At 35.8% G+C, this 124,898-nt stretch overlaps 4 protein-coding genes across 5 annotated transcripts; 3 read left to right on the top strand and 1 right to left on the bottom strand.

Moving 5' to 3' along the window:
- Positions 1-19,003: 19,003 nt before the first annotated feature.
- LOC128219938 (peroxisomal ATPase PEX1-like) lies at positions 19,004-98,444 on the bottom strand. The gene is made up of 24 exons (XM_052928125.1): positions 98,268-98,444; positions 84,367-84,516; positions 83,312-83,398; positions 82,046-82,160; positions 80,547-80,756; positions 76,698-77,641; positions 76,247-76,370; positions 70,558-70,774; positions 68,807-68,931; positions 65,799-65,906; positions 64,541-64,711; positions 61,025-61,179; positions 56,446-56,623; positions 54,454-54,632; positions 53,388-53,587; positions 52,520-52,579; positions 51,287-51,369; positions 47,951-48,054; positions 33,243-33,356; positions 31,830-31,988; positions 30,851-30,958; positions 29,716-29,817; positions 28,742-28,824; positions 19,004-21,163 (listed from the first exon to the last, which is right to left on the bottom strand). Exons 1-24 carry the CDS (start codon positions 98,355-98,357, stop codon positions 21,079-21,081), a joined length of 3,951 nt encoding a protein of 1,316 aa, XP_052784085.1. The 5' UTR covers positions 98,358-98,444; the 3' UTR covers positions 19,004-21,078.
- Positions 98,445-100,147: 1,703 nt separating this feature from the next.
- LOC128218973 (uncharacterized) lies at positions 100,148-105,526 on the top strand. The gene is made up of 4 exons (XM_052926760.1): positions 100,148-100,916; positions 101,353-101,404; positions 101,855-101,920; positions 102,686-105,526. The coding sequence occupies exons 1-4, from the start codon at positions 100,152-100,154 to the stop codon at positions 103,081-103,083; spliced, it is 1,281 nt and encodes a 426-aa protein (XP_052782720.1). The 5' UTR covers positions 100,148-100,151; the 3' UTR covers positions 103,084-105,526.
- Positions 105,527-106,060: 534 nt separating this feature from the next.
- On the top strand, positions 106,061-114,567 carry LOC128219033 (uncharacterized). Of its 2 annotated transcripts, XM_052926845.1 has the most exons (6): positions 106,061-106,198; positions 107,459-107,570; positions 108,415-109,424; positions 109,753-109,798; positions 110,232-110,297; positions 111,530-114,567. In XM_052926845.1, exons 3-6 carry the CDS (start codon positions 108,669-108,671, stop codon positions 111,925-111,927), a joined length of 1,266 nt encoding a protein of 421 aa, XP_052782805.1. In that variant the 5' UTR covers positions 106,061-106,198; positions 107,459-107,570; positions 108,415-108,668; the 3' UTR covers positions 111,928-114,567. The 2 variants fall into 2 exon arrangements, with proteins under 2 accessions (XP_052782805.1, XP_052782806.1); XM_052926846.1 differs by lacking the exons at positions 106,061-106,198; positions 107,459-107,570 and having other exon boundaries at positions 108,218-109,424.
- A 2,979-nt stretch (positions 114,568-117,546) lies between these two features.
- On the top strand, positions 117,547-122,756 carry LOC128220458 (uncharacterized). The gene is made up of 5 exons (XM_052928866.1): positions 117,547-118,296; positions 119,379-119,430; positions 119,894-119,965; positions 120,413-120,594; positions 121,049-122,756. Exons 1-5 carry the CDS (start codon positions 117,733-117,735, stop codon positions 121,253-121,255), a joined length of 1,077 nt encoding a protein of 358 aa, XP_052784826.1. The 5' UTR covers positions 117,547-117,732; the 3' UTR covers positions 121,256-122,756.
- Positions 122,757-124,898: the final 2,142 nt, after the last annotated feature.

Genomic DNA, 124,898 nt, shown 5'->3' with positions numbered 1-124,898 from the left:
AACAGTGGAAACAGTTATTGTACATATATTTAGCCTCGCATAGTTCTCGAACTAAGCAATATATTTGCGTCAATTTCAAAATTATAGAAAGTATTTCAGCTATTACAGTTGGTATGTACGCAGCGTCGGAGAAAGTTTTTATATCTTCTAATCCTTTCAACGCATCGCCAAGGTCAACAAAAATTTGGTATATCTGCATATATCCTGTAAACGTATTTATTAGGATAATCACAATTGTTATAAATGACAACACTCGTAGAATTTTTTCCATAATAAATATATTCACTTAAATGTTCAAAGCTTGTATCAAATAAATGTGATGATCGATACTGAAGAGCATTATGACATTTTTACTCATTTAATATAGGATTAATTTGAAATCAATCGATGCATTGGGATTAAAACTCAATTCATATATGATATACGTCATCGTTCTTTATATTTATTTAAAGCCAAATATTTATTCATCGTCATGCCAGAAATGCGTTTTATTTTAATGTACATTTCATGTAAATATTTAATGTAAATTACATGTCGGATATTTAAACATGAAAGATTAAACCAATAGGACAAAAAACACCCCTCATCAATCCACTTTGGTAAGAAATTATATTTCTATAAATATTATACCTTACATAAATGTGTCCGTTCTTTGTGTATATAAAGTTGATGGACTGTAAATCACTGTATTTCAATAGAAATCCAGTTTTTATGACGTGAGCGGTTCCTATCATGTTTTGGTCGGTCCGGACATCGCCCAAAAGTAATATGGACCTCTGATGTCATACAATATGGACCGCTGATGTCATAAAACTGGTGAGTGCTGCTTGTAATTTGCACAACGACATTTTTTCGCAAGTAAACATTATTAAATTTGTTCAATAAAACACATCAAAGGCACTTTAAAATTATTAAGTGGTAAAAAAGTGTTCGGTAAAATATAAGAAATATAACACACCACTTCGGGCCATATGTCATTATAAAGACCGGCCATTCAGCCCCCGAAGTGAATGGACCTCGGCTGACCGTTCGGTCCATATACACCTTCGGGGGCTGACTGGCCGGCCCTTTTAATGTCATATGACCCTCAGTGGTGTGTAATATTTCTTAAATATAGCATTCTACCACAAAATGGCGTGCATTCTACCACAAAATGGCGTACTACTCATATTGTACCAGTTATTTTTGTCTATTTCTATCACTTCGTGCCAGCAGTAGTTTAACAAACAATTTCTGAAATATATTTTTCAATAATTTGTACCCACCATAGCTCTTACAAAGAAAACAGAAGAGAGACTTAGTAAAACCAAATATGGTTAATTCTCAATTCTGTGATTTACTAACTGTTTATGGATTTCACCACTCCTTGTTTTGTATGTATGCTATGCATTTCTGTAGCTCGAATGCTTATTTACTTTGTTCAATATATTCTGCAATAAAAACTGGTTAAACCAATAGGACAATTGGAACACGTATAAAACAGCCTTATCTTATCGGTTTTGAATTGAAGCACAACGAAACATTTTCATGGCTAGTTATCATGCATGTTTCTCAAGTCGGCATTATAGGTAAACAACAAAGTCAGTCTTCCTTTCAAAGTAGATACCACAGTATTTGGAAAGTTGACGGGATGATCTTCGACCTTCACTGTTAAAATTCTGATTAAGTAAAAAAAAAACTAAAACAGTATTTACCGCTTCAATATCCACGTCAAGTGAAGGAAATGTTTCATTTAAATCAATTTCGTCAAAAAAAATGTTAATCGTAAAAGTTCGGTTGAAACACACTATTTTATTTTGTTGCAATGATTTATTACTTTCTTATTTAGAAATAGCGCAATAAATATTTCGAACTGCAACAAAATCATAATTCGCTTAAACGAAAATATTTTAATGAAGATATTCCATTAAGGGCACATACTATCTTGTTAGAAATGTGGTTACAATAGAGATCAAACAAATACAGGAATTTAAAAGTTGTATCAAACAATTGTATCAGCGATTATTTTTTTTTGAAACAGACATTCACAAGAACAACGAGTATTCACTATCCAGTTATTATCTTTCATGAGGTATGTTTCATACAAAGCTTGAAAAATATTTCATGTACATGCTTGCCGAACAAGAACTGGAATAGAGCCCCATACATACGCAAAGAGAACAATGCAGTAGTTGTTTTATTTTATTTATTTGACATATATGTATCAATGAGAGAAGAGGCCCAAGAATGGATCCATGGGGTACACCACTTTTAACATTTGGAAACGTGATTTCTTACCATCGACATTTACGCATTCTGTTCGACGAAGTCAATAAGCAGTCATGAGCAGAAGCTTGAATCAGAAAAGAGGTACATTCGCATTGATTGTAGAAAAAATGTGATCGACAAGGTCAAAAGCTTTACGGAGATCTAGAAAACTGTTCAACAATTTTACCTTAACCAATATACCTGTCATTCAACATATCACCGTTGACTGACATGAATGATACTGTCGAAAACTTGGTTGAAGATTATGAAGTAATTTATGCTTGTGTATAGTAGATTTGCAATGTGTTTTCAAAACACTTTGAGAAAAGGCTTTAATTACGTAACGGTTAAAATATCGAATAGATTTCTTACATTTTGAAACGTAGAAACATTTATTTCTCTGATAAATCCCTATAAACCCTCGGAAAGCATATAATAATAAGTGAACATATCAACTTTAAGATCTATTTTAAAATTAAGGGTAATTACGTCATCGGCTATCAGAACTCTACGTGATGGGCGTACCACGGGTAGCGGGCGTCACTCTTGAAATAAAATACGATCTTACACTGAATTCATATTCACCTAGCCCGTTCTCATTCGCTGCCGTTCTTGAAAAGGGACACAGACACGATGTTTTGTGTCGGAGTGGGGGTTCCAAAATCCATGAAAACTCGTTATCAAACTCAGACTGAAGAAGATATTGTTAAACATTCAATAAATGAAGCTTTACAACGCTTCCATTCATATTTGTTAGAGTTTAACTTGTGTTTTATTTGGTACATTCGTACGAATCGTTCTACGAAAAATTAATAAACATAAAATTTGATAATCCTCGCTTGCAATGGCCCACACAAAATGCAAACACCAAATATGCATAAATAATTATGACTAAAAACAATATATTGAACCGTTCATTAAAGCTGCACTCTCACAGAAATACCATTTTACAAAAAAAAATGTCTTGGAAAGAGCATTTTTTGCGTAAATATCTGCAAACCAATGATGTAAGAGTGTTGACAAAAAATCAGATCGTAGATGTTCATATTTCCGTTCGAAAATTAATGTTTTAGCTTAAACCGTTACTAACGGTTTAAGAAAAAAACGCATAGATCATCAATTTTTGAACTTAAATTTAAAAATCTGCGATGTGTTGTTTTTTGTCAGGAATCTTATAAAACTGGTGTTCATTTTTTTTCGCAAAAATGGGCTCGTTCGCAGACAAAATATAAAAAATGTGTAAAAACGTTTAACCTGTGAGAGTGCAGCTTTATATGTTTTGTTGGAAACAAAATGATACGATATATGTTTGCCATGTTGAATTAAGACTGGAGATTCACAGATAAGATTTGCTTAATTTAAAAACATAAACTTTGAACTCGACCAACAAGTAATGCTACTGAGATTATTCTACCAAGGTACAACTAATGTATTACAACGCTGTACAGTTTTAATACCTTTTCCACTATCTGATAACTTTTGTAAATAGATTAATCCTTACACTAATCAATATCATTTAGAGTAAGATAATTAATGGCGTAGATTTGAAGGCCTGTACTGTTGTTATTGGTATTTCTCGATTGTTTACTGTTTAAATGAATACCAAATTAAATATCTGTATATCCTATAGCGCTGTGTGAAGTTGGCTAAACATACAGCATTTGGCATTCGGAAAACAAATACAGGTAGAAGCGACAGTCGTGATAATCGATGCTTATGCTCTGAGTAACATTCACAACATTCACAACATTCTCGGATTACGCAACCTTCGCAACATTCACAACATACGAAAAATTCACCACCATCTGCGACATAAATAAATGTTGTTAATGTCGCTAATGGTGTGCGTGTTTCGAATGTCGTGAATGTCGCAAATGCTATGAATGTCGTGAATTTGCGACCTTTGTCAGTGTCGTTAATGTCGCGGACGTAATTAATGTCGCAAATGTTGTTATTTGCATAATTTACTAGTGTCACGTATGTCCGAGCGGTCTTTATATATGAATATATATAAGGTTTTATTTTCCTCTGGCTTTCCACCTTTTTTATTAGATACCGAGGAATCTAAACAATTATTTAACTCTTAAATCGCAAAATAATTATCTAATAACTTTTGGCTTTTTTAACTTATTGCAAAAACTCACAAAATTCAAAAACTTAATCCCGAAGAACAATCTTTATCGTGCCGAATGCAGATAAAAACCCTCGACGCCAAAGAGGTCTACAGTGACTATTTTCTTGCCTCTATTACTGTAGTAGCTGCACTTACATCAACGCCTGCTTGATGTCAAGACAAAACCCTACAACACCAAACAAAAGGTCAGACCGGAAGCGTTTAAGCATATAACTTCAGTATTTACAGTGACTATTTTCTTGCCTCTATTACTGCAGCAACTACACTTACATAAACGCCTGCTTTATCTCGAGACAAAAACCTACAACGCTAAACAAAAGGTCCAGTCGAAACGAGTATCAAGATATAACTTCAGTATTTACAGAGACTGTTTCCTTGCCTCTATAATAGAAATTTGAACGCTTGCTAGGTCTCTCAGGACTCCACAAAACCCCAAAAGCAAAAATACTTTACACGAACTGAGTTACCTTAAAGCTCTTTCAAAACCTTCCTTTTAAATAGACCACCGCAACGTTCTGAAAACACTACGCCTACGTGTTAATTGTTGCACAGAACTCCTTTACCTTTGTACGATCTGAGTATAAACACCCGAAGTGTTCAGTCAGGACAGCCAAGGGTACGTATTACATAAAAAAAAAATTATTTTAACTTCAGTGTAAAATTTTGGAATTAATATATTTTCTTAAAAAAATAGTTCTTTAAAATTGAGTTTTTATTTAAAAAAAAGTGTCAATATTTTAATTTCAGAACATACAGATACATTGTAGTATAACACTTTCTTCCAGTGAAATAAAACAGTTAAGGAAAAAAATTATTATAAGGAAAAGGAAAATTTTTAACATTAAATGCTTCTGTAATATGGCTCCACAATTTTAGGTTAGTGTCACTTTTGTCACATCGATGTGAACAAACTGGGGTTTCCTTCCACACCAGACTTCAGCCTTTCAACGCAACCATACAGGAGATAATAGAAAGCCACAATATGAGAACTAACAATTATCACTTAATAAGTGAGTGCCACTGTTGTCCCAGCAATGTGAGCTGTCTTATGTACGCTCTTAGGCTAGCGCTTATCAAACCGAAGAGTCCGGCCAGCGACTAGACAAAATGATATGAATTCGCGCAAGGCCCATTCGGCGAATGCTCTGAAAGAGTTTTTAGTAAGATAAGGTTTTTTGAGCATTGTGGACAAACAGAATGTAACCCTGGTCAGAGCTACCCTAGATCTAAAACATACAGCAGTGTATAGCACTGTCACATGGGTGCCCAATTTAACGTCGCTTCCGGAAGATGATTGATAGTACTTAGTGGCGGGGCGGGAAATCGAACTTGCGACCCCTGTGAAGACGGTGTTTGTTCTGAATGTCGTGAACTACGTGAATGTCGTAAATGTTAATCGTGTCGTAAATGTAGTGAATCTTGCAAATGACGTTTATGATGCCAATGTCGCAAAGGTGGTGATCTTTGCGAGTGTTGTGAATGCCGTAAATGGTTCCAATATCATGAATATCTTAAATATAACGCAGGCATATAAAACGAATCCCCTTTATAACTACATTCGGAACACCTCGGCCGTTTTCCATCCAATAAAACCAGGGATTTATGCTGGTCAATCAGTTCAAGTAGTTCGTAAACAACTTAGAAACAGTACCAATTAATTGTAGTGTTTTAACGTGTCATGATGTTGCATATCTGAGTTTAAATTGACTTCCAGTTAAGTGTCATATTGCGTTTGTAATTAAGATTCAGGCCCCAATTTCTCGAAACATCTTAAGCCTAACCGGCTTAAGCTTCTTATTTCAATAAGCAAAAATACATACTTTAATTGATTTTTTATAAATGAGAAATGGTTTATTGTGATAATCGTAACGATAATTCCTTTCTTAAATTTTAAAAATATTTGATTGAGTATATAAAACGCAAAATATTGAAAGACAAAAAATAGTGGTTTAAGCTTAATCCTGTTATAGGAGACTTAAGAAGTTTCGAGAAATTGGGGCCTGAAGATTAAAGTCATCAGGTTAATCTGCTTAATTGTAAATACTACGCGGTCTTAAGTTTCTTGCCTTATAGTTAAATATAAAGATTTCTGCCATTTTAAACCGACCTTATATACATCCGATGTTGTTTACGACGGAACATAACCCAGGAGTTCCGAAGTTTCTAAGACTAAACATGAGTCTGAAGCTTCCAACTGAAACAGTTCTTAATCACTATCCTTACAAATGTAAGGATAGGCGGATATGGTTATATAAAAGGTTCATTTCGCCTGTGTTATTATCATCATTATTTTTCTTCTTTATTTGTATATTGATATCTATATATAATGCCTGTTTTAATTTAAACTAAGATAGGAACTTCATAAAAGGGTAAACAAAAACAAGAAAAAGAGCTGTATCATGGTTTACTCGTAATAGTAGAATGTACAATAACTTACTTTGTATTAACAGTGTAAGCATAAGTGTAACTAACTGAAAACATTATATAATTATTGGATGATGTCTAGGTGTATATCACGTTTATTGGACCACAATAAGTGATATTCACATTAATACCACCAGCCTGTGTTTTATTAAAACATTTTTTACACCATATTATATTCAGTTTGCCCAGAAGGCGATTCTTTTGAATAAAATCATTGACGTCACTTCCGCCGGGCACTTTTTTTATAAAACATGATATTTACACGGATTTTAACAGTTTATCTCATATTATCACTCGCTTGATTCTTTATTTTAGTAACTTCTTAAGCACTTATCAAACAAACGCTTGTTTATATCCATAAAAAATGAAATAAAATATATTCACAACTACGCATTACATGTATATAACAAGTAGAACTCTCATTCAGTATCAATACCTACAACATATATATCGAACTGAATCCTCGAGGCAACCGATGTTTCCAACGACCCGAGTTTCAATTTTCCAGTCTGTTATGAAATATCTTTTAGTGTATTTTAAGTTTAAAGTCTTCGAACCCGCTGTTTACTACGACACCGATTATGTGTTGCGTTGTGGAAAAAAATCACAATTATAAATGAATAAGAAGGTATGTTTATTTTTACAAAAGAACATTTTCTAAACAAGCAACATTTATATATGACAGTACATATAACGGCATTAGTAATATGACCTATTATTCAGATATTTCAATTCACATAATGCAATATGAACGACGTATAATAAAACATATAATTTTATACAAATTATACACAATAATCATTGGAAAATATTCAAATCATTTTTAATCATTTAAACTCTAGTATATATACTATTTTCAATGTATACATGAATATATAAGCTCATAACTAAACATAGGATGTGTCAAAAAGATAAAATGATTTACAACAAAGCAGTATTGCATTAAAAACGGCCGTGACAATTCCAAGGTTTAATACAGTGGAAGCATCACAGACATACCAATTAAACACATTCAATTGACAAAACACTCTGCACTTCGAGTCCGATTCATGTCGTTAAATGTGTGTGTGTGTGTGCGTGTGCGTGTGCGTGTGCGTGCGTGCGTGCGTGCGTGTGTGTGTTGGTAGCAAGTTTACGTAAGCGGCATTCGTGACTGTCGACATTAGCAACCGTTTCGGAGTTGAGGGAGACTGAATGGCTGTTGGCGGTTTATTACATTTCTTTCTGACACAAGGAAGTGTGTGTGTCTGCTAGCGGTGTTGTCTTTTTCTGCCTGACACAATGAGGTGTGTGTGTGTGTCTGCTAGCGGTGTTGTCTATTTCTGCCTGACACAATGAGGTTTGTGTGTCTGCTAGCGGGGTTGTCTATTTCTGCCTGACACAATGAGGTTTGTGTGTGCTATCGGTGTTGTCTACTTCTGCCTGACACAAGAAAGTGTGTGTGTCTGCTAGCGGTGTTGTCTATTTCTGCCTGACACAAGAAAGTGTGTGTGTCTGCTAGCGGTGTTGTCTATTTCTGCCTGACACAAGAAAGTGTGTGTGTCTGCTAGCGGTGTTGTCTATTTCTGCCTGACACTTGGGTGTTTGTCCAAGTTAAGCGGCATGATCCCAGGCAGATCAAGTGGATTGTGACCAGGCAACTGGTGACACACGTCCATGTAATCCACTAGCCTCAATGGTTTAATTTGAGCCGCGGGAGTCCGAGTTTTTGGAAGGCGAGATTTCAGTTGCGGCTGGCCATCGGTGGTCAATATTTGTTTACCTGGAGGGCCGGATGTCGGAGTTTTCCGTAGGCAAGATTTCAGTTGCGGAGGGTCCTGGGTTGTCATGGTGACGCTTTTGTAGCATTTTTCAGTTGAACGTTTTATGTGCGTGCGTCTTGCTTCGTCTGTTTCATCAATCTCCCTTACTGGCTGAAAGGATTTCGTTCGTTGAGTGCAAAAAGATGGTAAAATAGAGTTGCTTGCAGCATCCAAGTCGCGACTCTCATACATTTTTTGTCTCCTCCTTCGCGGTCGCGGCCTTGAAATAACGTCTCTTAATAAAGACCAACATTTCCGGATCTCATTCGACGCTTCCACTACAACTCCATTAAAATAACTGTTGTTTTCATTTGTCTCGACCTCAGCCTTCTCGTCAAGTTCGTTAAATGAAACCGTCGTTTTTCCATTATCATGCAAACGCTGTAGCCTTTCTTTCTCCCGTTTGATCAATGCCTCCTGATATTTTAGCTCCTTGTATTTATAAGTCAGAGATATCTCTACTGAGGTTGTGAGCCTTTCAAACATGCTTTCTGATTGCTTTTCATCGTCGGCAAAGCGAACTTTCCGCTCTCCGTATGCTGTTTTCAACCGATTAGTCTTTGAATCATTCTTTTGGTTTGAAGTTGAATTTTGTTTGCATTCTTGCTGTTTAGTTTTAAATTTTGATGTGAATTCCATAATGCGAAACATCCTTTGTTTTAGAAACGTGTCTTAGAAGTAGCAGTGTCTACGAAAATCCTTATGGTACGTAAGCTTTCTGTGTCGGATTTTCAGAAATAAACAATCAAGCTTTTAGTGTTTCAAAAGCTTACAGTGAAATATTGAAACAACAGAAAACCCGTCATTTTATATAGGCGAGCAAATTAGCGACTGCACATAACTGACGAAGGTATATCGTCATAGCTCTCCAGCAGCTTGGTAATAGAGCGTGCACATAAACAAACTTGGGGGTCTCAGAAGTGCTTCACATGAACAAAACACATAACGCAACCGTGAGCAATCGACACATCTGCCATTTTCATCGAAAACAACCACGGTGTATATGGACGGTTTACAATCATGTCGGACTTCTTTACATTTAACTACGCTACAAGAAGACCGCGTAGCATTTTAACTTAAATCTAAAGTCTTTACTCTTGAGAATCTTAATTATGTTTGAAATAAAACATTTCACAATCAAACAATTAGAACTTAGTTTTACAAATTGCACAGTATTTAAAACAGTACAATTGATTAATATTATAATCAATCATTTTACGAACTATTTCTACTGAACACAGATGATCCAAATAAAGCATGAGGTGTATCTAACCGAGATTAAATCTTTTCTGACATTGTGTCGAGCTCTGCTGTTTATTCACCATCACTGTAATACATGTACGTTGAAATAAAACAGCCATGCGTTTAGGGGTCTTTGCATTGGGGTCTTGGACGCTTGGGCTGAGTCATATGGCAATTACCAAATCCAGACAAACACGAGCACGAGAGCACAATCAATGTAAAAAAACAAATACTAAAGATGTAAACAGTTAACATTTTGCATAAACAACGCCCGTAAATCTACGTCAAAAACCGTGACTCATTCCATGTTACCTGTGAAACTACGCCAATGGCCTTGAAACAGTTTGTACAGTTTGTACATCTAGAATGTTCTGGTCGGCACTGGTTACACTGAACTAGGTAACTCTAGGCTTATTGTCAGCGACCTTATCAACTGTTCCACGTTGAGCGTCATATGTAACTGGTGGATTCCGGCTTATTACTGTTAATGAAGCCAAAAAGGTTTTGTTAGAGTTACAACTTGAAAATTGAAAAGTAGGTAGGCTTTTATATGTGTCTATATATTTAAATACTTTACGTTATCATCATTGAGAAAAGGCGTTAAAGCTGCACTTACAACCAGATAAAACTTTTTTAACTACAACTTTTTTTAATTTTTGTCTTGGTAGAAGCATTTTTTTGCGTTATCTGCGAACCAATGATAAAAGATTGCTGATAAAAGATCAGATCGCAGCTTTTTATTTTCCAGTCGAAAATTAACGGTTTAAGATAAATGCGTAAAACATCAATTTTTGAACTTTAATACTACAATCTGCGATCTTATTTTTTGTCAGCAGTCATAAATAAATGGTTTCCATGTATTTCCGTAAATATTGTAGAAAAACAAAAAATGCTAAAAAGGAAAAATAAATAGCGAATAAGTGTTTGCTTCGGTGTAGGATCGTAGAATAGTTCACCCAGTATAATAATAATAATAATAATAATAATAATAATAATAATAATAATAATTATAATAATAATAATAATAATAATAATAATAATAATAATAATAATTATAATAATAATAATAATAATAATAATAATAATAATAATAATTATCATAATAATAATAATCACCATAATCATAGTCATAACGTTTAATTTGTAGTACTAAGTTCAAACTGATTGAAAGTGAAATGCATTATTGTATACAACATTAAGGTTTATAGGAGTCAAGTCCTTAGGTTTAAATGCTAAATTGAAATTACTATCCGATCAACTTGCAACGTAGATACATAATTATTTAGAATTCTGACAATGTAAACCATATACACACACCCGAGGTCGTTTTCGAAGGAAAATGGCCGAGGTGCATCGATTTGTTCGTGTCTTCATTCGTAGTCGCTTGAATTTGACGCTGCTTTATCCCAGCAAACAAATTAGAACTTGCGAGTAATTCTCATCCATTCTTGTCACACAATACCGACATTGACAAACCTTTGGGCTACAGACGACCAGTCAAAACGGATGTTATTTGTAACAAAATGCCCACATTGCAACATTCAGTTTCCTATCTCTTGAAAGGAACTTCATATCCGGCTAATTACTGCCCTTGGGGACTATTTCTTCGCCTGTTTTCAATTTGCCCGCATTGGTACATTCAGTTCTATCTCCGAAAATAAAGTTCATATCCGGCTAATTACGGCCCTTGGGGACTATTTCAAACTGCATACATGTATTTCAAATGCATACAAAACAAAACATTTCTTTAGCTTTAAATGCAACTACATGTACATCATAACCAACAAATACAATTAACTATCTGGGTGAAGGTTTTACAGAGAGAATGACATGACAGTGTTATGACAAGTTGACAGCAAATAAGGTTGTTAAATTTACGAAAAAAAATCATATCATCATTTAATAGTATCGCATTTAAAAATAAATGTTATAGTTAAAACCTAGCATTACTCAATTTGACCATGTTATATCATTCTGTGTGTTAACAAAAGTACAATATTTTAAATAAAACAGCACATATATTTATGTTTATAAGTTCAATAAAAAATCCCTTATATTAACAATATTAGAAAATGCCATATCAAAGGATATTTTAAGGCTGCACTCTCACAGATTAAACGTACCACAAAAAGCAGATCGCAGATTTTCTTATTTAAGTTCAAACATTGATGTTTTGTGCATTTTTCTTAAACCGTCCGTAACGCCGCTGGCTATGATACTTTAAATTTTGAACGGAAATATGAAAATCTGCGATCTAACCTTTTGTCAGCAGTCTTATATCACTGGTTTGCTGATATTTACGCAAAAATGGGCTCAGTCCAAGACAAAAAATAAAACAACAACAGTTGTCAATACTGTAAATTCGTGAGAGTGCAGCTTTAAGTACAAATACCTCCGAGTACAACAAGAGTAACCTAACCTCGACGACGACAGTGACTCTGGTTGGATCAGCGCGTCTGTGGGTCTTTTAAAGTCCATCTGAAAGGAGCCTGCCGTATTTTCAATACGAGCTAATATAAGGCTGATAATACGCCACTTCATGTGATTAAAAAGAATATTTTGTCGCTGTCTCAGCTGAGTTTACCCGTTTAAAAATAGTTCATAATGGTTTCCCAGTTTATAGTGTGCATGTTTAGCATGTGAAAGTCACGCGATGAGTACAGATACAGATTACGACGCTATTTTTTTTAATTTACTGGTATTTACGTGGTAGACAAACCAGTCAAAGTTCAAAGAGGAAAAATACGTAAAAAAACGGTGAAAGAAACATGTGTCGAAAGCGATGTGATCAGTAAATAAGAATTTTATGTAAGTGTTTGACATAAATAAAATTGCAACTGTATCATCTGATGTCAGGTTTACGAACAGTCTCAAGTCCAAATCTTGACTCAGATTTAGATTTAGAAAAGCACTGTACTTAAGCTACAAAGAAGAATCTTTATTTCATTCGTAAATAATGTGAATAATTTTCAAATTTCAAGTAGTAAAATTCAGTAAATTTCATCATTAAAACCCACAACGCAATGAAGATTTGCAAATTTGCACTTGAGTCTGAAATTAGACTTAAAGCTGCACTCTCACCAATTTTACAACTTTTTGGTGTTTGAAAGAGCAAATTTTTGCGTACATATCTGCAGTTCAATGATAAAAAGATTGCTGACAAAAGATCAGATCGCAGATTTTCATACATCCGTTCGAAAATTAATGTTTAATGGCTTAAACCATTATTAACGTTTTGAGAAAAATGCATAAAACATCATTTTTTTAAATGTAAATAAAAAAAAATCTGCGATCTAATTGTTGTCAGTAGTAGTCTTATATGACTGGTTTCCATGGATTTTCGCATAAATCTGGCTCCTTCCAAGACAAAAAATAAAAATGTTTTCAAAACGTTCCAACTGTGGGAGTGCAGCTTTAAGACTGTTCGTAATCATGGCGCCTGGTGTCTAGTCCTTTAAAAGTATCAAAGTTGTATCTGTTTTATGTTAATGACGCCAAAATATTGAAGTCAAATATTTGGTAGGCCGCCATTAAGGTCAAATCACGCAAAATCGCTCGTTAGATAAAACCACGTTACCGTCGGTACGTAAATTAACAATTGATTCATTGATTCCTAGACGTTGATTTATAAGAATCCGTCAGTGTGTCTTTTGTAACAAAGACGAAAATGTATTCATGATATGCAAAAGCAAATATTGTTTGGAATTCATCGAAGGGAAGCATTCATGTCTTTCCAATTTGTCAAATAACTCAAACAGAGGTATCCTCTATATAAACACAATTTCCAAGTTCCGAACAAGCAGTTTGATGAATTGTACTTGTTATGTCATAAATTACGTCTCAGATTTAAAAGATTATAATTACAGTTTTGATGATGGCTCACCCATGTGCCCAAAAGTCAAAAGAGCCCTCGTAAAACTGAGATCCATCGTCGTCAAGTGCTACACTGTTTACTTTTGCTCCCAGACTTTTCCGACTGATTTCAATACGCGTATGAATACATTTTGTCAGCCACAACAAATGTAAACCGTTTACATGACAAAGATCCTTTTCTGTGGGCGAAGATTAAAATTCTGTACAATTATTCCCGGTTTGTGAGTAATGAAACGGCGTTTTCAAAGAAACTTGATTAGAAAAGTTGGTCTTTTCTTCTTTGACAGAATCTACGAACGGAAATTGACATTTTATGACACGCGTGAAGAGATTTCTTGTCTCAGCGTTGTTTAAGCCGTATTGTTTACATGGTCTCAACAAACAAATCAGCGCGCAGTAATCAGTTACGTTTTGTCGGGAATAAAAGGGCATTTTTCTGTGCAGATAATAGGCTTTAGAAATCTCTTGACTTGTCAGAACTCAACAAATGTCTCACAGAAATATGAATGCGTCAATGTCAACTGAAAAAATGCGATGTTTCCATAAAAATCTAAATATCAAAATAGACATTTTGCCACATAGAATTATTTTTGTTTTATTTATTTGGACATAAATCGAACGTGTATATGTGAGTCAATAGTCTACTATTTCTAGAACATTAACGACTTTAATGTAGACTCATTACGTTAGCCATCCGTAAGTATGTATAAACAATGATTTTCATCGCCGGATACACACTACTGATCCCATTCGGAACACCTCGGCCATTCATGCCATTGAAAAAATCCTCGTATGTATGCCGGTACATCATTCGTCTTTTCACAGCACATGATATCGAAAATTATTGCTAGCTAAAATCCTGACTTTCTACACAGTAAGCCTAAAACGTATCGTAGAGGCGTTGCAGACTCGGTAGTATATGGTCCCAATTTATCTTTATGTACGAATGCTGACGTTTGACCTTCATTGAGAATACGAATGTTGGCGATTACCACACTACGGTATTACGAGTATGACGACAAGTTCTTGCATACGGGACGTGTGTTTCCGGTCATGTGACCAGTGCTAGAAAACCCGGTCTTCCACATCCCATGCAACACAGCGCCACTTAATATTTATTTTATTGTATGGTTTATGAAGAGTATATTATGCCATTTCAAGAAAGCGCAATTAAATATATAAGTATGCAAGATTTTTAATTATAATTGAAAACAAATATTCGTAAAAACGCGATTTTTAGAGGAATTATTTGACGTCAATAGTGATTTAAAATTACTGCGCTTTATGCCATCAGAAAAAAGGCATTCGGAGCTCCTCGGCCATTTTTATCAAAAACAATTTAAACTTAGATCAATAAATACAACTCTGAAACACTACATTGAAATAATCATATAATTTAAAAAAAAATACCAACAAATTCCAACTGATGTACCGGCATACAACCGTGGTTGTTTTCGATAAAAATGGCCGATAAGCTCCGAATGTAAACAAGGCCGCACGCGCTCTTTGGTGATATGTAAAAAAGTGCGTTTTCTATGTCATTTTTTTCCACAAATTGATAATTTTAGATATGCAAGAAAAATCATCAATTATGTCTTTCGGGTCCGGATCGAAATATCCGACCCTCGGGCACTATGCGTGGCCGGTAACTCGGCAAGCCGCATCACTGGCTTAAGTACGACTAAAGAGTGTCATCATAATTGCTCGAATATCTTTTACCTTAATTGCGTAGAAAAAAACTAATTTAATCGTTGATTAGTCCTGTCCATCCGTATGAAGTCGGCATAAAATTACAGTAACGATCAACCAAGAATATCTTCGAATTCCCACGAAAGGCTAGGTATGCCTACCGATGCACATAACTGATGTACGACTAAGTGAACACAATCGTAATTTATCGTGGAAGCACCACCATTGTTCAAAACTACCGTTGCTCTCCCTAAATCGCAAGGATCAATCAAGTCTCGCACAGATTCGCGCAGATGCCGATACGAATGTATTTACGATTTGTCAAGATTCTTTACGATTATCTTCCTCAATTTTGAAATCCGTGGTGAGTCTTGATATATTGTAATCTTATTCCTGTCTAAGTACAATTGCCAGTATTCGAAGTAACACCGTAGGGTAATAGTCAGGACCGAACTACCACCATAGGATAAAAGTTTGCATTCGTAAAAAAGTGGAAAATCGGGGCCACCTTCTCCTGACTCATGTTCACAATAAGTCATGGTCAATAGTAGTAAAATTTGTGACAGTGAAAGACAGGCAAAAAGGGTATCTAATTGTTTTAACGACATACATGCACTTACATCGTTTAAACGAGATACGAGATCGTTTTTAGGAGTTACTAAGTCATTTTAACGTGATACCTTTGTCATTTAAAAAAGATATGTATTGCATTTAAACAAGTAACATAAGTCATTGTGTATGTTTTATATGACAATGACAAACTAGAACTCATTGACCCATTTAAATATAATGTTGCCGAATACCACACTGTTCCAGTTCTGGGATCGTCGTCCTTGCTTAACTGTTAGTTCTATTAATAATCATGAGGTATCGCCCTTAGTGTTAATGGCATAGTTATACTGACATTGGCACCATTTGTAATAAACTGATAGAACTCGAAGACGTCTTTCAATAAACATGTGGGATCGCTCTTCGTGTTGTACTGACCTTGACGCCGTTTGTAATAAACCGATAGAATTCGGAAACATCTTTCAATAAACATGAGGGATCGCTCTTGGTGTTATACTGACCTTGGCACCGTTTGTAATAAACCGATAGAATTCGTAAACATCTTTCAATAAACATGAGGGATCGCTCTTGGTGTTATACTGACCTTGGTACCGTTTGTAATGAACTGATAGAATTCGTAAACATCTTTCAATAAATATGAGGGATCGCTCTTGGTGTTATACTGACCTTGGCACCGTTTGCAATGAACTGATAGAATTCGTAAACATCTTTCAATAAATATGAGGGATCGTTTAAAGTGCTTTGAACTTTGGTTTAATGTATTCGGCTCCGATTGAAACAGGCTTTTAAATACGGACGCATTTGGTTCAATAAATATGGGGAATCCCTCTTGATGTTAATATCAATGGACGCCGCGCCCAGTGTGTGTGTGGGGGGGGGGGGGGGTATTAGTCTTGCTATATTGTTGGGCATTATATCCAGACAGTTACTCTATTCGTGCTGCACATTGTGTAAGTATAGTAATACTTTGTTCTAGTATAGTCATACATTGTTTTAGAATAGTCATACACAATTCCAGTATAGTCATACATTGTTCTAGAATATACATACCTTGTTCTAGTATAGTCATACATTGTTCTAGTATAGTCATACACAATTCCAGTATAGTCATACATTGTTCTAGAATAGTCATACACAATTCCAGTATAGTCATACTTTGTTCAAGTATAGACATACCGTGTACTAGTATAGTTATACCTTGTTCTAGTATAGTCATACATTGTACCAGTATAGTCATACATTGTACCAGTAAAGTCATACATTATACTAGTATAGTCATACATTGTACCAGTAAAGTCATACCTTGTTCTAGTATAGTCATACATTATACTAGTATAGTCATACCTTGTTCTAGTATAGTCATACATTTTACTAGTATAGTCATACATTGTTCTAGTATAGTCATACCTTGTACCAGTATAGTCATACATTGTACCAGTAAAGTCATACATTGTACCAGTATAGTCATACATTGTACCAGTAAAGTCATACATTATACTAGTATAGTCATACATTGTACCAGTAAAGTCATACCTTGTTCTAGTATAGTCATACATTATACTAGTATAGTCATACCTTGTTCTAGTATAGTCATACCTTGTTCTAGTATAGTCATACATTGTTCTAGTATAGTCATACCTTGTACCAGTATAGTCATACATTGTACCAGTAAAGTCATACCTTGTACCAGTATAGTCATACATTGTACCAGTAAAGTCATACATTGTACCAGTATAGTCATACATTGTACTAGTATAGTCATACATTGTACTAGTATAGTCATACATTGTACCAGTATAGTCATACATTGTACTAGTATAGTCATACATTGTTCTAGTATAGTCATACATTGTACCAGTATAGTCATACATTGTACCAGTAAAGTCATACATTGTACCAATATAGTCATACATTGTACCAGTAAAGTCATACATTGTACCAATATAGTCATACATTGTACTAGTATAGTCATACATTGTACTAGTATAGTCATACATTGTACCAGTATAGTCATACATTGTTCTAGTATAGACATACCTTGTTCTAGTATAGTCATACATTGTTCTAGTATAGACATACCTTGTTCTAGTATAGTCATACCTTGTTCTAGTATAGTCATACCTTGTTCTAGTATAGTCATACCTTGTTCTAGTTTAGTCATACATTGTTCTAGTATAGTCATACCTTGTTCTAGTAAAGTCATACCTTGTTCTAGTATAGTCATACCTTGTTCTAGTATAGTCATACATTGTACTAGTATAGTCATACCTTGTTCTAGTATAGTCATACATTGTTCTAGTAAAGTCATACCTTGTTCTAGTATAGTCATACATTGTTCTTGTATAGTCATACATTGTACTAGTAAAGTCATACCTTGTTCTAGTATAGTCATACATTGTTCTAGTAAAGTCATACCTTGTTCTAGTATAGTCATACCTTGTTCTAGTAAAGTCATACCTTGTTCTAGTAAAGTCATACATTGTTCTAGTATAGTCATACATTGTTCTAGTATATACATACCTTGTTCTAGTATAGTCATACATTGTTCTAGTATAGTCATACCTTGTTCTAGTATAGTCATAATTTGTTCTAGTATAGTCATACCTTGTTCTAGTATAGTCATACCTTGTTCTAGTATAGTCATAATTTGTTCTAGTATAGTCATACCTTGTTCTAGTATAGTCATACATTGTTCTAGTATAGACATACCTTGTTCTAGTAAAGTCATACATTGTTCTAGTATAGTCATACCTTGTTCTAGTATAGTCATACATTGTTCTAGTATAGACATACCTTGTTCTAGTATAGTCATAATTTGTTCTAGTATAGTCATACCTTGTTCTAGTATAGTCATACCTTGTTCTAGTAAAGTCATACCTTGTTCTAGTATAGTCATACCTTGTTCTAGTATAGTCATACATTGTTCTAGTATAGACATACCTTGTTCTAGTATAGTCATAATTTGTTCTAGTATTTTAAGTCATACTTTATTGTAGGGAAAGTAGAGTAACAGAAAAAGAAACTGCATTTATTTATTTATTCCTTCTTTAGGGTATATATCACAGTGCAATTTTTCAACATTAAGAATCACAAAAACAATATTTAAGCAACAGTAATCACATACATGCCATATCCCCCGGAGGGGGATAAAATCCCCTGGAATTTCGACCCATCCCCCGGTCTCCCGGAGGGGGATGAAAATCCCCCGGAATTAAAGTGTTTAAAATTACGCAAATTTATCACAGGGTTTAATTATATATGCCTGTTTACAGTTATAATGCCCTTCCTGTCTTGAAGCTTAATTGGATTATCAACTGATGGTGTGTTTTAACAACACCTATTGGGTGACACTTAATAAATCAGCAGGGCACATTTCATGTATTGTTTTGACTGACAGAATTTGCATAAGAAATGTCAATTAGACTGGTCAGATAAAAGGACGATTTTCATTGGTTAAAACTATAATTTTTATCCAATCAGAGAGGATGTAACAAATTAAAGCGTTCTTCATAACATGTGTCATTGTCATCAAAAGGATTGATAATTAAAATGTGACAGTAAATTATTCATTAAAGAAAAGGATTAAAATAACTTATAGACAATGCTGTTCTTTGTTATGCCTCACTAATATGTTTACATACATGACATTGACCTTCATCGCAAATATCGGAAAATAACAGAACTTCCAGAAGAGAAACTGAAAGTAGACAATTCGGATGAAATGACTTTTATTTATTTATTATGGTAGTGATGTTTTTATACATATGTTTATGAACTTAAACAATAAACTATGCATTTGCTTTTTATCAGAAGCAAACAAATCTGACTATTTGGGAATTGAAATGAAAAATGGTATGTGACCAAAATCCCCTTAAATTCTGGACATAATCCCCTCAGGAGCCTTTCAAAATTATGGCAATTTGTTTTTTTTTCGTACTTGCGTCTTAAAATACTTTGAAATTTTGCTGAATTAGATCTGCTAAAAAATCCCCCTGAATACTACCAAAATCCCCCTGAATTTTCAGACTTTTGAACAAATCCCCCTGAATGGTCTCCAGAAAATATGGCATGTATGGTAATCATAGTATCTCAACTCTTTCAAATGACCAAATATTTCATACTTTCAAATAGTACATGTAAATAAAAAAAAAATCAAATGAATGTTGCAAAATTCATATTATTTGCAATGAAATTAAGAAACGAAATTTTACCAACAACTTAATATATGAAGTTAAATATTAACCTGAAATTTACCTTCAACTGACTTTTTGTACTGTTATATTGGAATTATATATAGTCATGTATGTAATAACATCTCATGCATATGTTTTTTATACATAACATCCATTTGTTTAGTTCTGTTCACCACTTTTCATATGTTATTTTTCACTGCTATAAACTTTGTAAATTTAAAGCCGAAATAAACGTATTGTAATTCAAAATCAAATTTATCATGAGACAACAACAAAGGTCATTTTTCAATTAACTCAAAAAGACAATAATTATAAACAAAATCCAAAATGGTCATATAAGGCTGATAAATATGTCTTTCTTTCACTCAGGTGATAATATTGCTCCTTATAAAGTTTAAGCAATTTTATAAATACACCTTATCATTTAACAATGTAAAGTACAATGTACTCACTTAGTAATGACTAAACCTGATTGGGTTTTCACAATAAAATTGCAATACAAAAATAAAAGCTAAGAAAGGATCATAATTATTTTTTAACAGGTCCGACATAAAATGTTTAAACCTTTCACGTAAAGCAGTCCAAGACTAATGAGCAAATTCGCGTACATTTAGTGGCCAAGTTAGTCCACAAGCCTCGTTACTATGTAAAATATGGCACATGTCTGCTCTGTTAGGTCTTAAACTTCTTACAAATGCTCAAATTTACACAAGATGCATAAGTTTGTACATAGTTTGTATATTTTGAGATGAAAAAGCAAAGTATATTAATAACTGTTTATTATCAATGTAAAGTGGGGGTTAATTCACAATAACTTCAAAATCCCAAATGTTGTGGAAATACAGACCGTAAGCACCCTGTGCACCATTTTTTAAAACATTATGAAAGATATCACAGAACATTTTTACGCTAACGTCGCCTTCATGTTGCCTGGTTCGAAATGACCTCCATCAAAGTGCTTCCCTCTTGATGACAGGAAGTTCTCATATCTGAAAAAGAGAATTTTTGTTTCAAAAAATCCTTTTTCACACTTGCCATATCTGCCAGAAGGGGAAAAACAGCCTTTTGTTCTATCCCATGCGTGTTTGGGTTAGATGAAGACAAGATTGCTTTGTACATTACATTTGCTTACAACATACAGTCAACCCTGTTGGCTCGAACATCATGGGACCGGCTTAAATACCAAGAGCCTCGGAAAATTTGAGCCAAACGGGCATGATTACAGTATAAATACTATTGGTCATTTACATCTAGTTTGAGCCAATGAGGAATTTGAGCCAAGCCAGTTTCGAATGTATGTGATAAATACAATGCTTTTCAGTAAATAAGAAATGCTAGTTTAAATAAAATGCTTTGAAAGTAAACACACCAAAATATGCCTTCCATAAAAAGGCCATGCATGAGATATTGACGCAATTTTCAGACATACTAAAATCCCCTGAGCTCATGTCATAATTCCTCGGTTTTCTAAACAAAATTACCAGGAGAGGTGTCCAGAGATATAGCATGTTTACATTTTAGTTGATATTTTACTACATGAACATATATTAATTTCTACAAGAAGCCTCACGTTTCTTAAAGCTGCACTTACATAGGTTGACGGTTTTTACATTTTTTGTCTTGGAATGAGGCATTTTTTGTCTATTTGTCAGGAAACAAGTGATACATGATTGCTGAGATCGCAGTTTTTCATATTTTTGTTCGGGAATTGATGCTTTATGGCTAAAAGTGTTACTAATGCTTTAAGAAAGCATGGAATTTTTCGTCAGTTTCCCAAACAATTGAGATCTATTCTATTGTATGTTATCTAACTTATCTTGTATGAATGACCATGTTCCACTCAAGTAACTGATAATCGATAGTACATTTGATAATACCTTTAAAACCAGTCTTACCCCCTAGATCACCCTCTAAACCATTCTCACACTCTAGACCACTCTCACACTCTAGACCACTCTCACCCTCTAGACCACTCTCACCCTCTAAACCATTCTCACTCTCTAGACCACTCTCACACTCTAGACCACTCTCACCCTCAAGATCACCCTCACCCTCTAGACCACACTCACACTCTAGACCACTCTCACCCTCAAGATCACCCTCATCCTCTAGACCACTCTCACACTCTGGACCACTCTCACACTCTAGACCACTCTCACCCTCTAGACCACTCTCACCCTCTAGATCACTCTCACCCTCTTAACCATTCTCACACTCTAGACCACTCTCACCCTCTATATCAACCTCACCCTCTAAACCATTCTCATACTCTTAACCACTCTCACCCTCTAGACCACTCTCACCCTCTAGATCACTCTCACCTCCTAGACCCCTCTCATCCACTAGACCACTCTCATCCTCTAGACCACCCTCACCCTCTAGACCACTCTCATCCTCTAGACCACTCTCACACTCTAGACCACTCTCACCCTCTAAACCATTCTCACCCTCTAGACCACTCTCACCCTCTAGATCACTCTCACCCTCTAGACCACTCTCACCCTCTAGATCACCCTCACCCTCTAGACCAGTCTCACACCTGAGACCATTCTCATCCTCTAGACCAGTCTCACTCTTTAAACCAGTCTCACCCTCTAGACCATTCTCAACCACTAGACCACTCTCACCCTCTAGACCAGTCTCACCCTCTAAACCACTCTCACCCTCTAGACCAGTCTCACCCTCTAAACCAGTCTCACCCTCTAGACCACTCTCACCCTCTAAGGCACTCTCACCCTCTAGACCACTCTCAACCTTTTAACCACACTCACCCTCTAGACCAGTCTCACCCTCTAGACCAGTCTCACCCTCTAGACCACTCTCACCCTCTAGACCACTCTCAGCCACTAGACCACTCTCATACTCTAGACCAATCCCACCCCCTAGTCCACTCTCACTCTCGAGACCACTCACACCCACTAGACCACTCACACCCACTAGACCCCTCTCATACATTAGACCACTCTCACCCTCTAGACCACTCACACCCTCTAGACCACTCTCACCCTCTAGACCACTCACACAGTCTAGACCACTCACACCCACTAGACTCCTCTCATACACTAGACCACTCTCACCCTCTAGACCACTCACACCCACTAGACCCCTCTCATACATTAGACCACTCTCACCCTCTAGACCACTCTCACCCACTAGATCACTCACACCCACTAGACCCCTCTCATACATTAGACCACTCTCACCCTCTAGACCACTCTCACCCTCTAGACTCCTCTCACCCCCTAGACCACTCTCACCCTCTAGACCACTCTCAACCACTAGACCACTCACACCCACTAGACCACTCACACCCACTAGACCACTCTCACCCTCTAGACCACTCTCACCCACTAGACCACTCACACCCTCTAGACCACTCACACCCACTAGACCACTCACACCCTCTAGACTACTCACACCCACTAGACCACTCTCACCCTCTAGACCACTCTCACCCTCTAGACCACTCACACCCACTAGACCACTCTCACCCACTAGACCACTCTCACCCTCTAGACCACTCACACCCACTAGACCACTCTCACCTTCTAGACCACTCTCACCCTCTAGACCACTCTCACCCACTAGACCACTCACACCCACTAGACTCCTCTCATACATTAGACCACTCTTACCCTCTAGACCACTCACACCCTCTAGACCTCTCACACCCACTAGACCACCCTCATACATTAGACCACCCTCATCCTCTAGACCACTCTCACCCACTAGACTCCTCTCATACATTAGACCATTCTCACCCTCTAGACCACTCACACCCTCTAGACCACTCACACCCACTAGACTCCTCTCATACATTAGACCACTCACACCCACTAGACCACTCACACCCACTAGACTCCTCTCATACATTAGACTCCTCTCATACATTAGACCACTCTCACCCTCTAGACCACTCACACCCACTAGACCACTCACACCCACTAGACTCCTCTCATACATTAGACCACTCACACCCACTAGACCACTCACACCCACTAGACTCCTCTCACCCACTAGACCACTCACATCCACTAGACTCCTCTCATACATTAGACCACTCTCACCCTCTAGACCACTCTCGCCCTCTAGACCACTCTCACCCTCTAGACCACTCACACCCACTAGACTCCTCTCATACATTAGACCACTCTCACCCTCTAGACCACTCATACCCACTAGACCACTCACACCCACTAGACTCCTCTCACCCACTAGACCACTCTCACCCTCTAGACCACTCACACCTACTAGACTCCTCTCATACATTAGACCACTCTCACCCTCTAGACCACTCACACCCACTAGACTCCTCTCATACATTAGACCACTCTCACCCTCTAGACCACTCACACCCACTAGACCACTCACACCCACTAGACTCCTCTCATACATTAGACCACTCACACCCTCTAGACCACTCTCACCCTCTAGACCACTCACACCCTCTAGACCACTCACACCCACTAGACCACTCTCACTCACTAGACCACTCTCGCCCTCTAGACCACTCTCACCCTCTAGACCACTCTCACCCTCTAGACCACTCACACCCTCTAGACCACTCACACCCACTAGACCACTCTCACTCACTAGACCACCCTCACCCCCTAGACCACTCACACCCACTAGACTCCTCTGATACATTAGACCACTCACACCGTCTAGACCACTCTCGCCCTCTAGACCACTCACACCCACTAGACCACTCACACTCACTAGACTCCTCTGATACATTAGACCACTCTCACCCTCTAGACCACTCACACCCACTAGACTCCTCCACTTTAGACCACTCTCACCCTCTAGACCACTCTCACCCTCTAGACCACTCTCACCCTCTAGACCACTCTCACCCTCTAGATCACTCACACCCACTAGACCCCTCTCATACATTAGACCACTCTCACCCTCTAGACCACTCTCACCCTCTAGACCCCTCTCACCCTCTAGACCACTCACACCCACTAGACTCCTCTCATACATTAGACCACTCTCACTACCTAAACTTATATTGTCTTGCCAACTTCAAAAAGATCTGATCAAATGTTATGCTTCAAATTATATCTAATTCCTGAGATATTCAGTTCCCAATATTGTTGAAATTCTTGTTTAGTATCAAGTTTGTACCAGTTATAACAGCATAGCACTTGGGTGACACTCAAACTTCTATTGTGATACCAAAAAGAGAAATTGTTTCACACATAATCCGAAATACGTACAATATTTACTTCATAAATGTCAAACAGGATTGTAAGAATTCATAACATTTCCTATATTGAGTTTAACCAAGGCTTTATTGCAAAAATCATGATTGCATTGTCCAATAACATGATTCAGAAGGAGCGTTTTACCTTCACAGTTCATCCTGAAGAATACCGTTATGCTTCTTCAATTTACAGATACATAACAGGCTTTGTTCTCTCATGCAGGCACACATCGGAAAGCTATCCTTAAAGAGACATTCTTTATTCCCCGCTTTTCCCTCCGCTGCCCCTCTCCCTCTCTCACTCCCCGCACCCTCTTCCTCTCCCTTCCATTCAGATTCAAAACAAAATCATTTTAAATTAGGGATGCAAAGGAATATTCGAATATTCGATCGAACGTTTGGTATTCGAATGTCAAAATCGGTATTCGAATATTCGATGTTTTTGTGGAATTAATAAATTAATCAACTTTTTGCCTAAAACTGTCATCTTCGTCTGTCTTGTTTTTACAACGATGGACCCCTATTGCCAGAGGTGTGAACTTGATGACACTATACACGCATCATATCGGATATATCGCCGGGAACTGTAAACAGTCCCCATAATTTTGCATTTACTGTCTGTAAGACAAGTGATATAAAACCCATTCCAATTATTTTGGGAACATTTAAATGACCATGCCAATTAAGGGTTTAAGAGATCGGCCTTTATACCAATGTGTTGTCTGCACTGCAAATCGAGCTTGGCGATATTGCTCAAATCGCCTTGAAGATATGAAGGACATGTGCTAGTTATGTGTTTTAAACTGTTTTCCATGTTTTCGATATAACGCTCTTGCGTACAAAAATTAACTGTATGGTTTAACGTTTAGGGATATTAGGTCCTGTATTGTTGTACGATAGATAAGTCAAAATCGACCTTTTGCCATTGTGTCGTTTTTTTGAACAATGATAGGTAGTTCATTTGATAAGTGTACTTTTAACTCTACACGACAACTGAAAACATGTTTCAGGTACATATACTGTAAAAGATGGACTTGAACATACAGCGATAGAAAGTTCATTTACATAATGTGAACTTTTAACTCTGCACGCAAATTGAAAGCACGTTTCAGGTACAGTGATATACTGTGAAGGCTGGCCTTTGAAACATACAGCGATAGAAAGTTCATTTACCTAAGAGTACTACATGTATTTCTTTTTCCAACCAGTTTCAGAATGATTAGCATCTCAGGGCACTTCAATAGATTTTCTATAAAACCAATTCATACCAGTACATTATAAGTCATAATACATTGTACGTTTTAAAGGCGTATAATATTCCCTTTAATAATATGAGGATAAAAATGTACTTAGCAAAAGACCTGATTCTAATGCATAACTCAAAAAAAAATGTGGCATAAAAGTTGTTAGGATTATTCTAGAATTGTTGTTCTGTTTTATGTGAGGTCTGGGGCCGTTACTTCAATAAGCATCTTAGTAATAATTTTCAACTTAATGAAAAATTGCCATTTTTCTACTTTGAATTTTCAGAAAACGAACAATGTTTGTACACCAATAATATGAATATAAGCAAAAAATGGTCTAAACAATATATGCATATGAATAAATCTGATGAAAAGGAGCGGGTATTTAAAATAATCGTTGTCAAAAATTACGAAATTCTCACTAAGTTGAAAATATTCACTAAGATGCTTATTGAATACGGCCCCTGGCCGCTGTACTGTTCAAGGTCATTTACCTCCTCAAATAACTTTTCTTTTTGTTTATAATAATCTGTTTAAATAATTTCTGATTGCTTTTTAATTTCATCATTTTCCTTTTTTCTTTGTCAAGCTCCTTTGTTAGGCTTTTGTTTTTTACTATTGTTTCATGCAGCTCACTTTCTAAGATTTCAACTCTGTTTACCACGGTTTTAATAATGCAAGGATTATACACATGTTCAATTTGTTAATTAATATACTGTAGACATGTGCTTTATTGATGGATGAGTTTCATCACTACAGAATAGCTAGGTTATCAATGTAACAGACTGCACAAATTGCAAATTGCTACGTGCACCTGAAGGGGTTCGAATCCATGACCTCTTGCTCTGCAGACAAACACTCTACTGCTTCGCTATAAAAGCTAGCTCTAAAGTAAGACAGTAATGAGTGCAGTTATATACATATCATATAACTGGTTACATCAATTTATGAGTTTGCTAGATTATTTTAATTCCCGATACCCTTGATACACTATTACACTAAAATCTGTTGTGTACTATGGGTGATATGCTGAGGAAAATCAAGTAATAATGAACAATTAATGAGGCAGTTTCATTGGTTCCGCAAAAACAACTCTCCAGAAATCCCACTCTTACATATACAGACTCATACTTAAGTTTTCCGGTAGAAAAAATATTCTGGCAAATCACTACAAACTTTAACCTGGCTACTTTGACCACTCGCCTGAAGAGACAACTGTAAGCGTCTTTTATTGAAACATGTGATTTCATTGGATGAAGAGTTGTCTCCCCTTCCTCATGCATATTCATGTAAACAGGATCTCGTCAGTCAATTTTCTAGTGTGTTTTTTTTAAAGTTTAACGGATGAAAGTACAGTGGTTGCCGATAATGGATTATTTCTATTTTAAGGGGCGTACTTAAAAATAATTGATATGCTATGCTTATTTCTATGAAAGAAATATGTTCATTATGGTCAAATCACATCCATATTATATTCAACAACTGACTATGGAGTTTTGAAGCAAATGAAATAAATATAAACAAACCCACTCCAGTGAGTTTATCTAATTATTTATCTTTATATCCATTTAAAAACTTTGGAACTCTTGAACAATACCTAAAATTGAGTTGAAGTGAACAACTCTTCATCTTTTTCATACGTATGACAAACAAAACAAGAGGCCCACAAGGGCCAATGCTCTACTGGCATGACTTTTTGGTATTGTTCTATCCAAAGCATGTACATACAAGTAATATGCAATATACTGAGCCCACTGTGAAAGGGAAGCAATCAGTGAACTATATATTTTCCTGCTTATAGAGTAACACTACAATAAAACAAAACTCTCTGTGTTGTCTCCCTTAGAGTACACTTTTGATAGGGATACTATACCATTTCAAGGACCAGAATCCAGTCATGCATGGGCAGATCAATTTGGATTTCAAAAAGAATCGAGCACTCATTGATATCTAACTACTGTAAAAGTTTGATTGCAGACAGTCATGGAGGACAGACACCGCATCATCGCATGAGCTCTTGTGACCTTTTGCCAGCGGAGCTAAAATATCGATACAATGGACATGTCAAAAACATGAGTGATTTTGATACTTAACTTTGAGGTAGCTATACTCACATGCGCTGATATTTTACTCGTTCCTCTCCAGACACAGAAGGACGCATTTTTCCCACGCCCGTCATTAGATGGTCCTGCCTCACCTGAAAGAAGGTGGCTGTGGCATTTAAACAAATATATATATTCAATTTAGATAACAGTCTAACTAAAAAAAGCTGATGGCTGGCCATTTAATCAAAATGCTTGTCCTAATCATCAACCTTGATAAATATGGATCAATATGATTTATATGGATTATGATTTCAAACACACTAAACAGCAAATGACTGTTTAAACTGTTATAGCCAAGGTATGAGCACTTTTCCTACATTTGTTCTTCTTAGTAGTGAAACTTACAGTCCTTTGAACAATCAACCTCTCAAATGTATACAGTTTTTTGAACGTTGTGTCAGGTCTGTTTTGATAATGTTATAAAACTAGAATTATCACATGCAGCAAAACAAAATGGCAAAAAAATACCATAAATGACCTACTAGATGCACCAGGCGCATGTATTTTTAAGAACCGTGCATGTTAAATAAGAATCTTTTTCCCCCATTCAGCAAATTTCTTAGTCCGCTAAATTTGGTAATCAGTCATGTATAACAATAAAGATCAAATATTATATACACGATGCTAGCAGTCTGAGCAGGCGTGCTTTAAAGAATGGCGCCAATGTTATGCCTTTTATGGGGGAAAAAAAATGCTTTTTTGTTTAAGCTTAAAGTTAAAGTATGCATTGTTCATGAATTGGAAAATAGACCAACAAAAAGAGCCCCAGTGTGCATCTAATAGGGCATGTACATCAAAAAGGACATTTAAGGTACTTCATTTTGTTAAAGTGATAGACCTATTGAAAAGTGGATGATTTAAGGATGGAATTAAAAGATTTCACTAAGTTACTGGTTGGTATTCATAAAATAATTTTTAAAATTAATTTGATTAAAAAAAGTGTTGCCAACATGAAATCTGTGAGGGAGTCCCTTCTAACTAACCTGCAATTGTTGTTTCACTTGGAAAGGAGACTCCGGTTTGCTATCACTGTCTAACAGGAAGTGCTCAGATGTCCTTCGCTCCCTCATGCGAATCTGGGACACCTACAACATACATGAAAAAGTTTTAAAATATGCTAAAAGCTTTTTTGGGACAATTTTTACAGCCGATACTCAATCAATTTTCCAAGGCCAAATGCTTTTTTTCGAAATGTTGAATAAATATTCCCAATCAGAAATAATGACTACCTTTACTTCCTTAAGACTCTTACTTCATTAGGAAAAACTGATCCCAACATCATAATTGCCCGCCCTTACATTATAATTGCCCACCTTACACCACCTTACACCATAATTGCCCACCTTACACCGTAATTGCCCACCTTACACCATAATTGTCCACCTTACATCACCTTACATCATAATTGCCCACCTTACATCAAAATTGCCCACCTTACACCATAATTGTCCACCTTACACCATAATTGCCCAACTAACATCATAATTGCCCACCTTACATCATAATTGCCCACCTGACACCATAATTGCCCACCTTACATCGTAAATGCCCACCTTACACCATAATTGCCCACCTTACATCATAATTGCCCACCTTACACCGTAATTGCCCACCTTACACCATAATTGTCCACCTTACATCATAATTGCCCACCTTACATCATAATTGCCCACCTTACACCATAATTGCCCACCTTACATCATAATTGCCCACCTTACACCATAATTGCCCGATTTACATCATAATTACCCACCTAACACCATATTTGCCCACCTTACACCATAATTGCCCGATTTACATCTTTATGGCCCGTGTTATTTCATCATTAGGGCCAACTGATCTCATAAATGCCCACCTTGCATGATAATGGCTGCCCTTAATTCATTACAGACCATCTTACATCATTACAGCTTACTGTATGTCATGACGGCCCACGAAACTCATTTATTAATTTCCATCTGACATCATAAAAGCCGTTTTGATATCATAATGGCCAATTTAACATCAAAATGACCCACCTGATATCATCATAGCCCACCTTATTTCATAATGGCATACCTTACATCATAATGGTCCTCAATAAATCACCATGGCTCATGTGCCAAGATAGTAGCCTACCTGCAGATTAAGTTTCTCCTCCATATCAGCTGTCACTTGGACCACACCCTCTTCCAGACTGGGGATATACGCCACTGTGCCACTGGAGAAGGACCGATGGCGAGCCCTCTGGAAATATTGACCGTAATAGAGATAATTGATCATAAAGTAGCTGATAAGATAGAAACAACATATACAGTGATAAAATGAAATTGATAGGGACAAGCCCAGGTGTCATAAATTCAAATATTAACACTGTTTAGGTAAGGGTCCAATTAAGGAATGAATTGCGGGATTGATGTCTTTATCAGGGTATGAACGCCATAGGGCTGGTCAAAGTGTGTGGAGTCCGAAATGACGTCACAATCACGCGGAAAAAGATCAACCACTTGAAATCACTTTTAAACGTAAAATTGAAACACTTATAGCAACAATACATTAAACATACCATAAATTAACACTTTCTAAAATGTTGATTTATATTTTATAGGACCTGCTGACACAATACAAACAATAACAAGATCAACAATTTCCATGTATATTGTTATGCAATGAACATATCCGAAGATGTTGCGTTCATCGAAGATGTTGCGTTCATCGGATGATAACCGCAATTGCCAAAAGGCAGTTCATTTAAGGAATGGAAGTTGAGGTATAAATATATAACAATGATCGAGATATTCAAACATCACACATGACATGCACCAAAATAGCTTTACTGATAAGTGATGAGATTACCATCTTGGAAAGAAGTTGTATATAACATGAGAAGCTATGTCTTTACATTAGTACCTTTTTCTCTATAACCTTGTATATAAATGAAGTTAATTATACATTATAAGATAAATATATACGGACATATATTAACAAAACATACCATAATTCAATTCATAAAAAATAGAATTATGATTTATGTAACTACCTTTTAAATCAGATCAAGGATTTTAACAAACTGAATGTCTAACAGAACAACACTCGCGATACCTATACACAGCTATACCTTAGTTTCAACATTCAGCCTCAGTTTGGATGACTTGAGTCTGGAGGTGGGACCCCTCGTTGGCTTCATGCCGTAACGTGCGATGTCTGTCTCTGCACCTCCCTCTACAGCGCTGGTAAACTCATGTATCGCTTCCAGCTGGCCATTGTACAGAAGAGCCTATGAATACAAGACAAAAGTGGGGCTTATTTTGTGTTGATAACTCATTTATTACTAGAAATCTGCAAAACTGGACATGTCACCTCTCAACGCTAATCAATTAGTCCAACCAATTGTAACATAATAAATTAATTTTTTTAAGTAAATTGAGCTGTGCTTTGTGGTAAAACAAAAACTTTGTCTGATGATCATACCCTTTAACAATAAGTAAGCCAGCTGTGTCTTCATAAATAAAGGCATAACAATGGCATTATTTAAGGAATTAATTAGAAATACATCATTCATTTAAGAAAACCTTTCAGTAATCCTTTCTTACCCATTCTGTAAATAGAACGACCCGACTGTAACTGGAAACATTTTATCAAATGACGTCACAATAACGCGGGAAAAGATCAACCACTTGAAATCACTTTTAAACATAACATTGAAACACATATGGAACAATATATTTAACAAATCATAAATAAACACTTTCTAAAATGTTGATTTATATTGTACGGGACCTGCTGACACAATACAAACAATAACAAGATGAACAATTTTCATGTATATTGTTATGCGATGAATTGCAATCAGAACATATCGGAAGATGTTGCGTTCATCGGATGATAAGTGCAATTGCCGAAAGGCAGTTTATTTAATTAAGGAATGGACACAAGATCAAACTTGTCGGCAACTATAATGCCCATTATCACTGCCACCAAGAATCATCATGATTTGATAAAAATTACTTAAGTATTTGTCTTCACATTAGACCTAAACCTACTATTTATAATGTATAAAAAGCATCTAAGATCTGGAATTACTGCGGCGATTAACTACACAATTGAAATTGCACGCAATAATATGCCAACAGTACTGTTTCTAAGTTAAATCATAATTGAATAAAAAATACTTTAAAAAAAAAACAGTTGCTTATGTCATGTGTAAACAAAAACTTTAAAAGACTGCTGACAAAAAATCAGATCACAGTTTTTCATTTTTACGGTTGAAAATTGATATTTATGGCTAAAATCATTACTAATGCTTTAAGAAAAACTAGTATCGGCATAAAACATCAATTTTCTAATGCAGATATAAAAAAAAATGGTCTGATTTTTTGCCAGCAGTCTTATATCACTGGTTTCCAGACATTTACACAAAAATTGGCTCATTCCAAGACAAAAAAATAAAAAAAAGGTTGTCAAAACAGTCATTTGGTTAGAGTGCTGCTTTAAAACCTTGTACAATATAATCAATCTACATTAGTAATACCTTAAAATCTGCTCCTGTGAAGTCTTTACAATGTTCAGCGAAGAAGTTTAGATCAACATCAGGAGCGAGGGAGATCTTTCTTGCCAACGCTTCGAGAATTTTCAGCCTCTCCTTCTGTGAATTGAAATACAAACCAGGCATGATAAATTAAACCAGGAGTGAACATGTGAAGGCTTATAATATTATCACTATCTCCTGTAAATTGAAAGACAAAAGTAATATAAAAATTCTTAAAATTTGAGATTTAGCAAAATATTAACTTCTACATTTAATACCAGCAATGACTGTTTGTTCCTTCATTACAACGGAGGCCAATTGTAGGAATGTTATAGGATGAGTTAACGAAAATTAAATTATTAATTAATTATAAATTATAGTTGTTTACTGGATAAAGATGAAAAGAACAATATTTTTCAGAGGAAAACACTTTGTGGAAAAACACTTGGCATGGTTTTGGTTTTTATCAATATTAAAGCTGGACTCTCACAGATTGTTTTGAAACTTTGTTTTTTGTCTCAGAATCAGCTGATTTTGGCATCAATGCCTTCCATTCAGTCATATTAGAAAACTCACAATAGAACAGATCTCACTTATTTGGAAAAATGCCACTCTTTTTTTGTTTTCTTAAAGCGTAAGTAACACTTTAGACATAAAACATCTATTTTCAAATGTAAATAATGATAAACTGCAAACTGCTCTATTGTCAGCAGTCTTATATCACGGGTTTCCAGACATTTATGCAAAAATTGGCTCATTTCAAGACAAAAACTAAAACAGTTGTCAACATGCTAAATCTGTGAGAGTGCAGCTTTAAAGTCAAATGAGTAAAACATAATAATGCATTAAAATTAATCATTTTTTTCGGATGACCTATACTGTACACCTTTCTTCATATTAACATGATGAGCAATGTCTGAATGAATTCATCACGTAAGTCTATATTATAATGCATTGTTTAGTAAGCTCTTCTTACGGCAAAACCATCTTCCGTCTAACAACAATAACCAAAAAAAAAATCACATTCGTTTGTTAAGTCCAATGAATAAGTTCAACAACAACAACAACAAAAATGGACATAAAAAGATGTTTTGAACAAACTTTGGCTCTAGTACACTACAAACTGTCTCTATATGTGTCTGCCAGATCTTACTGCTCTCTACCAATATTGATACAAAAATGCCATTAGACATTCACAAATTGTGTGCTGACTTTTTCAACTGTGATATTCTTGAAGTCTGTTAAACATTGAAAGAAGAATTTCAGACAAAATCATTACAATAGGTTTTATCAAAATTTGTTTTCCATCCTCCGAAATATAAGACGCTTATCTTGAATTTGTAGTAGACTCCAAATCATTTCAATCAGACAAGACTGGACTTGCACTTTAAGCAATTTGGGGTGTTTCATTTGAACCCATAGATATAATTGTTCATTGGCTTGGTTCCATACAAGTTAATTTGGTAAACTTGGCCAAATTACCATAATAGATCAATCAAGTACCCTCAGAAAACCCACTTGTCCGGCTTGGTGACCACAAACCAAACTCACATGCGCCCAGACTGAAAATCGAACCCGAGGCGCCTAGGTGAGGGGCGAGTGCACTAACCAGACAACCAATATGACATGATTGATTAATGCCAAGGAGTCAGAATGTTAAAGTGGTCGAGACATGTTTGGCATGTAGATTTACATTTTAGAATGCTTGCATTGTAGGTGGAAGGGAGAATAATCTGAAGCACATATTATTACTTTGTATGTAGTTGCCTCCCTTGATTTAAGAACAATTGAAGGGTAAGCATGTAGCTTATTTTGGATTTTTTAATAACTGTTAGAAATCTTTAAACTGCAGCCCTGATATGTATGGCCTCTTGCCACAAACAAACATGATGCAATACACTCCAACCCCATTGGCTCTTACGCGCATGGCTCAATTTCCTCGTTGCCTGGAACTGCATGTAAAAGGCTGATACTTTTCTATTGAATGTAAGCATTCCCGCTTGACTCGAAATTTTCAAAGCTTGAGGTTTTTTCCCTGGTCCCTGGGAGTTCCAGCCAATAGGGTTCGAATGTACATTTATTAAATTCAGGGGCAGCGTTTCAAGAGATGAATATTATAGTAAATGATGGAATCATTAGTACTAGTAAATTTGTTTTGAGATAAATTAAATGATATTCAGGCAATTGCTATTATTCGTTTGAAATCAATTTTTAATGTTTACATTATAACTTATTGTTTTACAGGAATATTTGTTCAATTTTTGTTTGTTTGTATGTCTATTTATGCTGGTCAAGCACAAAGATGTCACAGATTTTTTGCCAGAAAGTTTGGCAGACACAGCAGATGTTATCCCGAAAATTGCTAAAAACATCAAGAGCCAAATTAGCACCAGTCGTAAAAACCGAAAACAATTTCATTTTGGTGGAAAAAATGGGCTATAACTGATGGTTTAGGGAAAGGGGATATTTACCCTGATTAGACTTGTACTGTTGGAAAATATAAAATTAATGCTCATTAAATCATCATAATTAACCATTCTAGACAAAAAATCTGCTCTATCATTTTCAGATCTTGGTAATCACTCCAACTCTATCTAAATTTGTTCATACAAATCTTAAAATAGCTCCCAATTCATTGAATATTTGTTTTACAACAAATGTGACACCCTGCTTTTCTGAATACAACTTAAAACTAGTGATGTCTATGATGAGAAATTATAATAAAAAATGATTGGTTCAGCCTGAAATCGGTGAAAATTGATAGCATTTTGTCAAAATCAATCATCGATTCGACATATTAGTGAGTAGTTTTTCGTCTTTCCTCTTGATATTTGTGTTTGAATCATTTCCACAAATTTTCTCCTTCAAATTCATTTGAAAGACAAAATATTTCTGTACGTATAAATAAAACAAAAAAAAACAACATAAATTAACATAAGCATAGTTAACGATTACAAGTTACTGTACTAGAATAAAACTACAATCAAGATATTGTAAGAAACTGATTGAACTCTTGATAAGTTAATTGGGTGGAACCATTAATTGTGAACTTGGAACCGATTCCCAAAACTACCTGACACCCATTATTGTACACCACAGCGATGATGCTAGCTGTACAACGGTACAACATGCCGCACTTAATGTGATATACATTCAAGTAATTGTCTGCACTAGGTTTTGCTGATGCCGTAGCCACCCAAAGTAATACTAAATATATGTCGCCTTTGACACAAAATGAACAGACATAAAGACTTCTGATACCAGTAGCTCTCTTGCCATGTGATCGGCATTCTAAGGGTAGTACTTGGAAAATGGTGTACTGGTTTATCCCAGGAAAGTTGTATCCCTTGTATCGGTGCTTTACAATGAGCACGTTAAAGAACCAAATTTTAAAGGTCTCTTCGCAAAGAGCAAGGGTATCGCACCAGGATCTCTTGTATCTCACTCTGTTTCTTAAAGTCTTCCAATGTCTGGATATGACTGCAAATTCTATCTCATGTCACTTATGGCATTTAAAAACACAATAAAAGACCTGATGGTGTCAAGGCCGGGTCAAGCCATAATGTGTGGGTAGACCTTGATTAACTCAAATAAACAAACAATGTTCTAGCCTATAGGATATACCAGGTTGTCATTTCTCCACATTCTATACAAGCAAAAATAAGGCAACTCATTATCAAGTATATATATTTTCATTAGTAAAACAATAGTTAAAGCATATAAACAATTACAGTAAGTCATTGTCAGAAAAACATTTACAAAAGAATTAGTCATACAAACAATTGTCTGTGTATCTTAACTGCTTAATACTGCCACCATATTGCAGAAAGGTAAAAAGAGTTATAACAGTTATCTCTCTTGACGAACAAAAATACATCTTGGCCTTATACAGCAAGCTTGGGGGCGAAACTATTTTCCTGTTTCTCCCCGTATTATCCAGTCTCATCCAGTCTCCTAGTTATTGAAATAACTGATGGCATTAAGTGTTGATTTTAGTTTATACTAATTTCTTTTTAGCACTTGTGACTCAAGCTTATAGAATCACTCTTGAGTCTGTTTCCTGGGCAGAATCCAGTATTGGCGTCCATTTTGAGAATCTGTGGGGATCAAACCGAAAATCACTTGGGTGAGAGGTGGACAGGTATACCACTAGACCACTCTTACCCCTTGTGTTGATTTATAAATTGTCTGTGTATTTTCTAAAGTCTGTGTTTGTTTCGTTGGAGCACTTACTAAGAGAAATCTTCCAACTAGCCAAGCATGTCCTCCTGAAAAAGCCGTCCTTCACCAACAGTTCAATATCTAGACACTTTTGGCACACCGCTGTCCTGTCGTCCACTTTAAATGTCAAGGTCGCTGTGGAAAAAGATCTGTCCCTCTTTGACTTGACGAGAGTGGCGGAAATACTTTTACCATTACCCACACTCACTTTGGCATATATCTTCGAAAATATGTACTGTCCTATGATCTTAGGGATTTTTCCTGATTGGGTGATGTTCAACATCAGATGTGTGTCCCCGGGCATGAAGCTGTACTGAAAACCAAGGCAATAAGATGGCTGCTCAGGTTTAGATACTCTGTGGTGAGATTTGGTTGAAGAAGACTGGGAAACACCATCATTTGCCCAACCTTCAGTATTGTTTCCATTGCCTCCATGTTGAATATCATTAAAACTTGAATCATCAAACATCTTTGACAATTTTTTTGTTTTCGAGTCAACATCTTCTCCGAATACATTTTTTCCCAAAACATCTTCTACGGAATCAATTTTGACTTTGTGTTCACTATCCAATACACTGCTTCTTATAAATGCTGCTCGGTTGGCTTTTAGAAGGCTGGCAGACTCTGTGTTCAGATACTGGTCATTTGATGAGAATCCTGACTTGTTTCCTCCTGCTGCCAAGGTATTTCTCCGCCTACTTTCACCATCGTCTACTGTATACTTTAAGTCTCCAGTGCTGCGATGCTCTACGTCCAGTTTTGCTTTTGTCAGAGATACAACTGTTTTTTTCTGTTGACTGCTCCTTTTTGGTGAATTTATCTTATCTTTCTTCAGATACTTGGTCCAGCAAGGATTACTGTACTGTTGACGCCATAATTCATCACTTCTCCGAATATCATCATCAGACATATGTGTAATTGTTTGACCCTCTTGCAAGTTCCTCCGTTGCACATGCATTTTCAATGTTCGGAAAATCTTTCAAAGGTAAGAAGTCTGCTTAACTCAATGTTCCGAAACCCTTTAGTCATAAGAAACCTCCTTCACATGAAACAATTTCTGCAAGTGTGAATTAAGACTCCAAACCTGTGATATATAAAGGGAGCGCCAACTAACGCACAGTCAGGTGACCACAGTTTATTAACAACAGTTAAACCACTAACCATAATAAGAACACTTCTATTAGCACCATTTTGAACATACGTAAGATCTCCTGCAGTTTATATATTTCTCTATATATCTTACACAAAACATTCATCTGAGAAGTTTACAGTGAAAACTAGAAATTGGGGATCTCATGAAAATGTTGCCTGTTTTGTCAGCACCCATGATTATCAAACTAATTATAATACAAATTTTAATGTATAGGGTCACAACTTTATACATCTCTACATACACAGCTTTCTTTAACATCTCCTCATGGAATTCAAGATCATAGTCAATCGCAAGCCTCCGTCAATAACTTGCTGGTCTCCGTAAATGATTTGCAACAACTCACAGACAGTCTTAAGGATCCGTGAAAGGAGAGGCAATGTTTTTGACAAGTCAGAAAGCCAGAGCTGCTCAGATTTATATTTTCAGGAAGCCAGAGCAGTTCAGATTTATATTTTCAGGAGGCCAGAGCAGTTCAGATTTATATTTTCAGGAGGCCAGAGCAGTTCAGATTTATATTTTCAGGAAGCCAGAGCAGTTCAGATTTATATTTTCAGGAGGCCAGAGCAGTTCAGATTTATATTATCAGGAAGCCAGAGCAGTTCAGATTTATATTTTCAGGAGGCCAGAGCAGTTCAGATTTATATTTTCAGGAAGCCAGAGCAGTTCAGATTTATATTTTCAGGAAGCCAGAGCAGTTCACATTTATATTTTCAGGAGGCCAGAGCAGTTCAGATTTATATTTTCAGGAGGCCAGAGCAGTTCACATTTATATTTTCAGGAAGCCAGAGCAGTTCAGATTTATATTTTCAGGAGGCCAGAGCAGTTCAGATTTATATTTTCAGGAGGCCAGAGCAGTTCAGATTTATATTTTCAGGAGGCCAGAGCAGTTCACATTTATATTTTCAGGAAGCCAGAGCAGTTCAGATTTATATTTTCAGGAGGCCAGAGCAGTTCAGATTTATATTTTCAGGAGGCCAGAGCAGTTCAGATTTATATTTTCAGGAGGCCAGAGCAGTTCAGATTTATATCTTCAGTAGGCCAGAGCAGTTCAGATTTATATTTTCAGGAAGCCAGAGCAGTTCAGATTTATATTATCAGGAAGCCAGAGCAGTTCAGATTTATATTATCAGGAAGCCAGAGCAGTTCAGATTTATATTTTCAGGAAGCCAGAGCAGTTCAGATTTATATTTTCAGGAGGCCAGAGCAGTTCAGATTTATATTTTCAGGAAGCCAGAGCAGTTCAGATTTATATTATCAGGAAGCCAGAGCAGTTCAGATTTATATTTTCAGGAAGCCAGAGCAGTTCAGATTTATATTTTCAGGAGGCCAGAGCAGTTCAGATTTATATTTTCAGAGCAATTCAGATTTATATTTTCAGGAAGCCAGAGCAGTTCAGATTTATATTTTCAGGAAGCCAGAGCAGTTCAGATTTATATCTTCAGGAAGCCAGAGCAGTTCAGATTTATATTTTCAGGAAGCCAGAGCAGTTCAGATTTATATTTTCAGGAGGCCAGAGCAGTTCACATTTATATTTTCAGGAGGCCAGAGCAGTTCAGATTTATATTTTCAGGAAGCCAGAGCAGTTCAGATTTATATTTTCAGGAGGCCAGAGCAGTTCAGATTTATATTTTCAGGAAGCCAGAGCAGTTCAGATTTATATTTTCAGGAGGCCAGAGCAGTTCAGATTTATATTTTCAGGAAGCCAGAGCAGTTCAGATTTATATTTTCAGGAAGCCAGAGCAGTTCAGATTTATATTTTCAGGAAGCCAGAGCAGTTCAGATTTATATTTTCAGGAGGCCAGAGCAGTTCAGATTTATATTTTCAGGAGGCCAGAGCAGTTCAGATTTATATTTTCAGGAAGCCAGAGCAGTTCAGATTTATATTTTCAGGAAGCCAGAGCAGTTCAGATTTATATCTTCAGGAAGCCAGAGCAGTTCACATTTATATTTTCAGGAAGCCAGAGCAGTTCAGATTTATATTTTCAGGAGGCCAGAGCAGTTCAGATTTATATTTTCAGGAAGCCAGAGCAGTTCAGATTTATATTTTCAGGAAGCCAGAGCAGTTCAGATTTATATTTTCAGGAGGCCAGAGCAGTTCAGATTTATATTTTCAGGAGGCCAGAGCAGTTCAGATTTATATCTTCAGGAGGCCAGAGCAGTTCAGATTTATATTTTCAGGAAGCCAGAGCAGTTCAGATTTATATCTTCAGGAAGCCAGAGCAGTTCAGATTTATATTTTCAGGAAGCCAGAGCAGTTCAGATTTATATTTTCAGGAGGCCAGAGCAGTTCAGATTTATATTTTCAGGAAGCCAGAGCAGTTCAGATTTATATTTTCAGGAGGCCAGAGCAGTTCAGATTTATATCTTCAGGAGGCCAGAGCAGTTCAGATTTATATTTTCAGGAGGCCAGAGCAGTTCACATTTATATTTTTAGGAAGCCAGAGCAGTTCAGATTTATATTTTCAGGAGGCCAGAGCAGTTCACATTTATATTTTCAGGAGGCCAGAGCAGTTCAGATTTATATTTTCAGGAAGCCAGAGCAGTTCACATTTATATTTTCAGGAGGCCAGAGCAGTTCAGATTTATATTTTCAGGAGGCCAGAGCAGTTCACAATTATATTTTCAGGAAGCCAGAGCAGTTCACAATTATATTTTCAGGAAGCCAGAGCAGTTCACAATTATATTTTCAGGAGGCCAGAGCAGTTCACATTTATATTTTCAGGAAGCCAGATCAGTTCACATTTATATTTTCAGGAGGCCAGAGCAGTTCAGATTTATATTTTCAGGAGGCCAGAGCAGTTCAGATTTATATTTTCAGGAAGCCAGAGCAGTTCAGATTTATATTTTCAGGAAGCCAGAGCAGTTCACATTTATATTTTCAGGAGGCCAGAGCAGTTCAGATTTATATTTTCAGGAAGCCAGAGCAGTTCACATTTATATTTTCAGGAAGCCAGAGCAGTTCAGATTTATATTTTCAGGAAGCCAGAGCAGTTCACATTAATATTTTCAGGAGGCCAGAGCAGTTCAGATTTACATTTTCAGGAGGCCAGAGCAGTTCACATTTATATTTTCAGGAGGCCAGAGCAGTTCAGATTTATATTTTCAGGAAGCCAGAGCAGTTCAGATTTATATCTTCAGGAGGCCAGAGCAGTTCAGATTTATATTTTCAGGAGGCCAGAGCAGTTCAGATTTATATTTTCAGGAGGCCAGAGCAGTTCACATTTATATTTTCAGGAGGCCAGAGCAGTTCAGATTTATATTTTCAGGAAGTCAGAGCAGTTCAGATTTATATTTTCAGGAGGCCAGAGCAGTTCAGATTTATATTTTCAGGAAGCCAGAGCAGTTCACAATTATATTTTCAGGAAGCCAGAGCAGTTCACATTTATATTTTCAGGAAGCCAGAGCAGTTCAGATTTATATTTTCAGGAAGCCAGAGCAGTTCAGATTTATATTTTCAGGAGGCCAGAGCAGTTCAGATTTATATTTTCAGGAAGCCAGAGCAGTTCAGATTTATATTTTCAGGAGGCCAGAGCAGTTCAGATTTATATTTTCAGGAAGCCAGAGCAGTTCAGATTTATATTTTCAGGAAGCCAGAGCAGTTCAGATTTATATTTTCAGGAAGCCAGAGCAGTTCAGATTTATATTTTCAGGAGGCCAGAGCAGTTCAGATTTATATTTTCAGGAGGCCAGAGCAGTTCAGATTTATATTTTCAGGAAGCCAGAGCAGTTCAGATTTATATTTTCAGGAAGCCAGAGCAGTTCAGATTTATATCTTCAGGAAGCCAGAGCAGTTCAGATTTATATTTTCAGGAAGCCAGAGCAGTTCAGATTTATATTTTCAGGAGGCCAGAGCAGTTCAGATTTATATTTTCAGGAAGCCAGAGCAGTTCAGATTTATATTTTCAGGAAGCCAGAGCAGTTCAGATTTATATTTTCAGGAGGCCAGAGCAGTTCAGATTTATATTTTCAGGAGGCCAGAGCAGTTCAGATTTATATCTTCAGGAGGCCAGAGCAGTTCAGATTTATATTTTCAGGAAGCCAGAGCAGTTCAGATTTATATCTTCAGGAAGCCAGAGCAGTTCAGATTTATATCTTCAGGAAGCCAGAGCAGTTCAGATTTATATTTTCAGGAGGCCAGAGCAGTTCAGATTTATATTTTCAGGAAGCCAGAGCAGTTCAGATTTATATTTTCAGGAGGCCAGAGCAGTTCAGATTTATATCTTCAGGAGGCCAGAGCAGTTCAGATTTATATTTTCAGGAGGCCAGAGCAGTTCACATTTATATTTTTAGGAAGCCAGAGCAGTTCAGATTTATATTTTCAGGAGGCCAGAGCAGTTCACATTTATATTTTCAGGAGGCCAGAGCAGTTCAGATTTATATTTTCAGGAAGCCAGAGCAGTTCACATTTATATTTTCAGGAGGCCAGAGCAGTTCAGATTTATATTTTCAGGAGGCCAGAGCAGTTCACAATTATATTTTCAGGAAGCCAGATCAGTTCACATTTATATTTTCAGGAGGCCAGAGCAGTTCAGATTTATATTTTCAGGAGGCCAGAGCAGTTCAGATTTATATTTTCAGGAAGCCAGAGCAGTTCAGATTTATATTTTCAGGAAGCCAGAGCAGTTCACATTTATATTTTCAGGAGGCCAGAGCAGTTCAGATTTATATTTTCAGGAAGCCAGAGCAGTTCACATTTATATTTTCAGGAAGCCAGAGCAGTTCAGATTTATATTTTCAGGAAGCCAGAGCAGTTCACATTAATATTTTCAGGAGGCCAGAGCAGTTCAGATTTACATTTTCAGGAGGCCAGAGCAGTTCACATTTATATTTTCAGGAGGCCAGAGCAGTTCAGATTTATATTTTCAGGAAGCCAGAGCAGTTCAGATTTATATCTTCAGGAGGCCAGAGCAGTTCAGATTTATATTTTCAGGAAGCCAGAGCAGTTCAGATTTATATTTTTAGGAAGCCAGAGCAGTTCAGATTTATATTTTCAGGAAGCCAGAGCAGTTCAGATTTATATCTTCAGGAAGCCAGAGCAGTTCAGATTTATATTTTCAGGAGGCCAGAGCAGTTCACATTTATATTTGCAGGAGGCCAGAGCAGTTCACATTTATATTTTCAGGAAGCCAGAGCAGTTCAGATTTATATTTTCAGGAAGCCAGAGCAGTTCAGATTTATATTTTCAGGAGGCCAGAGCAGTTCAGATTTATATCTTCAGGAGGCCAGAGCAGTTCAGATTTATATTTTCAGGAAGCCAGAGCAGTTCAGATTTATATTTTCAGGAGGCCAGAGCAGTTCAGATTTATATTTTCAGGAAGCCAGAGCAGTTCAGATTTATATCTTCAGGAAGCCAGAGCAGTTCAGATTGATATTTTCAGGAGGCCAGAGCAGTTCACATTTATATTTTCAGGAGGCCAGAGCAGTTCACATTTATATTTTCAGGAAGCCAGAGCAGTTCAGATTTATATTTTCAGGAGGCCAGAGCAGTTCAGATTTATATTTTCAGGAAGCCAGAGCAGTTCAGATTTATATTTTCAGGAAGCCAGAGCAGTTCAGATTTATATCTTCAGGAAGCCAGAGCAGTTCAGATTTATATTTTCAGGAGGCCAGAGCAGTTCAGATTTATATCTTCAGGAGGCCAGAGCAGTTCAGATTTATATCTCCAGGAAGCCAGAGCAGTTCAGATTTATATTTTCAGGAGGCCAGAGCAGTTCACATTTATATTTTCAGGAGGCCAGAGCAGTTCACATTTATATTTTCAGGAGGCCAGAGCAGTTCACATTTATATTTTCAGGAAGCCAGAGCAGTTCAGATTTATATTTTCAGGAGGCCAGAGCAGTTCAGATTTATATCTTCAGGAAGCCAGAGCAGTTCAGATTTATATCTTCAGGAGGCCAGAGCAGTTCAGATTTATATTTTCAGGAAGCCAGAGCAGTTCAGATTTATATTTTCAGGAAGCCAGAGCAGTTCACATTTATATTTTCAGGAAGCCAGAGCAGTTCACATTTATATTTTCAGGAAGCCAGAGCAGTTCAGATTTATATTTTCAGGAAGCCAGAGCAGTTCAGATTTATATTTTCAGGAAGCCAGAGCAGTTCAGATTTATATTTTCAGGAAGCCAGAGCAGTTCAGATTTATATCTTCAGGAAGCCAGAGCAGTTCAGATTTATATCTTCAGGAAGCCAGAGCAGTTCAGATTTATATCTTCAGGAGGCCAGAGCAGTTCAGATTTATATTTTCAGGAAGCCAGAGCAGTTCAGATTTATATTTTCAGGAGGCCAGAGCAGTTCAGATTTATATTTTCAGGAAGCCAGAGCAGTTCAGATTTATATCTCCAGGAAGCCAGAGCAGTTCAGATTTATATTTTCAGGAAGCCAGAGCAGTTCAGATTTATATTTTCAGGAGGCCAGAGCAGTTCAGATTTATATTTTCAGGAAGCCAGAGCAGTTCAGATTTATATCTCCAGGAAGCCAGAGCAGTTCAGATTTATATTTTCAGGAAGCCAGAGCAGTTCAGATTTATATTTTCAGGAGGCCAGAGCAGTTCAGATTTATATTTTCAGGAAGCCAGAGCAGTTCAGATTTATATTTTCAGAGCAGTTCAGATTTATATCTTCAGGAAGCCAGAGCAGTTCAGATTTATATTTTCAGGAAGCCAGAGCAGTTCAGATTTATATTTTCAGGAAGCCAGAGCAGTTCAGATTTATATCTTCAGGAAGCCAGAGCAGTTCAGATTTATATCTTCAGGAAGCCAGAGCAGTTCAGATTTATATTTTCAGGAGGCCAGAGCAGTTCAGATTTATATTTTCAGGAAGCCAGAGCAGTTCAGATTTATATCTTCAGGAAGCCAGAGCAGTTCAGATTTATATCTTCAGGAAGCCAGAGCAGTTCAGCAGTTCAGATTTATATCTTCAGGAAGCCAGAGCAGTTCAGATTTATATTTTCAGGAAGCCAGAGCAGTTCAGATTTATATTTTCAGGAAGCCAGAGCAGTTCAGATTTATATCTTCAGGAAGCCAGAGCAGTTCAGATTTATATCTTCAGGAGGCCAGAGCAGTTCAGATTTATATTTTCAGGAAGCCAGAGCAGTTCAGATTTATATTTTCAGGAAGCCAGAGCAGTTCAGATTTATATTTTCAGAAAGCCAGAGCAGTTCAGATTTATATTTTCAGGAGGCCAGAGCAGTTCAGATTTATATTTTCAGGAAGCCAGAGCAGTTCAGATTTATATCTTCAGGAAGCCAGAGCAGTTCAGATTTATATTTTCAGGAGGCCAGAGCAGTTCAGATTTATATTTTCAGGAGGCCAGAGCAGTTCAGATTTATATTTTCAGGAAGCCAGAGCAGTTCAGATTTATATTTTCAGGAAGCCAGAGCAGTTCAGATTTATATTTTCAGGAAGCCAGAGCAGTTCAGATTTATATTTTCAGGAAGCCAGAGCAGTTCAGATTTACATTTTCAGGAAGCCAGAGCAGTTCAGATTTATATCTTCAGGAAGCCAGAGCAGTTCAGATTTATATTTTCAGGAAGCCAGAGCAGTTCAGATTTATATCTTCAGGAAGCCAGAGCAGTTCAGATTTATATTTTCAGGAAGCCAGAGCAGTTCAGATTTATATTTTCAGGAAGCCAGAGCAGTTCAGATTTATATCTTCAGGAAGCCAGAGCAGTTCAGATTTATATCTTCAGGAGGCCAGAGCAGTTCAGATTTATATTTTCAGGAAGCCAGAGCAGTTCAGATTTACATTTTCAGGAAGCCAGAGCAGTTCAGATTTATATCTTCAGGAGGCCAGAGCAGTTCAGATTTATATTTTCAGAAAGCCAGAGCAGTTCAGATTTATATTTTCAGGAAGCCAGAGCAGTTCAGATTTATATTTTCAGGAAGCCAGAGCAGTTCACAATTATATTTTCAGGAGGCCAGAGCAGTTCACATTTATATTTTCAGGAGGCCAGAGCAGTTCAGATTTATATTTTCAGGAGGCCAGAGCAGTTCAGATTTATATTTTCAGGAGGCCAGAGCAGTTCAGATTTATATTTTCAGGAAGCCAGAGCAGTTCACATTTATATTTTCAGAAAGCCAGAGCAGTTCAGATTTATATTTTCAGGAGGCCAGAGCAGTTCAGATTTATATTTTCAGAGCAGTTCAGATTTACATTTTCAGAGCAATTCAGATTTATATTTTTAGAGCAGTTCAACAACATTCAAGAAACTGATATTTGTGTATTTAAACCCTTTCGCACATAGGCAAGTGGCCAGATAAGACCTCCCCGTCAATACCCAACATACCAACCTAATCTATTTGATGATATATGCATCAATACCTTGGGGGAATTTCTATTCTCAACCTGGTGCTATATATTTAAGTCACAGTGGAAAACTACCCCTGTGTTTAGCAGTATAAATAAACACCTTCTAATTTTATTCCACAATATTTCCAACAGAAATTGAAAACCCAAAATGCTTAACTTTTATAAACATCCCAGATATTGTTTACAAAGAAAACTTGGAAAATTTAAATATTAAAATAACCCATCTGAAAGGCGGTTAAACTCGTTTACATCCATTAGTCAATAGTCACCCTCATGCGTACACATGTGATAATGGGCAATGTCAGCAAAACTTGGTTTATATGCGCTAAAGGGTTAAGCATCAGGACGTTTTGAACTCCTTTTTTCATTCTAAAATTATAATTTGTCTGGCACAATAAGATTACAAACCTAATGTACCTGAAAAACCTATATGCATACAAAACCATTCTAAACATGATTCTATGAGTATTTTTTTATTTGAATAACTCATTTCTCAGTATTCATCTTGAGGATAAGTAAATTGCATCTATTTCATGTTTAGCTGGTCAACTTTTGTTTTAAACATGGAAATGTTTTTTCAGACAGAATCTTCCAATTTGCTCATCTTGGTTGACTTTTCACTTCATTTTTCACGATTTCGGAAAGTCTGTTCACTTTCAAAGTTCCTTTCGCTTCTCATCAATGCTTTTATAATTATAACTAGAATTCTGCAAATAGAATTTGTCGCCTTAAAAATCATCCATTTCTTTTCTAGTATTGGTCACCATGACCTTGACTTTTGATACAAAAATCAAAACAGGTCGCCTCATGACCATGACCAATGTTCACACCAAGTTTGAACACTCTACACCAAGTCATTCAAAAGTTATTAATCGGAAATGATTGTATGACATGAGACGACGACAATGAGGATGACAATGTCTTCAGACAAAGGAAGCCCTATATGTCTCCTATGCTTCGCAGGCAACTCAAAAATATGTAAACAAAAGGACATAAATCTGATTGTAGTTGTGCTACAGTTGTGTAACTTGTTACCTGGTTTGGCATCTGACAGTGTAGACACTTATCTAGACGGCCTGGGCGTAGCAGTGCAGGGTCAATAAGGTCCGGGCGACTGGTTGCTGCCAGCACATACACACCTGTAGAGCAAAACGGAGAAGATAACAATAGTGCTGCTGAGCGAATGCCTATGCTTATCTTGCCCAAATATCACAAACTTAGTCAAGTCAAATCTCAATCTCAGTCTCAACTCATTTTACCACATAATACCATAGTGTGATTCAAAATCTTGCATGCTTTTACTTTTTGAAAAACATATTTTTGCATAGAATGTTTTGATAGAAACCTTTTGTGAATATTTTAAAGAGAAACTTATTCTGGATCAGCAAATATACTTGAGAAATATACTCAATTACATTTTATGCTGTAGATTACTTTTTTCTTTGGAATCTTGAACAAAGTTTTTAATCAACATATTATTTTAGGGAATGTGCTTTTAAAAGGCATGTAGAAACAAACAGTTTTTAATAACTTTTCATGTTATGTGTTCAAATGAGTTGAGTCAAAGATTGAGATTTGACGTCAGTATTTTTGTGATATTGGGGCCTGGTGGGTTTTTTTCTACTCAAACAAAGTGCATAACTCAATAATAATCAAAGCCAGAGTTACGGGCCTTGTTAATATACATGTTCATATTTTCTCTAGCAACATATGCAACAAATTTCATTCAAATATGTTGAATGCAAGGTTTTTGAGTTATGGCATGGTTAAATAAGTCTGAAATGAGAATAATTTTTATTTTTAATGAGCCAGAAAAATAATGGCTACCATGTACTTCCCATCCAGATAAATCCAACCCAGGGTCACATAACATTCGAGAGAGTAAGATATTCAAACCCAGACAGTAAATACATTTTTTTTCTTCTCCCAAACCTTATTTTTACATTTGTATATAAATTGATGTAAAAAAGTCTTGTTTTTTTTGTATTTTTGTACTTTTCATAATATGTGTGTGACAAACTTGTTTACCCAAGTAAGATGACTCATTGCACTTTTAGAGAAATGTTGATGTTAAATAGTGCCTCTAAAACATCGGCATTTTAAACATTATTCATTTCATTTTCAGCTATGATTCTCGGAAAAATCAAATATTTATAAATCACACTCAATTGAAATGTACTAAATTAAATTTAATACCTGACACAATAAAATAAATAAGAAGTGGCTATTTGATGCGCATTACTCTTCTGGCATAGGGATGCAAGATTAATCATATCTTTTGTGTGTATCCTGTCCGGATAGGAGATCTGATCCGAGGTCATGCATGGGGCTTGCCGATTTTTTTATCGGGATCAGGAAGGGCAAGGTTCGACAGGCCCAGATAGATTGAGATTTCAAAATTTTTGCAGCTGTTATAATGACAATATAATTGAATAGTCACAAGTATTTGGTTATATTCCCAAAATAAATTATGAACATTTTCTGCTAGCATTCTGAAATTCATCTTGGATATAATGTTCAGGTTTTTTAGGAATATTACCAATTTGATCTTGAAATATTTGGCAACATTACCAAAACATTTTGGGAATATTACCAGATGAATTGAAACAAATAAATCCAAAAGAAAGCTTTTTAAACTCCACAAAAGGTTTCTGTGGGACTTGAAATATTTCATGAAATATTACCAAACACTTCATAGAATAGTATTGAAAGTTATAGCAGAGGCTTTCAACATTTCTGGGAAAGTTCCCAAATAATCCATATTATGCGGAGAGATGTCCAGGTTTTCTGAGAATATTACCAAATGAATCTTGAAATGTTGGTAACATTACTAAAACATTTTGGGAATATTACAAGATGAATTGTAACAAAACTATAATTATATACACATTTCACACATCCTGGTTAATGTTTATGTTTCTGACTCCTATACTTTAGGAGATATGTGTGCCACATTATGCAGAAAATAATTATGGAGGACATTATCATACTACAGGAATGTGATTGGCCGGGAAGCTGATGGGCTGAAACTAATTGGGAGATGGGTTTTGGTGCTGCTTTAAAGCTGCACTCTCACAGATTTACCATTTTTACAACTTTTTATTTGTGTCTTGGAAAGGGCAAATTTTTGCATAAATATCTGCAAACTACTGATATAAGATTGCTGACAAAAACTCAGATCGTAGATTTTCATATTTCCGTTCAAAAATTAATGTTTTATGGCTTAAACCTAACGATTTAAGGAAAATGCATTAAACATCAATTTTTGAACTTAAATATAACAATCTGCAATCTAATTAATTGTCAGGAGTCTTATATAACTGGTTTCCATGGATTTTCGCAAACATTGGTTTATTCCAAGACAAAAAAAAAAAAATTGTCAGTCTGTGAGAGTGCAGCTTTAAGACCCCAACGGGGATACAGAACCCTGCTGCAGAAACAGGACTGGCTTTCCAAAAGCCCTTTTAATTTGAAGCAAACTGGAGTGTCAAAACTAACAATAAATAAAGTAAGAACCTAAGCCATCCAGTTTTATATAAAATCAGTTAATAGATCTGTGTAAATCCCTCCACCCGCAGACGAATCAAATCCCTGTACTGATAGAAAGATGGGTGGACAGTGAGACAAATTTCTGAAGTCACATTAACACAATGCTCCCTCTACTGAAGGCGGAGAAATGGCTGTTTGTGGAAAATATATATGGAATTATTCCACCTGCTGTGTGCAAAATCTACCTGTTTTTATTATCCCAAATCCTGGTTCCATATTATCTAACAATTTGAGCCCGAGTTTCCGACTCACTCAGAAAACGGAATTCTTAAAGTGACACGGGTCTTTAAAATCAAAACATGTACAATCGCATGTTCAACAAACATAAATTTTGAGTGATTATAAAACCTTTAACTACAAACTAAATAATGCATTTATGGAAACTATGTTAATTACTGATAACAAGATTGTAACCGTGTATTTAATTGCTGCTAAAAATGTACAAATATTAAATGACTGGTGGGTCCAAAAAATTGTTTACAGTGATCAACTATTGTCACCGTTTTCTGCACCTTTTTTTAAAACTAAACAAATGTTCCTTAATAACCATTGTTTTTTATCAATCTTTTTCAGTAAATTAAACCAACTGTATTACTTGTGATACATCTTATTTGGGAGTAAGAGTGCATCTTTCGAAGTTTCAAAATATTTTTATTATAACAAATTTTGACAGAAGATGTGTGCCTGATTGATTGATTCAGGTTCAGGACATTAGTAAATACAGGGCCCTATTACACGAGGTGAGGAAATGACTCAGGAAAGCAAAATTTAAATTTTGTTGCTGAAATTGTATTATGAGAGCAAAGACCAAGAGTAACCTACCATTAAGACCTTCAACACCATCCAGCTGTGTTAGCAGCTGGTTAACCACGCGGTCTGTTACCCCTGTGTTGTCATGGCCTCGTCTGAAATACATCAGGAATCCTTGAACATTACATTTCATGTTATTGTATGATTTTAAACCCGCATAAAAACAAATATCATGTAACTGATTTGCACAGGTCAAAGAGTTATGTGAGTTATCTGAGCCTATCAGCTCAGTTGGTAGAGCATATAAACTCCAAAAATAGGGTACCCGTGGGGTTCTTCACAAACAGGTATATGATTGACCTGGCAACCAAAGGCCTGAAATCATTTCAGCAATGGGTTTTGGGGGTGGTGGTTGCGTTGGGGGTGGAGGTAAGGCCCCCATTGGGAATCAAAGGGAAGGGGTGAAGCACCCTGCCGTTGTAGCACAAATGGCTTTTTAGAACCCATTTTTAGGGCTTCCCCAATGCAAACTGGTTTGCTAATTCTAACAATCAGAAAAGTAACAACCCATTCCTGACCTCAAATTTGAAACAACCAAAACAACCACTTAACTTTCTTCATGTGGTAACTGGACCCATCAGTTCCGCAGTAATCCGCAATTAAACAGACAATTCCCATCCCTGTCAAAGGCACGAGTGCTCTACACACTGAGCTTATCAGCTAAAAAACTCACATACTCTCAGACCTATGCAAGTCAATACCATCTATCAGATCTTGATGTTACCCCTTGACAAGGTGTGCATTAAGAAGTAGAAAAGTAAATTACTAAAATTTCCATGAAAACCATCACAAAAAATAACAAGAGTGTCATGTAGGGAATGCCAAAACTTGTGTAATTCTGTAGAACAAGGGGCATAACTTGTTCATTATTCAAACAAGAGTTATAGGTCTTGCCATACATATTTGTATCTAGCAACATGTGTACCAAGTTAAATTTGAAAATCTTTAAATGTTTTTGAGTTATGGCTAAGGTTTAAAGTAAAGAAAGCAGACTACAGTAGTAGTGACACCAAGGCTATGACATATCTCAACTTTTCTCATTTAAAAACAGACAAGACATCAATGAATTGGCCAGATCAGTGAGTACAAAAAGGAAGTTGTATCAACAGACTGGTTAATATGATCTTCAAAAATTAATTGATCAAAAATTGATCTTACTCACTTGCAGAGAGTAAACCAGTCTAATTTATGTAAGAATTTCCACTTGTCAAATACTAGACATAATGAAAACGTTGTGTATGTTACCTTGGTGCTATGGAGTCAAACTCGTCGAAGAATAGAATGCAGGGCTTTGCACTCTGGGCTCTGAAAGTATGATTGAAAACACACAAAATACTAATATACCTTTAAATAATGGAGATAACTCAAATTTTGTATTAAAAGGCCTGTCTTTTTTTACAGTCTACGCCATGCGGTGCAAATTTGGAGCAAACTGGAGTGTCAATGCTAAGAGCATATAAAAAAACAACCATTTTTTTTTTTTTTTTGTATTTATTTATTTTTGAATTGGGGGGGGGGGGGATCTAAGAGCCATCTGATTCACCACAGAAAAATCACATTCCTGGTAATTTTACAAAAGCAACTTTGAGAGAACCCCATAAAATATAATTTGTCATTAGTTTTTTTAAATATTTGGTACATGAGCAAGGTTTAAATATGTTTCTTACTCTTTTTTTTATTTTGACAGTACTTTTTATTCTGCAGCTGTTGCCTTGATATCCCAGGGACTGGCCAAAGTACTTCAAGCCTCGCAAATACCAAGCCAAGCAGTTATGATTACAAAAGGTTAATCAAAATCAATCCTTTACATCTAGTTCGAGCCAATAAGGAACTTGAGCCGAGTGGTTTCGAGCCCACTGGTTTCAAGTATATTTTCAAACTGATGTTAAGTACTTTCAAACTGATGTTAAGTACTTTCAAACTGATGTTAAGTATTTTCAAACTGATGTTAAGTACTATGAAACTGATGTTAAGTACTTTCAAACTGATGTTAAGTACTTTCAAACTGATGTTAAGTAATGAGCACCAGTGTGCATGTCCATGCTATATTCCTAGTAACGAATCCTTACACTAAAAGATCATTGCCAAAACTCCCTTCAAATGAAATCTCTACCTGACAAAAGTATCCCTGACAGCCTGTTCACTGGCGCCAATATATTTACTGAGCAGCTCTGGGCCTTTTATGCTGATAAAATTGAGCCCGCACTCCTTGGCAACCACGCCCGCAAGCAAGGTCTTCCCAGTTCCAGGGGCACCATACAAGAGCAAGCCAGAACGCAAACGTAGAGGGCAATTGGCAAACAGTTGAGGATACTGTAAATATTTGAAAAAAATCATGTATAAAATGTTTATATGATGCTACAGACAGGTTAGAAAAAACATGTCCGAGTCATTAACAGTAACCTTTTAATAAACTATTCCAAATCCTACGTAAACTGTGCATGTTATAGATTCTTACACATTTTTTTTATTTGAGTGAATTGAATATCATGCAAAATATAGCCTAAAACAAGATTATTACACTTCTTGCATATTGACAGTCATTGACAGAAGAGATTCAAATTTGTTTAAGTCAAAAAAAAAAAAAATTTGGTTAGGGTTACATCCTTTCAGAAACAGGTAGGGTAGGTAGCCTTTCTTTCTTATTTTCATGTTTTATTAGGCTTTATGTGAGAATGTTATTGTCATCATTGGAGAATGGTGTTGAAGTGAACTTCTGAATTTTTAACTACTTACTTAAACACACCCTTATATTTTTTACCAATTGTCTATAAAACGATAGAGTCTATTTGGAAGGTAGGGTTGAGTTACCTGCACCAAATGTGTTTTTTTTAGGCCTTAGCACAAAATAAAGAGAAATAAAATAACAGTGCCACAGAACAAAAGCCATCCCTTGTCTGTTGTTGTTTGTTTCAGTAAAAAATGGGATTCACTCAGCATTTATTAAAACCACAGTACCAACAAGAGGACCAAGTTTGATGAAAAACACTTTTTTAAACTTTTTTAAAGTGATGACCATGGTGAACACCTTTGCATGATGGCATGATCAACAACAACACCAAGGTTAAGACAGCACTTTGCTTAAAAAAAACAGACAAGCAACTTAAAAGCTGAGGCTTAAATTCTTCCATTTTTTTTTTATCCTGCCCAAAGGTCAAGCCAAAGGTCAAAGTTCAAACCTTAGCAGGCCAGAGTAAGGTTTCTACGAGGGTTGTTTTGACGTCAGTCAGGCCACCTATGTCTTCCCATCCCAGCCCGCCTGCCTCGTGCAGCGGTACGTTACGTATTGAAGCAGGCGTGAAACCAGTCAATGCAGCCTCAAAGTCTCCCTGATCTATCTCCATGTTATCTTGAGGTGCTGAAAGATATTATAATGAGAAAGATTTGTATAATACTTTCATTAAATTTTGTATCAATCTGTCAATCTACAGTTTACCATTAAATTTTATTTCAAAAGTAGATATATCACAAAAAATGAACTTGGTCAAAAAAAATAATTTCTCCTTTATGAATAAGCTTAAGATCTGAAAGCAACTAATAAATATAGAGTCTTCAACTATACATATACAAATCTTGTGACAAACACTTTTCGAAAGAAAATAAAGTATCCAAACAATATTTAGATTTATTAATGTTAGTTTTATTTAGTGAATCCCATTGGCAAAAGAAAACATATTTTATTTTCACTTAAAGTACAGTTTTGATATCTAGGCTGAAAAGCCTTATAGTGGTATGCTATTTTGCCTATTGCTTAGCTTACAAATCTTCAGCAGCCAAGCTTACATTTCATCAGTAGCCGAGCTTACACTCCAACGGAAAGCCAGGCTTACATTTCATCAGTAGCCAAGCTAACACTCCAACGGAAAGCCAGGCTTACATTTCATCAGTAGCCCAGCTTACACTCCAACGGAAAGCCAGGCTTACATTTCATCAGTAGCCGAGCTTACACTCCAACGGGAAGCCAGGCTTACATTTCATCAGTAGCCGAGCTTACACTCCAGGGAAAGCCAGGCTTACATTTCATCAGTATCCGAGCTTACACTCCAACGGGAAGCCAGACTTACATTACATCAGTAGCCGAGCTTACACTCCAACGGGAAGCCAGGCTTACATTTCATCAGTAGCCCAGCTAACACTCCAACGGGAAGCCAGGCTTACATTTCATCAGTAGCCGAGCTTACACTCCAACGGGAAGCCAGGCTTACATTTCATCAGTAGTCGAGCTTACACTCCAACGGGAACCCAGGCTTACATTTCATCAGTAGCCGAGCTTACACTCCAACGGGAAGCCAGGCTTACATTTCATCAGTAGCCGAGCTTACACTCCAACGGGAAGCCAGGCTTACATTTCATCAGTAGCCGAGCTTACACTCCAACGGAAAGCCAGGCTTACATTTCATCAGTAGCCGAGCTTACACTCCAACGGAAAGCCAGGCTTACATTTCATCAGTATCTGAGCTTACACTCCAACGGAAAGCCAGGCTTACATTTCATCAGTATCCGAGCATACACTCCAACGGAAAACCAAGCTTACACATAATCATTAGCAGAGCTAACAGTTCATAAGCAGCCGAGCTTACAGTTCAGTTGTACATGTAGCTCAGATATAAGTTCATTAGTAGCCTAGCTTACAGTTCATAAGTAGCCCAGTTTACAGTTCATCAGAAGCCCAGCTTACAGTTCATCAGTAGCCTAGCTTACAGCTCATCAGTAGCTCAACTTACAGTTAATCAGTAGTCCAGCTTACAGTTCAGCAGTTGACCAGCTTACAGTTCATCAGTTGACCAGCTTACCGATTATCAGTAGCAGTTGACCAGCTTACAGTTCATCAGTTGCCTTGCTTACAGATTATCAATAGCCCAGCTTATAGATCATCAAAAGCCCAGACTACAGTCCATCAATAGCCAAACTATTAGTACGCAAGCTTACAATTTGTCATTAGCCTAGCCAACAGTCGATCTGTAGTGTAGCTATCAGTAGCTCAGCTTACAATTTGTCATCAGCCAAACTAACAGTTGATCTGTAGTGTAGCTATCAGTAGCTCAGCTTGCAGTTCGGCATTAGCCTAGCTAACAGTTTATCCGTAGTCTAGCTAACAGTTTATCAGTAGTCTAGCTTACAGTTCATCAGTGGCACAACGCAGATTACAATTGTTTGATTGCTCTGCTTACCTTCACTATGAGCAAGCAGGTGTGCATGTACAGCCCGGTTGATGATGTTCTCCAGGTCACGGGCCACATATCCCTCCGTTCGACATGAGAGCTGGTCAAGGTCTAGTTTCTCTACACATTCCTCGGGCAGGCCTTTCTTTGTTTTCAGAATGGTTTTCAGGATAGCTCTCCTTTGGTCCTATAAAAAAAAACACCCTTATTTGAATACTCTTAGTATTCTGAAAATATAATAATTTTAGTTGATAAGCAGGGCTTTAAAAAGACCTAAGCCATAAGGTTTTAGTGCGCAAAGTTCGTAATTGACCCGAAATTGGCACATCATAAACTGGAATTACACGTCAACTTTGACCGGGAGGGCGGAGGGGGGGGGGGGGTTAAATGAAGATATTTTCCTGCAAACAGATGTCAAATTTTACTACCCGTTGAGTAGAAAAACAATTAAGTTGAGAAGTCGGCAGGCAACCTGGGCCAGTATTCAATAATTATCTTAATATCCTTATCCTTAGACATGCTTCAGTGATTCCATTCAGCTTATTAGTCAGCTTAATATACAGGCCAATCAAAACACTTAGTTTCTCATCTAAGTTGCTTATTAAATACCACCCCTGGTCATCTAAACCTTTACCATTTCATTCTGCCCACTGTGGTGGCAATCATGAAATTCCATGTGATTTAAGATGCTACTTTTGATTGCATAATCAACCATACACCTTAGCCAATCAACACTCCCATCACAAAATAAAACAAGGAATATGTAAATGTTCATTTCAGCTTTGATTAACATTTTATGAAGGATGAATTAGCGACTCAGCAGCATTTTTGACAAAAATGAAGAGACATAAAAATTCACAGGTAGCTAATCTCGGAAAAAGTTCTGGGGCAGTATTCATAAAACTTTAAGTCATTCCATAACTTTAGTCCAAATTTCCTAATATAAGTATCTCTTTGGTCAAATGATATAAAAACTTAAAATATTCTAAAAAACATTATTTTCATTAACCTTATAGAAAAAAGATACTCAAGTCTAAAAAAAAACACTTATACTTTTCATTTAAATTGACTATGAACATTTTAAGAAATTTACTGAAGTTAGGAAATGACTTAAGATGCTTTATAAATATGACCCCTAAGAAAAGGCCATGAAAATTAAAATGCAGCTGGCAGTGTGTTGTGACACTCATTCTATATATAGAAATAAGCAATTTCATCAAAATATTTGTTTACGTATTTTTTCCGGACCACGTAAACAAGTTATTTTAGTATCTGTTTCCATTTAATAACATACCTGATCTCCTGCAGACATAAAAACACCCAAGGAAAATAACATACACATGTACATCTCGTCATGTCAAAGTGTGCATTTGTTTTGTAAGTAGGGTGATCTGACAGAGTAGATAAACAACGATCAAATATGGATATAATAATAATAAAAAAACAATAAAAATAATAATAATAATAATAATAATAATAATAATAATAATAATAATGATGATAATGATAATAATAATGATAATTTATAAAAATGATAATAAAAACAACAAGAGGCCCAAAAGGGCCTATGCTCTACTGGCATGGCTTTTGTGGTCATATCAATCCAGAGCATGTATGTATAGGTAAAAGGCAACAGACATATAGTTTATGTTTTGTGTTTGGGTTACCTGAAAACGTAGCACGTTCAACATCTGAGCCCAGAAAGTATTGTAAGCAGATTAGTTGCATGAACTATTTTAATATGTGCCAAGTAAAAGTCATCTGACAAAAAAAATGCTTTCAAAACTGTACTCATAGTAAAATTTTCTGTAGTTTTAAAAGTTAAAAAAAGTTGGTCAAAAGGTCAAAGTCAAGGGCATCCTAGGACAACATTGATCAATTTGAACAAACATTCACAATCAATTGTGCTGAGATGGATGCACGAACACACAAAAAGAATTTCAAACCTTTCCAGATTTATGTTTACCAAACCTGTGAACCCTGGGTGTGGCCAGTAATGACACCAGGTGCATAACTTAACATTCACAACCAATTTTGTTAAGATGAATGCGCAAACTACAGAACTTAAAGCTAAAAAATGGCCTTTGGGCTTTCAACAAGAACAAGGCAGAGTAATTCACAAAATCAAAAAGCAAATTGTCTCTCAAAATCCTAGACTTGCAAATTGTCTCCCTTAACTCTAGACTTGAATTAACATATACATGTAAACTTGGCTAAAAATAGAATTCGCTCATGCAGACCTGGCTAAAAATAGAAAGCATTTCTTTAAAACTTTCATGGCCCATAATCTAGGCATTCATGGGCGGATCTAGCTGGTTTTCGAAAGGAACCAAGCTTTAATGGATATCTAGATACTGTACAAGTTTCATCGAGATATAATCAAAACTGAAGACTGTATCGTGTTCACAACCAATTGTTTACACAATAGCATTTTTTTATACTATCAAGGGCCATAATCTAGGCATGCATGGGCGGATCTGGCTGGTTTTCGAAAGGAACCGAGCTCTAATGGATATCTAGATACTGTACAAGTTTCATCGAGATACAATCAAAACTGAAGACTGTATCGCCTTTGGCCAGTAGAGCTAATAAAAATGATAATAAAAATAATAATATTAATAATAATAACAATAATGATAATAATAATAATGATAAACAAGAGGGCGAGGATGAATACCTTTAATTTAAGTAACTTTATAGTTGCGTAATAAAAATATTCTAAGAAATGTCTAAAAATAAAGTCCCTATCAACTAATGACGCATCTGAACCCAATAGGAACTGGTGTAAAATACCTAACCAAGGCTGAACTATATATACCATGTAGTAGTTAAAAGAATTTGATAAATGGTAAGACCAATCCAATCCAGGCTGAACCATATATAATAAAATTAGATGAAGTTGATAAGTGGTTATAAAACAGACCTTCCCTTTTTCCACAAGCAAATTCTATTTGAATAGATCATTGTCAACGAATGACATTATAACTGGTACTAAATGTATAACCAAGGATAAGCTATATTTATTAATAAAAGGCCTGGGTCCAAAAATAGCTGGAAAAATACTTATCGAAAGCATCATCCTGAACTCATTTAAAATTTACAAGTTAATTCTATCCTTGCATAAGCTTGTTTATGGCTTAGCAAACCTCAGTGTTGAAGCAAACTTTTGTATCAATATTTTTTTATTATAGTTTAAAAATAATCAAGAAAATGTTTTATCAAAGAGGGTTTAAATTTCTGTTAATTTCAACTTCAATTAAGTCTTCCAGGAAACACATACTGGTAGATGTTTTTTGAAAAAGAAATAAAATGTTAATTCAGTTTAATTTTAGTACATATTAGAACAATGTAACCAAGTATTACAGTTAGGGTGGGCAATATTAAGGACCATGCACCTTATAAGGGTGGGCTATATTTAGGACAAGATACTACTTTATGGTGCTTTATTTAAAAAAAACAACATACCATATTTGGTGGGGCTGAATTTTGGACCATGCACCTTATAAGGGTGGAATTACATTTAGGGCCATGCACCTTATTAGAGTAGGACAATATTTAGGAACATGCACCTTATAAGGGTGGAATTACATTTAGGGCCATGCACCTTATTAGAGAAGGACAATATTTAGGACCATGCACCTTATAAGGATGGAATTACATTTAGGGCCATGCACCTTATAAGGGTGGAATTACATTTAGGACCATGCACCTTATTAGAGTAGGACAATATTTAGGACCATGCACCTTATAAGGGTGGAATTACATTTAGGGCCATGCACCTTATTAGAGTAGGACAATATTAAGGACCATGCACCTTATAAGGGTGGAATTACATTTAGGGCCATACACCTTATAAGGGTGGAATTACATTTAGGACCATGCACCTTATAAGGGTGGAATTACATTTAGGGCCATGCACCTTATTTGAGAAGGACAATATTTAGGACCATGCACCTTATAAGGGTGGAATTACATTTAGGGCCTTGCACCTTATTAGAGAAGGACAATATTTAGGACCATGCACCTTATAAGGGTGGAATTACATTTAGGGCCTTGCACCTTATTAGAGTAGGACAATATTTAGGACCATGCACCTTATAAGGATGGAATTACATTTAGGGCCATGCACCTTATACGAGTAGGACAATATTTAGGACCATGCACCTTATTAGGGTGGAATTACATTTAGGGCCATGCACCTTATTAGAGAAGGACAATATTTAGGACCATGCACCTTATAAGGGTGGAATTATATTTAGAACCAGGCACCTTATTAGAGTGGGACTATATTTCGGACCATGCACCTTATAAGGGTGGAATTATATTTAGAACCAGGCACCTTATTAGAGTAGGACAATATTTCGGACCATGCACCTTATAAGGGTGGAATTATATTTAGAACCAGGCACCTTATTAGAGTGAGACTATATTTCGGACCATGCACCTTATAAGGGTGGGACTTTATTTAGAACCACATTACCTTATTTTATGGAGCTATATTTAGAACTGCATACCTTATTTGGTGGGGCTATATTATTTAAAACTGCATACCTTATTTGGTGGGGCTATATTATTTAAAACTGCAAACCTTATTCGGTGGGGCTATATTGAGAACCTCCTGTACGAGGTGCGTACCACGGGAAGACACAAGCACTGGGTGGAGGGAGGATCGAGACTTGCAAGTGGCAATCACTGCGATGTTACTCAGGTTCCTGATGTCTTTTCTAAGCAGGTCCTTAACCACTGTAAAAGATAGTGCAATAATAATTGAGCCTCAATTTTTAAAACAAAATGGTTCACTTTTTCCTATAATAACATTTCAAACAATATAAAACTACCGTTGCCAGTTTAAATATAAGTATAAAATAACCTATATATATATGCATATTATTGCAACCACACTAGTATTGACAGGATCATTTTAAAAAAACATCTGTCAGCTATTGTCCATATAATATCGGTATAAAATAACCTATATATAAATATATATATATATATGAATATTATGCCAAGTTCCAACAACTTTCATCTTTTGTCCATATAATATCTGAGTATAAAAAAAGCCCAAACATAAATATATATCTATGAATATTATTTAGGGATGCAAACGAATGGCAAAATAGATATTCGAATATTCGGTAATTCTTTCGATCGAATATTCGAATATTCAATTACCGAAATACATTTTTTAGAAGATGTAGTAAACTGCTATTATTATTCGCTAAAGTTATAGCCGGGGCATTTTAACCCTATTTTGTCGTAGCAGCAGCGGACCCTGATTTTCGCCAAATGAATCTTTCTCCATTTTCAGGAAGAAAAAAGCAATAAATTATAAACAGACACACAACAAAATCGAATAATTCAATTCCGCTGCCTTTTGTAAACAATGTAAAATTAGATGGATTCCTAGTCAAACAGTGTTTTGCGCCAATGGAGGGCTTTTCCGTAGGATGATCAGCCTTGTTCTGAGATTGACGTCTAAATTGACTAATTATAACAGTTACTATGGAACACCCAAACCAACTCGGGAACTAGTAAAATAGTAAAACAAAAACATAAGTGGATTGGACCCATCCATTGTACAAAAATAGAGAAAATATATCCTTAAATCCATTTCAAAGCTAGAAAATTTTATCGAAAGATTGAAACAGGTTAAAGCACATACATGTATATGCAACAACATTATTGTAGCACAATATTACATTATTGTGGCATTTGTATCATCAACTCGATTTGCATTATGTTGCAAAGAATAAGTTGCAGACAAGACAACACATTGGTGCTAAAGCCGATCCCTAGCCAAGTACCGGGACTTTTTATAGTACCCGACGATATGTCCCTAAATGACACATGACGCGTGACCAGTCATCACTTTCACACCTCTGGCATTAGGGGCCTTGTAAAAACAAGATAAACGAACTTTATAAAAAACATCAGTGATGAAGGCAAAATGTGTTTTATTCTCTTTATTGATTTTTTTTGAATATTCGAATACCTATTTTGACATTTGAATATCAAACGTTTGATCGAATATTCGAATATTCGTTTGCATCCCTAATATCATTGCAAGTAAAATTTTGACAGCATCCAAACAAACGATTGTAAGCTTTTGTTCATATATAACATAAATTGAGAAACTAATATCAGTACAAAATAACCTTTACATAAATAAATATGTAAATAATTATATATATTATACAAATTATTGTAACCACACTAGTTTTACAGCACCAAAAGAATTGCCAGCTTTTGCCCATATATATATATCTTAAACTGAGAAGCTTTTGTGATTTTTTTTATAACATGAGTCACAATATGATCCATAGTATAATCCTCACTTGCTCGATGTGTTGAGTGCTCCCATTACCATGGCAACCACAATTGTCCAAAGCAGCAGTAATTTCTCCGTAACGATTATCACCTCTTCACAAGTTCTATGTTTCACCATTCTATCCTTTATTTCTTAGTGAAGTATTCGTTCTCATTGCAGTAGAATTATTTTTTTTGTCTAACATGAAAAATGGCTTTCATGAATTAAATTCATATTGCCTTCTATCCACATACCAAATTTTATGAACATAGCTTTAAATAAATATAATTTGTATACCGTGTAAAGTACAATAATTTCACAAATACATTAAAAACTAATGCTGGCTCAATATCACTTGGCTCAAACTGGATTAAAAGGACCAATTTTGTTTTACTATATGATGATACAACATTTGATTGAATATCTTGAGGCCATTTTCGCAGTCCCTAGCAAAAATTATTGACACTGTGTTTTATTTGCTTGGCTCAATGTGATTTTCCTGTTCTCGGGTGAGATTTTTACACATTAATTTGTTTGCATTTCTCAATTTTGCACAAGGCACTAATCAATAAGATTTGCTTGATTGGTATCATAATTATTATCAAATGAAATTTGCTTAACAGTTTGAACAACTTAATGCCATTAATTTAATTTCACGAGTTCAAAACAACTGCAGCATTCAGCAGAATACACATTACACTTTGTTGAAAAATAAAAAACACATATGAGCCAGATTCATATCCAGTGACGTAGAGCCCGAGTGCATGCAAGCGAGGAAGGCCAGCAGGCCAGTAGGCCGGAATTATATAAATGTGCTCTCTATATGTTTTGCGCCATGTTAATATTTTATGAGCTTTGTTTATTGTTTTTTGTGTATAATTTATGTGTTCATAATATTTTTAATTTTATTGTGTAAGTAAATAAAAAAAAACATATGGTATTCAATAAGTACTCTTCTTTAGCGTTATAACAAGAAATTAACAAAAAAGGTAAACATGACTTCACTAAACGTATCAAAGAAAAATACACATTCAGCAAGCATTTAGCATTCGTTAAACATTCGCAGGGCTATAAGTATTTTGGCCGGTCCCTAGAATATCAAGTCAACAGTTTCGACTGTACATTTTTTGTTTGACAAAAAAAATGTTTTATAAGAAAATAGGGTGCATTACCTTCCCTTTGTCTTTAACAAGTTTCATAAACCTAGCTTGCATACGTGAGATGTTGCAGGATCCAGTTATTTCAGAAAGACAAAAAGACATTCACACCATATTTGTTACCATACAAAAAGACATTCACAGTATTTCTGTTACCATAACAACCACATTTTTTAGTCCGACAAAACAGTCAAATCTACTCATTGCTTCCGATCCTCATTACAAGTTTCATGAACATAGCTTTAAGGCTATTTGAGTTATGCCTAAGTATAGTATAAGTGTTGTATTTTAAATATATTGGCAATCAAGCAGTAGTAATTTTATGACGATTTAAGCTGAAGTTTCATCTTTGAAAATCACCTCTTGCCAACATTTTCAAAATCTCCTGTTAAAGCTGCACTCTTACATATTTTATTTTTTATTTTTCTTTGAATGAAGATATTAGCAATTAATGATTTAGTTAAACAAAGAAGGAATAAAATCGGGACCGAAAAATTATTTCGAAACAGCGATTATTTTGGATAAACGGTGTTCGGAATAGCGGTGTTTAAATCAGATACTTTAAGCAGAGTGAAGATTCTGATACCTAAGTTGTTGCCTTTTAAAAATTGATGTATCAAATACATCTCAAACTCACCTTCAGCAACGCGTGCTGAGTAGAGAGCCTCTCCAGACATTTCCGTCTCCGGCCCAGCTGGTGCGCCCGCGATGTGATCAAGATCGTCAAGGAAGATTATGGAGGGCTGTCTCCACACAGCCTCGTCAAACATTAACTCAAACATCTTCTGAATAGTGTCAACTTTCTTCCCTGTAAAACATACATGTAAAATGTCATATTCATAACAATAAGGCTAAAAAGAAATATTTGTGGTTAAGGTTACATCTTATCCAAAAACAGGTAGTGTAGGAAGACTTTTTTTATAAGGCTTTATGAAGGAAGCTCATTTGGGAATGGCATTCTTCAGTATAAAGATTAAAATCTTTTTAAACTACATAGCAAAACACAAACCAACAACAACAAAAAATCAAAGGACTTTAAAAATGGTAGGGTTTGTTAGCCGGGCCCAATCTCAATAAGAGTAGAGAACTCGGATTCAACTGTAACATTGCGATTAATGTCCTTAAGATATTTATTAATTGAAAGGCAGCTTACGCCCAAAACAGAGTTACAATTTTAAGCCTTACAAACTTTTCTGAAACATGGCCTGAACCAGATGTTTTTTTATGCCTAATGCTTATTCCTGTAGACAGTATTAAAATAGATCCTCGGTAAAGTAATGCAGTTTGCACTGGCAAGTCATGTCATCCTTTGAAAGAGATATAAACCTTCTCATGAATGATATTTTTACATAAAAACAAAATTATATTGGTCAATCCTAATATAGTTTCTCCGTGGGCTACTTTCATTGTTGATTCTAGCATTAAAGGGACTAGACACCAGACGGTCCAAAACCTGACAAATACAGCATTTCTCAAAATAAGTTAAGAATGGTCTATGCGGGCTGGTAGGAGGCCGATTTTACATCATTTTAGGTAATTGAAAAAAGAAATGCAACACTCATGATGCTAAGTTTTTGACAATTTTCTTTTTTCCTTGCTGCTGTTTCATTTGGTGTCTAGTCCCTTTAACTTCCCAGGTCTATTCAACAAGGGTGCTATGGAGCAAACAGAAATAGTCCTTTTTTATTGTTAGTAAAAAAAAAGACAATTATCAAAGCAAGATTTACAGGCCATGTAACACATGTGCTTATTGTTTCTTGCAACTTGTGTACCAAATGACATAAGGATATCTTGCCCAAAGGTTAATGTTTTACACAACAACTTTGATGATAACACCATCAAGGCTATCACAATCCCTGGACTTGTTTGTTCAACCTTTCTTATTCTAAACTGACCTCTCAAGGGTTTGCAGTCGAGTGCACAAGTGAAGGCCAGGTTGGGTAACTCCGTCACTTTTTTACACAGAGCGTTAGCTAGAGTTGTCTTCCCACTTCCCTTTGAGCCTGAAATAATGCAAAGATTATAGAATCTTTATACATTAACATTATGCCAGGTAGGGTAACTTTGTCACCTTTCTACATACAGCATAAGCTAGAGTTGCCTTTCTTCTCCCGTTTGATCCTGCAATTATTCAGGGAGTATTGAAGCTTTATACATTAACATTATGCCAAGTTGGGTAACTCTAGGGAGTATTGAAGCTTTATACATTAACATTATGCCAAGTTGGGTAACTCTGTCACCTTTCTGTACAGAGCATAAGCTAGAGTTGCCTTCCCACCCCAGTTTCATCCTCCAATTGTACAAGGATTATTGAAGCTTAAAACATTGACATTAGGCCAAACTGGGTAGCTCTGTCACCTTTCTACACGGCTAGTGTTGACTCTCAGCTCCCTTTCCATCCTGTAATTGCAAATGGTACAAGGATTATTGAAGCTTTAAACATTAACATCAGGCCAGATTAGGTAACTGTATCACCTTTCTACATAGACCATAAGCTAGAGTTGTCTTCCTTCTCCCTTTTAATCCTGTAATTACACAGTGAGTATTGAAGCTTTAAACATTAACATTATGCCAGGCTGAGTAAGTCTGTCACCTTTCTGCATTAGCATAAGCTAGAGTTCTCTGCCTTCTCCCTTTTAATCCTGTAATTACATAGGGAGTATTGAAGCTTTAAAGATTAACATTATGCCAGGCTGAGTAAGTCTGTCACCTTTCTGCATACAACATAAGCTAGAGTTGTCTGCCTTCTCCCTTTTGATCCTGTAATTATACAGACCTGCTCAGTAATATTTGGTCTTATAATGACTTAAATAAATCATTGTAGACAAAAATTAATGCCGAGTCAAATTCCAGTGCGTAAAAATGCTGAAAAGTTGTACATCTATAATTATGCCATGTACATACCAGTCAACAGCAGCATGTAATAAAGCCATGTATATACCAAACAACAGCAGCATGCAATTATGCCATGTATATACCAGTCAACAATACCGGTCAACAGCAGCATGTAATTATGCCGTGTACATACTGGTCAACAGCAGTATGTAATAATGCCTTGTACATACCGGTCAACAGCAGTATGTAATTATGCCATGTACATACCGGTCAACAGCAGCATGTAATAATACCTTGTACATACCGGTCAACAGCAGCATGTAATTATGCCGTGTACATACCAGTCAACAGCAGTATGTAATTATGCCGTGCACATACCAGTCAACAGCAGTATGCCATTATGCCGTGTACATATCGGTCACCAGCAGCATGTAATTATGCCGTGTACATACCGTTCACCAGCAGTATGCCTTTATGCCTTGTACATACCGGTCACCAGCTGTATGCCATTATGTCTTGTACATACCGGTCAACAGCAGCATGTAATTATGCGGTGGACATACCGGTCAACAGCAGCATGTAATTATGCGGTGGACATACCAGTCAACAGCAGCATGTAATTATGCGGTGGACATACCGGTCAACAGCAGCATGTAATTATGCCTTGTACATACCAGTCAACAGCAGCATGTAATAATGCCGTGTACATACCGGTCAACAGCAGCATGTAATTATGCCTTGTACATACCGGTCAACAGCAGCACATAATAATGCCAAGTACATACCGGTCAACAGCAGCATGTAATAATGCCTTGTACATACCGGTCAACAGCAGCATGTAATAATGCCTTGTACATACCGGTCAACAGCAGCATGTAATAATGCCTTGTACATACCGGTCAACAGCAGCATGTAATAATGCCTTCTACGTACCGGTCAACAGCAGTATGTAATAAGTACATACCGGTCAACAGCAGCATGTAATAATGCCTTGTACATATCTGTTAACAGCAGTATGTAATAATGCCTAGTACATACCGGTCAACAGCAGCATGTAAAAATGCCGTGTACATACCGGTCAACAGCAGTATGTAATAATGCCGCGTACATACCGGTCAACAGCAGTATGTAATAATGCCGTGTACATACTGGTCAACAGCAGCATGTAATAATGTCGTGTACATACCGGTCAACAGCAGCATGTAATAATGCCTTGTACATACCCGTCAACAGCAGTATGTAATAATGCCTTGTACATACCGGTCAACAGCAGCATGTAATAATGCCTTGTACATACCGGTCAACAGCAGCATGTAATAATGCCTTGTACATACCGGTCAACAGCAGCATGTAATAATGCCTTGTACATACCGGTCAACAGCAGCATGTTATTATGCCTTGTACATACCGGTCAACAGCAGCATGTTATTATGCCGTGCACATACCGGTCAACAGCAGCATGTAATAATGCCTTGCACATACCGGTCAACAGCGGCATGTAATTATGCCTAGCACATACCGGTCAACAGCGGCATGTAATTATGCCTTGCACATACCGGTCAACAGCGGCATGTTATCATGCCTTGTACATACCGGTCAACAGCGGCATGTAATAATGCCTTGTACATACCGGTCAACAGCGGCATGTAATTATGCCTTGTACATACCGGTCAACAGCGGCATGTAATTATGCCTTGTACATACCGGTCAACAGCGGCATGTAATAATGCCTTGTACATACCGGTCAACAGCGGCATGTAATAATGCCTTGTACATACCGGTCAACATGTAATAATGCCTTGTACATACCGGTCAACAGCAGCATGTAATTATGCCTTGTACATACCGGTCAACAGCAGCATGTAATAATGCCTTCTACGTACCGGTCAACAGTGGCATGTAATTATGCCTTGTACATATCGGTCAACAGTGGCATGTAATAATGCCTTGTACATACCGGTCAACAGCAGCATGTAATTATGCCTTGTACATACTGGTCAACAGCAGCATGTAATTATGCTGTGCACATACCAGTCAACAGCAGTATGCCATTATGCAATGTACATACCAGTCAATAGCAGCATTCCATTCAGCAGTCCCGGTGTTGAAAGAAAGATGTCTCGGTACAGTCGGCGCGCACCTAGACAGATCTCAATGTTCACCAAGGCTGTCTCAATCTGGTCTTCCATACCACTGAAAATATGATGAGAATATTAAGGAAGCCCTGTGAACAAAAAATTGAAGCTAGTCTTTGTTTTCTTTGTTGAAAGAAAGCCTGGGGTTCAACAATAATGATGTGGACTTTACCCCCTAATAAACTGCATGACATTAGCAACAAATAGCACAACCTTTGTGCATGGTAAATTTGTAAACAATTTATGATCGCAATTTTGATTTTTTTTCTTCTTTTGAGGCCTCTTAAGGACCCCTTCTATTAACCCTGTAATAGTCCCATGGGGTCAGGGCCATCCCCATTGGCCCTTACAACATTCATAAACAGTTATATACCATACCGTTAGCATGCAATTATCAAGTTACCAAGTAACAATTTTAGCAAAATATGTTTGGTTATTTAGCATAGCTGTACTAATATATTTTGCTTTGAGTGTGAAACAGTGGCTTCAGCTCTTTTAAGAGCTGTATGTAAACAAGAGGGTATTGAAGGCCCTGTATTGCTCACCTGATCCAATTCAATTATCTTGCTGTAATAAGTACATTCTGACCAAGTTTCATAAAGATAAAGTAGAAAATATGGCCTCAGCAGTGTTTTAACAATGTTTTCTATGATTTGACTCCGTGACCTAGTTTTTGAACTCAGGTTACCCAGTTTCAAACTTGACATAGACTTCATAAACACAAACATTCTGACATAGTTTCATGGTGATCAAAGACAGAATGTAACCTCTACAGTGTTTACAAAGTTTTTCTATGATTTGACCTAGTGGCCTGGTTTTTGACCTCTGATAACCCATTTTCAAACTCTACCTAAAGATCATCAAGAATAACATTCTGATCAAGTTCCATGAACATATGGTCATAAATGTGGCCTCTAGAGTGTAAACATGGTTTTCCTATTACTTGACCTGGTGACCTAGTTTTTGACCGCACATGACCCAGATTCGAACTTGGCCTAGAGCTAATCAATATAAACATTATGACTAAGTTTCATGAACATACAGTCATAAATGTGACCTCTAGAGTCCTAACAAGCTTTTCCTATTAATTTACCTAATGACCTGGTTTTTAACCACACATGACCCGGATTCAAACTTGACTTAGAAATTATCAATATAAACATTCTGACCAACTTTCATGAAGATACAGTTATGAATGTGACCTCTAGAGTGTTTACAAGCTTTTCCTTCAATTTGACCTGGTGACCTAGTTTTTGACCGCACATGACCCACATTCGAAATTGACCTAGAGATTATAAATATTAACATTCTGACCAAGTTTCCTAAAGGTACAGTATAAATGTGACCTCTATAGTGATAACAAGCTTTTCCTTTAATTTGACCTGGTGACCCAGTTTTTAACCTAAGATGACCCAATATCGAACTCGTCCAAGGTTTTATTGAGGGTAACATTCTGACCAAGTTCCATTAAGATTGTGCCCAGATTGTTGTCTTCTAGAGTGTTAATAGTCAAATTGTTGACGACAGACGACAGACGACGGACGACTACGACGGACGACAGACACAAGGCGATCACAATAGAAGTGGTCAGGTGAGCTAAAAAGAGCCAATGACACAAAAAACCCACAAAATTTCATGCAAACAAATATTAATTATTTTACAGTATTCCATGATACTTTCATACCCGAGGGAGGTGATATTAGTGGGTGGTATGAATGGATCGAGGCTGTGTAGACTTGTGTATGCCAACATGGGCTGGATGACAGGCGGGGTCAGGTTGCTTGCCTTACTCCCGGACACTACAGTCAGGGTACAGTTCCGCAGTTTTGTGGGGTGTAGCTCGGTGTAATTACCCCTGGGTTCCATCTCATTATAAGTAAGCTGGCATTCTACGTGAACATCTGTAACAGTGATAGTTAGTTAACCAATTGTTCCCCAGCCAGTCAGCGCACAGTGTTAAAAATGTCATGATAATATATAATTGTTTGTTTATTTGAGTTTATCAAGATCTGCCTGCTCCAAATGGCTGCATTATGGCTTGACCCAGCCATGACACCATCACAACTTAAATTGTGTTTAAATGCCATAAGTGACATGAGATAGAAGTGCCAGCATTTTTCATCAGAGTGAGATAAAAGAGATCCTTGTGCGATACCCTAGCTCTTTGCAAAGATACCTCTTAGTTTTTTAACCTGTTTGGTGTAAAGCACCGATACACAGGATACATCTTTCCTGGGTTTAAACAGGACTTAGTACACCAAGATAATAATATTTATATTCAATGTTACCAGTAGTTATATAATTTATCACTGGCACTGGATTTTCAAACTCAAATTATTATTTTTTAAAGTGCATATTTATGAGAAAAAAAATAGATTTCAACATTTTTTTACATTTTTGGTATTGTTATTTTAAGTTCGGAATTATAACATTTTTTTCTGATTTTTAAAAAGATATTTAATTTTAAAAATCCAGTGCCAGTGTAATTTATATTCATTTCAAATTACTTTCTACAATTTTTAATACAAATATCTGAGGAAAAAAACAACGATCTGGACAACTGTGCAATATTTTAGAGCTAACAGCTTTCAAACCTGATTTTAGGATTGTTTCTGAACTAAGTCGATCCCTGACATTTACCGTTTTCATCATGCCAAACAAAGAACCACAAACTTAGTACAAATTGCCAAAAAAATTCAAAGATTGATTCTTCACGGATGTCATAACTGTTGATATGTTTCCGTATGTTATGAGATTTTTTAGCACATTGCAAAGAAAATACAAGAATTCTGTACGTACTTTAAAATGTCATGAATGTTTTTTTAAGACAAACATATTCACAATTTGAGAAGAAAAATCAATAATACTGCTAAAAGTTCATTTCTGTTGCTAATCAAAAATCAGCATGACAATACAACAATTCTTTATGGAGATCATAAACGTCGATGTATAAAAGTCAATGTATTTTTTGTATACCCATGTGATAAGTTTTAATAGCACAATTTGCAAAGAAAACACAAGAATTCTAGACATACATGTACTTTCAAATGTCATGAAAATATTTTCATGACATATTCACATGTAGAGCAGAAAAAAATATTACTTTAAGGACCTGAATTTAGCACATCAAAGGCTTGCTATCAAGATGACATTCAAAAAATATTTTTTGTATGCACTTTCAACGAGTTCAATTCATACAAGCAACTTTCAAAACACTAGTTTGTTAAGCAGTTAAACAGTATCTTATTTGTTAAATGTCTTTCTTGTACCGTAGTTGTTAAATGTCCTTCATGTACTGTAGTTGTTAAATGTCCTTCTTGTACCGTAGTTGTTAAATGTCCTTCATGTACCGTAGTTGTTAAATGTCCTTCATGTACCGTAGTTGTTAAATGTCCTTCATGTACCGTAGTTGTTAAATGTCCTTCATGTACCGTAGTTGTTAAATGTCCTTCATGTACCGTAGTTGTTAAATGTCCTTCATGTACCGTAGTTGTTAAATGTCCTTCATGTACTGTAGTTGTTAAATGTCCTTCATGTGCTGTAGTTGTTAAATGTCCTTCATGTGCTGTAGTTGTTCATTGTCCTTCATGTACCGTAGTTGTTAAATGTCCTTCATGTACCGTAGTTGTTAAATGTCCTTCATGTACTGTAGTTGTTAAATGTCCTTCATGTGCTGTAGTTGTTAAATGTCCTTCATGTGCTGTAGTTGTTCATTGTCCTTCATGTGCTGTAGTTGTTAAATGTCCTTCATGTACCGTAGTTGTTAAATGTCCTTCATGTACCGTAGTTGTTAAATGTCCTTCATGTACTGTAGTTGTTAAATGTCCTTCATGTACTGTAGTTGTTAAATGTCCTTCATGTACCGTAGTTGTTAAATGTCCTTCATGTACTGTAGTTGTTAAATGTCCTTCATGTACTGTAGTTGTTAAATGTCTTTCTTGTACCGTAGTTGTTAAATGTCCTTCATGTACTGTAGTTGTTAAATGTCCTTCATGTACTGTAGTTGTTAAATGTCCTTCATGTACCGTAGTTGTTAAATGTCCTTCATGTACCGTAGTTGTTAAATGTCCTTCATGTACCGTAGTTGTTAAATGTCTTTCTTGTACCGTAGTTGTTAAATGTCCTTCATGTACTGTAGTTGTTAAATGTCCTTCATGTACTGTAGTTGTTAAATGTCCTTCTTGTACCGTAGTTGTTAAATGTCCTTCATGTACCGTAGTTGTTAAATGTCCTTCATGTACCGTAGTTGTTAAATGTCCTTCATGTACCGTAGTTGTTAAATGTCCTTCATGTACCGTAGTTGTTAAATGTCCTTCATGTACTGTAGTTGTTAAATGTCCTTCATGTGCCGTAGTTGTTAAATGTCCTTCATGTACCGTAGTTGTTAAATGTCCTTCATGTACTGTAGTTGTTAAATGTCCTTCATGTGCTGTAGTTGTTAAATGTCCTTCATGTACCGTAGTTGTTAAATGTCCTTCATGTGCCGTAGTTGTTAAATGTCCTTCATGTACCGTAGTTGTTAAATGTCCTTCATGTACCGTAGTTGTTAAATGTCCTTCATGTACCGTAGTTGTTAAATGTCCTTCATGTGCCGTAGTTGTTAAATGTCCTTCATGTGCCGTAGTTGTTAAATGTCCTTCATGTACCGTAGTTGTTAAATGTCCTTCATGTGCCGTAGTTGTTAAATGTCCTTCATGTACCGTAGTTGTTAAATGTCCTTCATGTACCGTAGTTGTTAAATGTCCTTCATGTACCGTAGTTGTTAAATGTCCTTCATGTACCGTAGTTGTTAAATGTCCTTCATGTACCGTAGTTGTTAAATGTCCTTCATGTACCGTAGTTGTTAAATGTCCTTCATGTACCGTAGTTGTTAAATGTCCTTCATGTACCGTAGTTGTTAAATGTCCTTCATGTACCGTAGTTGTTAAATGTCCTTCATGTAACGTAGTTGTTAAATGTCCTTCATGTACCGTAGTTGTTAAATGTCCTTCATGTACCGTAGTTGTTAAATGTCCTTCATGTACCGTAGTTGTTAAATGTCCTTCATGTACTGTAGTTGTTAAATGTCCTTCATGTACCGTAGTTGTTAAATGTCCTTCATGTAACGTAGTTGTTAAATGTCCTTTATGTACCGTTGTTGCTAAATATCCTTCATGTACCATAGTTGTTAAATGTCCTTCATGTACCATTGTTGTTAAATGTCCTTCATGTACCGTAGTTGTTAAATGTCCTTCATGTACCGTAGTTGTTAAATGTCCTTCACATTCTGGTTAATAAAAAACTCATTTTCTTGTCATATATATGTTTAAGCTGCTAGACTTTTTTGGTGATTATAAATAAAACATTATTATTCATGTCATTGGTTAAATTTGAAGAGTTTAGTGTTCAAAATTATATTGTCATCATAGCAGTATTTTTTCAAATTAACCGTATATCTATTAGTCAGCCATGATTGATTTTAAACAGCTACATCAGTTATATTAATTAAAAGCTGGGCCAGACTACCACATAACCATTTATTGTTTTGTAAGTATGTACCAACAATCTTTAAGTTTTTAGTGGTCTACATTATATTGTGTAAACTACCCACGAACTGGGCTAGCCATTGTTCATACCTAAAGCTTCATTCTATTAGAATAAAAAAGGCTTAATTACTGTAATGAATGAATTTGAAAACTTGAGAAATACTGGCTTCTCATTGGACAAAATATAATGTTGACCACTAAGCAATCAAAATAGTCACCCTGCTGAGTCAGATCTGACCACGTTTGAAGACATAATTGCAAACAGGAACGTTTATTGACACAATATCAAACAATATGTTGTGACTAACATACTTATTGCAAAGAAAGAATGACGTTTTATACGGTACGAGTCCAATTATTATGTTTGCTGCTAAACAATGGAAGGAAACTGGTTATGATGTCAAGACAGAATATTGACTCATTCATTTATCCCTTGTTATTGAGGTCCAGCCATACCTAAACAAATTTCTTACATATTATATTAATCTGGGTTTCTAACAGATGATAATTGTCAATCCCCCCAAAAAGCAGGGGGTCTCTTTAAAGCTGCACTCCCACAGATTTACTGTTTTGACAACTTTTTTATGTTTAGTCTTGGAATGAGCAAATTTTGTGCATAAATCTGAAAAACAGTGATACAAGATTGACAAAAGATCAGATCGCAGTATTTTGTATTTACGTTAAAAGTTTTAATGATTTATGGCTTAAAGCGTTACTAACACTTAAGAAAAACTTCTGTACGAAATTGCCAGAGAGTGGTACAATGCGAATGGTCGCAGAAAGGATTTCATAACCTATCACAACAGAAGTGACCTGGTCCGCCTGGGAATCAAACCGGATTGTTCGATTCACAGTCCAACACTCTACCGATTGAGCTAACCAGGCGGACACTCTGCGATCTGATGTTTTGTCAGCAGTCTTATATCACTGGTTTCCATGCATTTTTGCAAAAATTGTCTAGTTCAAAGACAATAAATAAAGAAGTTGTCAAAACGTCCAATCTGTGAGAGTGCAGCTTTAAGTAATAAAGGATTTATTCCCAAAACAGGATAAAGAGACTCAGATCTCATTCGATATTGTTATAAAAGTCATTTCTATTCATATCAAGGTTCTTCCTACTGTTTTGCTGCAAATGTCTAAGCAAAACTCTTTTCAATTGTAAAATATAGTCGGACCCTGTTTGCTCAAACTTGTTTGGCTCGTATTACTCGTTGGCTCGAACTGGATGTAAAGGACCAATTTTTTTATACTGAATGTAAGCATTCCTGCTTGGCTCAAATTTTCCGAGGCTCCAGGTATTTTTGCTGGTCCCTATGAGTTTAATATAGCGATACAACTGTAGTTAAAGTTAATATCACTTAATCAAGATTGAAGAGATAATTCTGAACTTTAGAACCTCTGATTAATGTTAAATTGAGCTGAATCAAGATAGGAAAGGTCTTAAAGCAAATTTTCAAAATGTTCAATCTTTTGAATTACTAATAACCCTTTAAACAGCTTAGTGTTCGAGATTATATTTTGTCTTTTTTTGAATCTACACATTTATTTGATCAAAATTAATTGCTGCTGACTGCAGCTTTAGTAAGTATAATGTACGGCAGAGCAACAATGCCTTTAAGACTTTGAACTCTCATGGTAACACTTTCCAGGTAGATCACAGAAGCATATAAACTACTGGGAAACTATACAGTCCCATTGTAACTCTCACTCAGACCATTGAAGCGTATAAATAGCCCATTCTCACTGGGACAATTACCTGGTAGAACAAAGAAGCGTATAAATAGCCCCTTGGAGACTATGAGGGGAAATTTCCTATTTGAAACTAAAAGATCCAACTGGGACACTTACCATGCAGTACAAAGAAGCGTATAAACAGCCCTTGGGTGACGATGAGGGGGAAATCTTCGTTGGAAATTTGGTCTAACCATTCACGAAAAGCCATGGCCAGTTTGTCACCAGTTATACTCTTTGGCTGAAACATGTTTATGGTTTTAGTTAGTTTAACGAAATACTAGATGTATTTTCGTTCGAAAATTAATGTTTTATGTCTTAAACCATTACTAACGGTTTAAGAAAAATGCAAAAAACATTATTTTTTTAACTTAAATAGAAAAATCTGCGATCTTTTTTTTTTGTCAGCAATCTTATATAACTGGTTTCCACGCATTTTCGCTAAAATGTACTTGTTCAAAGACAAAAAATAAAAAAGTTGTTAATACGTTCAATCTGTGAGAGTGCAGCTTAAAACTGCATCACTAACATTATGTAAATTTGTCAACATTTATTCCAAAGTACTTACCACATTACCAAGGGGATACAGTGAAAATACAGTAGTGTGAACAGGGAATGCTTTGAAAGTCTGAATCCACACTCGGGACGTAATGTCGAGCTTCAAAAATCTCCGCAGCATGTCAGGGATTACTACATGGCCCTTCAACAATGGCTGCTCCTGTAAAACTCGCTTAATAATGTCCGAGAAACTGTCCGAGCACAGCTGTCGTCGCCGGTCAATCACAATCACTCTGACCACCACGCATGTTCGCTGGTTATCTCCATCAAAGTCAAGGTCATCTGCGGGTGACATTGGTGTATTTGCATGGGTTGTAGCTTTGCTATCCTTTGCCCCATTTTCGGGTTTCCCAACACCTGGCTGACTTTTCATGCTTCCAGAGCTAGAGCTCAGTTTTTCATGTGTAACCTCTTTTGGGGACTTTAACTTGTGAAGCTTGGCCATGAACGTATGAGGTATCTCGCCCCGTGGCAGCTTCAGCTGTCTTTCAACATCAGTCATGTCCATATACACTGTACTAGGTTGCTGGGGAACATAGTTCCGTCTGAAACTAGATTTCGGAGGCGACCTTGACTTAGAATGCGATTCCCGACTTTGTTTACGAGGGGGCAAACCACCAGTGGATTTTTTCGGTGACTCGCTACCCCGTCTTGATGGGGACAAATCCATACTCACATGATCTGACTCAGTGAGAGTGTATTTCATATTCTGCACGCGTAAAACCATGTTCAAGTCAGGCTGTATGGACATTTCGGAATCTTCATAGTAATCATCATCAAAGTCATCCATTTCGTCATCAGAAGGGATGACCCGACTAGGAGCATTTAGACTGGCTCTATTCGTAAAGCCGAAGAAATCAACCAGCGATTTCCACTGACTGTTGATGCTCTGATGGAAAGGATTAGTGGGTGACTTTTCTCTTCCTATGCTTGTTTTGTGCCTAGTCAGGCAATCTGGAGATATAGAAACAAGTTCTTCATAGAACAGAACAGAACATTTACTTACCAGAAGAATAAAGACTCCTGTGGCCGAATATCATAATACAAAATGGCGAGAAATGACACATAAAAAACATGTGTACATATTAAAACAAATATATGCAGTGCCATACATAACAGACAAACATAATTATGAAAGACCAGTTAAGTCATTATATATTTCATATACATAGGGGGGTGTACATAAAAATATACATGTACACACATACATATACATATATATGTTGGATTTAATGTAATATTTCTAAGTTCAAAGCCTTTATATTTCTCTATATGAACGAATGGCTGTCTTTCTAGAAATTTGTGGCCAAATTTCGGCCCTATTCCCACCTCAAAAAAGAATATATTTTTCCCAATTCAGGGTCAAAATTCCATTCCAGGTTGTCCTGTTTAAAAATTATCAAATTGGTCAAAAATTAGTCAAGATATTTTCTTTTTTAGATGCAATTTGGCATCACTTGAAACCAGCAATAGACTTTATTTTATGACACAGTATTTCAGTCGTAACACCTAATTTTGTTAATTTAAGAATATGAAATATTAGTTTTATTTAAAATTCCCCTTTTTATGATATTAATATTCCCCTTTTAAAGGGCCCTGGCCCCATTTTCCTTGAGCTGAGAGACGGTAAATTAAAATATCACAAGATCATTTGAACACAATCATTCAAAATATTCAAGTGTTGCTCTTCAAGCTGCACTCTCACAAATTGACCATTTTTATTTTTTGTCTCAGAATCAGCTCATTTTGGCATCAGTGCCTTAAATTCAGACATATAAGTCACAACAGAACAGATCTCAATAATGTTTGGTAAACTGCCGAAAAATTGCATTTATCTTAAAGCATAAGTAACGCTTTTAGCAATAAAACATCGAATGTAAATAATATAAACTGTGATCTAATCTTTGTCAGCAGTCTTATATCACTGGTTTTCAGACATTTACACAAAAATTGGCTCATTCAAAGACAAAAAATAAAAAAGTTGTCAAAACGGTAAATCTGTGAGAGTGCAGCATTAATGTTTATAATACTAATTTCTTTTAGCTATTATAATGATGAAAGCTGACAGCCTATAGAAACTCCCTTGAGTATGATTCCTGAGCAGAAATCACAACTGATTTCCAATGATTTGAGAGACCATGAAAAAGTGCCCATTTAACAGCTCGAACCCTTATCCCCTGAGTGAGAGGTGGACACCTAAACCTCTAGACCACTTTCAACCTTCAAATATAGCCCTTGATCAATATTTAACAATTTTACTGTGTTTCTATCATCTGGAGTGGTTGCTCCCATTGAATGACGATGCAAAAAAGCAAGACCTCACGAGACAATTTGTGGTAGTGCTTAGAAATCTCGCGAGAGGTTGAAAACATGTGGTCGAGGTTATCCAAATGCTTTTAAAATGGCATCATGTAACCCGAAACTATTTCTTAGGCAAATAATAAGAATCATTTTAATATAACCACCAATACTGATAAAGGGCTAAGATTGAAAATTAAATTTGGCAGTCAGCCCCAACAAACCCAGTTTGACTGCAATTTTTTCTCTTTGCGATACAATTTATCTTTTTTTCATATAATGGGCAATACTTGTATAGTTTTTAATGGGCAATTCTTTCATTTATTAAATGGACAACACTTTTATTAATTTAATGGGCAATACTGTTTTCATCTAATGGGCAATTCTTTTATTCATTTAATGGGCAATACTGTTTTCATCTAATGGGCAATACTTTTATTCATTTAATGGGCAATTCTCTTATTCATCTAATATGCAAATGCCGCAAAAGTTTATTCATTTAATGGCCAATAACTCATTTAATGGTCATTATTGTTTTTCATTTAATGGGCAATACTTTTATTCATTTAATGGGCAATATAGTTTATACATTTAATGGCTAATATTATTATCAGTCTTTGATCGATTCGTAATGGGCTTATTATTTCAGCAGTCAACTGCTTCAATTGTTTAAAATGTAAAACAAAAAGTACTCAGATACAACTGAAATCTATCATGTTGAAATCTAGCATCTCAAGTTTCAAAATTAAGTTGAATTTTGTTTTTAAGTCCCTATTTTTTCCTGCTTTTTCTGTATTCTATAACATTATTATGTGTGTTGAATTTCTTTATATCAAATTTCGCTATACCAAAGCAATATTTCAGTCCCCACGGTCAAATTTCATTTATTCTTTTCATCTCTGATGTGGAAATGCAACTCGGTGGAAGATGCAAAAGTTTTATGATAGTTTTTGTTTTATTAGATTCTAATTTCTGTTATAGTCTGAGGATAATTGGTTAATGTGAATCATTATAGTTGTTTACTAAAATTTATTAAGGAACATATATTTCTTGGCCAAATGCATGTCAGGAAAGAGTGATGTTATACTCATGTTGTACAGTTATATCGTTTTCATGTAATTATTTCAAAATTGTTTTAACGCTTATGCAAAATATATATCTATAAATTCATTCATATATACATGTAATGAAATTTGAACAAAGAAATTCCAGTTCTATTTCTGAATGTAAACATTGCTTTTTTTAAGACAGAAAACATATATGCTTTATTCCACTAGTATCCTTGTTATAACAATATATTTTATCATGTATGTACATGTGCTGTACTATTTAATAACCTTTGTCATTTTCCGGGTTCAATAAACTTCATAAAAAAAATATGGTGGCTGCTGATTTTGACATTATTTCACTGCTTCTTATCTATGATATCAGTTATATTAAGCTTATCCCCAAAGTTGTTCTCGTATTTTTTGCCTGCGTCCTATCTATGCTAGCATCCTACACACAGCGATTTATGGTTATCAAACTATTTTGTAGAAGAAATTTATGAACTAAACATTACCTGTAGAATCTGTTGAACTAAATTTTGAGTCAGTGTCATCATCATCCATTGGTGGATTTATAAATGGCACTCCGAGATTATTTGTAACATCTTTTCTCATTGGCTCCTCAAAAGCAGGACGACCAATCGCTGAGCTTCTTAGTTTTGGAGTTACAAAAACCTCAGTTTCATTCACCAATATAACACATTCACTCGTGGGTGTAGTGTCAGCTGGAAATATAATTCAGAGCCAAAATATGTCAAGATCATAAACAGCAACAAGCAAATATTTGTCTTTTACTAAAATGAGCAGGAAATATGACATCACAACTTACTGTGACTATAATTTTTATATTTTGATTTTACGAGTTTAAATCTTGATTTGATTTCTGACAGTCACTAATTACCATACAGAGCTGAATTTTAACTGATCTTACAATATATAAGAAGTTATTTTTTATAATGTCTCTAATTTGATCATATTTCACACCCATACCATCCCTATTCTCAGGTTGATTTTGATGAGACAGGGGTTTTTTTTAATATGAATATTTATTTTCATTTACAGAGTTCCACCGTTTGATTTCCTCACATAAGTTACAAACGTATTTGTTACTTTTATGATTTCAAATATGTATGTTCAGTTTCATTCCAGTTGTTTCATGATGTTTCTAAGATACCAGTCGTTATTGACGTTGCTGAGTCTAAGGGTTCAGATTGAACAAAATTACGAACCAGATGTGCTATAACCAATCTTCCAGCAATACTGCCTTTTCCTGTGTACATGTTCACCAAATACATTGCGAATCCTAAACTGTTTGTGTTGTTGTATTTTGAGATTAGTGTTAATTTACTCACATATTAAGTGAGAAAGTTGCTTTACCCTCAATCAAAGGGGTACATCACATAAAGGTTCTGGGTGGTCTGGGGGTACAGATACCCATAGTCTACCCAAAACCTTAATGTGATGTACCCCTTTGCACTCAATGATAAGATGATACAATAGTCAATGTGTAGTAACATCCTTTTTGGGAGCAATTTTGTAGAGTTTAAGTTTTAAAAAGGGCAGGGTGCTGCAGAAAAGGGACAGGGTGTATAAATATATAACAGTCTGCGGTAGGCAGCTAATGTGCGTTCATAGTATAACATTCTTTTATAGATTGAAGTACGTTCATAGTTTGTATGGTTGGTAATATGCAAATTAGCAAAGCCCGGGCTCTGTGTGAAATGAGAATTTTAATACTGACTATAAAGACCAGCAGACCCCTTCAGAGTCGAGCATGCTTTTCTCTGAAGAGATCTGTTGGCCTTCTTTGAAGTCGCACGTTACAAATATAATAAGCTTTTAAACAAAACTAAGAACTTACATTTGATTATCTAAGTCAATCAATTTTAAAAAATCAGAAATGAACGGCACATTCTGGTCTTCACTAGGGCCAAGGGGTGCTACCAAAATAGTCAGGGGGCAGCACACTTCTATAACTCATGTGAAAAAAAAACAAAAATAATATGGGTCATACCTATTCGTATGAAGATACAGACAGTTTTCTCAACCCACACTGGGTAAACACCTCCAGGCTGAACAACCCTCACAATATCCAGAAGATGGCTCTCAAGATAATCTGTGTGGCGTTCCTGAGTGGTATAATACATAGGTTACATTACACTGATATACAGCAGGTTACATCATACTGATAACTTTTTTAGAACTGTAAATTTAAGCAAATAGTAAATATGAGTAAATTTTTAATGATGCTCTAGACATTTCTATATGGGCAATAACAGTCAGGCATCTACAGCAATTTGCCTAGTAATTTAACTTGTCTTAGGTATCATTTCCATACATACATTTTGTATTCTGACCATATCTGGTAATTATTGGACAAACACAAGTAATTGGTTGGACAAAACCTATTTTATTTAATTTCTATTGTTAAAGGATGATAACTCTTCAGTGACTTATGCGATATGACTGGTTATCAAACTTGTCCTGGACATCATGCCAATTCACATTCTGACCAAATTTTGTCATGACTGGACTAAAGGTTCTAGAATTATAAACTGTATACCTCTCACCCGAGCACCCTTATGCCACAGAAACTATAATATGTCCCATCTTTTAAATGAGCGTATGAAAACATTTAAAATATGTATTTGTGTAAATGGTTACAAAGGGGCATATTACACGCTCTGTTATAGTGTTAACATGTTTCAAAATCACTTTTAAACCACAATCATGAAGTTGAGTACTAATCCTTTAGCAGTTAAATTACAAAGAAAATTTGTAATAAGAACCTGTAGTGACTTATTGACTTCATAGGAATATGAGCCCATAGCTCAGCATAGTAGTAACACCTTAACATTTCAACATTAACTAGCATTAACCAGAAAAAAAGTAAATAAGTCGGTAGCAGTTACGTCCCTTGTTTCAAATTTTACAATTGATTGTCGCCGACGTAGGACTTCCCGATTAATCGTTGATTATAATCGATCATCGGCACAACACTATTACATAGTTTCCTTACAAAATACAATTTTGAAATGCAAAATAATGGACAAACTCAGGCCATATAAGGGTCTTATATGTTCAACCCTTAATCATTTTTTTTACCTTTATATTAATTTGGTAAATAAATGGATACACCCACACTACTATAGAATTTTGAAATATTACATGGTTTTAATGTATAGATCTATTTATAAATATAACATTCAGTGGGATTCCAGTATTTCCCAGTGTCAGGGACTCCCAATTCTTGTTTCAATCATAATTATTAAGTGGTTACCAGTATTTCCCAGTCACTTTCAGACAGTGGCTCCACACAAACTCTTATGGCTTCTTTAATGGCGGACTGGCATGGGCGAACGATCAACTGAAGTACAGTTTTATTTCATATCATTATCTTTACATCTATACAAATATAGATTTAATAGTCAACAGTTGTCAACATAACAGAAAGTTGGAAAAAATAGGATAATATTTTGTAAATTTATAATAGCACAGGAAATGGTTGCATCGCAGGTTTTTTTCTAGGCATTTTAACACCTGTATTTTTTACCTTTATTTGGAAATATTTATTGATTTAATCCTTATTATGATAATGAAAAATCCAGGGGTTACCTGCCAATAATTGAAATTCTGCATTACATTTAAAGAAATTTGTCATTGGGAATGGGTCAGAATATCTGACCCATGGAATGGCTAGAAAAGGGCCTGCATCATCCGATGGATAAATCAGAAAACCTTTGCCTAATTGATCTTGACATATTGCAATATTAACTGCAAAAGCATCTGGTCAACTAAGTTTATGAAAGGCAACTAGTAACAGTCTTTATAATTGTAATTATAAAATAATATTCGCAATATTTAAATCAGAGGAATACAATGCAACAAAGTATTATCTGAGTATTGTTTTTCCTTGATTTCAATGACATAATGCACCAGTAAATTGAAACCATGCTCCTCCTACCTCCCCTCCCCCCCACCCCCGGTTCAGGGAATAGCAGAGACTTTGACTTTCAATCCAGCCAATCCCAGGTAAAATTCCGGCCCTGCGAGGACTAACTGCTGGTAAAATTCCTGCATAATGCCTCCACATCCCGGGAAAATCCTAGGTAAAGCCAATTCCCCTGTTTTCGGCGCAAGAACAAAACCACCACATTCCCTTGGCACTGCAGGGCCACAGAGACAGTAAAAACATGGCCCATTTCCCCCAATATCCCTGGTATACCGCCAGACCTGGGGAGCCCGTGGTTGACCATTGGCTGGTGCTAATATGTTGTTGTCTTTATTAAAGGGGCTCAATTTATCTAACATTCCATCCCCTTGTAACACACATACCTGTTCGCCATCCTTGAGACCAAGTTTATCGCCAAACCACCCATTTATCTGCAGTACCCCATCAGAGCCTGACTCTTCCCTCACCGTGTCCCCTGCCCAGCTTACAAAAACCTTCCCGCGTTTTGCTTCGACTTCTAACACTCGAATATCCTGAAATTTAAAAGCAAGCATAAATACAAGGTCTTACATGTATATACATTGGAGGTTGTTTGTGAACTATTTCACCAGTGGTTGAAGTTATCACAAGCAGGGACTGATCCAGAAATTGACGTTAGAGAAGGCAAAACTTAGGGGCGCAACCCTTTGACATGCGCCCCTCCATTAGAACTGAATGTATAATGGCATAAACTGTTCATGGGAAGTTGGGGTATACTCCCTCCGGCAAATTTTAACAATTTGTATTCAGAAATGGTGCATTTTAAGTGTATGTTATTCCTTTTTTTGCTCCCATATTAAAATAAAAGGTAAACTTAGCAGACTTTAGAGTGCCTCCCTCTAAATCTGCTTGTGACATGCATGTTAGCACTGGAAAGATGTGTGCTGGGCTTGTTAAAAAGTTCCCATTATGAGTGGGCCAAACACAAGTTTTCAAACTAAAAGCCAAGTTAAAATAAGGTTTCTAGCCAGAATGAGTTAGAGAGTATCTGGTATAACAATTAAGTCCAACCTTCTTCAACTCTCCTTCACTTAAAATGCTATCAGGGCAGAGGACTAAACAAAGCAAAACTGACTGCCTTTTGTCTAAAATTCAGGCCTGCTTTTGTATTCGAAATTACTAAAAAGCGTCATTCATTAAACTTTTAATGTCTTAGATCAATACTTTGTCTTCTACAGTGAAAGGTTTTAATATATCTTTTAAAAGCAATATATACCTCAATTATATATCAAAAGAAAACCCATTTGTTTTAAAAGGAAACAACCCATGAATCTGTCCTGCTGAAAGTCAATGACATATTAAATGAGGGCAAGAGTGGTCTTTGAATTTGTACAGTGTACAAAATTTCGGATTTGAATCCAGTCTTGCCCATTCAGGCTTCCAGATAGGCCCGAACCAATTTCACTAGCCCAAACTTAAACACCATTAACTATCACTCGTTTGAAAGAATTTATGGATGTGTGAATACGAATCCCCCATGATTCTGAGCATCTTATAAACGCCTTATTCAGTATATTTTGCGCACACAGAATGAAGCTTTGTTATACTTGTGTTTTTAAGACACTTTTGAATATTTCACTTTGAAACGGTGTGTTTTATATACTGAAGGATGGATTTAGCTCAACAATGAGTTATAACATGCCTATATTTGGTATGTATGTTGTACAACATAAAATTGGTGCTTAGAAATCATATGTTTTTCATCATTATGCTGTTGCACTTAGAAAAATGATATTTTTCATTTTGATAAAAACAAAGAATGAGAACAATTGCGATAAAATGAAGTTCTGTTTTCCCGTTTCTGGTCAATTCAAACGTCCAAAATGTGTAGTGTCCGCAACAGGGCTTCAGACAACACTCTTACAGTTTACTTACAGAGGGCACTTACTGTTCTTCAACAATGGCATAAACACACAAACAAAAATACCAAATATCTTCTCCCTACATAGAATACTTAGGCTACCGCAGATACATGTTTTTGTCCGCAACGCTGTAGTGTCCGCAACGCAAAGTCCAACTGTATATTTCTATACAATTCATTTGTTTTGCTGTAAATATTGACAACCAGTAAAACAGCAAAGAGAATGAAGTAAACAATCTAAGGCTGATTTTACAGGCCCATAACGCAAAATTTTAATATTTTGTATGTTAATCCTGGAACAATATTTTGGAAATGCTATGTACTCTGAAAGTGTACTGTAGTGAAAAGCTTCATAAGTACTTCCTTTCAAAACAGCAAAATATGTTATAAGAACAATTAATACTATGTACAGCTGTATCTTGTTTTCTGGGTTTGTTGCAGACACTACAGGAACTGTCCGGTGCTTATTATCACGTTTTTCGCTTCGTTGCAGAACAAAAAATGAAAACCAAACAAATGACTACCACTGAGATATGTAGGAAATGTCATGCAAAGTTAAAACTAGACATAAATAAACATGAACAATCGAAATAAAGAGATAGAGAAAGAAAGAAACGTGAACGTGTTTAACATAAAGAACACGCTAGTAATATTGAAACATTGAAAAGGGAACTGAAGTTAAAAAAGTGTGAGGAAATGCAAAGGTATAGGGCTAAAAAGAAGCAACAGAAAACACATAAAACAATAAATAACAACAAAAACAGTACAGCCAAAAAGATGGTTATTGCCGCCGCACTGAAGTGCGCGCCTATTATGGAATGGGAATATATTTTAGTTAGTGGTAGGAGCGGTTTTTAAGTTGGTTGACAGTTGGGTTTTACTGTTATTTTATAATGATTAAAAAATGCAAATGGGTGGCGATTGCATGGGTGTTAAAAATGCTATTTATGGTTGAATAGATAGTCTTCAATTTATCTTTAAAACATTATTTCGGAAGGACGACAAATAAGTATTATAACTGTTCCCGATTCGTTAACGTTTTCCGATTGGTTACCTGAAATATCTGAAATATCATGTGCCAGAAATGTAAAATGTGTGGACCGGTAATTATGTGAATGGGAATAATTATGTTTTATGTTGTTTTGTTATGTTTACTGCATTGATAAACCATGAGGTAATCTTTTTTCTTTAATCTAATCGATATTGGAATTAAATGTTCACCTAAATTTATTTGTTAATGTGTTGAAGGTGACATTAGTAAAATTTTATTACGATTGTCCCCGAGTTGTAACACATACCGGATGTTGCTATTTTTAGAACCAGAAGGTATTTCCCCGCTATTCATAGGTCAATAATGGAATTTCTACATCGTAGTAGTTGGAAACTCGGGTGATGTTTTTATCATGAATATATATGAATAACGTTTAAAATAAGTGCACACTGACAGTTGATTACGATACACCTAACAATTTGAGTCATTACAGTAAAACATGGATTATAAGTGAATTATACGCGTAGGAGAAGATTTTCTGTCGAAAAAACGAATGTCAACAATTGGCATGGAACTGGGATATTCGTATCAAAGGGCTATGTATGTAAGTATCTTTGAGTAGTTTTGTACGTTGATGTGTTCAAAAATGTTTGTTTTTTAATTTATCTTTGGAATTCTTAAATCATTTATATTTGCTAAATGTTAAGACAGCGTGTTAATATTTTTACATACATGTACTATAATTATTTATTATTATAAATATACATGTTACATCTACTTATGCATCAGTCAATTGTAACCACGCCCCCCCCTCCAGGTCGGGGGTATACCGGGGATAGCGGGGGAAAAGGACCGTGTTTTTACCTTCGAGGTGTCCCTGCAGTGCCGGGTGAATGCTGTGGTGGGGCGTGGTTACTATTGTACTATTGTTACCACGCCCCCCCCCCCCCAGGTAAGAGGAATAGTCGGGACTTTGACTTTCGGTCCAGCCAACCCCAGGTAAAATCCTCGTCCTGTGAGGACGAACTGATGGTCAAATCCCTGCCATATGCCCCCGCACCCCAGGGAGCCTAGGTGAGGCATATTCCCCGCTATATTTTGCTCGAAGACAAAACCACCGCATTCACCCGGCACTGCAGGGCCACCTGTAAGGTAAAAACACGGTCGTTTCCCCGGCTATCCCCGGCATAACCCCGGACCTGGGGTGCCATGGTTACAATTGATTGGTGCATTATGTACATGTTTCATATTTTTAAATGTACTTATGCACAATATTTATGTATATGATATGAGTATGTAATCTTTTATTTGATTGTTTTATCTTAGAAAAATATTAGACTTAAAATTTTGTTTAAAAATGATGTGTTTTGGTATGTGACCTATTTTTAACATACCATAATACATGAACATACCCATTATTTGTTTACAAACTGCATATTTTCAAAATAAACCTGTAAGAAAAGACGTACATGGTTTCGGGCTGGAAGCCACGACAGCTTTGACACTAGCGACATTCATTTGCTTGGTGTAGGTCTCGTTAAAACCCCGTACTGTTGTGAATCATTATCAACCATATGCACAACAACTACATATTTGTGCCTACCAACTTACTCTTGGCTAACACGGATATTAGTGCAGAATGTATAATTGATACATGTGCATTTGTCTTTCACAGTTGTAGTTTCTGCTGGTTGATAATCAGAAGTCTAATTTATTTCAGGTAGGAAAATGACTAAATATTACTAAGTCAAAAATTGGGGTTGTGAAGAATTCTAGCCTGCATTAAATACTATGTTGGATCATTGAGACAGATTTGACAGCCATGTCATCCACAAGGCAGTCACATCTGATAGAGATGATGCGAGTATTTCATATAAAACATATTTGAGTTGGTGTTTGTTGTTTTATAAACTCACTGTATTCAATAATCAAGTGGTGGTGGTGGTGGTGGTGGTGGTGGTGGTGGTGGTGGTGATGATGATGATGATGATGATGATCATGATGATCATGATGATGATCATGATGATGATGATGATGATGATGAATTTTATTACCTACAGAGACTGTTTACATGTTATAATATTAAAAAGACAAATTAGTTGAGAACTTTCACTCTGACATTTTTGGAGGGGCATTACCGCCTACATGTACAGTGTTCTTGTTTCTTTACATATTTTAATTTGAAAGTACATTCATTGTTTTTAAATCTGAATTCTGAGTAAGTATCATACGTAAAATTCATTTATTTGAATGATTACATTTTATGAATAAGTCCAATAAAGCTTTTTTTTTTTTTTCAAGAAAAGGGTTGATAATTTTAAGCATTTTATTAGCTACAGAAATGTATGGTTACATGACATTATGTATATTTTCTTCAATTAAACGGTAAACTATCATAAATTGTCTTTTAAATTGTTCATTAGACATCATAGAAAATATTTAAAATGATTTCAGCAGGTTGTCTTATTATTAATTATTTTTTATGAATTTATAAAACTGCTTTATATTTTCAAACATCGAAATACTGCTCTGTTCAGAAGACTCACAAGATCAATCAAAATGATTTTTTTGCATGTGTATCAATATATAATGCTGTTCGGTTGAACTTATGTTTTCTGTTAACTGAAGTTTATTTCACCAGAAACTGTTGTGTTTATTGCATAGTAAGCTCTGATAATGTGAAAAAAAAATCAAATATAGAGAAAATATTTACTTGTCGCTCTTTGTAGCCCTTGGAGTTTGGGGTTAGGTGTAATGAAATTTAAATTACTTTTTTAATTCACGGTAAAATATCTTCAAAATTTGGATAAAAGTCCCATAGTGTACCATGATAATAACTATGTTGTCCGTGAAAGCTTTTATTAAAGTGTGTATTACTTATACCTTAATTCAGTTTAAATAATTATGGCCTTTAATGATTTTTGTTTTCATATAGATTTCCTGTTATATTGAGCTTTGTCAATTTTGTTGTTGTTTTGTATTATGTACAATTACTACTTCTATTTCCTAACTTAAAAAAATTGTCTCATTTGTCAAATTGAATTGGTACATATTTCATATAAAGTGAAAAAAACACACACTATTTTTAAAGATGCACTCTTACTCCCAAACAAGACTTATCACATTAATATTATTGTTTTGATTTTTCAAAATGGGTTGATAGATGTCAACAACAATGTTTCTAATAAAGGATTTTGAGTTCAATTTGCTAATAAGAATGAACATAAAACATGGTATCTGCCTTGTGATACTATAGTAGACCACAGTAAATCTTTTAGCAATCACCAATCATTTAATATTTGTCATGCTTTCTGCTATTATAAACAGGGTCACAAGCTTGTTATAAATCAGTAAACAATATTTCAGTAAATGCATTATTTAGTAAGTAGTTATTGTTTTATCAGTCAATTTGATGTGTGTTATAAATACAATTATATCATATATGTATTGATTTCAAATATGAGTTTCACTTTAAAGATGCTCATTTAAAGATAATGAACAGACACACAAAAACTAGACACATTTGATACTAATTGTATGAATGATTATTGTTTAGGTGACCTCTGATTTGTTTTGGAGATATTCATAAATGGGTGTTATTCTTTGTTGTCTTCAGTTTCTTATACATTTAAGGATTTTTATAATTGCTTTTCTGGTATATATTAATTTAATGCAAATGAAAACACACTTTAAAGTAGACACATTTTATACTAATTATATAAATGATTATTGTTTACATGTAGTCTGATTTGTTATGAAGATATTCATAAAGGGGTGTTCTTCATGTTATTATACATTTTGGACTTGATTTCGTATTGCTTTTCTGGTATATATTCATTTAATGCACAAAGAAATTATTATAAGTGTTCAGTATCACTTTCACACATTGTTTACTATTATTTTGTGCATATTTGGCCTATTTATGCATATATGTGCATTGTTGTATTTCAAAACCTTTGTGAAAAATAGAAACAGTATTATTTCTTTCATACATAGTCTGATACATATTCAGTTTGTATGCATTATTTTTATCATATTTGAAAAATTTGCCATTGTTCTATAAGACACATGCTATTTTTGTGTTAATATCACTATCAACTTAAAACATCCATTTTCAACTCTTCTTTACCATGTAAATGGAGAAGTTAACATTCAGGGTTTCCGCCAGACCTTTATGGCTTGTCGGGCCCGACGTGCCTTCCGCTGGCAAGGCTAATTACCGACACGCGTTAATTATGCCGACATGCTTTAATCCGCGCAGCGACAAGCCTTATCAAAACAATGATCGCAACGGTTGCAACGGTTGACTGACAGCCAGAAGGCGTGTCGGGAGTATTACGGCATTTGTATCTGCCATTCAGGATCGACGACAGCATGAAGGCGTGTCGGTGAGGTTCAACAGTGCCAATTAACCAAACTCCTCCTATTTTTTATCAAAACTGGAATGTGTGAAAAACACCACTGTCTTGATTGCGACCTTTATCCCTATAATCACCTATGATTGCAAAGTAAATAATAAGTGTTAATTGATTTTAAATTGTAATTGAGAAGCATGGTCGAAGAAAAGATAATACCTATCAAAACATGTCATGTCATCTTGATTTTTTACTATGTTTATATGAAAAAAGAAATCATTCTGTATAAGAATTCCAACATGTCGAAACGTAAACCTTCCACGGCTTCTATTGAATCATTCTTCAAGCGCTCACGTACTGAGGTTAGTGATCCTAGCTCACCGACTTCAGCTCCTGAACCGCCAATCTGTGTTTCAACACCGTCAAAACAGCGTACTTCTGGGTTTGATCCCAAGTGGAAGGAGACGTTTTCTTGGTTGCAGGAAAGCGCGAACGGTGAGAACTACACATTAAATAAAATGACTTTGATACAGTTTTAAGCATTTTGAAAATAAAGTTGGAAGTAACATTACTGTTTGGTTGCGCTGTACCGAATTACAATGTTACATTATAACTCCATTGACCAGTTTTTTTATGCAATTTGTCCAATTTCATACATTTTAGTATTATTAAACAGCTAAAAACAAGGCATGTTATGTTATAAATGCATTTCATCTAGTAAACAATGTTCTCTTTTTATATAACAGTTCAATAATTATGTTCTATTTATGTTTGTAACTTTCAGACGAAATGATAATGTTTATTAAAGTACTACATTTTTTTTTATTTCATGTCACTTCTTCATGATGAATTCCCCATATAATCAGGAAACTTATTCTTCCCTTCAAGTTATCATTCCAGCATGGTGACTTTGCCCCCTCCCCCTAAATGATTAGAACTGCAGTGTACAAGAACAATAACTCTATTTCAGCGAATTGCAAGAGTTTATGATTCCCTTTGTTCCTTTTCCTGTCCGTAGCATAACAAGAAAACTACTTTTTGGAATTTCATTAATCATCATTCAATGGTAAAGCACAATGACTATAGCTGTATTTCAGCTAATTACAGAATTATTGCTCTTTGCCTCTTTTTCTTGACCAGAGCATTACTTTTAAAATACTCATGGTATTGAAATAAAACTTGGTATATGGATAGGTGGCAATGACAAATAGTACAGTGCACAAGCACCCTAATTCTGCCGTGTTCATTAATGTACCACACCCCTAATGAAATGTTCAACTTGAAACTCTTCAATTTCAATGCTTTAGCCTATGTTGTTAAGCAGAATACTACAAATATTTTGAGAATTTCGTGGATGCGGTTCGATGCATTGTAATATGCTTGTTGGCCTTGACATTTCTTGTTTTTCAACATATAACAAATGCATAAACTATTAAACAGCGCCCTTTGATGCTTTGCATCAATGGTCTTTCTTGTATCACTAAAGGAGAAGCCAAGCAGAAGATAGAAAGCAGAGAGCAGTGTTAAGAACACAAAATTGGCATTTGATATTAAAGCTTAAAGAAAGTAGCACATATCAAAGAGAACCCATTAGAAATGTACAAACTGAAAACAAGATTGGACATTCAAGTAAGGAGTCCAAAATAACATTAACATTCATGGAGTAAAGGAAAACACCAGAAGTGCAAAATTTCCCTTCACATCCAGGTGGTCTGAACACCGTGCTTTGAACTGAGTCAAAGAGACCTTACCAACCACACCAGCAAAAAGAGCGAGACTGGTAGAGAAACAAGCCACATCATCATCAACAAATGAGCTACTCAAAGAGAAAGGGATTCTTTCTTCTCAAAAATTAAGAGAAATGGCTGCCATTGGAGAATCTGTATTGGAAACTGTATCTAGTCTAAATAGTACACCAGTAAGTCAAAGTACACAAAAAAGGGAAAAGAAACATGCCAAGAAAACACTAGCCTACTTTGTGAATGAAAGTGCAATTAAACTGAAAAAGAAAAGAACATCTCAGATGAATATTCATGCGAAAAACTACAGAAACAAGCTCAGTAGCAAAAAGTTTAAACATAAACCTGGTTTAATGGCACTGTATAAATGCCAAAGACATAGAACATAAACACAAAAATCACAAACAAGAAACATAAAAGAACAGCACAAAACTCCACAAATAGCACAGTGCATACATACTATATGAAATTCTAGGTATTTTTATCAAGGATTGTTAGGTACAGCCTTGGAACAGTCAGTGAAATTTAAATTTACTGGGGGTTTAAACCAGTTTAAGTGCACAAACCTCACTCTCATCCCAACAATCCTAAAAGAAACAAGAGGGCCCTAAAGGCCCTGTATCGCTCACCTGATTCAATTCAAGTGTGAAATAAGTGTTTTCAGGGCGAGGGCGATTGTGACAAGGGGAGGGAATAAGTGTTTTTCAGGGCGATAGAAAGTGCTACGAGAGGGGACTTAATTAAAACAAATTTAGGACTAGTTTTCAATGCTACATGTTAAATATTATAGTTGAGGGTATTACAGTTTTAGAGAATTTGAAATGTCAGTCTGGTGGTCTGCTACCTTAGAAAGGATGCGTACTTGTCTTTGTTTGTACATTTTTATTTTCTGTTCCTGTTATATGGTGCCAAACAGGACTAAAGATTTGGGTTTTACATCTCATTCACATCCAAATATAATCTTGAGGTATGGAATCAAAACATTTATACCTGCTGGAATTAAAAAATATATTACTTAGATCCTTCCTAGTGACCAAGTTTTTTTTTAATATCACGGATGACCTAGTTGCAAATCTTACCTTGCTGTAATAAGTACATTCTGACCAGGTTTTATATAGATAAAGTAGAAAATATGGCCTCAACAGTGTTTTAACAATGTTATCTATGATTTGACTTTGTGATCTAGTTTTTGAACTCAGGTTACCCAGTTTCAAACTTGACATAGACTTCATTAACACAAACATTCTGACATAGTTTCATGGTGATCAAAGAGAGAATGTAACCTCTACAGTGTTTACAAAGTTTTTCTATGATTTGACCTAGTGGCCTGGTTTTTGACCTCTGATTACCCAGTTTCAAACTCTACCTAAAGATCATCAAGAATAACATTCTGATCAAGTTCCATGAACATATGGTCATAAATGTGGCCTCTAGAGTGTTAACATGCTTTTCCTATTATTTGACCTGGTGACCTAGTTTTTGACCGCACATGACCCAGATTCGAACTTGGCCTAGAGTTATAAACATTCTGACTAAATTTCATGTGACCTCTAGAGTGCTAACAAGATTTTCCTATGATTTGACCTAATGACCTAGTTTTTGACCACATATGACCCGGATTCAAACTTGACTTAGAGATTATTAATATAAACATTCTGACCAACTAACCAAGTTACTTAGCGAAAGGCGTTAAAATGTGTAGTGTCCGCAACATGGCATGTATGTTTCTATTACTTTTGTTACAGTTTTACTGTTGAAAGTTGCTTTCTCCACTTGATTTCTATTTGGTAAATAGGTGTTTGAATTGTCTCTGGAGGAAGCACTTTGGACAGAATGCGATAATTAAGCCATATAAATTTGATTCTGTAAAAAATATTTTGGTCTTTTCATAAATTGATAAACACCAAATGAAAGCTCATGAAATAGGTCTAAAGTTTGCTGCGAGTTTAAATGTACTTTGAAAATTTAACAAAAACATCTCTCAAATACATATTTTACTTTAAATAAATGTAAACTGACAACTAAAATAAGTTGCAAGAAGTTAATAACATCCAACTAAACAAAATATACACAATCCCAGGGTTCGAATTTAACTTTGAGGAGCACTCGCAAAATTTTGCGAGTGCTTTTTGAGGCAACTCGCAAAATGAAAAATCAACTTGCAATTTTATTATTTGCTTTATTCCCTTATAATATTGTCTAATTTAAGTAGAAATTTACACCTAAGACAAATTATGAATATTAAAACGTATCAATCTTGAGTAACTCAACTACTAGAACTTGTTGATGGCTTTTTTTGGGGGGGTGTACGGAAAGACTCATCAGATGCTAGACGCTTTTTGATTACAAAGCTGTCCAATAATTTGACATTGTTCACTTTGTATATTTACCCTCGCCATCGGGTAATATCCATTCGGCAAGCATGGTACAGATTTCATTAAGTCTATAAGTATTAAAAGCAATAACATTATAAATTTAAAATAAATGAAAGAAACAGTAAAATAAATCTAGCGAGGATGCTCTGGACCATAAAATATATCGATCGACGAAGTCTATTCACTTTGGCAGTTCGGCGGAAATATATCAAAGGTTGATGGGGTTTACATATAGTACGCGGTGATTACGTCATTTGTATTCACTTTGTATTATGCACGCCTCGGAAAAATTCGAGATAAAACTCGGCCTTTTCCGTATTTGTTCTATTTTTGAAACTTACTAGAGCGTGACTCCGTACTGTCTTTTTTATACTGGTAGTGTAAACATGCCACTTATAGGGTGTTTACACTCGACTACGCAGTGGAATTAAGTTCATATTTATTCTACTTTCCTTTTAACATTTTGTGGTCTAGAAAAAGCCACTCACAGAATTTTGCGAGCTTGAATAAAAGTCACTCCCAATTTGGAAATGTCGCTCGCATTTTGCGAGTATGCGAGTCTAAATTCGAACCCTGAATCCATCAATAAACAACAACCAAGTTGGGTTTTATATTTGGCAAATGAGTTTCTTCAATGGATTAGACAATTAAAACCTGGTTAATGATTACAGCTGAAAAATAGATGCTGCTTGCTTAACAATGTATGTGTGTAGTGTCTGCAACAGATTGCCCTACCGTAATTGAAAGTTTGATAACTTGTTAACTACTCCAGACTGACGAACAAAAATTTAGAAAAATAAGCTTGATACATGTACCAGTTGGCAAATATATATTTTTTTCTATTAGGAGATACTTCAAATTTTGCTCTCAAGTGCAACACATCTGCGCAAAATATACTGAATAATGGCGAAAGCACACTCATACAGTTCAATAATTGAATAAATGTTCCTAAATATGGATGATGTGTCCATAATTCAATAAGCGTCGAGGGCTCAACCTAGGACTAAATTTGAGGGGGAAGTGAACTTCTTGCAGACTGAAAAAATCGCGCAACCCACCCCCTCTTCCCCAACCAAAAAATGAAATTAAAATAGATAATTTATTGTGATACATATAATAATGTGGTCATCAAAAGTTCAGAAAATAAATACAATATAAATAATAAAGCTTTCAAAAAGGAAAAAAAGAGAAAAATATTTTTTAACTCTGTTGAACATACATTTATTTAATGGAAGATTTGTGCATGTTCTGTTATCCAATGCATCCTTGTCAAATTTGGTTACGCACAAGCGATTGTGCGATGACATTTTTCTCTTTTCTACTTTCAGTTTCACTTTCAAGTTCCGGAAGTAAAAACCAAAATACTCAATGTTTCTTCATGCCAATATTCCAATAATTGTTCTTTAAAATTAATGGCAATGCCATTCAAAGGTATATAATATAACCTTACTGTGCTTTACATTGACAACAATTTAACTATGTTTAACAGTTCTCCTTACACTTTGATTAAATTTGTAAGGAAGTAAACGGGCGCCTGTTTCCAGCGCATTTAATACAATGTTTGTTAAATGCTAATTTCTGTTACTCATTAAACACTTAAGTTTAACACTTAAAGATCTATCTTTAATTTTAGGTAATAAATAAAATATACTTAAACAAAATAAAAAATATTTTTTTTAGCAATGTTGTTTTTCACAACCATCATAGATAGCGAAAACTGCAGAAGTTAATTTACATAATGGGCGGAGTTATTGACATCATAGAGTTTGACTGCTGCTAAAAGACACAGTTACTGGTTTAAATAGAAACAGATCGATAATCACTTGTTACTTTGGGAGTTCATTACTCTTGACATGACTTTATATACATGGATTGACTAAACACACATTCAGCACATGGCTTGCAGCCAATCTGACTTCGCTTGATCATTGGCTATTGTCTGAAGGCGACTTAGTTGCTCAAGTCGCCTAGTAGGACACATTCTTGAATAATAAGCATATAAAACATGATGCTTTACACGTTTGATACACAGGTTAGACGAAACGAACAAAATTTTGTTGGAAACACAGAATCCGATGGTGATATTGAATTGCCTATCTAGGGTTTTTCGGAGTTTAAGTCTTCAAATATCCATTTTGATGATCGAAATGTATTGAAGTTGTACATTTTCTGAAACTTAATTATATTCTGAGAAGAATGCAAGATGTCTGGAGACAATTGGTTAAAAAATAGATAGTTACAAGCTTAACGAAAACACCATCATCTACATCATCTAAACAATGGTCTTAACACGTCAACCTTTAATTGGAATATAAGTATTTTGGGGATTTTTTTTTTTGATTTTGGTTGATTTTTAGGGTTTTGTGATAGATGATCATGTTCCAATTAATTTTGGTCTTGAAAAAAACAGTTTTGACTGATTTTTTTAAGGAGGAGGGTGTGGCCATAGGGTGGGTCATGTCAACACAACTGCAGCCTGTGGTTTGATTGGCATGTTTTATTTAAAAATCACATTAGGAAAAAACGGTAGCCCAGTCGGGCTAGTTTAAATGTGGAAAATCAACACTGTGTCAGTGTGTGTATAGTTCCAACAAGGATCAAGTCTGAAACTTGACTGTAGAGCTACCAACAAAGAAAGGTCTAAGAAGCTTGGCCAAATAAGTGATAATTTCATTTAAACACATTCTCATTGTTAATATCCTATAAACAAAAGATTAAAAGCCTAAAAAGGAGGTGTTGGGAATTCATTGTGGTATTCCTCCAGGGTTTCTAAAATGGGTTATCATTAGCACTGTTTCCAAATACTTCATGTCATGCAGTCATTCAATCAAATACGTGTCAAGGTGTCAAGGTTTCGAAATAAAATATCGAAACTACATGTACATGTATATCAGCAAAAATCCCAGTATCTGACTCAGACTCACCCTCTGAAAATCCTTGAAAACACCCGATGTCAGCGTTACAAAACAGTTTTTCACGGTGACAAATTGTACCTTTAACACCGAAAGACTCATTTTAGGGTTCCTTGAGTCTGCACAAATGCATAAAATGTTAATTTAGAAACGAAACAAATAATCATCTGTCAAATCCGAAAAAGTGGAACGGTGTAAAATGTTTTTCTTGTTGTAAAAATCTGAAGTATAAAGGTTACACCCAACTAAACTAAATCATTTCTTTTTATGAGCACTCGTAACATTTAGGTGTAACCCCACACCTATGAGTCCCAAATACAGCTTTATTTTTTAGCCCAAACCCGATTTGCCCTCCGGTTTGAAAACTTTATCTTATATAAATTGTAAAATAAGCCCTAGGATGCGACAAATTTCAACCAATATGGTGCAGAAATTGAAAACCCATCCGGTGGAGGTGTCTAGCTTAAGTTATGCCCGGGTGACGGCTCGGATACCCTTCAGTTTAATTCGTTTTAGTTGCAACCAGAATTCGTTTAACTGTTTTCATATATGTGTATAAATTAATGAAGGAACAACGTCACAAAGAATATGATTCTACCTTTGGACATCAGAGCTTATATCAAACGAATATTTAACGACATTTGGCTAAGGTTCTTTCAATGTCACTTGCGAATCACTAGCCCCCCCCCCCCCCCCCCCCCCCCCCCAGGTTTTAAAACAAATAAATTTCGGTTTTGAGGAAGGGTCGCAAGTCAAAAGGTTACTCTCCTTAGTTACGCTCCCTTTAACCCCGGATCCAGCAGTACATCGACTGGTTATTGAACCAACAAACTTATGTATATCGTGCATATTGTTCGGCAAGTTGATGTTTAAATAATTTACGATGTTGAAACCGTGAAAATAATCTGTAATAATCAAAAAGCTTCACTGGCAAAGAACAGGTCCAACACGAACCTGTTCTTCAATGAAGCTAATTGAACATGTCAGTCGGGAACCGTGCTATACTTCAGTAAGTTATTTAAAGCGGCACTCTCACATATTTGAAAACTTGTTTATTTTTTGTCTTAGAATCAGTATTTTTTTGCTAAGATGTCTAGAAACCAGGGCTGTAAGAATGCCGACAAAAGATAATACGCAGGATTTCATATTTACTGTTTTCTATGCCGAAAAACGATTTTTTTCTTGAAGTGGTATAATTATACATTTTACACCCTCACCAGTGAAAGTATAGCCATTTCATTTCTAGGTCTGATTGAGATAAAAGTACAGTAGCGTAACGAATAGAAAAGTACATGTAGTTATTTTCTGCGTACTGCGTACCAACACTGTTAGCCCAGTTAATATCTCGCAATCGGAACACTCTGACCACTTTCCACCGAAAACAACCTCAGATGTATCATGTGTATAGGGACGGTTAATTTACAAATTCAGAAATCCTTACATTTAACTACGCTATCAAAATAATCGGAACACCTGAGCCATTATCAAACAAATATGAAACTATCCCGAAGCTAGACAGAGATGGTCGAGTTATTACGATTGTTAACAACAAAACTTACAGCTCTTATGGGTATAGAATAAGTCAAACTAATAACTAAATGTAAATATATTAAGTAGTTGTACAAGTATTATTCAAATATACATGCATATATACTAACCGGTTTCATGACAACATTGACAGGACGATAAATCAGCGAAACTCTTGTTCATATGTTTAACCAGTAAACTTTCAAACAGTGGGATTGAATCATTGTCAAAACCACAATGAAAACTTCAGTGAAAAAAAAATGGTTTTCCAGTGTTCTATTTTTAGTATCTCGGGATAATATGTGATTGTATAAAGCTGGGCTATCCGCGTATGATTATCATTATTAAACTACAGTGTACGAAGAACAGATGGAACATATAAATGAGATCGGTGAACACGACAGTTCATTACCAGAAAGTGTTGAGAGAATTAATAAACGTCTCTCGAGGTCTTTAAGTATCGAAGAAGCATTTAACCGTTCGAAAAAAGAATTTAAGAGTGGAATAAGTGCCGAGTGTAAGGTTGTGACCTTACCGACATTAGTTGACGAAACTTTGAAAGAAGAGGACAGTGTGAAGGAAGTGAAAGAAATGGCACAAGAGAAGAGCTTTACAGAAAAGAAAATGGAGAGATTGGGCGCACACGAAGCGGGTATAGGCCATGAAGTAGTGGTCGACCGGACTCTGAAAGCCCCGCCGTGCGTTTACGTTACACAAAATAGTGTGAACGAAGACAGGGAAGTGGAGCGTAGCAAATTGCTTGTGAATCGCACAAGTCCAGTTGTGAACCTTAAACAGGATCCGTTTAAAGCACAATTTTATCGAAGTTTTTCAAAACAGGTGTCAATGCTCGAAGATCAAAATGGCAATAAAGATGGCGATTCGATGTACAAACAACCACATGTTGCACCGAAAGACAACGTGGAAACGAGCGTTGCGATAGAAATTGAATCTTGCTCGAAAACTTTAGCTTCCAAAGCTTCTTCGACCCAATCGGTTACTGGCGGCCATGCGGAATTGACATGGAGGCGTATGCTTCCCTTTATGATAGTATCTGTTCTGCTGTCATGTGTCCTCATTGGAATTCCACTGGCAGTTTTAGAGGTGCATAGAATCCTCTCCTCAGAGCCTCCGGTATGTTGAATATATTAATTGTATATTAATAATTTACAACTACATATGCACGATAAACCGTTCTTAAAATATATTTCTTCCGCTTAAATTAACTTCACGCCTCAATGCATTGATTATAAATGATACATTTCATTCATAAACTTCACTGGGATTCACGGCTGATGTTATTATTAGAATAGTTATTCAATAACTTAATGTACAAATTAAACAGGTATTATGATGTACGCAAATATCAATACAAATAATTATCACATTGGGGATAGCATTAATCTTGGATATAGTTTTCCCCAGGTTCGATTTACATCATAGTGTAATGAACGTAGGTGTAACCGATAGTACTGGAAATCCCCTTCGCTTTTCCTCGAGGTTTACTTTCGTTTCATTTAAAAACCAACCACTATATGTATATACCTACTTTCGTTTTCTATTTTTGTAGGTCAATGATACAAAGTCGGAGCCGGATTCCCAGAAGCACTGGCATGAAAGCTGTAAGTCAATATTACTCTTGTTTAAACCAAAATAATTCAATGAATATATGATAACTTTAGCTTAATCAGAGCACAGAGCTCTGAACAAAAAAATCATGCCTGGCCTATATGTATATATAATATATATAGGCAAGGAATAAAAAAAATATGTTCCTTGTGCATCTTAGAAATTGAATAAAACTTCACCATGATCACAAGTAAATTCATAGCCGCGGGGAATATTTTCGGTTTTGAAGATATAATATCATTATGTACAAAGTTGTTGAGGATTAAATATATAAAATACAATGGAAACCTTCGATGAAGAAAACAAACAAATAAACAAACAACAGATAAACAGTAAAATAAACCGCGATTTCCATATGATTAAACATTTAAAAAAACGAAAACAAAAATAACAACAACAAATAAACAGTAAAATATACTGTGAGTTTCACTTTCTTTTTGTAGATACGGACAATGCAGAACATGTCAGACCAATCGAACGATTTGTCCTCGATCAGCAGTTCTTAAAAGGTGAGTACATGTTAGAGCTATTGTATCGATAAAAATAGAATGTATAGATAATTTATTATAATTATCCTATTCTGACATTCTGACCCACATATTTGCGTTTAAGATTAACTACTTTGCATTGCGGACCGAAACATCTCAGATTTCACGTAGTTTATTCAAGTTTTTTCTGAAATGTGTTTTACCAGTCCTCAATTTTTCGAAACATCTTCAGGTCCTTATCACAATAGGGTTAAGCTTCGCTCAATGTTTTTGTTTTGGTGTAATTTGTGTAATGTTAATATTTGTAAGAGTTTTTGGACAGTATCGTTATGGTAACGTAATCATGATTTGGCTAGAGTTCATTTAGTAAAATCAAGATTAAATTATCAATTTGGTTTAATGAAATAAACAACTTTAACTTATTTTGAAATGAAATGTATTGATCAAACAACTCACTCAAAAGGGATGTTTCAATTGCATTTTGACTAGGAAAGTACACTTACGACCGATCTGTATATATGGCAGATGGAATTTGTTTTGTTTTTTCATATAACTATAAAATAGTCTAAAAATCACCTTTTTTGTTTCACCTTTTCTGACTAATACTTCCGCCTATGGGACGAACCGATTGTCTTAATACGGAACACGCTCGGTTATTAACCAAATTAGACGGCTGCCGGAGATGGCCGAGTAACTACGAGTGCCCCTTAACGTTCAAATTCAAACATGTCATTGACTTCCATCGGGAAAGTCCATCCTTCTTATACCCATTTCTCTTTCTTAAAGAGGAAGGCAAAGTGCGATGGAAGGAGTCGGAGCAGACAGCTAGGTCCAGCGTGAAGCCGAGCCAGAACGAATCCTGTGTAGTGGTGCCGGAAGCCGGACGCTACATGGTCTACTCACAGATTACTTTCGCATTTGATGGGCTGACGGACCGCTCCGAGGTGGCGCACAGCGTCAACGTGCGGAGTGGCACTGACGTTAACATGGTGCAGAAAAAATTGATCGCCGTCCCTTACAGAGACCCCAAACTTCCGAGGCGCCAGCAGACCATGGAGCCAAGTAATCTCATAACCTCCGCTAAGGTGGAGGCCCATGACCGGATATGTATAGAGGTCAGCCCGGCGAATCTTGTGTACGTGTCACAGGTAGACAACGCACTTATGGTGGCAAAAGTAGAGTGAACGGAGGTTTTGCTTGGCATCGAACCGATGCCCGTTATCCGTATACACGGGATAAAATGGGACCTTATCCAGTAGCAAGATGGACAAATTCCGCATATAAAATGATAAGACGTACCAAGTTATACGCGCATAAAGGGGAAGCTGGACAAATTCCGCATTTCATCTGACAAGACGTTTCAAGTTATATGCTCAAGAGGGGAAGGTGGACAGATTCCGCAAGTAAACTGATAAGACGTAAGTGTTACGCTCAAAAAGAGTTGATGAGGTCATAATTAGGGATTATGTATGGCCACACGTTATTTCGAATTATTGTTATTTTTTAATAACAAATTACTGATATGTTTATTTGAAATGCTTAAGAAAATAGTTATATATGTGTACATATTTATACATACCTCCTCATATGAGGAAATACAGACTTTGATTTGATTTGATTTACATGGTTATAAGTGTTATCACGGTATTTGTTTGTTTTTTGATACCGTCCATATTGCATTGTATGACTTGCATTGAATGTCATGAAATTATGAAAACATGGGTCATATTGACCTAATCCAAACATGTAAGTTGTATATATTTATACGGAATTATTTAAGTTATTCTTTTGTGATCTTTTCGACTGAAATATTTTTCGTTAGAGATTAAGTTTGAATATACATTTATTTTAAATACACTGTGATATACATGGGCACATTTTTGTGCTTATTTCCATAATATAATACCACTGATCAAATTACCGTAAATGGCAAGAAAAATAGTTCAACGACGTGTGAAAATATGTCTTGACGATTTGACGTTACGTCAAGGCGTGGCGACTTTAAAGGCCTAGCTAAATCCTTCTATAAGTGACCCCCCCCCCCAAAAAAAAAAAAAAAAAATCAAAAATAAATAAATAAAAAATGTGTATAGAAAACGACCTCTGTGTATTGATCTTAATCTAAATGCCTAATTGTCTTATCAGATCTCCGATCTGAGTATCCTGCTGTGCAGTTTTGGAGGTTTTATAATAGAAATGGACCCTAAATGGCCCTTAGCCAATAAACAAATACACAGGAAATTGACCCCTACTGTGACATCAGTGCTTTTAGCAGGAGATGCACAGCAGCACAGCAGGGGATTGTCGTGCCAAACATTTCTTAAACTAGGCCTTTAAGAAACATTGAATAATATCTTCGGTTCGACTCGGGGGCGTTCGTTCAGGATGATAAAATTTGACCTACATTTTTTGAAAATGGGAAAACCTACAAATTTTTATGTAGAAGTAGATTGGGAAATCGAAACTGAACTACACGGAATCGTAATCGTTAGTTTAAATAAACATGAAATGTATTAGAAACAAAAATCTGCTCCTGGACAAATACACTTTCCTCATTTTATTGAAAAAAATTACTTTCAGATAAAATGTGCTCACTTTAAAGCTGCACTCTCACAGATTTGCCATGTTTACAACTTTTTTTTGTCTTGGAAAGAGCAGGTTTTGTGCGTAAATATCTGTAAACCAATGATATAAGGTTGCTGACAAAAAATCAGATCGTAGATTTTCATATTTCCGTTAGAAAAATAATGTTAATGGCTTAAACCGTCACTAACGGTGTAAGAAAAATGCATAAAACATACTTTTTTGAACTTAAATATAAAAATCTGCGATCTGATTTCTGCAATTAGCGCCCAAAATCGGCCCATAAAATGAGAGTTTCTATGGATTTTCGCAAAAAAATGGCTCGTTCCAAGACAAAAAATAAAAAGTTGTCAATACATTCAATCTGTGAGAGTGCAGCTTTAATAATTGCAATTGGTTTTTACAAGACTCAGGGACTTCATAAAATATTTTCCATGTGTTCTAACTTCATCTACCTCAATTTTTAAATTAATATAAATTTCTATGTTTATGTTTACATCTTTATATTTATATTTATATTTACATATGTTTTAGATGTCTCACGACACTTATTTTAGCTGAACATGTATTCATATATTTAAACTCGATATAAGTTGTTGTTGTTGTTGTTGTTGTTGTTGCTGATGTTGCTGATGTTGTTGTTGCTGTCGTCTTATCTAAACTGATGGTTCTTATGAAAAATTATGGTTTTGTGAGAAATGTTCGATTAAACAAAGTTGTGGTATTGTAGGAATTGTTCCTTTTAACAAAGAAATGTTTGGTTTAACAGTTATTGCATTGTTATAAATGTTCGTTGTTAGAATTGTTCGATAAGTTATGGTATTGTAAAAAAAATGGTTTAAGTTTACAAAGACTTAAGTTATGGTATTATAAGACTTGTTTGTTTTACAAAGTTATGGCATTGTAACAAATGCTCGTTTTAACAAATTTATGTTATTGTTAGATTTGCTTTCACCTTTCATATTTTATGTGTTCATTGTCAAAATATTACTTATAATATTTATGATATAAAACTGTTGCTGGTTCAATAAACGTTTAACAATGCGGATAGAAATTTGTTTACAAACATGGAGACGGAACTATTTTGAAATACAGGAAAACATCAGAAATTTCATAGTATACATGTATGGGATTCATGTCTTTGACTCACAGAATTCATTCATTCATTCATTCATTCATTCATTCATGAATGAATGACTCACTCACTCACTCACTCACTCACTCACTCACTCACTCACTCACTCACTCACTCACTCACTCACTCACTCACTCACACACTGACTCACTCACTCACTCACTCACTCACTCACTCACTCACTCACTCACTCACTCACTCACTCACTCACTCACTCACTCACTCACTCACTCACTCACTCACTCACTCAATGATCCATCCATCCATCCATCCATCCATCCATCCATTCATCCATCCATCCATCCATCCATCCATCCATCCATTCATTCATTCTTTCATTTATGCACTAACATTTACATTGTGTGTATAACACGTGATAAATTACGTCATAAAGTCAATGTGGAGATAGCTTTCGTTCTGCCTTAGCCACCGATACACACCGACTTTTCAGGCCATCACGAATTAAATTGTTAACTTTTGTAGCTTTTCTTTCACTGCCATTTTCGGAAAGGTTTCTAAACACCACATTCAATGCCACATTGGACTGGGCGTGCATACGGGGACATTTATGACAGGTGTAGGTGTGTAAAATAGAGTCATGGTTGACGTATAGGATAGTCACAATTTAAAGAAATTCCAATTCAGTCATTATTTACCTGTTTAAATTTGTATGACTGTATTTGTAAAAACCGATAATGTTAAATTTTCCATAGCAAACGATAAACCGAAACTTGAACTCAAATCTTGAAACAAAACGAAAGTAGGAATTTAAGTCGATAACTTATTGCCAAATTTTCCGTGCAATCATTAAGTAGCTGCAATTACTATACTAGTATCCAATTTATATAATTAGGATATTTAAAAATATATATGTATATTAAGGACTAAATATAATAATTTTGTAGCGGATTTCTAGCTTTGATAATATGTTGAAATATCGTCGATAAATCATGATAATAATAATAATAATAATAATAATAATAATAATAATAATAATAATAATAACAACTTTATTTAACGAAGGTTACATACTAAGTGTACAATCATTACAGACATACTACTTATTTCCAGCATGGCCTTCACACAAAAAGTATTACAAAAACACATATACTAAGTTACATATTAAGCAACATAAAAAAACATACAATCACACTATCACTATCATACATTTCTTCGACAAACACAACTCAGTTTAATATGATGATTATAAATTGCAATAATTTCATACTGTAAATAATGTAGATATATTCAGTAAAACCACATTCAATCAATATATTTTCAACATTTACATATTTGGTAGTATCCATTACAAGTTGTTGCAAGAATGTCATATACGTACATTAACACAATTCACAATTCATGTAAACAATGAACTTTTTATTATAATGTGGATTAAATAAAGTGTCAAGATTGTTTTTCATATGATAAAATTATTCAGCCAATATGTTTTTCATATGATAAAATTATTCAGCCAATAAGTAGCCTTTTAATGCATGTTTAAAGGCTGGTAGCTTATCTTTACATTTAATGTATGTAGGAAGAGAATTCCAAATTTGCATTGCTTTATAGGCAAATGTATTTTTGATATAGTTTGTTCTAGGTTTTACAACAAAAAGATCCTTGTTTTCTGAAGAACGCAAGCTATAGTGCTCATTATTGTCAACTGTTAACAATTCTGTGATGTACGAAGGAGTCAAACATTTCATGCTTTTGAAAACAAGTAATGAAAGATGATAATAGCACCTGTCTGCAAAAGATAGCAACCCGAATTAATACATGTAGTTGAAGTATGTCGCATTACGTGATAAGGAGCCAATTAAAAGTGTGTGTTTTTTTTTCAGGGTCAAAACTGTTTTTACCATGCTGAGGCCTATTTTAAAGACAAGTGTAAAGTAACCCACAGGCAGCCGTTGGGATCTCCATCATACTTTCAAGTCTCTGTGCTTTTCTGTGGTAATTTTGGCCTTCATAATTATGCAGTAAAGCAAGTCCTGGAAATAGTAATTGCCACTAGCCGATCTTAGAGGGGGACACGGGAGGGGACGCATATATGCCCTTCCCACTCAAGTCGTCTACGTTTTCTTTTTATTTATATATAGGAGAAAAGGAGTAATAAAATACGCCAAAATGCACCATTTCGGACTAGAAATTGTTAAAATCATCTTAGGGGACCTAATTTTTCAACTCCAAGAAATCAGTTGGTCAATCTTTCAGAAAAAACTTTGAGAAAGTTCTAAATAACCTGTGCTCTTAAATGCGGGGTTTGTGGTCTTTATTTCACAAAAATTATCACAGTATTAAATTTAAGAAAGTTATCTTTAAAAACAGTACCTGAATCGAGACATGTGTTGCCGTGCACTTGACCAATACGTCTCGTGGGTTCTCCAACCTGTATATGGGTCTACGATATGTCAAACTAATGCACCAGTCAATTGTAGCCACGGCCCCCACAGGACCGGGGGTATACCGGGGATAGCCGGGGAAATTGGCCGTGCTTTTACCTTTCAAGTGGCCCCGCAGTGCCGGGTGAATGCGGTGGTTTAGTCTTTGCGCCAAAAATAGCTGGGAAAGTTGCTTACCTATGGTCCCTGGGGTGCGGGGGCATTTGGCCGAGATTTTACCATCAGTCCGTCCCCGCAGGGCGCGGATTTGTCCCGGGGTTTGCTGGACCGAAAGTCAAAGTCCTGCTATTCCCCGGACCTGGAGGGGCCGTGGTTACAATTGACTGGTGCATAATAACTAAATGTAAATATATACAGTAGTTAAACACGTACTATTGAAATATACATGCATATAGAATGACCAGTTCCAAGACAACAATTACCGGACGATGATTCAGCAAAACTCTTGTTCATATATGGTCATCCAGTAAACATTCAAACAGCGAGACTTCATCATTGTCAAAACCACAACAGTGAAAACCAGTGAGAAAAATGGTTTTCCAGCGTTCTATTTTTAGAATCTCGGTAACGATTAGACCTACATGATTGTATAAATACGCTGGTTAATCCTAATGATTATTATTATTAAAATAAAGTGTACGGAGGAAAGATGGAACATATAAATGAGATCGGTGAACACGACAGTTCATTACCAGAAAGTGTCGAGAGATTGAATAGACGTCTTTCAAGGTCTTTAAGTATCGACGAAGCATTTAACAGTTCGAAAAAAGAATTTAAGGGTGGAATAAGTGCCGAGTGTATGGTTGTGACCTTACCGACATTTGTTGACGAAACTTTGAAAGAAGAAGACAGTGTGAAGGAAGTGAAAGAAAGAGCACAAGAGAAGAGCTTTAAAGAAAAGAAAATGGACGGATTGGGCGTACACGAAGCGGGTATAGGCCATGAAGGTGGGGTCGATCGGACTCTAAAAGCCCCGCCGTGTGCTTACGTTACACAAAATAGTGTGAACGAAGACAGGGAAAAGGCGGAGAAAAGCAAATTGCTTAATGGCATAGGTTCAGTTGTGGACCTTAGACAGGACCCGTCAGTGAAAAAACAAATTTATCGAAGTCTTTCGAAACAGGCGTCAGTGTGCGAAGATCAAAAAGAAAATAAAGATGATGATTTGGTGGATAAACGACCACATGTTGCGATAGAAATGGAATGGTGTTCAAAAACTTTAGCTTCCGAAGTTTCCTCGACCCAAACGGTCACCGGAAGCCGTTTGGAGCGGAGATGGAGGCGTGTGATGTGGTGTATGGTAGTTAACGCCATCATAACTTTTCTGCTGTCATGCGCCGTCATTGTATTGATCATAAGTAGACCGACCTCCTCAGAACCTCTCCAGGTTTCGGAGTTCGTCTCGGTATGTGGAAATATATATATATATATAAGTATTGTATATAATTATAGTACACGTTTTAAAGAATAATCATTGTAAAAAATAATGTGTAATTAAACAGGTATTATTATGTTAAACATATCAGTATAATTAATTAGAACAGTGGGCATAGCAGAGAAGTATTGATATAAGCTCCGTCTAAGCTTCATTTCTTTACCCTGTATACCTGTATTTTGCTGATATATTAACAACATATGAATATGAAAACTGGAAATCCCCTTTGCTTTTCCTGGTGTTTTACTTTCGTTTATGTACATGTATACACCTACGTTCGTTTTCTTTCTGTATATAGGCCAAGTTTGCAATGCCGGATTCCCAGAAGCCCTTGCAGGAAAGCTGTAAGTGAATGATATATTCTTTTTAACAACCGAAAGGAAAAATCATAAATTATATGATATCCTTGGCTTGATCAGAGTACGGGGAGGGGTAGTTTTTTTCCTAGCCTATATGTTTAAAATAAAACAAATGTTTCCGCCTGGACCCCCCGTGACCCTTTGACGTGTATGTTCATACCCGCGGCGAGTATGTTCTCTTTTTTTCAAGATATATTATGAACTAAGTTTTAAAGGATGATATAAAATCACTTAACAATAGAAACCTTCGATATTAACCCCATAAAATTAAATGAAGAGTTAGACCAATCGTAATTTTGATTGATCAATATGATTTTACACGTACAGTTGTTTTCGTTTTTTAAACAACAACAACAACAACAACAACAGATTTTTATAAACAGTAAAATAAACTGTGAGTTTTACTTATTTTTAATAGTCAAGAACAAACCTGAACATGCCAGACCAATTGGACGATTTGTTCTCGATCAGCAGGTCTTAAAAAGTGAGTATATGTTAGAGCTATTGAATCGATAAAGATAGAATGTATTGATGAGTAATTATAATTATCCTATTCCGACATACTGACCCACATATTTGCGTAAAAGTTGGACTGGTTTATAATGCGGACTACAAGTTCATCTCAGATTTCATGTAGTTTATTCAAATTTGCTTGAATGTGTTGTACTAGTACTCAAATTTTCGAAACATCTTGGACTTATTATAAAAAAGGTCAAAGCTTAGCTCAATGTCTTTGTTTGGTATAATTCGTGTACTGTTAACATTCTTCAGTTTTGGACTTTAAATGGGCTTTAATCATGATAGTAATGTTCATTTAGTAAAATCAGGATTAAGTTAAAAATTTGATTTAACGAAATAAACAACGTTAACTTATTTTGAATTAAAAATAATATTGATCAAACAACTCATTCAAAAGGAATGTTTCCTTTGCATATTGACTTGGGAAATAATTTATTGGACGAACTCTATAGATGGCAGATTCACTCAGAGATGAGGATTTGTTTTTTTTATATATACCTATATTATATACTCATTAATGCGTTTCATCTTTTCTTAAACTTAAAGCTACATTCATGGGATGAACTGATTGTCTTAAAGCTGCACTCTCACAGATTGAACGCTTTGACAATTTTTTTAATTTTATTTTTGTCTTGGAACGAGATAATTTATGCGAAAATACATGTACCCCAGTCATATAAGACGGCTTACCAAAAATAAGATCGCAGATTTTTATTTCCAAAAATGAGGTTTTATGCATTTGTTTAGACCGTTAATAACGGTTTCAGCCATAAAACATTAATTTTGGGAAGGAAATATGAATATCTGATATCTGATCTTTTGTCAGCAGTCTTTAATCACTGGTTTGCAGATATTTTCGCAAAAGATCGCTCATTCCAAGACAAAAAAAATAAAAAAAAGTTGTAAAAACGGTATATCTGTCGTTTGTCGTTTATTTATTATCAACGATTCAATATTTAAAAATGACCTACCTTTTCTATAATAAGCAGTATAAAATGGAGAAAGGCCAGTAGGGCCAGCGTGTGTGCCTTTCACTCGTGATGCACCCCATTACGCAACCGGAACAAGCTCGGCTATTATCCAAATAAAACTGCTTACCGGAGATGGCCCGATTGTCCCGTAACATTTAAATTTATACAAGCTATGTCTTGCATCGGCATAGTGCATGTTTTCTTATACCATTTCTCTATCTTAAAGACGAAGGTTCATTGAGATGGAAGGAGTCGGAGCAGACAGCTGGGTCAAGCGTGAAGCCCAGCCAGAACGATTCCTGTGTAGTGGTGCCGGAAGCCGGACTCTACAGGGTCTCCTCACTGATCACTTTCAAATTTAATGGGCTGACGGACCGCTCCGAGGTGGCACACAGCGTCTCCGTGCCGACTGACACTGATGAGGGCACGTTGCAGAGGCAAGTGATCGCCGTCCCCTACAGAGACCCCGCACTTCCAAAGCGCCAGGAGACAATGGTGCCAAGTTTTCACCTTACCACCGCAAAAGTCAAGGCCCATAACCGGATATGTATAGCGGTCACCCCGGTGAATCTTGTGTACAAGTCAAACATAGACAACGCACTTATGGTGGAAAAAGTAGAGTGAACGGAGGTTTGGGTTGGCATCGAACCGATGCCCGTTTTCCGTTTACACGGAATAAAATGGGACATAATCCAGTAGCGGCGTATTTAGATCAAGTGACGAACGTGCTGACTGAGATCGGAATCCCAAAGGTTGCGAGGCTACGTCACACCTTCGCGTGCAAGATGGACCAATTCCGCATATAAAATGATAAGACGTACCAAGTTATACGCGCAAAGGTCGCCGGCGCAAAGCTCAGTCGGTAGAGCGTTGGACTGTTAATCGGACAACCCGGGTTCGATTCCCGGGCGGACCAGGTCACTTCTGTTGTGATTGGTTATGAAATCCTTTCTATGACCAGTCGCACTGTACCACTGCCCATGGCATGTACAGAAGTTGTCAGTTCCTTGCAGAAGTGAAGGCACCTAGTACTGGTTCACCGCCCAGGATAGGTGTGCGGTGGTTGAACTGTCACTCTGGGACCCTTCAATGTGCTCACGCTGGGACCCGGAGTATAAACTACTAACACCACCAGTTATACGCGCATCAAGGGGAAGCTGGACCAATTCCGCACGTCAACCGATAAGACGTAAGTGTTACGCTCAAAAAGAGTTAATAATGTCATAGTTAGGGATTATGTATGGCCACACTTACAGTTGTTATTATTGTTATTTTGTAATAACAAATTGCTGATATGTTAACTTGAAATGCTTTAGAAATTAGATGCATATGTGTACATACATATGAATACATATCTCCTTTTAGGAGGAAATACAGATTTTGATTTGATTTGGTTTACATGGTTATGTAAATGTTTTATCTCTGTATGTTTTTATACAGTCCATATTGCATTATATGAATTGCATTGAATGTCATGAAATTATTTAAACATGGGTCATATTGACCTAATCCAAACATGTAAGTTGTAAATATTTATACTCAATAATTTAAGCATTCTTTTGTGCTCTTTTCGAATGATATATTTTGTGTAAGGGGGAAAGTTTTCATACTATATTGAGCGTTGGTCGTTTCATATTTATGTCACCTGTCATTTTCTTTTATTGAAGGCATACGTTAACTTAAATGACGTACTATCCATGACGTCTCAATATACATTTGTTTAAGATATACTTAACTGTGATACGCTCATTTGTGTGCTGATTTCTAGAAGGGCTTTAGAAATTGCTTGACAATTTGACGTTTTGTCCAAATATCTAAAGGTTCCGATTCGGAGGCGTTCGTTAAGCATAAAAAAATTGACCTGCATTTTTAAAGATTGGAAAACCTACAATTTTTTTATGTAGGAGTAGATTGTGAAATCGAAACTGAACTATACGGAATGCTTAAATAAACATGTGATGTATTAGAAACGAAACTCTTCTCCTGGACAAATACAGGTACCTCACTTTATTGGAAAATTTACTTCCAGATTTTGATTCATTTATATTGGGCTTTATTTAACTCAGGAACTTAATAACATGTATTTTTCATTTCATTCTAACTGGATCTACCTCTTTTTTGTTTCTGTAGTCTAATTTACAAATATATTTATGTTTACATGTTCATATTTTTGTATTAGTATGTTTTAGATTTTTTACGAGGATCATTGTAGTTAAACATGTACATGTGTTTATACATTCATGTTTGATTCCAGGCCCAAATATCCCGATATTTCTTTTGTCCCTTATAAACAGGATTAAGCTAAGCTCACTATTTCTGTATTTCAATAATTTTCTTGTTATTTACTTCTTTAAGAGTTTTTTATGCTTTAGAGAGGACAAATCGTTATGATTATCACAGTAAACCATTCATCATTAATCAAAATCCAATTTAAGTATGTACTTTGCATTAATGAAATAAGCAACTCAAGCTATTTAAGCTTAAGAAGTTTCGAGAAATTAGGACCTGTTGTTGTTGGGTATTTTTATTTCGAAGAAATTGTCATTTTGTTACATAGGGAATTGTAACTGTGTGGTCGTATTGGCGCAAAATACTCTTTTTTGTATATGTATATGGTATTTTGAACACAAGTAATACTAGCATAATATAGTTCTGACAGGGCAAAACTGTGATAACAAATTTATGGCATTGTTAGAAATGTTTGTGTTAAAGTTGCACTCTTAGTCCCAAATAAGAATTAATACAATTGTTTAAATATACCAAAAAGTAGGAATAAATATAAAACAACAACAAGTGTTAATAGGAAGGATACTGGGTTTAAATTGGTGCAGAAAACACGGTATTTCTATCTTATGAAACAATAGTAGATAACAGTAAATCTTTTAGCACTCACCAATCATTTATTATTTATTTTTGCGTGTTCATCTATTAAATACACTGTTACAATCTTGTTATCAGTAATTAATATTTTCCATAAATGCATTATTTAGTAAGTAGTTTATAGTTTATTACTCAAAATTTATGTTTGTTATACATGTGAATGTATTGATTTTGAATAAGAGTTTCACTTTAACAAAGTTATGGTATAATTGTATTGTAATAAATGTTGTTTTGATTAAGTCTTGACATCGTAGGAATCATTTTTTTAACAAAGCTATGACATTGTCAGAATTGTTCCTTTTCACCTTTTATATATTTTGTGTTCATTGTTTACATGTTACTTATTTATTATATACAAGTATTGCTGGTTCAATAAACGTTAAATACAAATGCAGTTAGAAATTTTGACTCGACTGCAATGTTTACAAACATGAAGACTTACAACAGTCGACATATGTTGAAGGAAATATTTTGAAATATATGAAACCATCAGAAATGTTAAAATATATATACATTTATGGGATTCATGTCTTGAACTCACAGAAATCCTACATTCACCAAAAATGAAAACAAGCAATATAAAAAGAAAGTATAACTTCACAGGGTTACTCACAATATAGTATCACATTATTTATTTATTTATTGATTATTAATTTAATTATTAATTCATTTATTCGTTTATTCATTCGTTCGTTCGTTCGTTCGTTCGTTCGTTCGTTCGTTCGTTCGTTCGTTCGTTCGTTCATTCATTCATTCATTCATTCATAGACTCGCTATTTTCCATGCGTAACCTCGTTTTGGCGTAAACTGCGTTTTAATAAATATATTGTAAGGAAATTTATTACTTAGATGCCGTGCTAGTTTTCCTGAACACCCTTAAGCAGCTCACTGGTAAGCCAGTTCCCTAAATTGAGGAAATAAAAAAACATGTTTTGCCACTGGTCACCAGTTACTTGTTACAGATTTAAGATTATTGAAGTAACGACTTCGTTATAAACCGTGGATCTACGTAATAGATATATGACATGAAGTAAATTCTTAATGATTAAGAATGGGCGGAGTGAGCGCAGTGAGCGAGCTCTACTAAATCATTTAGATATTTCTTCATGTCATTTATCTGACTTCAAATATAACGTTTTTATCCCATTGGCTGACGCATTGTCGACACAAAATTTGACGTAGGGATTGCCTTTCGTATGAGTTGCAGTAGAAGGGCCTTTAAACTAGCGCGAAAGTTGAATTTCTTAATGATTAAGCGAAGTATGATCGCTTATCTGTAATCTCATTGGTCAAAAATGTAGGTTGTATTTTATTGCATCGATTCTGTATATTCCTGAGCACTCTTAGTAATAGTTAGATGACGTGAATGAAATCTTAATAATTAAGAATGGGCGGAGTGAGCGAAGCGAACAAGCAGTCATCGATGACACTCGTTTATACATCGTCGGATGCCCGATAACGCCGCATACCAGCATCGCCGCATAAACGAAATCGACCGCGTTTATGCGGTGATTTTCAACGCATAAACAGGACTTTCTTATGTGGCAAAAAGACACACTTTCGCCGCAAAACACAACAATTAAAACACATACTAGTACAATAATGATTGCTAAAGTTTCATCAAGATCGGACTTAGTTTTTTGTGTTCACTTAACCAAGCTTTGAACTAGACTTTTTGAGACGTAAATTCTGATAAAGATTTAGTAAGATCGGTTTAAATGTGAACCAAACCAATTGATCTTTCTGCGAAAACGTTTGAAATGACGTTTGACCCGACTAATGGCGGGAATATATGTTACGACAACTCACAACACCGTCATTTGGGACAATAAGAAAATTGAATAGTCGTATGACGTAACATATATTCTCGTTTTGTTTTGTCAGACTGACGGGCCCTCGGACCACACAATACACCCAAACTGCACCATTTCGGACTAGAAATTGTTAAAACTACCTAAGGGGGGGGGGTACCTCAAACCCACCGCCCCACACTTTAAAACAAATAAATTTCGGTTCTGGGGAAGGCTTACCTGTCAAAAGGTTAATCCCCTAGGTTACGACCCTCTTATATCAAATACTGGACCCCCCACTTGATTGTCACTCATCTAGATCCATGCAATTAGCATCTTAATCAGACTCATAGCTTTAAAAGTTAGCTTTTTCTCTCCAGAAACCACTGATACTCACAGAGCCGGGTCAATCTTGATTCCATGTGAGTATCTCTTACAGAAGATTAATGAACAAAGCTGCACACCAGCAAGCATGGGCTAAGCTCTTTGCTATGTAGTTGTAAATAAGATAGGTTCCTTTTTAATGTTAGAATGTTTAAATATACCCACCTGCTTGATATCTTCCTTGTATAACTTATAAAAAATATGATTTGATGTTTGTTTGAATATAGGCAGTGGACTACGATTGCAACACTTTCGAAACGCCGATTTGTCAAAATTCCATAAGACCGAAATAAATTGTCTGACCTTTCTCCAACCATATCGATACGTACAGCTTGACCATTGGCAGGCATATTTTCTAACCGGCGTATTACACCCAAAGTTTCGGTCTGCACAAAACAAAACTTAGACGCCAGGCGCGTAGCTGCCTATACGCGAGTACGCGGCTGAATCCACATGATCCTGACTACCCCCCCCCCCCAAAAAAAAAAAAAAAAAAAAAAAAAATCAAAAAAAAAATCAGCCTGCATACTTGACTCCATGGTCCTAAAACTGTTCATTTTCCAGTACTAAATAAAGCACCTCAGAATACCCAGAATGCAAAAGATTGCACCATGGTTTTCAAATTTTCCAGGGGTATGTCCCCGAGCACCCTAGCACAATTATGAATCCACGTAAATAGATGGCTAGCTACGCCCCTGGATGCACGTACATCTTCAGTAGTATGTGTGTATTGCAGGGTATCGGCAAACGATAAGATTTCAGTTGATTTCGATACATCATAACGTATAAACCATAAAAATTACCTACATCTTCATGTAGTTACACATACATGTAATTAAACCGAAAGTTCAAGTTTCAAATTCGCGTATTACACACTGATGCTACTTAATATTCAAAGTTGCTGAGAGTAAAACATAAACTCATTCTACACAGCCAATCAGGACAATGAAACAATGGAAACACTCAAAGTATCCCAGTGAAGGCACGTACGCAATTATGATTGTGTGGTTTTACGTAACAGCCAGGGTCGTGAATTGACCAATCGTGTTTTTCTAATAATAGAACAGAAATATTCATATATGGTATGAGAAGTTATTTTTGTGATGTAATATGGAATTCTCTTAATATTGTAAATTTAAACTGATAGCGTAGCGTTATGAAACATAAACTAAAACTTATTTCACACAATTGGAAGTTGGAGCATTCTACTAGACTGTCAGAAAAATAAATAAATAAATAAATAAATAAATAAATAAATAAATAGATAAATAAATAAATAAATAAATAAATAAATTTGGACTGAAAGGCAGAAAGAAAAAGTAAAAACAAGAAGGGAAGTAATAAAGACACATATTAGTAAATCGCTTATCAGGCAATGCCAGAAGAGTTACGTCCCATGGAAACAAACAATTCGCTGGTAAAAGAAAACAAAGAATCAACGTTGACCATGACGGCAGACGGTCAGACGGACGGACATGACAGAATCACAGAAAGAGGGCAAAGGAATGGAGAACCATTTCATAATTCTGAAGGGAATGGAGGATTACGTGTGAACCCTACAAGTAGTGTTTCCGTGTACATTCATCAGAATAGTCAGAACGAAGAGAGGGAAGAACAGGAGCTGGGTGGGGTTGTGAACCAAAGTTTTACCCCGGTGGACAGGGACCACCAGAGAGTGTCCAGAACTGAAGGAACCAACATGATGAAGAATCATGTTGTTTATATAGGCGGTGGAAGGACAAACACTGTGCTACGCTCTGACGTTTTGTCTCGCAATTGTGTTATGGACACGACAATGGAGAAGCCCTCATCCAAGCAAAGAGTGTGGTCAAGGTGCTTCCAGTTCACCGTGATGGTCGTGATATCTAGTATAATTTCAAGCGCAATAGTTGCACCGCTCATACTGGCCCTCGTGCGGTCGTCATCAGAAAGCCTGAAGGTAAATACCAACATATAACTGTTCTGGTTTCCAATATTAGAGACCTACGTGTTTTTAAATTTGACCAATTTAATACTTTGCTCAATTTCGTTGAAAACTTAAAGCTGCGCTCTAACGGATTGATTGTTTTAACAACTCTTATTTTTATTGGAATGAGCCAATTATTGTGTAAATAATATCCGGGCACCAGTAATATTAGAATGCTGACAAAAGAGCAGATCGCAGTTTTCATATTTACGTTCGAAAATTAATGTTTTATGGGTATTATCGTTACACACCCTTTAAGTAAAAATGAAATTTTCGGTAGTTAACCAAACAAATGAGATCCGTTCTATTGTGAGTTATCTTATAGAACTAAATTGGAGGCACTGATGCCAAAATGAGCTGATTCTGAGATAAAATAAAAATAAAAAAAAGGTAAAAACTGTCACCATGTGAGAGTGCACCATTAAACACGCAAATCAGGTATAACATGATACGAATGATTCAGTAACATTGGTATTGCCATTTCTCAATTAGTTTTCCCGCTGAGTTTCCATAAGGTCGGTATTCCATGTTAAATATAAAATAGTATTCTAAATTTCACGGATCATGGACCTCGGATGCATGGAATAATGCCTCCGTGAATAAGCTATAGTTATAGGACATGAAGTAACAATTTTATGATTAAGAATGGGCTGGGTGAGCTTAGCGAACGAGTCTTCCTTATCAGTAAAATAATATTTCAGGTCACCTTACTGTCTTAGAATATTACCTCATTGGTTGATACATTGCCAAAGCAAAATCTGACACAGGGTGTGTATATCAAGAGAGAGTAACATCGGGCGTACCTTTATGGCCCGCGGAAGCTGAAATTCTTAATAATTAACCCTAGTTCTTAATAATTGCCTTTTCTGCAATTTCATTGGCTGATAATGTTGGCTGTATTCTAAATTCTAAATGCGGGTACGAAAAGCGGACAAGTAGCATGGAACGCGCATATTGGGTCATGGAATACCTGCCTAAAACACAAATATCCATGGTGCATATGATTCAACAGTTATGTGTATAAAATGTTATATTCCATTTATTTCGCATTTCAGGAAATTCCCAATTGGCGGTCAGAACAAAACAATCCAAATATCTCAAAATCAGGTGAGGCGTTTGAAAATACCTTTGTTGACATAATTTTACAAAGAGTATTGGGTAATTACCTAAGGTGATACATAATACATAAGGATCCCAGCAACTTATTGACATTCATTTGTTAAAAGATAAAATAAATTTCAAAGATAATCTTTATTTCAATCGTAACTACTCGGCCATCTCCGGCAAGCTTCGGCAATTCTGTTTGAAAATGACCGAGGTGTTCCGATTGTGTTAATTTCTATAGCCTATCCTTAACACAAAATCTCCCATTCACAATCATTGTATTCTATATTCCCGATAACATTATTCTAAAGGGTTTGTTACAAGCGTATCTATTTTTAAATAATAGAAACAATAATCATATGGTTAATTGTCTTTGCCAATTTATTTCCGAATTCCAAAAATGGGCATATCATCAAGTTATGCTAAATAAATTATTCTTTTTTAAAATATGCACTTTCGGTTTCAGATGCCTTAATACGGGAAAACCCGGATAGAACGATTATTGGAAGTTTCGTACCAGACCAAGACCTTCTTTATAGTAAGATTGCATAACATATTTTGTTAAACAGTATGGGTTGGTCGCGGCTTTCCGAAAGTATTTAATTCTATCCATGCTGTCTCCCAACTGTGGTCTTAGTGGTCAACACTATATTTTGTCCTATGAGAAGGCAGTTTACCAAGTATATCAAGTGTTCCACTACATTTATTTAAGTAAATCAGCCGTCAGTCGTTATTGATTTTAATCTGGTGAAGCGGTAGATATATACAGTGGCTATCCCAGTTAGTGGGTAGTTTACACAATAGATTGTAGACCACTAAATATCTGAAATATTCTTAGTATGTTATTTCACAAAGCTTATTGAAATTACATACTAACAAAGTTGAACCATTAAAATTATTTAAGAACGTCAGTAGACTATCTGCCCATTATTGCTGGTAAGTTTTATCCAATCATATACAATACAATCGACCGTTTATTTTAAAGGAGACAAAGTTCTTAGATGGAATAACTCTCTGTATGCGAATACGCAATACATGGTTGCCAGCGACACGGACTCTTGTGTTAAGGTAATGGAAGCAGGAATATACGAGGTCGTGTCCCAAATCACCTTCCAACCCTCTTCCGATACCAGCATCTTGGCCCACACACTGCTCACCAAAGGCCAGGTAGATAAAAGCACATGGATTATATAAAACAAATATAACTAAAAAATACAAAGATAATATTTTTTGGAAAATATAAAATAAATCATCATAACTTAATACCAAAATATAATCCAAATAAACTCTTAATATCAAAGAAATGGGTTAAATGTGACGTTGACGTCATTTCCGGTTCATGATGTCATTTCCTGTATTGCATAAATGAGTAAGGCCAAAATGGCCGAGACTTTTTTGTAATGTTGAAGTTTGACTTCTGTTACATTTTTAGTATATAAATACTGCCATTCCAACTTGTAATGATATTGAATAGGTTCATGGAGCCCGTAAATAATGGTGGTCACCTCTTGCATAGAGACTTAAGTACATGTATATACTTTAACCGCTTATAATCCTATAGTTATTTGCTGTGTTTGTGTAAGATGAGTCCTTAACTAACATTTTTCTGACTATTTGCCAGGATGGGGAGGAAGAGGCCGTGCAAAAAAAGTTGATCTCAGTTCCCGCCCGAATTCAGTCCCTCGAGAAAGAGGCCTACAAGCTTCCAAGCAATCTAATCGCATTTGCGGATATGAAGTCTGGGGACGAACTGTGTACCAGGTTATCGCCGCTTGAACAAGTCTACGCGTCCACTTTAGATAACGCGCTGACCATTATCAGATTGTAAACTTATGGCCATGCTAATTCGGCGAATGCACTTCTCTCAGACAAGACTCTTATCAAGCGTGGTATTTATAGTTTTACACTCCCAAATGAACACTGCTCAAATTGTGACATTCGGAGCTCCTCATACATTTTTATCGGAAACAACCTCTGATGTATGCCGGTACATCAGTAGAAGTAGTTCGTATAATTTTGAATTATATTAATTAAATGTAGACTTTTAGCTGTATTTATTGATCTAAGTTTAAATTGATTGCTAGTCAATCGTATTATTGCAAACATAATTAAGATTCCCAAGAGTTAAGTCATTAAGTTTAACTGCTTAATTAAATTACCACCCGATCTACTTGCAGCGGAATTAAAGTGTACCGATTTCTGACATTTTAAACCGTCCATATACATCCGAGGTTATTTTCGATAAAAATGGCCGAGGATTTCCGAATGAAATGGTGGAACACATGATAGTTCTTAAGCATTATCAGTATAACACATCATTTGAATGACGTCATGACATTTATCGTGTTCAGTATGTTGAGTTAATGTATAAATGCATAGTCCTTAATGATTGATTGATTTATTTATTAGTGTAAATGGCGATGTATGATTTTCATAACAAGTATTATATGCGAATTGGACCGTATTAATATTTATTTTTTCAATTGTGAGTGTGTTTTTAACTTATTATCGTATGAAGTTTAAACTTTTTTTTTAAAGCTCAATTCATTTTTTTGACAACCAGAATTTGAAATAACGGTTAAAATTAACTTATAGTATATTTGGAACGGTTCACATTGTATTACGTTTACCTGGCATAATATATGTTTTTATCTTAACAAAGATATGTTTTTTGTCATGGTTATAATTATTATTGGTTTGCACTTGGAATTTAAATATCTTTAAATATTGGTTAAAGAGTGTTAGTAGGCGAATGGTTTTTAGTGGTCTACGTGATATTTGGTAAACTACATACCTACTAGGCCAGCCACTGTTAATAATATACCGCATCACCTGATTAAATCAATAACGGCCTGCTGCTGATTTACTGATATGAATGTACGGAACATTTTGGAAATACTGCTTTCTCATTGGACTAAATATAATGTTGACCTCTAACGCTTATGTTTGGACATTTGTTTATATGTTGTATGTACAGTCGAACCCCGTTAGCTCGAACTCACAAGGACCGTAGAAAATAAATCGAGCCTCGGAAAATTCGAGCCAACCGGAAATACTTACCATTAGTATAAAGAAATCGGTCCTTAATATCCAGTTCGAGCCAACGAGGAAATCGAGCCAAGCGAGCTCGAGCCAACGGAGTTTGACCGTAGCTTAATATTTTGAGAGATGGCATTACCTAAACGTGTTTCATTTTACAATTACAGTAATATTGATCTCATTTTTCCTCAATATTTATCTATATTTCTACACTGTTTTACACATATATTTTTGTCATTTTTTATATTTATTTTACATAGTTTACCAAAAATTTATTGTTTGTACATATTCATTACATAATAAAATACAGATTAAAATAGACATGTGTTGTGAACTTTATACTGGGTTTATCACAGGTGTCCGTCGAACAGCTTGATCACTACAATATGGCCCTTCAGTCCTTTGATATTGTTTAAAAATTAACAAAAAATAGTTAAAATTGATAAAATGACATTTCAATAAATTTCTAAGAGTATAACTTGTAAAAATATCATTATATTTTTTAAACAATACAATATTTTTTATAGAACTGAAGGGTCATATTTTTTTAAAAAAAAAAATTATTTTTTAGAATAATATCAAAGGACTGAAATGGCCATATTTTAGCGTTCATGCTATTGACACCTGTGACTTTTATAAAATAATTTTACTTATGTGTTCGTTCATTCATGATTATATCAACACAATTGGTTTCTCGGCGAATCAGTGGGAGAGATTTTCAGAGAATTGTTTCATAATAATATTTATACACTTGTAAGTTGTTGAATATGAAGAGCCGAGATCTTAGTCCGAGATCTTAATCACTTAACCTTTAATAGGTTTACTATTTAAACCACTTCTATTCTAAGCACTTATTGAAACAATGATCACATCTAGGTCGATCTCGAGTTTTAAGTATTTCTAAAAGCATCTTTGTATGATTCGAAGTACTTGCGGTGAGATGACACATTTTCCCAAGGTCTCACGGCCCCCAGACAAAACATGGCATGCATTAAGAAATAAGTAATACGGTCACAATAAAACATGGCATATTCTGCACTTTTCAATTGTAACCACGATCCCCAACATCCCCAGGTCCGGGGAATAGCGGGGAATTTGACTTTCGATCCAGCCATGCCCGGGTAAAATTACCGCTTTGCGGGGACGAACTGATGGTAAAATCCCCGCCAAATGCCCCGCACTCCAGGGACCCTATAGGTAAGGCCCATTCCCCGCTATATTTGACGCGAAGACAAAACCACCGCATTCACCCGGCACTGCGGGGCCACCTGGAAGATAAAAACACGGCCCATTTCCCCGGCTATCCCCGGTATACCCCTGGACCTGGGGGGCCGTGGTAACAATTGACTGGTGCATTTTAAGGCAGAATATATATAAAGGCAAATAAAAATACAACAGAGAAGAAAATGTTTTAAAACTCAATGCTGATACCATTGTCAGACGCGTAGCTGCCTATACGCGAATTCGCGGCTGAGTCGCCATGATTCTGACAAAAAAAATCAGCCAAAGTTGCAGTATGCGTGATTGACTACATGATCCTAAAACTGACCATTTTGCAGTACGAAATAAAGCACGTCAGAACACCCAGAATTCACCAGATTGCAACTTGGTTTTCAATTTTTTCTGAGGGGGCATGCCCCGAACCCCTCTAGCACAATTATGAATCCACCAATAGAGGGCTAGCTACGCCCCTGGTTGTACCAGCTGTGCTTCTTTTTGTAGCATACTAGTATAGCATGCATCATAAAATATTCCGCCTTAAAGCTGTACTCTCACAGGTTGTACGTTTTGACAACTTTTTTATTTTTTGTCTTGGAACTAGCCAATGTATGCGAAAATCAATGGAAACCAGTTGGTTTATACTAATTTATTTTAGCTCGATTGAGACGAAAGCTGATAGCTTATAAGATCACTCTCGAGTCCGTTTCCTGGGCAGAAACCAGTACTGTGTCCTTTTTGAGAGGCCATGAGAAAGTACCCCTAGTGGGGATCGAACCCACAACCTCTTGGATGAGAGGCGGACACCTGTACCACTAGACCACTCTCACCCCTAGTGGAAACCAGTTATACAAGACTGCTGACAAAACATTAGGTCGCATATTTTTATATTTAAGTTCAGAAATTATGCATTTTTCTTAAATCGTTAGTAACGGTTTAAACCATAAAGCATTAATTTTCGAACGGAAATATGAAAAACTACGATCTGATTTTTTGTCATCAATCTTATATCATCGGTTTGCAGATATTTACACAAAAATTTGCTCTTTCAAAGACAAAAATAAATAATATTAAAAGGTTGTAAAGACGGTATATCTGTGAGAGTGCGGCTTTAAAAAGGCGTTGAACAATAGACTCATTGTTTGAACAATAGACTAATTTTTATTACCATAATTGCTATGAACACTATACATGTATATGGAAAAATGGAATAT

The sequence above is a fragment of the Mya arenaria genome, chromosome 15 (assembly GCF_026914265.1).
Source record: "Mya arenaria isolate MELC-2E11 chromosome 15, ASM2691426v1".
NCBI lineage: Eukaryota > Metazoa > Mollusca > Bivalvia > Myida > Myidae > Mya > Mya arenaria.
The sequence above is the reverse complement of the archived record's forward strand: the minus strand, read 5'-3'. Positions and strand labels throughout refer to the sequence as shown.

Coding starts and splice junctions, on each gene's coding strand:
- LOC128219938 (XM_052928125.1), bottom strand. CDS start 98,357: ATGAGTCTTTCGGTGTTAAAGGTACAATTTGTCACCGTGAAAAACTGT. Junction 84,517..98,267: donor TTTTCAAGGATTTTCAGAGG/GTGAGTCTGAGT, acceptor TTTAAATTTCAG/GATATTCGAGTGTTAGAAGT. Junction 28,825..29,715: donor AAGTGAAACAACAATTGCAG/GTTAGTTAGAAG, acceptor ACCTTCTTTCAG/GTGAGGCAGGACCATCTAAT.
- LOC128219033 (XM_052926845.1), top strand. CDS start 108,669: ATGGAACATATAAATGAGATCGGTGAACACGACAGTTCATTACCAGAA. Junction 109,799..110,231: donor GAAGCCCTTGCAGGAAAGCT/GTAAGTGAATGA, acceptor TATTTTTAATAG/TCAAGAACAAACCTGAACAT. Junction 110,298..111,529: donor CGATCAGCAGGTCTTAAAAA/GTGAGTATATGT, acceptor TCTATCTTAAAG/ACGAAGGTTCATTGAGATGG.
- LOC128220458 (XM_052928866.1), top strand. CDS start 117,733: ATGCCAGAAGAGTTACGTCCCATGGAAACAAACAATTCGCTGGTAAAA. Junction 118,297..119,378: donor CGTCATCAGAAAGCCTGAAG/GTAAATACCAAC, acceptor TTCGCATTTCAG/GAAATTCCCAATTGGCGGTC. Junction 119,431..119,893: donor TCCAAATATCTCAAAATCAG/GTGAGGCGTTTG, acceptor TTTCGGTTTCAG/ATGCCTTAATACGGGAAAAC.
- LOC128218973 (XM_052926760.1), top strand. CDS start 100,152: ATGGAACATATAAATGAGATCGGTGAACACGACAGTTCATTACCAGAA. Junction 100,917..101,352: donor TCCTCTCCTCAGAGCCTCCG/GTATGTTGAATA, acceptor CTATTTTTGTAG/GTCAATGATACAAAGTCGGA. Junction 101,405..101,854: donor GAAGCACTGGCATGAAAGCT/GTAAGTCAATAT, acceptor TTCTTTTTGTAG/ATACGGACAATGCAGAACAT.